The sequence below is a fragment of the Onychomys torridus genome, chromosome 4, assembly GCF_903995425.1.
Source record: "Onychomys torridus chromosome 4, mOncTor1.1, whole genome shotgun sequence".
Taxonomy (NCBI): Eukaryota; Metazoa; Chordata; class Mammalia; order Rodentia; family Cricetidae; genus Onychomys; species Onychomys torridus.
Window position 1 is genome coordinate 99,428,154 of NC_050446.1, and position 144,179 is coordinate 99,572,332.

At 43.0% G+C, this 144,179-nt stretch overlaps 3 protein-coding genes across 5 annotated transcripts in view; all 3 read left to right on the forward strand.

Moving 5' to 3' along the window:
• The window catches only part of Ctxn2 (cortexin 2), a 9,935-nt gene extending 8,033 nt beyond the window's left edge, over nucleotides 1–1,902 (forward strand). For all 3 annotated transcript variants that reach the window (XM_036186642.1, XM_036186643.1, XM_036186641.1), the window contains one exon: nucleotides 1,458–1,902. In XM_036186642.1, coding sequence (XP_036042535.1) covers nucleotides 1,512–1,760 — 249 coding nt within the window. In that variant the 5' untranslated portion in view covers nucleotides 1,458–1,511 and the 3' untranslated portion in view covers nucleotides 1,761–1,902. The remainder of the gene's footprint in view (nucleotides 1–1,457) is intronic.
• A 5,025-nt stretch (nucleotides 1,903–6,927) lies between these two features.
• On the forward strand, nucleotides 6,928–87,049 carry Slc12a1 (solute carrier family 12 member 1). The gene is made up of 27 exons (XM_036185040.1): nucleotides 6,928–6,955; nucleotides 8,053–8,654; nucleotides 17,643–17,774; nucleotides 17,926–18,001; nucleotides 23,855–23,950; nucleotides 26,142–26,281; nucleotides 27,318–27,428; nucleotides 28,210–28,321; nucleotides 30,522–30,649; nucleotides 35,281–35,365; nucleotides 42,197–42,348; nucleotides 43,982–44,089; nucleotides 44,425–44,548; nucleotides 46,088–46,189; nucleotides 48,178–48,333; nucleotides 51,544–51,643; nucleotides 52,416–52,527; nucleotides 57,659–57,799; nucleotides 60,531–60,637; nucleotides 63,005–63,087; nucleotides 72,467–72,610; nucleotides 76,678–76,809; nucleotides 77,012–77,123; nucleotides 78,410–78,496; nucleotides 84,040–84,175; nucleotides 85,760–85,827; nucleotides 86,865–87,049. Exons 2-27 carry the CDS (start codon nucleotides 8,247–8,249, stop codon nucleotides 86,998–87,000), a joined length of 3,288 nt encoding a protein of 1,095 aa, XP_036040933.1. The 5' UTR covers nucleotides 6,928–6,955; nucleotides 8,053–8,246; the 3' UTR covers nucleotides 87,001–87,049.
• An 18,361-nt stretch (nucleotides 87,050–105,410) lies between these two features.
• On the forward strand, nucleotides 105,411–116,096 carry Dut (deoxyuridine triphosphatase). Its single transcript, XM_036183030.1, has 7 exons — nucleotides 105,411–105,602; nucleotides 106,047–106,179; nucleotides 107,784–107,875; nucleotides 109,437–109,481; nucleotides 115,223–115,297; nucleotides 115,440–115,510; nucleotides 115,719–116,096. Exons 1-7 carry the CDS (start codon nucleotides 105,491–105,493, stop codon nucleotides 115,773–115,775), a joined length of 585 nt encoding a protein of 194 aa, XP_036038923.1. The 5' UTR covers nucleotides 105,411–105,490; the 3' UTR covers nucleotides 115,776–116,096.
• The last annotated feature ends 28,083 nt before the right edge of the window (nucleotides 116,097–144,179 follow it).

Consider the following 144,179-nt stretch of genomic DNA (forward strand, 5'->3'; position numbering starts at 1 on the left):
TCCCCCAGGATAAATAACAAAAGAACTCAGCCTTTGGCAAGATAACTCTGAGTTACCTGAGTAAGCCTAAAGAGATCATGATAAAGGCAAAGTGCACGTTTTGTTTGCTAGGACATTTAAAACAACGTGTAGCAAGGGGCTCCACCAAGGGATTTAAAAACAACGTGTAGCAAGGGGCTCCACCAAGGGATTTAAAAACAACGTGTAGAAAGGGGCTCCACCAAGGGATTTAAAAATGTTTTTTCCCTTTTCCTGAACAAAAAGTCAACCAACCAACATGCCAGAAGTAGGAAGTATTTCTGTCACTGGTAGTTTGAAGACAGGGTTCTTTTTGTAACATAAATCTTCATAAAAACCGATTATTACTGTGTTTTTAAGTTTGAAAGTTATAAGCCTTATTACTCTCTCCACGTATTCCCACCTATCCCTTGTCCTATCTCAGTGGGTTCTTTTTTATTTATTTTATTTTATTTTATATATATGAGTGTTTTGCACAGCTATGTCTGTGCACCACGTGTATGCCTGGAGGCCAGAAAAGGGAGTCAGATCCCCTGAAAGTGGAGTTATAGACATTTGTGAGCCAATATGTGTGTGCTGGGAATTGAACCTCTATTCTCTGCAAGAACAAGTGCTCTTAACCACTGAGCCATCTCTCCAGCTCCTTCAGTTGCTTTCTGAAAATGGACAAGGAGCTCCATTTTAGTTAAAGTCAACTGTCTTAACATTTCAGCTGTAGTTTTAGAATATCAGTCATAGATGGGGTACGGGAATGAGAATCTGGTTAGGAAGACCAGGGAGTTGTCTTAAAGTTAGCTGAATTACAGAAAACACACAACTTTAACTTGATTTTATGTTTGTTTAGAACAGTGATTCTCAACCTTCCTAATGCTGCAACACTTTAATACAGTTCCTCATGTTATGGAGACCCCCAAGCATAAAATTATTTCATTGCTACTCCATAACTATAAATTTGCTACTGTTATGAATCATAATGCAAATATCTGACATTTCCAATGGTCTTGGGTGACTCCTGTGATAGGGCTTTCATATAATGGAGAAGATGCTATTTGAAGCTGGGACTTTAAACATCAGGGACAGCTTACATGCTTTTTATTTATGCTAGGATCTCCACATGCAAAAATGCAGTGAAAACTCATATCAAAGAAGCAGGGACAACTACCTCCCAGCAAATCAAAGGCATTGAGAGTTAATCATGCTACTGTCATTTTCATGCTTGGCTTTCTATTGCACTGTGCAGGCATGGATTTCTGTGTCCATAAACCACTCTGCACCACTACAGTGGAACAAGCACCTCCAATGCCAATTCCATTCTGATCTGTATCTGATATCTTCAAGTATACTCAAGGAGTTAAGAGGCCTTGAAAATACCTGCTTTTATAATTTCTTGCCCAATGCCACACAAGAATGAAACTAAACTGGGTCCATTCTGTACCTAGGCGGAGAACTGACTCCTGCAGGAACTCCCAAGAGCCACCACGATGCACCAGTGAATGATGAGTAGCACTCACTGCAGCAATTCTTCAGCTAAGATGAGTGTCAACGAAGTCTCTGCATTCTCCCTGACGCTGGAGCAAAAGACTGGCTTTGCCTTTGTGGGCATCCTGTGCATTTTCCTGGGGCTCCTTATCATCAGATGCTTCAAGATTCTATTAGACCCATATAGCAGCATGCCCTCTTCTACGTGGGAAGATGAAGTCGAAGAGTTTGATAAAGGGACCTTTGAGTATGCACTTGCCTGATGGTGGTTCCAGTTTCAAGCCTTTTCCAGTTGCCATTGGGACACATGTTAGACACATTTGTAATTAGCCTGACTGTGCTGCTGCAGAGAGGATCATTTCATTCACAAAATTCAATAAACATCTGTGATTGATTTATCCACCATGCTGTGTAAAATCTCATGTTCTTCTTGGTCTCCTTCAATGGAAGTTTCTATACATAGAGCAGAAATGTGACCTCTACCACCTAATTCCCTTCTCTAATGCCTGCCCTTGCTGTCTGCTCCTTTCTACATGCTAATGAGTTACCTAGGGGCTTCAGCAAAGCAAGCCTGTTCTTGTTCCATACTGGGACCACAACGTAACTTTAGTGAGCCCTGTGTTGTGTGTGACATTATTCCTAGGAAGACATGAGCAGATGTCTACTCACCCCAGATAGAGAACCAGTGACAGATTGGGGTTACTTACAGGAATATGGGTGAAAGGTTACTTGCAGAAGCAGAAATGACTCAACAACAGCTTTATCACCAAAGGTCCACCTCAGCATGGGTGAGCTTGGGGCACAGCTTGCACACAGCTCCACAGGTTGGAGGGTGCCTCTGGAAGGCAGCTCACATGGTCCGAGCCTCTTCCAGACAGCTCAGCTCGTCTGAGAGTGCCTCTCGGCAGTCTTTATTGCTTCTGTATGGTCGGGGAAGGAGGGAACTAGGGTATTTGGTCAGTTTTAGAGACTTTCTGAAGCCTTTGGGTTGTTTATTCCCTACACTTAGCAAGCTTCCCTGAAGGATGGAATGTTTTCCCTCCCCTTAGAACATTCCATGTCTTAAGAAGGAATTTCCCTCCAAGATGGAGCCTTATCTCAGAGGAAATTGCCACACAACACTTAGGCTCAAAGGCCTTTGGACCACCAAAAGAAAGACTATTATTTCTTAAACAGGGATCATCGGTCAGAAAGTTCACAGTAGAACACATTCAGAAAACTAATACCCATACCTGCCAACTCTGCAGAAATGTGAAGGTTCTCAGAATTCTCAGCATTCTTCTAGGGCTTGAAGACTCTCCTGTGGTAAAATGCGGTAGTCTAGAGTGCCTGCCCGTCCTGCCTCACATGGACACTGGCTGCATCACCCTCCTTCATGGCTAGCACTAGAGAGTTCCAGCATCACCCAGTAGGAGGGACGATTGTACTGTGGCAAGAAGTCCCAACAGCCAGCCCTGCCACCACTGGAGCCATACCACCCCAAGCCAGTTGTCTAATCTCTGTGGACTTCAGGGGAGAGATAACCAGAGGGCTTGAATGGCCATTTAAACTCTAGCAGCCTAAATATGCCACTCATGTCCCTGGAAAGCCAGAGAGCCAAGGTGAGGTTTGAAGATAGGCACATTTTCCAGATCAGGAGTCAGGATTCTGATGTTGGCTCACCTAGCAACTAGCTTCATCTGGCTTCATAACCTACAAAGTGACCTCAGGGCAGACAGTCTTCCACATTTGTGAAACTAGGATGAGAATCCTATCCTGTGTCTCTCAAAGATGCTCGTAAGAGGATGGAGATATAAGAAATAGAAAAGCACTTAGAAAAACATAGAACACGTAAAAATACCATGCTCTCTGTCTGTCTCCACACCACTCCAACCCAGCACTGGGTTACATATGCTTCTGCCATGCCTGAGATTACATGCGGGCTGGAAATCTGAACTCAGGAACCTTTGCTTGCAAGGCAGGCACTTTCCCTACTGAGCCAACACCCTGGCCTCTACAACTTTTTACCAAGACTGCTGCTCAGGTCTGTGGCATTCCAAAACAGCAGGCACAGAGAGATTTTTGTTGTTGTTGTTGTTGTTGTTTGTTCTCCTAGTGGATTTACAAAACATTTGTGTTGATTGTGGTTCTTCTGTGTTAACCCTGCATATCAAAGAGGGTCTTGGTGCTCCAGTTGGTACAAGAACACCTCACATCCAGTTGGTAATCTGGCCCAAGAATAATTCAAATTGAGCTCAGCTGACCTCTTGGAAGGCATCTGTATCTGAATACCAGGCATCATCTTTGTGACATGGGCTTCCATAGTGCTCCCTAAGATTCATGTCCAACTTGCAGAGGTTCCATTTGCCCCAGAGACAACATTCACCAAGATTTTTCATTTCACAAGATCATATTTTTATTTCAAAAGAAGAAAAGGAAGGAAGGAAGGAAGGAAGGAAGGAAGGAAGGAAGGAAGGAAGGAAAGAAAGAAAGAAAGAAAGAAAGAAAGAAAGAAAGAAAGAAAGAAAGAAAGAAAGACACAACACATTCATAAAGAATATACCACACTTTCATGGCATCAACTCCCAGCATGCTAACCATCCCCAGTCTCACTAAGAAGAGAACACACTGACAGAAAGTGCTTGACCCTGTGGCTTTTATTTTTATTTTATTTGTGCATCTTAGTCCTTTGTGAAGATGGGGGTAGAAGAATGGTCATCACCATCTGTATTTTCAGAGCAAGACATGATAACTATAAAAGGCTGGTTAGAGTTGGGCTATAATATGGAAACTTCAAGAAATGTTAATATGTCTACAAATAGATGACCAATATCATACCGAGATCAGCCCCTGTTACCACATCCAAGAACATGTTAGGGAGAACAGGAAAAAAGGTAGCACCTGTACTCCAGACAGCATGTTACGGTCCCTGAGCTGCCTGCTTCAAAGGCTTAAATTAAGCTCTCTATCCAAGGTTGACTTTATGGATGGTGTCACTTCATCCATAACCCCTGAACATCTGTCAGCCTCTCTAGAAGGTCTCAATCCCCTTACTAAAGGACAAAGGCCATAGTTTCCCAGTTAGAGATAACAGCCTCGAATGAAAATGTCTGCTTGATGGAAGACTGAGACCGAAACCAATTCATACACACTGAAGTCAGACAAGCACACAGCAAGAAAAAGAGGCTGCGCTGAAGGACGAAGACTGAAGAATGAATAAGGTAGTCCCAAAGACAAGCAGGGGCTGGGTGATGTCAATCATCCCGGCACAGAGAGTGCAACTTGTTTGGGGTCCCAGCATCATCTTAGCAGTCGACTGATCTATTAAGTCAGTAGCCCAGCACCAACCCCTACCCCCACTCCCACTGAAGCTGACATCTGACGACCTCCCATGCTGAATGTCCTTTTTCTACATGAGGGGTTCCACCCCTCACTGAGTAAATAATTCCCCTCTGTTAAAGTCGCCTTTATGAGAAAACTAGGGCTGAGAAGATTGCTCAGGGGATAAAGGCACTTGCTGCCAGGTCTGGCACTTGAGTTCGAACCCTGGACAGACACAGCAGAAAAAGAGACCCAACTCACTGATGCTGTCCTCTGATCTCTAGGTACACCACATGGCATGTGCACTCACCCACCTACACAGAAATAAATAATTGCAAAAACAGAAAAAGAGAGAGGAGATTGAGTTACAGCTGTCTCTTTGTAGTTCTGCTTCTGATGGAACCTTCTGATAATGCTTCCAATAGACATTGAGCACCACGGCATTCACCTGGCTAAGAGCATTGAAGGGGCTTTCCTTTGGCATCTGCAGGTCCCTTTGTACAATCCTGTGTCTGGTTATCAACTTACCTTTTCCTTCATCTTAACAGGAAGGATTCCTATCTGTGTCTTTAATGGTTGGTCTTAGAATCATGGGTGTAAGTTAAAAAAAAACCACAAACCAATAATAAATATTAATAAAATAGTATAAGCAAGGACTATAGACAAACCGGTACTATTAAAACATAAACATGCATTAGCTCATTTAATCCTCACAGTAACTCAGCAAGCTACATGCCATTATTGTCTGCATCCACTTTAGCATATGAGAACATGAAAGCACATACAGTGAACGAGTCTCCTGAATTTCGAAGTGGCAGGACCAGAATTAAAATTGAACATCCCTCACTCACACCTCACACTTACCCACTACATCACACCACAGAAGAGCCACCCAGGCAACAGGAAATCACTTGGATAGCATCTTATTAGACACAAAGAGGACTCATTCAATCATCCCAATCGAAAACCAGTGACAGAACCTGCATGGAGGAATTGCATGTGTTGTCTTAATCATCAACTCACAGAGGGGAGCAGAAACTTCTTTTGAGAAAACTCAAAAACTAGATGTGATTAAAAGCTGATCCTCCATGAGGAGACAGAAAAGCCATGTAGTAGCACCACTGGGAAGTGTACCCAGCCCCTGGGAAGTGTACCCAGCCCCTGAGAAGTGTACCCAGACCCTGGAAAGTGTACCCAGCCCCTGAGAAGTGTACCCAGCCTCTGGGAAATGTACTCAGACCCTGGGGAGTGTACCCAGCCCCTGGGAAGTATACCAAACACTGGGAAGTGTACCCATTTTGATTTGAGAAGCTTAAAGTAGTTATCTCACTAGGCAGAAATCTTTTCAATAATTCACTGATGCTATTCTCAATCTGCTCACTTCCTATGAAGAGAAGAGTCAGGGTTAGTAAGCTAAAATGATTTCAGGTAACATTTCCTAGCTACAAAATATTGGGACCATCTCTTGAGGTTAATATTTTGGTTTCTATGCTGAGCAATATAAGGTCACTGGGTCTTATCAAAAATAAGATGATGAACTAGGCCTGGGAGCAAAGGCCTACTTCCAGCTACTTGGGAGGCTGAAGAAGGAGGATGACAAGTTCAAGACCACTCAGAGTACAGAGTGAACTCAAAACCAACCTAGACAATTAGTAAGATTCTGTCTCAAAATAAAACGTTTAGGAATGGGGTTGGAGAGCTCAATGGTAGAGTACTTACTTAGCATGTGTGAGGTCCTGGGTTCAATTCTTATTGCAGGAAAGAGAGGTGGAGACAAAGACAGACACAGACAGGAACAGAGAAAAAAAAGCCAGACTGTGGGACTAAATTTATCTAGTCCCAAACCACTGAAGCAATATTTTTGAAGGATTTGCTCTTGAGCAATCTGTGAATTAAAGAAACTTTATTTTGTTTACTGTCTAAAAGGATTAATGATTTACTACTGGTTACTAGTTGATGTGGTACTTACGGTTCCCCAGGGCTAATGACTGGCAGGGCTTCTCCCACTATTCCAGGCCAATGGCTGAAAAGTCATCTCTTTCAAGAAGTTTTTAACCAATGAGAAGGAGCCTAAGGTGGTGGCCTGAAAGCTAAGGCTCCATATATGCCCGTGCTGTGCTAAAGTGGGTCACACTTCTCAGAAGAAGGCTGCTGGATTGTAAGGTAAGTGTCTGGGCTGGGCAAAATCCTGACTGTGTCATACCCTGTCAAAAAGCAGACCCTGAGGACTGGACTGAAGACGTCAGGGACTGCGAGGTGTTAAATGTTCTAAAAAGCTAAGAGATGCAGGCTTCACTGGTCATTTCACCAGGAAATGTTATTTAAGAGGTTAAGTTATATGTGTTTGTTTGTTTGTTTTTTAATTTGAAGAAATGCCTTAAGTCACTGCACAAGAGTTAAGTTTTTGTTTATATTGTTCTTACTTTTGCTAGCTTTCTTTGAAAAAAATCAAAATTTAAGGTATCTACAAAGAAATATCACTCCAAAGACAGTATTTAAGAATGGCACACGGCTGTAGAGTTGTGAAAATTATTTGGTCCATTGAACTCACAAAATATTTCATTAAAAGGATCAAGTAGAATATAGGCCTTTACTGAGAGCTACAATTTATTTTCATATCCCAAACACTCATTTTTTAAGGTTTACATAATACCATTTGTGAAAAAGCACAAATATGTGAGCAAATGAAATGTTTCAAAGGCTACTAAAAATTCTAAAATTTCATTCTCTTGACAGACTTTTTTTTAATTTTCAAATTTTAAAATGTAACTTTTTACTTGTTACACATATGAAAGTTTTTCTGAGACAAATTTGTTATTGATGATGAGTGGGTTTTTGTAACTAGCAAACTATACTTTTCAAAGTTTTCAGGTTCCCTAGCTTATGTATCAGACAGTGTATAATGCTATCAACATAAAATACTTCACAATCCTGGCATTTAGACAGCCCATGGACTCCCCTACTGTCCTCAGTACGAATATGCTTTCTAAAAGTCCCAGTGACTTCTGAGCAGACAAGACAAACAGTCACATGCTAGTGACTTCACTGGAATTTCTGTTTGCAGAAACCAGTCCCTGGTTATTTGTCAGGATTTCATTGCTCAGGTAGCAAGGATTCCTGGACAGGTAATTTTTAGTGAAACAAATTTAAAATTGTACATCTTATGCGAGATAAGTATACCTTAAACCACAGCCCTTCTTAAATATGTTTGTATGTATCGCCTGGAACAAATTTAATTTTCTCTCTTAATAACAGCTTTGAAGATCATTCTGAAGGTTAAATGGGAGAGAATACACCAACGATACAGCAGAAATCTAATTATTGAGTCATCTAGAACCAAAGCCAAGTGCTGTGTATTGTAACCACATTATTGTCTGTTTTGAAGCAAATAGAGATTTAAAAAACAAAAACAAAAACATACAAGTTAGTTCCAAAGTAGATTCTCGAAGATGTCAGTGAACACTCCTTCCAACTCAGTGCCCAGTAGCACTAGTCGTTTCCAAGTCCATGTTATAAACGAGGGCCATGGCAGCGGGGCAGCCATGAGTGACGGCGCAGACCCCCCACACTACGAAGAGACCTCTTTCGGAGACGAAGCCCAAAATAGACTGAGAATCAGCTTCAGGCCTGGGAATCAGGAGTGCTATGACAATTTCCTCCAAAATGGAGACACTGCTAAAACAGACACCACATTTCATGCCTATGACTCTCACACAAACACATACTACCTACAAACCTTTGGCCACAACACCATGGATGCTGTCCCCAAGATTGAGTACTACCGCAACACAGGCAGTGTGAGCGGGCCCAAGGTCAACCGGCCCAGCCTACTGGAGATCCACGAGCAGCTGGCCAAGGTAAGCTTGAAGGGCATGGTGAGTGTCCTTCCGCGCCGTTCGCTCGGGGTAATAACACTGCACATGCGGTGGTCACAAGAAGAGGGCTGGTCCATGCCATCCATCTTCCTTCCACAGCTGTCTCCTGTTCCCAAGAAACAGAAAATGTACAGGGGCTTCACAAATTTTTACTGACTTGGGAGAGAAGTGCAGACCGAGCTTGGAAAATAAGGCAAAGTATCCTCTGGTGTTTTCAGTATGGTGGCTCAAGTCCCACACGGCTGAACATGCCACATTGAATCCTAAGCTGCTTCCACCCCAGAGTCACCTTTGTGCTAACAACTCCACAGCCAGTCTTAAACAAATGGTTGTGCTTTCATAGCTCATATTGTGGGAGCCAGCCTACGGTGCAGCCGTGGTGTGGCCTTGAGACACAGCTACCCTGGTAGCTGAGGCCCAGTGATGACTACTTTTTCTATTCTTTAAAGAAAGAACAGAAATGCATAAGATTCATCCTTGTGTTCTTCCTCTTCATACCTTTGCCTGAGACTCCTGGTTCTACCAAATTTAAGCTCAGAAGCACAGTGGCCAGATCTCCTAAAGAAGGCACAAGGGTTTCAAAGGCTCTGGAAGACTCTAATGTGTACTCATCATTTAGAAGCTTAGATTTCTTCTGTGGCTCCCTCCAACATTTGTTGACAGACTATCCTCCTGCCTTTCTGTCAGTTTGTAATGAACGTTACTGGTTGGTTGGTTGGTTTCTTTGCATGGCGCTGTGCATGTGTGCCTCTTTGTATGTGCTTGAACATGTGAATGCAGGTCTATATGGAAGTCTGAGGGTGATGCTAGGCATGTTCCTCGATTGCTCCACCTTACATTTTGAGCTCTTGCTTGGACCCAGAGCTTGACGATTCAGGTAGTCCAGCTAGCTTCCTCTGGAGATTCCCTTCCACTTCCTCAGTGCTGAAATTATAGGGGGACAGCATGCCAGGCTATGTACATGAGTGTGGAGATTCGAGCTCAGGCCCTCACACTCACCAGCATGTGCCTTACCCACTGAGCCATCTCTCCACTCATGAATATTACTTTTTGGAACATGGTTACACACTCTAGAAAGAGAATTGGATATTACATATTCAAATATTGTTTATTTATTCATGCCCAAGCTTTCAGGAAAACAAAGAATGTACAGTTTATTTCATAATCATTCATTTACTCATTCTGGTTCTTAAAAGTTAAACAAGCTGGGCAGGGTGGCTCAGACCTTTAACTTCAACATTCTGAAAGCTGAGGCTGGAGGATCTCTAAGTCTGATGCCAGCCTGGTCTACAGAGTGAGTTCCTGGACAGCCAGGGCTACACAGAAAAACTTGGTCTTGAGAGAGAGAGAGAGAGAGAGAGAGAGAGAGAGAGAGAGAGAGAGAGAGAAGAAAGAGGGGAAGAAGGAAGGAAGGAAGGAAGGAAGGAAGGAAGGAAGGAAGGAAGGAAGGAAGGAAAGAAGGAAGGAAGGAAGGAAGGAAGGAAAGAAAGAAAGAAAGAAAGAAAGAAAGAAAGAAAGAAAGAAAGAAAGAAAGAAAGAAAGAAGAAAAAGTTATAGCCTCCCATCATCCTCAACCTCCCACTCAGAATGGGTTCTCTTAGGAATGAATCTGGAAAAGGCAATAGCTCTTCCTTTAGTTTCTGCTCATCTTCTTCCCAGAGGAAAAACATCTCCAAAATTTACTCTCTGGGCTTCATGGGGCCCAACTCAACACTAGGACTTCCAGAGGAAGACTCCAGGCTCCCACTCTGCCCTCTTATGCCCTCACCCCACAAACTTCCCCTTCTGTCCCCTGTGCTGTTTCTGTGGCAATCTGCTAACTTTATTATTTGAGATATCTAGTGTTTTAATTAAAAAAAAAATAGCATCATGGCTACTCAGATACAGTATCAGCTTCCATGGAGACTTTTTTTAAAGGAAGATAATTTGACCCTAGACAAGCTGCTTGTCAGTTTCCTTCTCTAAATGATGTGGGGAGGAAAGAGAAATGGCAGAGCACAGGAAAGGGGAAGGAAAAGAAACAGTGGACCTGCAAAAGGGAGGGTGATTCCAAGCTGTGGGAGGAACAGGAAGAGAAGTTCAACATTACAAGGAGTTTCCTGTTGTCTGAAGAAGTAAAAAGAACCAAAAATGTCCAGAAAAAAGACATGAAATTCTACCCTACCAAATCCTGTACATGACACATAACTTGTAAAGCTGCCCCCTTCGTTATTAAAACTTAAAAATCCATCCATCCCCACAATTTACAATAAAAATCCTTAATCTCCATAAAGAAGAAGCTGGAAGCAGGGCCTGGTCGGTAATTCAGGCCAGCAATCCCAGCTATACCTGGACAGGATTTCCAAGTCAGAAATTACATGATGAGGGTTGTCCTAATAGGTAAAGTGAGGGTAGAGAATGAAGAGTTCAGGGCTGGCCTGGGTTACAGAATGAGATCAAAATCAGCTAGGGCAACCTTGTAAGACACCGTCTAAGAATTAAAGCTTGAATTTAAAACAAGAAAAAGCAAACAAATGATAAAACTTAGTAACAGTGCAGTCTCCGGCACCAATAAGGAAAGGGGATGCAACTGAGTAGGAGGAATATTATTAGGACCAATATTCTAAAGAGAAAGGTAGCTTATGGGTACGTTCTAAAGCCCTGGCTTATGAAGGTGTTTAAGTAAGGAAATAAGAACAGAACCACTGGTTTTTTTCAGTATGCCTTCTCAATGGCCACACAGCTAAAATGCCGCAGCTGCCTTTGACACAGCACATTGGAAGCTGTTTGGTGTGGTCTATCATTTTTTGAACAGATGGAATAAGACCGAGGCTTTTACATTGTTCTGTGCTCTGCTCTCTTCACCACACAGTTGACCGTGGAGATCTCTCCATATCAAAGAACACACTGTGATCACTTGGCATCTGAGGAGGATTTATCTTGCATTTTACTTCACAAAAAGTGTTCTGTTTCCAGTTCCCCTCAGATGGCAGGTGATTGAAGCTGCATTCATTTTTTAGTATTGGAAGAGGAAAGACATATCAAATAGTCTTCCTTTCTCCTTAAATGCACTTTATTTTCTCTTCACCTAGTCTGCAAAGCACAAGTAGAAATCTTGGTGAAAGGATGATCATTCTATAAAGTTAAAAATGCAATTTTGAACGGTTAAGGATCATCTCTCATGGAAACAGAGTGTAAACAAGCAAGTTAATTCAAATCGTGAGAGAAAGAACAGCTACAGGAAAGACGTGATCACAGAACTGTCCATCTTTGAGACATTGGCAGCATCCAGATGTCTGTGATCCCAACCTTGAGGTCCCCACAAACCACCACTCATGTCATATTTAATATTTGGATGAGACATTGCACTTGCTGTTCTTCTGGCATCAAAGGATGCATTTATCAAAGAGTGAAACCGAGATTTGCTTTACCACATAAAAGGTTATTTTGCATTTAACTAATCCAGGTAATAGTTAAAGAAAAAATCTTGGATGTTTTCTCATTTTCATTTCCTAAGAAAGCAAAAAAATCTTGCTGCAGGACATGCCCTGGACAAAATCAGATTCCATGTGTAGTTTATAAGGTACAGAGCCTTTCTGCTCCTTTATATTACAGTGAGCCAAGAAAATGGCATCAGTTCTTACAAATTTACTATTAAACATTAGTCACAAAAGGACATATATACTCAAGGTAATTGGCCCGCAGTCCTTGACACAAATATACTCAAAATATCAAAATACTAGCAAGTTCCATTTATGCATGAAAAGAGAGTTGTTGGCCCTACATTCACTCTGCTTTTGAACAAGTTAGAAAATTATTGCTGGGCCAGGTGGCCATGGCACACGCCTTTAATCCCAGCAAAAAGAAAAGAAAAGAAAAAGAAAAAGAAAGAAAATTATTGTTGTACTAACTTCCATGTACAGTGGTTGCTTTACCCTGCATGTAGAATGTTCTTTTTGTGTCATGTTCTAAAGTCCAAGTGACAGACTGAAGAACCATGAAATTGTGATCAGGAATGCATCCATCAGGGGAAAAAAATCATTTAATGGAGAATTTTAAATATGCAATTTATTTTTTTATCCTACTTTATTGTACTTTGGGGGAGTGGTTTGGTTTATCGCTGCTGCTGCTGCTGTTGTTGTTGTTGTTGTTGTTTGTGGTTATTACCGCTCTCATTCTCTAAATCTCAGGGTCCCAGTCACCCTGGAGTTCATCAGAGAGCACAGCAATCTCCTAGGTTTTTCTCATCAGGTTTTCCCAGAAAGCGTAGGTTTTATTCCCAAAACCACATCTAAAAAGGCAAGTGACTAAGGCTTTCTCACCCAATCCCCAGCATTTTGAATAGTGACTAACTAGAATACTGGTAACTGTAAAGGTGGCTTCTCTAACTAAGTCGAAGAAATGAATTCCCTAACCAGACAATCCCTCTGACAATCACATTAGCACACCTGTAACTTTAGAAGACTGTAACTTTTAGTCATGGGAGGTAAAAGCTGTGACTGACAGATGGCTCCAGGTGGGAAGCACCTGCAGCATTACTTGATGTGGATGCCTAGGGCTGTGTCCCACTGGCAAGAGAGAGTGGTAGAAACAGGGGACTGCCTCTCCAGGAGCTCTGGGACAATCAGCCTGGCATCCACATCAGCAAACAAGCAAGGAACCCTGTTTCAATCAAGATGGAAGGCAAGGACCAACACCCGTGTTCGTACCCTGATCCAATACATTCACGTCTGCATACAAGCACATACAGATATGCGCATATGTGCACATATGCACACACAAATGCACACACAAATGCACACACATCACACACAACACAAATGCATACATCATATTATACTCATTCACACATGTCAGAAACACAGACACATTATGAAAGTAAAAGCTACAGGTGACTGTTAGCTGCTTTTTTGTTTTGTTTTGTTTTGTTTTTTCGAGACAGGGTCTCTCTGTGTAGCTTTGCGCCTTTCCTGGAACTCACTTGGTAGCCCAGGCTGGCCTCGAACTCACAGAGATCTGCCTGGCTCTGCCTCCCGAGTGCTGGGGTTAAAGGCGTGCACCACCACCACCCGGCTCAACTGTTAGCTGCTTTATGTGTATATATATATAGTAAATTCCTAATGAAAGCATTAGGTGCTTTTCACACACCAAGTAAAAAGTGTTTTGCTTTTAATGAGTTCTAGACTGTTAGCTGCTTTATGTGTCTAGAATTCATTAAAAGCCAAACACTTTTTACTTGGTGTGTGAAAAGCACCTAATGCTTTCATTAGAAATTTACTATACTGTATAGGCCTGTGTTAAGCTAGCCCATACATAACCCATGACTACTGAGCACTGGAAATGAGGTTAGTGTAAGCCAAGATGTGTTGTCAATGTAAAATAAACATTGGATTTTAACGATTTAATACTTACATAAAGCCTGTCTGATACTTTATGCTGACTGTAGGTTTGAATGGTGATATTTTGTACAAACTCAAAAGAGTAAAGCACAATCTAAAACTCCTTGTAATTCCAGCCCCTTCTACAAAGTAAGGGACCATGACTGCTAATACACATTTATATTACAAATATCTGTAATACAATTTCCTGTAAGAATTTTAAATTTTGATTATGTATATCTAAACCTAAGCTATTTCATCTGACCATTTTTCTCTTTCATAGTAGCTGCTAGGAGCTGAGAGCAAATCTCACTAGCAAACCATGTGCTCAGCATGAACAGTGATTCTTAACCTGTGGGTTGAGACCTTTGGGGTTTAATGACCTTTTCACAGGGGGAAACCTAAAACCATTGGAAAACACAGATATTTACATTACAATTCATAACAGTAGCAAGATTACAGTAATGAAGTAGCAGTAAAAATAATTTGTTGGTTGGGGGTGTCCATAACATGAGAAACTGTATTAAAGGGTGGCAGCATTAAGAAGGCTGAGAACCACCGGGCAATGGTGGCACACGCCTTTAATCCCAGCACTTGGGAGGCAGAGCCAGGTGGATCTCTGTGAGTTTGAGGCCAGCCTGGTCTACAGAGTGAGATCCAGGAAAGGCGCAAAGCTACACAGAGAAACTCTTGTCTCGAAAAACCAAAAAAAAAAAAAAAAAAAAAAGGAAGAAGAAGAAGAAGGCTGAGAACCACTGTTCCAGACCCCGGGTTCAATCCTTAGCATGAACAATAAATTTGAAACAAATCAAAAATAGTTATTAGAAATTCCTTAGTTACATGATTGACCTGTGTTCAAAGCTCACATAGACGATCCATTTCTGTCCATCCAGATCAGTCTCAACATCTTTGGACTTTGTTTACCTTTATTTTACATTGGCCTGGGTATGTAAAGTCAGCTTTCAATTATCTGTGCAAGTAGGGACTGAGGATGCTTAAGATTAAGATGCTCTCAGGCTGGAGAGATGGCTCAGAGGTTAAGAGCACTAACTGCTCTTCCAAAGGTTCTGAGTTCAATTCCCAGCAACCACATGGTGGCTCACAACCATCTGTAATGAGATCTGGCGCCCTCTTCTGGCCTGCAGTCATTCATGCTGTATACATAATAAATAAATAAATCTTAAAAAAAAAAAAAAAAAGGACGTGGCTTGAGATTCATCCTCTTCTTCTCCCTTTTTAAATGGGCCCTACATAAAGGAAGCAATGAAAAGTGGGTAAGAAACAAAGACTAAATAAAATACCTGGGACTATTCAAAAGAAAAATTAGAAAATTGGAGACTAGGAGCTATTCTTAATTTGAAATAAATGTATTTTCTCCACATTGTATTCAAGGGCTATCATTAAATAAATAAATAAATAAATAAATAAATAAATAAATAGATAGATAGATAGATAGATAGATAGATAGATAGATAGATGGATGGATAGATAGATAGATAAATAAATAAATAAATAAATAAATAAATGTCTTTTAAAAGGAAGTTTTTGAAAACTGGCCACAGAAATAAAATTATATACAAATTTAAAAAATTATCCATAGTTATTTTTGTTCTACTAAGTAAATCTTACTGGTGGTCAGTCACGAGGCCTCTTGCTCTCCTCACAATGCAAGCACATTCTAAAATTTCCAAGCGAGGAGGCATGAATTGATAGGAAATTTGTTTTTGCCCTTGGAGCTCAGCGAACCCCGCAGAAGACAGGCAGGAAGGACTGTAGGAGCCAGTGGGGTCGAGGTACCAGGAGAACAAGTCCCACAGAATCCCTAACCAGGGTTCCTAGGGTCTCACAGAGACTGAAGCAGCAACCATAGTCTGCACTAGGTCCTTTGCATATATTTTTACTTAAGAAATTTTTAAATGTATTTTACATACCAGCCAGAGAGCCCCCTCTCATCCCTCCTCTCCCTTTCCTCTGTCTCCTCCAACCCTCATCCCCTCCTCCAAAAAGATAAAGCCTCCCATGGGGAGTCAGCAAAGCCTGGTACATTCATTTGAGGAAGGACCAAGCCCCTCCCCCTGCATCAAGGCTGAGCAAGGTGTCCCACCATAGGTAATGGCCCCAGAAAGCCAGCACATGCACCAAGGGTAGATCACGATCCCACTGCCAGGGACCCCTCAAACAGACAAAGCTACACAACTGTCTCCCACATGCAGAGGGCCTAGTGAGGTCCCATCCTCTGCATATACATTATGGCTGCTCAGCTTGGTGTTTTTGTGGGACCCATACTGTGGGAGTGGGGGTGTCTCTGACTCTTTTACCTGCTCTTGGGACCCTTTTCCTCCTGCTGGGTTGCCTGGCCCAGCCTTGATGTGAGGGTTTGTGCCTAGTCTTATTGTGTATTGTTATGCTGTGTTTGTCTGGTATCTCTGGAGGCCTGCTCTTCTCTGAAGGGAAATGGAGGAGCGGTGGATCTGGGGGTGAGGGCAGGTGGAGGGGAAGAGGACTAGGAGGAGTGGAGGGAGGAGATCAGGTGTATTGAAAACAAACAAAACAATTAAATTAGACTAAAGTTAAAAAAAATTTCCTTTCGGGACTAGAGAGATAGCTTAGCTGTTTAGGGCACTTTTGCTTCTGCAGAGGACCTGTGTTCCATTTCCTGTGCCCACATGGTGGCTCACAACCATCCATAACTCCAATGCCAAGGGATCTGAGGTCTATTCTGGCTTCTGTACACACCAAGCACACACATGGTATGCACATGTGCATGCGGGGAAACATCTGTACATAATAAATAAATAAATAAATACATACATAATAAATAAATAAATAAATAAATAAGATTAGTGAGCGTTCCGATATGGGATGAGTACTCTTGCAGTCACACAATGCCTTTAGCCTCTGTAGACTGCCAGAAGTTGCTGTTTGTGTGTATAGAAAAAACACTTCTACAGGTTTTACCATTTACTCCTCTTAAAGACCTTGCATGAACAGTTTATTGTCATTTTTAACTTATTTTTAAGCAAAGTTGAAGTTTATTATGAAACTATTTTAACAAAGTTAAGGATTGTCAGAGAGGGAGTTAGGGTAGAGATTGTGTTTTTATCTAAATATTAATTTGAAAAGAGTTGCATGAGGGAAGAAAGGAGGGATTGTTTTAAGTAACTGAGTGAAACAAAGCACAGGGAAAGAATTCCAGCTACTCTGCATCTGGGAGGCTTATCACTCTGTCCTCTGTGGCACAAACGACCCTTGCCAGGCCTTGCCTGGCTTTCTTCCCTTGAATCTGTTGTCTTGTTTTTATCCTTTTGCATTTTAAATTCATTCAAGTCTGACCACTTTTATGTCGTTAGTGGCAGGATGGCCTCAGTTCTGTCTACCATCCTCCAGCCTTAGCCATAGTTGGAAATGACTCACAAAGGGAACTCATTGGCTCCCAGGGTAAGAAATAATAACATTATTTGCTGAAGTTATTTAAATACTTTTTTTTCTAGAGTTTTATGGCCACTGTTTTGATTTGGCTTTGAAAGTTTTAAGAAACAGTTTATTTGATCCACTACTGTTTTTGTTTGTTTGTTTGTTTGTTTTGTTTTGTTTTTCCTCGGTAAAAATGCAGAATGTGACCGTGGCCCCTGGATCAGCTGACAGAATTGCTAATGGTGACGGGATGACTGGAGATGAACAAGCGGAAAACAAGGAGGAAGACACAGCTGGGGTTGTGAAGTTTGGATGGGTGAAAGGCGTGCTGGTAAGAAAACCTCCGTGTTTACAAAGGAGAGCCATCTGCTGGGGCATCCAACAGCATTCACCAGCCATCCCGGACACCAGAGTTACCACTAAGGGGGTGGGGGCGTCGGGCTTGGTCCAGCACCTCTTTCCATCCTCACTTTCATCCACAGGTGAGATGCATGCTGAACATCTGGGGAGTCATGCTCTTCATTCGCCTTTCCTGGATTGTTGGAGAAGCCGGAATCGGTGAGCAATTTTCCCTCCTAAATGATTTTTATGTAAATTGCAAGCTTAATAACAAACTTGGTTCTCTATCAATGCCACAGAAGACGAAGGTCACAGAAGGCATTTACACCTGGGATTTTTTTTTTTTTTTCCTCTAACAATGCCAGGGAGGAGAAGGACTGGAATTTTCCATTTGCCCATCAGGGGAATGGTCAAGCGAATATCTCTAGCTTTCTATAGAGTTTCAAGTATATGGTTGTATAAAACATATCTACTTCAAATAACTATGGCCACGTTTTGGGATCTATTGATGTTCAAATTTTATTTGCCTTAGACTATTCCATTTATAAAGACTGGCAAAACTTCACTTAGCGAAAATAACCCGTGGGGAAGTGGGAAAAATGTAAAAATGTATATATGACTATATTATGTGATCTCATTAGTAAAAAGGCTGCATTGTGGAGATTTTCCAAAGAAAATATCTGTGTTACTGTCAGATACCAGCAGTAAACAGCAAATGCTCATAAAATATTCCCAAATATAAGCTTAAACTGATCACTGAAATGACTCCAGTCATTGTAAGTGATTACTTACAATGTAAGTAACCAGTTATTTTTCTGAATAGAAAAAAATATTGTATTATTCTAGGAGTGATGATCTGATGCTTTCCAATTACATTAAACTTAAAAATTCAGTTTTGTAGAAAGTGTTCTTATGAAGAATGTAAAATTTATTTGAAAAACTTATTTAAGTTTTTGCCTAAGTTTTACCTAAGTTCCTAACTTACTGTGATAAAAAAAAAATGGACAGTGTTCTGTTGTATGTGCTCCTCGGAAAAACATGGATTGAGTGTTGAGAGAAGACTTAGAAGCGAGTATTGGTATGGAGAACACAGGAGCTCAGCTGTGCCTTCACATGCGGCTCAGGGAGACATCTCAATCTGTGTATGGGAGTGCCTGGTGTTATCTACCTCCTTCCATACACTTTAGGACCTGCAGTGGACAGCTGGAGCAGGAAGGCTCCCCTCCAACAGGGAGCCCTGAGCCAGCGCTGTCGTTTTTTTCCGTGTTTCTTGTTCAGCAGCTGCTATGTGCCTGATGGAAAGGCTGCTTGCCGGTTTGATGATGCGTAGCAAATGAATGCCTGCAGCCGCAGGGTCCAAAATAAGTAGATGCCGTGCCATGGAAAATCTGCAGCTTAACATTGCCAAGGCTTTGCTCCGGGGCTTCATGCAAAATTAGGTTTTTAAGGGCAGTTTAGTAACTTATTGAGATCATCAAGACGCAGTTCCTTTGTGTGGAGGTGTGAGCCCAGACAGCCAAAGGCAAGAGTAATTCTTTCTAATGTATGTATTTAACACCCATATGTTTGGGCAACAATCTGCACTTTAATCAGATCTTACACAACTCTTCACAGTCAACCCAGTTTCACGTTTATTACAAAGGTATAAAGGATCCTCTCTCTGCTAAGCAGTTTGCTTCACTTTTACACATTAGTGTGTCTAAACAAAATCATTTCATTTGTGTACTGGAATCACGTATAGAAGTCAGTTTCGATCACTCTAACCTAACGGTGTGCATTGACTTTTCTGTTGATTGGAGTTGTTGGTGTTGCTTTTTCTCATGCTCTTTTATCTCAGAGCATAGAATTTCGTGAGTAGTAGAAGCATCTTATCAATCTACACTGTTACAGACCTAAAGCTAACAGGACCAAATGGTCCCATTTGGGATTTGTGTGCTGATAGTTTTCTCACCCATTTTGCTGACTTCCCCACTCAGATGTTCCTCTCTAGGGTCTGAATTGAATTCATATCATCCTTCAGGTCCTGGACCACTTTTGCCAGAACTTTTGAAATCTTCATCCGTCACTAGCCCAAGTGTCAGCACCTTTGAGTTAGGGCCTGTTGGTTTGGAGGGGTCTTCTTACATTTTTGGTTGTGAGCCTAGCCTTTAATGGCTGAGCCATCTCTCCAGCCCGTGGAGGGGTCTTCTTATTGAGCTCCCTGCTCTTTAAGACTCAGTCCCTGGTACCATTTGATGGGACAGCTTATCACACACACACACACACACACACACACACACACACACACACGCACGCACGCACGCACGCACACGCACACACACACTACCAGGGAACTGTCCAGCAGACACTGTGTACAGCTTACTTCTCTCCATATTTGAGAAGAAAAGACACAAATACAAGTATTTTCCTCTTGGTTTAGGCATAGGTTAGGGAAAGAAAAACAACTCTATATTTTCAAGCGCAGACCCTGGAGATAAGCCAGGAGGAATCTGGTGACAGAAGTTATAGCCCAGGCAGCCATTCTGGGACTCTGTGTCTGGGCTGCCCATTCCTAAAAACAGGCCATAGACTGAGTTGACAATGCAGTCCAGTTGTTCCTCTCTTTGGACACCTTGCTGGGACAGTATTGTTCCAATTAACTCAACATTAGGCAGGGAAGTTGGGTGTGAAAAGTGAATGTGACCCAAAGCAAGTCACTTACACTCTGGGTTTTACTTTGCAGCTAATGCATAAGAAAATGAGTTAATTATCTCCCAATCAATTATTTGAAGATATAGCTAAAACCCAAAAATCTTGCTGAATGGGCAGATACAATTTGAGATGGGCTGAAGCTAAATGACTCATCTCACTACAGAGTGAGCAAGAATTGTCTGTCGTGGAATAGGAGACTGCAGAAGCCTGGGGTTCACTTTCAAAACTCTGAACCTAGAATGTGGGCATTTTATTAGGCATCCCCAGCATTTCCAGCAGCCGGTCAGGCAAGAGCCACATTTTGAGGAATCAACAAACAGAATGCTCTCTCAGCTGCCTCTCATCCTAGGACTTTCTGTTTGTGAAAAAAAAATCAATCCTCTCACTGTTTTAAAGTAGAAACTGGTGTTCAAACAGGTTACAGAAATGTATGGGGCACGACAGAGCGAGGTGGGAATCGCACAGGAGATGACGCTCAGGAGACAACAATTAGGAAATGATGAAGTTAAAGGGGGAGTAACATCATACAGTGCAAACTTGTGAGCCCTTAAAGTATCTAGGCTGTGCTAAACATTCATCCTCAAACATCCTAAAAGCAAAATAATGTGTAAAGGCTTGGAGTAAACCACCTTTCACCGCACCAGCAGCCAAGGCCACACGGGAGAAGTGATGCTCCTTGTGGGTGTCTCTGTAGCACAAAATATTTACTGTGACTGCTTCTTACAGCCCCCACTCTAAGGGTCTGTGGCAGGGGTGGTAAAGCCGGAATGACGACTTTACGTGTGGGAGAACACTCAACAAACAGTCGGAGTCACTGACCTCGCCATAATCTCCCTGAATTCTCTATCAGCTTCTTTGGAGAGAGTGTTATGGTGGCAGGGGAGAAGGGGAAGATACATTTCCTCTGTCCATCTTGGGTTCATAGCCTGTGGCCGCATGCTTTAGACTGTCAGACATCAGGTTAACAAAAGAACGTGTTTATTAATGTATGGGGCACACACACGGAGGACTCTGTGGCAAGTGGTGATTCAGAGGGGTGGTCAGAACACTTGGACATCACCTTAACAAAAGAACAAGGAAAGTGCAGGAAAGCCACTAGACCAAGAGAAGGGAATTGGAGTTTCTAGGGTGGTCAATTGTGGGAAGGAAAATAAATAGAGAAATTTGCTAGAAGACAAGGACTGGTCGGAAAGGCTTGCTGGATTCCTGAGGAATCTTCTGCAAGCTGATAAGGCTCTGCCCTTGCCTTTGTGTGTGAGCATCAGTCCTCCAGATAATGAAAGCATGGACACGTTCACACATGTGTGTCCCTGGCCTGGGCGAATAGGAAAGCCAAGAGCTGGCCTTGTGCCTGCTCGGTTTATGTTCACTTGCGTAGCTTAAAAAAAAATTCTTTATACCACAGTGATATATTCTAGTATATTCTATGCCTGCCTAAATCACACACACACACACACACACACACACACACACACACACACACACACACACACCTACCTGCTGTGAGTTTCTTGAAACTAACAGTAAACAAGCCTTCCCTTTGAATTTCACCCTTTATCAGTTTCTCCTCATAATCACCGCCCTTCTGAACCACAGTATCCTCAAGGCTTTTTCATCCTGTTGTATTTACACCTTGCATTTCTCGCACTGCTGACCACACAGCTAGATGTGCGGAAGGCTTTCCATAAACACTAGATTTATGGGTGCTGTGCTACACTGATAGAGTGCCCCCAGTGGGTCCTGCACTCCGTGCACTGTGACAGCAGCCTCACAATCCACTCCTTCTAGTTTAACCGCCATTTGGGTATCAGAAAACGAGTCAGTTCTGAGGACACACAGCAAATAAGTTAGTGTACCTAAATTTGGTTCTGTCCGATTTACCCACCTACCTAATGAACCATCTGCTAATGAAGACATTTAACTGGAAAGTTAGAATAACCTTCATTTATACTAACAGCTGAGGGCTGTGTAGAACTTCACCAAAGACCAGGTTCATCCTACATTTTGACCGGTCTGAATTGTTCACTTGGGGGCAGCACAGCTCTGCACATCCCAGGTCTTGAATCTCTTAGTACCTGAATGAAGATTTCCTGGCCAACTTGTCAAATTCAAATGTGGTCCTTCAATGACTACCCAGATGTGTTTGCTTTTCTGTAAATGACCCCATGAGCTCTTCCACCATTTAATCGCACTTATTTTTCCTCTCTCAACTGAGGTCTCGGTGTGATTATCATCGGCTTAGCCGTGACAGTGACAGCCATCACTGGTTTATCCACCTCTGCTATCGCCACAAATGGATATGTCAGAGGAGGTAATTAAAGTTGTGAGTCAGATCATCATTTGTAAGGTAAAGGCAACACAGGCTCCAGTAGCTCACTGCTGACCTTTCTGGGGTGTTTTCAAAGGTAATGCGAGTTGGTTTCTTTTCTCCCCCAGGCAAAGGGATGCAAGAAAAATGAAGAAGGATTTAACCTTTGTCAAATCCCCAACTTTCTCATTCAGGTTCCTCTCAAGCAAGAGAGAAGGTCAAATGTCATGTTTCCTCTCTCTCAGCCAGGGTAGTTTCTCTCCCAGGACATCAGCAGAAGTCAGCTTTTCCTTTCCAGGGCTGCGCTTTAGACTATGCTGACTCTTGGATGCCACCCTCCATCATAATGAGTGTTTCTCAGACTTGATCTTTATGCCAGCATACTAACTCCATCTTCGTGAAAGAAACTCCCCTGGGGCCCAGGGCACGGACCTGAAAAGCTACATGAAAAGGCAGGAGAGGTTGCAGGAGTAGGGAGTCCAAGGAAGAAGAGTAACATGTAATATCTTCTGTCTTTCATTGCTAACAGGTCTTGGAGTTCTTATAATTCTTCTTTCCACCATGGTAACCTCTATCACTGGGTTGTCAACTTCTGCAATAGCAACAAACGGGTTTGTTCGTGGAGGTAAAATCTCTAAGATACCTAATATCCTCATCACGTGTTACGGGTAGGCACAAGTTTCTATATATTTGGTTACTGATGGGCACAAGGAAGTGTGGAGGAGCCGATTGCAGAGAGCAGCATGGTGAGTGTAGTCCAAGTTCACCCAGGTCACGGCTGACAGCATCCTGGCACGTTACAGGTCCTGCTCCAGATGTGCGGAGTCCTTGGGAAAGCTCTTATTTTCCAGATTAGTCTTCTTGCTGATGTTTCTCAGGAGGTGACTTCTCAGTGTGGCTGCAGTTTTAAAGTACAGTGCATTTCAGGTGCCTCCTACACTGTCGTGGAATGGGACCAATTAGAACATTTCAGGTTTCTGCAGGGAGACTGACCTTCTGTGACGGATACTTCCTGAAGCAATGGTGATCTCTCTACCTACTGGAGTCAAACACCTTTGTTGGGGGTTTTGCAGGTCTGGGAGTCATCATCATTGGCCTGAGCGTAGTAGTGACGACACTCACAGGTATTTCTATGTCTGCTATTTGCACAAATGGAGTAGTTCGAGGAGGTAAGCCAACTAACTTACTTGTGATTATTAAGCTCTGGTTGCATTCCTGGCTAGCGGTGTTTAATAACTGATTGTGAAGATTTTATGTTACTAACTGGCCCCCGAGACTTGAAACAAAACAAAGCAAAATTCAGATAACGAGGTAAAATTCTTCTCAAACAAGAAGAGACCTGGAGAAAGGGCTCCTTTGATCCGTTTCCTGTGATGAATCCCATTGGGTTCTCAGTACCAGGTGAGCGATACCTTGGTCCTCTCAGGCTGGGTGCACCCCAACATCCCACCTCATGGTGGTAATTCCCCCACAGCCAACACTCCTGCACCCAGCCTTCGGGTTCTCCCCAAACACTCTGCTTCTATTGGAAAACATCAAGAGAAAGAAAATTTAAAAAGTAAATGAATGAAACAATGAATTACTGTCATGCTTTCAGGAGCAGGCAGGCCGGGGTAGAACATAAAGCAGATGAAGTTTGTCACTGTCCTAAGTGCCTCAAGGGTATGGACATCAGCACAGGCGCTAAAGGAGGTCAGAAGACAGCAATAGATTCTGTACAGGTGGCTGTGAGCTACTTGACTTGGGTGCTAGGAACTCAGGTCCTCTGCTAAAACAATACACGTTCTCAGCCACCGAGCCATCTCTAGCATGGTTTTGGTGTTTTGAGACAACATCTTACTCTGCAGGGCCAGAGTGGCCTTAAGTCCACCACAATCCACGTGTCTAGCCTTCCCAATTCCTTGATTGCAGGCATGAGTACCACCCTGCTCCCCGCCCCGCTAAGCCCCACTCTGAGCTTTCTAAAAGGTCACCCTACCCATAACACGTCTCCTCTCCCAGTTTATATATTGTCAGCTGCTTTTTAAAAAAGATTTATTTTATTTTGTGTGCATGAGTATTTTGTCTGTATCTATGCGTATGCACCCTGTGTGTGCCTGGTGCCCGAGGCAGTCAGAAGAGGGCGTCAGAACCACTGGAACTGGAATTACATATGGTCGTGAGCCACCACATGGGGGCTGAGAATTGAACCTGGGTCCTCTGCAAGAGCAACAAGTGCTCCTAACCATGGAGTCAGTTCTCCAGCCGCATCTGTCTCTTGTTTTGACTGTTAGGCCCAAGTAACTGTCTAGCCAATTTGTTGAGCAAAGTTAAGGGATTTGCTCTACCAGTTAAGTTCCATTTTGAGAACTTATCTATACTGAGCACAGCTCCTCCTCCACAAAAGGCAGTTTTGTTCCAAGTTTGTTTGTCCCATGTTGACTCGCAGACTCCCACAACTAGCTCCACCTAAGAAGTCATCACAATGTCTCTGTCCCTCATCTAGACTACTCTAGTGTCAGTCACTTGCTCTAAGCTCTGAAGTGGTCCCCTTCAGTTTTCATGTCACCGAAATGGGTGGACATACACAAAGCTATTCTTTAGTGTTCAAGGAAGAACACGGGCTCCCAGCCCTCCCCCGGATTTTCTTTCCACTCCGCATCCTTATTATGGGAATTCAAGCTTCATTAGGCTAAAGCCAGAAAACGAGGCTGCTTTACAGAGTGGGTATCACACACCTCGATACAGCTGCTCATTTTACAGATTAGCTACCAGAAAACTTCATGCAATAGAATGGAAGTCAGAAATAAAAACAACAACAACAAAAAAAAAAACCAGCTCTGTTCTTTTGAGTCAGGGCTTTATATAGCCCAAGCTAGCCTCAATTTTACTATAGCTAAGAATGACCTTGAAGACTTAATCCTCCTGCCTCCACCTCCAAGGGTGAGGATAACAGGTTTGTGCCATAATTACCAGAAAAGGACGAGTTCTACCATTTCATTTTCTACCCTGGTCTGTCGGTTTCTGGAAATTTTGAATCTAAAACTTTACTTCAATTACATTATTTATTTGGATACTCTAATGATTTTTTTTAAAAGACAAAGCATTTGGGTAGAGCTTATTGTTATTACTTATTAATTTAAATCAGGATTCTAACTTGTAAGTTTCAATAGACTGAATTTTATTAGCATGTATTGTTCAGACTATGTATAAAGTACAAGGCAGGTCTAACCACCAATACTCATTATGATGACATAGGACTTATAAAATGAATAGGAATCCATAATATTCTTATTGGGGTGATTAACAGTTGGAGTTTAACCATAGAGACGGGAGATCTTGGCATCTCCTCCAGTGACACACGCTGCTCTCTTGTTGCAGGTGGCGCCTACTACCTGATTTCCCGGAGCTTAGGGCCTGAGTTCGGAGGGTCTATAGGCTTGATCTTTGCTTTTGCCAATGCAGTGGCTGTCGCTATGTATGTGGTGGGGTTTGCGGAGACTGTGGTAGACCTCCTTAAGGTAATGAAAGTCCTTTGTATAGACAAAGTAACTCAACCTTTTTTTACAGGGCCCTAGGGGATAGCTTCATGTCCAGATATGAGGAAGAGAGTTCAGTGTCAGGGAGAACGTCAGAAGGTCCAGCTTTGAGTTCAACTTCTCCCCCCACCATCTGGGAGACTTTAGACCCACTTTCCTCAACATCTGAGGCTTATTTTCTAAAGCGGAAAGTCGAGCTAATTTACTGCTTTGTGCATTTCACACACGTTCCATGCAGATCAGATAAAAAGGATACGTGTGGGGAGTGTGTAGAATATGAAGCTTCAGGTAGAAGGTAGGCATCATTTCCTGTAGGCACACCACCGTTGCTCACAAGGTTTCCAAAGATGAAGAAAGGTCAAACATGAGAACAACTTGCTGCAGAAATGAGGCCTCTCTTAGCTAAGCTCCCTACCCAGTACTCTGGGAACAAGCCCTTAGAGCCTATGCAGTGTGGTAACTCCTCAGCTTCCTCACCTTAAAGGCCCAGCTGAGTTCTGCTAGGTGAAAGTATGTCTATATGGAAATTATATGAATCAATGAGCATATTGTGTATTTCTTAAGGTATGTTCTCTTCAAGAGGTGTATTACTGAGTTTATGTTCTCTGTTATTAAGTTGAACAACACTTATTTTCCAATATTCATATTGTAAACCGCCCATTTTTATTCTTCTACAATTCCCCTTGGCACATGAAAGAGGCTAGTCCTTTTGTGGAAACATAATACAAAAGGTGTGGACATACATACTTTCAGCCAGTGCTGCAATATCTCCCAAAGCTGTGACTAGAAGGAATTTCTAAACCTTCTAGCCCCTAGCCTTGCCTATCAAAGGCCTATGTCACAGATAAAGTAAAATTAGATTTTTTTTGCCTTCCAGAACTTACAAATACTTATTTTCTTATTATCCCATATGCCCCTAGGCATTTGCGTACACTATCTTTTCTTCTTGTTGATTATTATAAAAACCACTAAGTGCAGAGAGCTATCACTAATCATTTGAGTGATTTCCTCCCCACAGGAGAGTGACTCAATGATGGTGGATCCAACCAATGACATCCGGATAATCGGTTCCATCACTGTGGTGATCCTGCTAGGAATCTCAGTAGCTGGGATGGAGTGGGAAGCAAAGGTGAGTGTCTCTAAATAATACTGTAACAAGTGCTGGCCAAGCCCTGAGTTAATCACAGCAAAAGGAACACTGTATTCACAATGAACAGCTGTCATCCTTCCATTACAGCAGAAGGCATAAGTACATGCAAGGTGGATATACCACTAAGTCGCCATAGTCAGACTTCCCTTTGGGCCGCCAGCTCACAAATAATGACATTGAGACTTACTATTAAGTATGAAAGCTTGGCCTTAGCTTAGGCTTGTCCCCAACTAGCTCTTATAACTTAAATTAACCTGTTTTTATTCATCTACATTGCCACATACCTTGGTTACCTCTCCTCTATACCATATATCCAACTTTTTTAGTGTCTCTCTGGCATCTCTCATGTGCCTAGATTCATCCCAAGTTCCTCTCTCTGCCTGGAAGTCCCACCTATTCTCTCCTGCCTAGCTATTGGCCATTCAGTTTTTTTTATTAAACCAGTTATAGCAACACATCTTCACATGGTGTAAACAATATTCCTCGACAAGTACCAAGTCTGGTCAAGACTCGAGGCTATGTACCAGGTCATCGGGCCATGTGTCACTTTGCTTGCTGCCATTGTGGTGACACAGGCAGCAAAGTTGATGCATCTTCATGTACAACTGTTGTCCAGACCAGCAGCACTGAACACTGGGAACCCAGGTCTCATCCTCAAGCCCTGAGCAGAGAGCAGGGCCACATATTAAGCTTCGGCTGTGAGAATGTCCATATCATGGTTACTTCTAACTTGGCCCTCCCTGTTCCTATGGTGTCTCAGGCTCAAGTGATCCTCCTGGTCATCCTTCTCATTGCCATTGCAAACTTCTTCATTGGAACTGTCATCCCATCCAACAATGAGAAGAGATCCAGAGGCTTCTTCAACTACCAAGGTAGGCGGGGCTAATCAGTTCATGTGTCTACATTGTTCTCCCCCATTGCTACCTTGCTCACCCATCTCCAGCCACCAGAACTTCAGTGTAGTCCAGGAGAGGGGCTAGAGTTGGATTCAGGAGAGCCATGGTTGTGTTTCAACTCTTGGTTAGCAGCTGAACAGGTTGTACATATCCTGTTTGCTTCTCAGATTTCCCCACTGGATTAATAATGATAACTTCCTGAGGAAACTTTGAAAAGGAAATATGTAAAGTATTTAAAATTTAAAAGTAATTTTGAGAAGTCAATCTTTTTCAGTTGAAGATGAGAAGGTCACTTGTAAATCCTTGAATTCTGGATCATCACTTGGTGGCTAGACAATAGGAACAGATGATACTACAATAGGAATAGAACCTGCAGCTGGGAAAATAATCAGCCGCTGCTGAGCACTTACGTCAGACCAAGTCCCCTTGTCTCCCTGGGAGACGTTGTAGCATCCAGCCTTGCTGGGACATAACCTGCTGCAGATCACTGTCAAACTTTCAAGCAGTATGAGTTAGGGGACTGGAGAGACTGCTCAGCCTTTCACAGCAGCTCACAACCATCTTTAACTCCAGTTCCAGGGGACCCAACACCCTCTTCTGGCCTCTGTAGGCACCAGGCATGCATGCAGTATGCATACATACATACAAGGCAAAACACACACTTAAAAGAAATGATGGGTGAATTACGTATGTATTTCCTTGTGGTAACATCATAGCATGTGAAGTTGACTTTTCTCTCCCCAGTCCACTTCTTCTACTTTCCAATTTCTATTCTAGCTTACTCAATACACAGCTGAGGTTTTTAAAAATATCATTTGCAGCTGAGTGGCCATGGCACACGCCTTTAATCCCAGCACTCAAGAGGCAGAGGCTGGCAGATCTCTGTGAGTTCGAGGCCAGCCTGGTCTACAGAGTGAGATCCAGGAGGTTCCAAAACTACACAGAGAACCCCTGTCTCAAAAAACAAATATATATAAAATTTGCTTCATTATGTATTCAGCTATCAGTACCTGTGACCCCCTCCCCATTTTTAAAACCAGCTCTTTATTGTGGTTCCTTTATTGGCTTCGGGCTTTACTGTTCTGTCCTTTCTGTCTTTTCCCCCCACTCTACATCTTCTGATGTTTCCAACATTTCCCCCTTTCTCCTCCCAGATTCCTTTCTTTGTACGGTTTCTTCCTCTTTCTCTTCCTTCCTGTCTTTTCTTTGGATTGCTTTCTTTTCATTCAAGAGATTTGGTGACAACCTACAGGTCAGTGTTGCTCTATGGACAAAGCGCCTCACCATTCTCATTCTCTGAGAATTTGGTGTAAGGACCTAAGACCGGAACTCTGGGAGGAGGAGCAGAAAGCTTAGGAGCAAGTTTACAGTGCGGCCTCCCTCCCACAGGTCTGTTGGGGTTTCTCAAAGGCCTGGAAAGGCAGGTTGCTTAAAGATACATACATGTGAAAATGTGGTTATGAGGGGGAATGTGTAGTATGTTTGTGAGAGCACTAACAAGCTCCTGCAAAAATATATTCTGATCACAGTTTTCCCTCCCCCAAAACTTCTCTCTAATCCAATTCTACCCATCTCCCCACCCACCCAGCTCCATGCCCTTTCTTTCTCTCTCCTTAGAAAACGGGTAAGCAAACAAACAGAATAAAAACAACCACAACAAAACACAGACTCACACAAAAGCAAAACCCATAAAGCACAAAATCAGAAACCCTTACTATACAAGCAAAAGAACTGTAAGACCAAAAACAAATTCAAACAAAGCAATATGAGACAAAAGTCCACAAAAACTACCACTGGGTTTGTTTTGTATCGACCAGCCGCTGCTCGGTATGGGGCCTCTTATGAGTGTGGTTTGTGTGCCCAGTGAGACCCCACCGGAGGAGACTCGTTTTTCCTTCTGCAAGAGTTCCTTATCCCTTTTTTTCTATTTCTTCTGTATTCAAAGAAAAGAAACAAGCGTGGTCTCTAATGACCTTTTCCGAGCTGTCTAGAGATCTAAGACCTAAACGTGTATCTAAAATGATAGATACCTTGGTACTTGGGGAACAGTAGCCAACAGTTTAGGGTTAAGTCTGTTTCCATTCTAAGGATCTATTTCCATTTAGAAACACAGAACGTAGGCTTCTACAGTGTGACAAAACCCAACAGGATGATGTTCCTTTTGCTTGCATTTCAGCATCCATATTTGCAGAAAACTTTGGGCCAAGCTTCACAAAGGGTGAAGGCTTCTTCTCTGTCTTTGCCATCTTTTTCCCAGCTGCCACTGGGATCCTGGCTGGTGCCAACATCTCTGGAGACCTGGAGGTATGTAGTTCCTTTGTAGCCCTGGTGGCTGGACTGTAGTTGTTGGTAGCATGAGAAGCTGTACAGACTGAATATGACTTAGGTCCCAGAGACTCAAGAGTGAAGGTTTCTGCATGATTTCTTGGTTGTTCTCTCTCTCTCTCTCTCTCTCTCTCTCTCTCTCTCTCTCTCTCCCTCCACTTTAATTTTAAATCTAGGCTCTTGATAATATAGTATAATTCCAAAACCCATATTCAGTGGCATCCAAAATCAGAGTATATTCACAGGAAGTTATTTTTCAATAAAATGAACATATTTTAGTGACATACTATCAGAATCATCCTTTTCCTTTAAAAAATCATAATGACTAAGAATACAAGACATTTGAGGAAAAACAAAACCAACTCGGCAATAGCAAAGTGAGCAGAGTCTGGCATGAGAAGCCTGAGTACAGCAGGGAGTCTCTTGATCATTAACTGGAGAAAGCCTGGTGAGACCAGAGGCCTCCCATCTTCACAGGAAAGGAAGTGCTGTAGACGCTCAAACTCTGTGGAAGTGGGGACTTGACCTTTGGGCTTGTTCACTGCGTGTCTTCAAAGAGAGCACGGTCTCAACAGATACTGACTGAGCTAGTGAATTAAGGTGTTTAGATTCACTATGCTAGCGACCTCACTGCCACAGTCAATTCTTGAGCAGACAGCGGCAGGGAGAGGTCATGTCAAAACTCAGAAAGTCAGGAACTTGTGCAAAACATTTCAGCTCCTCTCTTCTCTTAATGAAATTTAGTTATGAACTCCTCTGTTTTCTCACTAACTAGGAAAGTATCAGTGCACTGATTTAAGCTCCCAGAAGCTACAGACAGGCTTTTAAATTGGAAAATCTTACGCTTTCTTTAGACTTCTTAAAAACAAGGTGCTTAGTCAGTTCATCTTACCTAAGGCCTGAATGAAGGCTATGCAGGAGATGGCCTCCTTTGTTAGAGTTAGGAGCAATGGAAAGAATTCTCTTACCCTAAGTCGCAGTAAGAAAGCATCATAGGTCACAACCAAATGCAAGCAATGCCTTCCGATGTTTCCACATCTGTTCTATCTGATTCTGTCCTCCAGCACTGGTTTCACCTCACTGAATTGATTTCACAGCATAGTAGATGAGGGAGAGGAGCCTCAGGCTTAGCTAATGGGGTTGAAACAGAAGTAGGACATCACAGCAAAAGCATCTGGGAAGCAAAGGGCATCTGGAGCTCCAGGAAGGCAGGCCTGGAAGCCACTGCATGGACGAACTCACCCAGGTAGGTGTAAAAGAGAGGCAAGAAATCTAAGGAAGTGTGCAGGGGAGCAGGAGCACTCGGGGAGGGAGGGAGGGAGGAGAGACAGACAGACAGACAGACAGACAGACAGACAGACAGACAGAGAAACTGTTCAGCAGATGGAGAAACCAACAGCCCATAGGCCCAGGGAAAAAGGAAATGAAAAGTGAAATTATCTGAGATGTCAGAGCGTAGTTAAAAGCCAGAGCAGCCAAACGTGTTAGCTCCCAAAGTGAACTATTCTGGACAACGGCAAGGAAACTTTTGTATGTCTAGATTTGATTTCTCTCTGAGGGTGAAACCAGAATAATTATAATAATAATTAATAATAAGCAAGTCAGTTCAATTTAGGAAACATTGTTTGTTCAATATATGGAGATAGAGATGAATACTCTGCTTCCAGACTCTGACTCCTTCTCAAGACAGCTCCTCACACTGCAGGGAAGAGTGACCACAAACAGCATGATGGGTGCACAGAGTCCCATCCTGAGATCCCGTGTGCAACAGCCAGAGCAGGACAGGAGCTGCCCTGAAAATCCAGGTCTAGGAGAAGATTTGGGAAATATTTCTAAGATGCAAAATTAGGATTGGCTGTTAGACCCAAAAAAGCAGAAACCTAATTAATTCCTTATATTCTGTCCTGGCTGGGGGGCACTTTTAATGATGGAAAGGAGAAGTAGCTTGGATTTGGGATTAATTCTGGAGGAGGGTGAAAACTAAGAATGAGCCAAATTCCCAAGCACCCTCTGTCAGCAGCAAAACTGAACACTCCCGTTTTGGTCTTATCTTATAGTACAGATTCATACATCAACACACTGACATCATATGTTACCCATTAGTGCCGTAGGATCAAGTCCACCCTGACGTAAGGTGGACTCTGCAGCTTTAGAGCTTATAGGAGGCAGCTGCCAGGGAGAGCCAACTTCGAGTCTGTGTCACAAGAGTGCCTTTCTCGCTCCACCTCCTATCCTGTTATGCTCCAGTTCAGCTGGTTACACCTCCACCCAGATCCCATGAAACTTTTGTGGGGCTGTGTTTCACATGTTGGGATATACACATATGTGTGTACTTGTGAAGGCTAGAGGTCAATGTCAGGTCATTCTACACATCATTCGGTTTGGTTTGGTTTGGTTTGGTTTGGTTTGGTCATAGTCTCACTGGAACCTGGGAGTCATCAACCAGGCTAGACTGGCTGATTAGTGAGCTCTAGGCATCCACCTGTCTCACCTCCCCAGTGCTGGGATTCTAAGTGTGCCCCACACTTGCTTTTGTTTTTGTATTTTTTTAAAAAACATGGATTCTAGGAATTGACCTCAGACCCTCATGCTTACACAGCAAACACTTTACTGAGCTACCTCCAGCTCTCAATAAATTCTTAAGCAATAAAATAAAAGGTAAAACATCATGTGAATTAGATTAAGTAGGGCCCATTTCAGCCACCCTGCCCTCGCCTCCCTCCCTGGAGCTGTTGTACTGCACACACCTTCACATTTGCTCTGGAGACAATAGCATGGAAGGAAGAGGCTGGGTACATTCATACCAGCAAAATCCCGATATACAGATGTTCCTAAAAGAATTGGAGTATATGGGTTAGTGGCTGCATAAAGCTGGTTCCAATGCACCCATGTGCTGCAGATGTGCTTGGTGAAGTCACAATTTCCAGTGGTTGGGTTGTGTCTGCAGTCACCAAGTGTGACCTTTTCAGTGGACTTGATCATCATATTTAAATTTAGAAAAAAATTGCTCCAACTTCATTTGCCTGTATTGATTGCTCATGTGTATTGATGAGACTTGTGTCCCCCAGCTGGGACACCACTGTCTACTGGGATTCTACTTTTCTCTGTTCAGTATTTATTGACTCTTTCTGAATTCCAGATAACTGCCTGTATAAGAAAATCATGCATCAACGTATCTGTTTAATAATTTCTTAAATTGAATTAAATATAATCCAATATGCTGCTTGGAAATCAGTTTGATATAATTTACCAATCCTTTCCAAAACAAGGTATAACATGGTAAATTAAGTATCATGTGGATTCAATTCAATGTGTGCACATACATTTATAAGCAAGAGAAAAAGCTCATTTTCTGGTATGGGGTTGGTCTTGCCTCTTTACTGAGCTTACTTGTGGAAATGAAAACTTTAAAGAGACTAGAGAATTTAGTAGATGATCCTTTTTGCTCGGCCAGAACTGTGTTTTTTGTTTTGTTTTGTTTTGCTTTCTTTGTTTTAATTAAAGACAAGTCTAAGCTCAGTATAGGACATACATATGCCCAGATATTGTCAACATGCTAGATATGTCTGTGTCTGATACTTCTTCATACGATTCAGAGAGAGAGAGAGAGAGAGAGAGAGAAAGAGAGAGAGAGGTCTGTTCTACTTCTACAACATCTCTCTTTAGAAGGGAGGGTTCTCTTCAGTTCAGCACTGAGGTTTTGTTTGTTTGGTCTTGTTCTTTTTAACAGTTTGATTTGTTTATTAAAAATAGAATCTCTTTTCCTTTTTTTAATTAAAAATAGATCTCTTTATATAATATATTCTGATTGTAGTTCCTCTCCCCCTGCTCCTCCCAATTTCTCCCCACCTTCCCATCCAGATCCACTCCCTTTCTGTCTTTCCTTATAAAACAATCAGGAATCTAAGGAATAATAATAAAATGACATGTACTGCAATAAGATAAACAAAAACAAGCAAATATAGGACACAATAACCAAGCAAGAAAAAAGAGCCAAAGAAAAAGCACAAGAAACACATATAGACACAGAGATACACATGTTCACACACATAAGAATCCCATAAAAACACAAACTGGAAGTCATTTCATATATATATATATACTCAAAGGACAGATAAGGCAAAAAAAAATAATAAAAATAAAAATAAAAAAACCCTGACTTACCATGAGACAAAAACCTCCAAAGATGACATCAAGTTCATTTTCTGTTGGCCATTTACTGGTGCACATGGAGCCTACCCTTAAGAGTGGTTTGTTTCCCCAGTGAGACTCCCATGGAGAAAGCTAATTTCTCATTTGTAAGTGGTTGTCAATTGGAAATAGCTTCTGGGTTAGGGATGTGGGCATATGTCTACTTTTCCTTTCAGCTCTAGGACCCCATCTGGTACAGGTTGGTGCAAGCTCTGTGAGTTTATATGCAGCACCAACTTTTATATTCCATTATTTACTCTAAATACTCTGTCCAAAGACTGTTCGCTTTTCCATTTGCTAGATAGTTTCTTTAGAGCTTGCCTTCAGAGGCATAGTTTAACATTTTGAAAATACAAAAATAACTACTAGCACTCTGTTATTATTCAGTTCCGTTTTCTCCTCTGCATAATTTTTCACAGGATCCCCAGGATGCCATCCCCAGAGGAACCATGCTGGCCATTTTCATCACCACTGTTGCCTACATAGGTGTTGCTATTTGTGTAGGTGAGTAAAACATGTTTAATGTCAGAATTTCAGGGAGCCCAGTGGTTCTTTGTGTCTAATGGCTTCCAATGGAACATAAAAGAGCCTATCAAATTGTGGTTATGCCCTGGTCTAAAACAGGCCCGCCTTGCCACCCTTGGTGACTGCACTGCTGAGAAAGCTGTCACTTCTAGCACTCAGCTCTCTTGCCCTGTGAGAACAAGAACAGAGCAAAGTAGAAAAAAACAATCAAACAAAACCCAAACCTGGCAAAGGAAATTATAAAAGTTGAGGAATTCACACTACCTCATCTCTAACTTGGAAGTGTCATTGACACAAGCTGCCAGGAAATCAGAACAGCCCAGCTGTTAGCAGTGTGGAAGCCAGCCCCATGCTTCTTGGTGAGCAGAGCATGCCCATGTGCCTTTTCCAGCTCCTCACAAGGCAAGCGTTGGCTCTACCTGTACCTGCAACCATACCTTCTCTTAGGGCCTTGACATGCTTATGTCATAGTGGGAAAGGAAGGGACGTGTTTTCCAACATGCAGAGAAGAAACCCTCTCCAGTACACAGTGAGGAATGCAGGCCCAGGCTGGACAGCTGTAGAAGCTTGATGGCCTATTGACCAAATGATAAACTCTAGTAGTCCTCTGCTTACTATAAGAAAATATGGGAAAGTCCATATATCTTAAATTGATTTCTGAAGAAAAAAAGAAAACCAAAAAAGCAAAAAGCTGACTGTTGCCTATCTTGCTGCTTCTTTTTGAGGTACCTGGTAAGGTCATTCACTGCCCTGTGGCATTCTGAGCTGAGTTACACAGGTAGACCATTTCTGATTCAATGCGTTTGAACATCAATGACTTTAGAATAGCACTCAGGCTGTCTGAGGTTGTCTCTTCCAAATGTGGTTTTAAGTGAACCTGGGTATGTTTAAGAAACAGAAAAGTTGAGGGAATGAGTAGTTAGTTACATGTCTGTACTTTGGCAGGGGAGGAAGACATCCATCATGGGAATCAGTGTTAACAGTGGCTCAGGACTTTGGACAGATCTATTGTGAAGGTCACAAAACATGTGAATCCAAAAAGATGGTTGGGTGTAAAGTGAACAGTACAAAGAGGCAAAATCTAGGTGGATAATTTTTCTAATCAGTCAACAGCCATAATCCCAAGTGTGTACATAGAGGGTAGCAGGCTCACAGCTATGATGACATGCATTGGGAATTCCACCCCTAGGAACTATCTTTTAAAGAATTCTTGTTGTCTCTAAGTATCTGTCTGTGTGTCTGTCTATGTGTCTAGGTCCTTGTCTTCACCCTCAATTAAAACAGTCTCTTTGTTGTTGACTGCTGTACACCCCAGGCTTTGTGACCTGTCGTCTTCTAGGGAATTACTTGTCTTCCCTTCCCACCTCACCATAGGAGCACAGTGACACATAGTACCATGCCTGGCTCTTCGTGGGTTATGGGGGTTCATATAAAGGTCCTCATACATGTGCAGTGAGCATTTCACTGACTGAGCGATGTCCTCAGCTCCTAATGGAATAGCTTATCAAGGATTAGAACCAGTGATCTCTTACTCCAGAAGCAAAAATCATACCCTCAGACCAATGAGCCACCTTGGGGCTGTCTTAATGGTAGTAGTAATGAATAAGAGGCCACCCACAGTGGAGTAGGAGAGGCAGATGAACAGCTTAGTTAGTTAGCATTTGGTGTACAAAGAACCTATCTTTTTTATTTAAATCCTTGTGTATAGTTTACAATTATATCCATATATTTCAATCACCATTAAATACACAATGGCAGAGATTATAGTCAGAAAAACTCATAAGGAAAGTAAAAAATTAAAAGATATACTCCGTCTTTTTTCTTTGCTTCATTTCCTTGACATCTTATTCATATGCATCATTGTTTTAACTTCAACACAATAGTTGCACCTTAGTCTACTGCTGTCTCAGGCAGCAATTGCAACTCCACAGTTACCTGCCTGCTTCTCTAGAGTGGCCTGGCCACTCATGTCTCAGCCTAGCGAGAATTCTGCTCCCACAGGCACCGGCCCTGTCGCTGCCACTAAAGGTAGCTTTACTAATCTCTATCATTCTAATTATGAATAAGACTCAAGATTCAAAGGCTGGGGTGAAAACCTGTGAGCTCAGAGAGGCTGAGTAGCAACTAGCTACCCTCTCCTTGCTGGCATCCATGGAAGACCCGTACTTCTGTTCCACCAAACCAGAAAACGCTGCACCACTCCAAATCCCACCCTACTACTTCCTGTGTGTGTCTCTGTAGCAGGAATCTTAACAGGTCTTATTAATAAAAACAAACCTGAGGCCAGTTATTGGGGTGAATGCTGGAAGATCAGAGAAGCAGATCAAGCCACAGTTTCCTCACCTCGCCAGTTCCTCAGCTGGTCTTGTTTCCTCAGACTGCAAGCTTCTGTGTCCTCATCCCAATGGCTCTCAGCTGAACTGTTGTTTGAAAGCCTAAAAGCTTAACCAGCCAAATGCTTCTAGTTTCTGGTCTTCACGCCTTATATAATCTTTCTCTTTCTGCCTCCACTCCCTGGGATTAAAGGCAAGTGTCACCAAGCCTGGCTGTTTCCAATGTGGCCTTGAACTCACAGAGATCTGCCTGGTTCTGCCTCCTGAGAGCTGGGATTAAAGTTGTGACCTACCACTGCCTATCCTCATGTTTAATATTGTGGCCGACCTGTTCTCTGATCCCAGATAAGTTTATTTCGGGGAACACACAATATTTTGGGGAACACAATACCACCACATGTCTCTCTCTCTCCTGGATGTCCTCTGGTGCTTGATGATTACTTTCTGTCAACTAGTTGCTGACAGAGCCTCCTGACCCAAGGTTAATTTTACTTAATTAACCAAATGCAAACTTGGAGTTCACAGTGCGATCAAATATCCCCCAACACATCTTTGTATTTTCTCATCCTTGCCCTCCCACAGCACTTTCTTATCTCTCCTTTCCCTCCCTTTGCTATCCTTCCTCTCCCCACTTAGTCCCCTTCTACTTCCACATCATGTGCATGTGTATGTGTATATGTGTATGTTTGTGTAGGAATGTACATAGATATACACACATATAGAGATCCAGATTTAAATCTAAATTCTACATATGAGAAAAAACTGGCAATATTTACTCGCTTGTTTTGCTTAGCATAATGATTTCCATTCCATCCATTTTACAACCAATAACATATTTTTTTTCTTCTTGAGAATACTTGTTGCTCTTGAGAAGGACCCAGGTTCAGTTTCCAGCACCCACATGGTAACTCACAACCATCACTAAGTCTAATTCCTGAGGTCCTAATGCCCTCTTCTGACCTCTGCAGGGACCAGGCACATATGTAGAGCCCATAAACACATGCAGACAAAGCATACACACACACATAAACATCAAATAAGTACATCTTAAAAGATAAAGTTTTTTTTTTTAAGTGCTCACAATTCTGTTTCTGAGACTCTACCCTGGAGAAATATTTTAAAATTTAGAAGAGAAAGTTAATGGACAAAGATATTCATCATTACAGAGTTTATAATAGAAAATAGTGGAAAGTTCAAGTGTGTGAAAATAAGGAAACAGAACAAAATGAGACTGTCTGATCATTAATATTATGGCTAGTTAGGAAATATTAATATTTATCCCAAAGTATTGCCTTATTGTTTACTTATTTTGTTCAGTTAACATACAGAGGGATGTATGCCATTACAGCGTCCACAGAAGTACTTATCAGTTCACTTGGTTCTGAGTTGTCCCCTTCTCCACTGCTCTTTCCCATGCCCCCTCCTTGCCTCTTTCTTCCCACCTCACTTCCTGCTTCTGCTTTGTTGTTTCCTGTGTCCCATTACTCTCTCTATTTCTCACCTCCCCTAATATCATGTCATCTTCTCTCAATCTCCATTCTGGTTCTATGGTCTACAAAGACATATACACTCATATGTATGTATAATTGTAAATCTAGGTCCTATATCTGAAAGAAAACATGTAGAATTTGTCTCTCTGAGGCTAGTTTGTTTCACTTAACATAATGACTTTTGAATATGTCCATTTTCCTGCCCCTGGCATAATTTCATTTTCCTTTCTGGCAGCATAAAACATCATTGTGTAAACATTACACATGTCCTCCATCCATTTGTATATTGACAGACATTTAAGCTACTTCCATGTCCTGACTATTGTAGACAGTACAGAGATAAGCATGGATGTACATATATCTCTGAGATATGTCTACTTAGAACTTTTGTGTATATAGCCAAGAGTATATCTGGGTCTTATAGTAAATCTATTTTCAATTTCTTAGGAAATATTCATACTGGTTTTCATAGGGGCTACACTGGTTTACATTCCCACCAATAGTGACTAAGAGTTCATCTTTCCCCACATCTCTACCAGCATATGTTGTTGTCTTTTTCTAAATTTTATTTTTGATATTATACTCTAATTACATCATTCTCCCTCCCCTTCAGCCTCTTCTGCAGCATGGGTTTGGCACACATCACAGTCATGGTATTTGCCTGTCTTGGGGGCCCTTATTTCTCTGTCAATTTGAAAAGATAACTTTGCTGGGTATAGCAATCTTGGTTGACAGTTGTTTGTGTTAGGGGTTTTGAATATCTTGTTCCAAGCTTTCTTGGCTTTCAGGTGGCCTGTGAGATGCCTGGTGTTGTGTTGTTTCTGCCTTTGTAGATGAGTAGCCATTCCCCACTTTGAAGATGGTTTTCTTTGCTATGTATTTTCAGCATCTTGACATCATGGAGATTTCTTTTCTCGTTGTGTCTATTTGGAGTTCTGAGTGTTTCTGGTGCTGGAATATCTGTGTCTTTCTCCAAATTTGGAGAGTTTCTGGTATAATTTGGTAGATTCTCGATGTCTTTAGTGCTGGCCTCTTCTGTGTTGTGAGTTCCGAGCTTTAGTGTCTCAGAGCCCTTAGATGTGGTCATGCTTGTTTGCTACTGTGTTTCCTGTGCCGATATCTGAATGCCATGCTCTATCAGCCCCCATCCTCCATCTCTGACATTCTTCCTTCTGCTTGGCAGGTTTCTTGGTGACCGGGCCTGCTGGGTTTTTATTAGATTTAGTGAGTTTTTGGTTTTCAATGCGTCTGGGTTTGTTTGTCTTGCTTCTCAGAATCATCGTTTTCCTTGCTGAGTTTTCCATGTTGCAGACCCCTCACCATGTGGCTCACCTCCTCCTTCCTTTTGCTGCCTTTTTTCTTTTTTTCTATTTGCTGGCATTCCTCTCTACGGCCTGGATCAAATTCACCTGGTAGTTTGTATCTTCTTTTAGGTTACTGATCATTTTTACCAGAAAACCGAAATCATCATGCTGCATTTTGCACATCTCTGTATCTTTGGGTTTAGTACTCAAGGAGTTACAACCTCTTGGAAAAGTTATGCTGCGGGGCTTTTGGGATTTCTTGTGTTTGTGTGGTTAGTGCATCTCTTGGTTTAGATCTCTCTTCTGGATCTTTTTTTTTTTTGAGAGGGAGGTCCTTCTTAGTTAGTTACTTACTCTTGTGTTCTCATTCCCCACTACCAAAGAAGGAAGAGACAAACCTCTCTACCCACAATAACGTCAAACCACATGAGACACAGAAATCCATTTAAAATCAATTACAGCCACAGTTACCAGCCACCATGAACTGAGAACGACATTGCATCAGAATGTGCTCTAAATGAGAACTGAATGAGATTCAGAAAGAAGGTGAAGAAAGATGACAAAAATAAAAGAAATAAGGTTAAAGAGCTAAAAGAAGGGCAGTGGAGAAGAGAACAAAAAAATAGAAAAAAATGTAAAGGGAAAATATTTCCCAATTGTCAAAACCAAAATTAAATAAATATAATAAAGAGGATAAAAATAAAAAAAAAACATAAGAGTATTATTTTTAAAAAGTCCAGGCTGGAGAGATGGCTAGGTAGGTGCTAAGAGCACCTGCTAATCTTGCAGAGAAGCCAAGTTTGGTTCTCAGCACCCATACTGAGCGGCTCCCAACAACCTGTAACTCCAGCTCCAGGAGATCTAAGGCCTGGGGCTTCTGTGAGCACCCACACATAAGCACACACCCCCAAATAGACACACACAACAATTAAACAAACAAACAAACAAACAAAAAAGGCCATGAATTTGAAAGAGCAAGACAGGTGAGAGGGTTTGGAGGGAGGTCAGAAAGGGAGGAAGTGATATTATTACATTATAATCTCGAACAAAACCCAACATTTTAAATTACATCTAAAGTAGAATTATAACTCTGTTTCTAAAACACATGCAAAGGATGACCTGAAAACACGGCTGCAGTCTCTTTGTTATTAGATTTCCTAGTGCTTTTTCTTGATTGCCCTCTCTCAGGCAGCGAGAGTTATTAAAAATCATGTGGTCAGTAGAACTGAGCTAGATATGAGCTGTGCACATGCTATGCCAAAGCACCACACATTTTAGGAGATCAGAAAATCAGTCTCAGTGCCCAAGCCTCCTACAAGATAGCCTCAGGAGTGAGGACCACCCAAGGCAGTGTGAGCAGCGGCTTGTAAAAAGCAGGGCATTCACAGGATTCAGAGGCTGGGAGCTCCAGCAACCATGTCTCAAGAATCGACAGTCTGCACAGGCTCTGAATATACATGTTCAGACTCAGTGCCGACTAAGCATGTTTTAGAACAAGACCCTCAGAGAACAGGACTCTGACAAAGGCTGACAAGATAAGGAGATGATGTGGGGGTCGGGATTTAGCTCAGTGCTACAGCGTTTGCTAGCATTGCTTCACAAGCATAAGGCCCTGGGTTCTGTCCCTAGCACTGAAAAGGAGCAAGGAGAAAAAACCAATAACAGACAAACATTGTTCCTCAGCGGCATGTGTGGTCAGAGATGCCACTGGAAGCATAAATGACACCATCGTTTCTGGGATGAATTGCAATGGATCTGCAGCCTGCGGGCTGGGCTATGACTTCTCAAGATGTCAACATGAACCATGTCAGTATGGGCTGATGAACAATTTTCAGGTATGTGTGGTGTATTGTGTTCCCCAAAATATTGTGCACCCTAATACACTTATCTGGAGTCAGAAAACAGAACAGCCACTAGATACAGAGGCCAGAAAATGATGGCACATTCACCTTTAATCCTAGCATTCGGAAGGCAGACAGAGATCGATCCGATCTCTGTGAGTTCAAAGCCACACTGGAAACAGCCAGGCAAGGTGACTCATGCCTTTAATCCCAGGAAGTGATGGCGGAAAGCAGAAAGGTATATAAGGCATGAAAACTAGCAACTAGGCCAGGTTAAGCTTTTAGGCTTTGAGCAGCAGTTCAGCTGAGATTCATTCTGGATGAGGACTGAGAGGCTTCCAGTCTGAGGAAACAGGATCAGCTGAGGAATTGGCGAGGTGAGGAAGCTATGGCTTGTTCTGCTTCTCTGATCTTCCAGCGTTCACCCCAATACCTGGCTTCAGGTTTGTTTTTATTAATAAGACCTTCTAACAATTTGTGCTACAGGTATGCACTTTGAGAGAGAGAGAAAGTTTATTGCTATTGTCTGCATTTTCAGAATATCAAGTATAGTAAGGCTTCTGGATCTGCAATTGATTATATATTGATTGATGGATCAAGCAAGGAGCAGGTGGTGTGGGAGAGAAAGAAACCATGCAGGTGTGATGCGGTAGCAATTCCTGTGCTTTTCAGACACTGTGGTAAGGAGACAATAGTGGTGTGAGCTGTGCCACCAGGAGGGAGCACCACATTGTTCCAGTCAACTCTGTGAGATGCCGTGCTGGCATGGAGATGCCGTGCTGGCATGGAGATGCTGGCTAGCACCTGGAGTGCATTTTGTTCACAGGCTTTAGATTAGAAAAATCTAAGGTGATGCCGCATGACCGAGAGACAGGGCAAGGGGAAATTGTGAATGAGAAACTGGGACAAACTGAGGGCCGAGCAACATGGGAAAGCACAGGACTCAAAACATACTAATTGTCCTACATGGTTGGTAAAGAGAGTAAGAAGTAAATGGACTGAGAAGTCTGCATCTGTTTAATTTTAACAACCAACACAGACACATCAACTCAGCTGAAATCATTATTCCAAAATATGACTCAAGCTGATAGGCTCCTCATAATCGTGGAAAATCTGTTCCCAGGGACCATGTTGGTACTGGCCTCATTCTCGTTGTTATTCCGAGGCAAATCATGAGTATCTCAGTTATGTCAAAAAATAAAGTTATGTTTAAAGAGCACAAGGAAAGCAAAGGTTTGGAAAGTCTGGTAGAAGAGAAAACAGTGCCTTTAAGACTGAAGGCAGACAAGCTGTCCCCATACCTATGCAACACCACCCGCTGTGGGGTAGAGCTTCCTCCCACCAGAGAGAGCAACAGGGAGCCCAGGGGAGACACTAGGAGAGTCCTTGAAAGCACTCCCTTCTTTAGTTTTTCCAGTGTTTTCTAAATATTTTGTGGTGGATATCTGGTGCTTGGTAAATAGAAAGAGTAGTAATACAAACTCAAGCATGCAAGGGGGTGGAGCATTAGTTTCTTGGAGTGTGAATGGCAGGAAGTGGAGAAGGAAAAACCCGTGTTGAAGAACAATTAACTTTCAAACTGTTTGTTGGGTGAGCTGCCTTACCTGAAACCCTCTCTCTTCTCAAGGTCATGAGCATGGTGTCAGGGTTCGGCCCACTCATCACGGCAGGGATCTTTTCCGCAACACTGTCTTCAGCCCTGGCCTCCCTCGTCAGTGCGCCCAAAGTATTCCAGGTAATAATACAGCCATGGAAGCGTGCGTGTGTGCATGCGTGCATGCGTGCGCTGTCTCTACTGCATGCGGAGCACACTGAAATAATGGCTCCCACCAGCCTTCACTTTCCATCATTTTCTGCAACCGTCAATGCTTGCATCTGGCTCAAGTGCTGTGTCTGCCACATAGTCAAGATCGATTCCGATAATATAAAGAATGATGAGCCTCAGCGTTAACTTGCGCCTCGTATTGTACATTGCTTAATCTTTCCCAAATCTTCTTTTGTGAATCACCTAGAGAAAATGACTGTGCATAGATATAAATGACAAATGTCTTCTCTTTTTTTTCCCATTAGGCTCTGTGCAAGGACAACATCTTCAAAGGACTGCAGTTCTTCGCAAAGGGCTATGGGAAAAACAACGAGCCCCTGAGAGGATACTTTCTCACGTTTGTGATCGCCATGGCATTCATTCTCATTGGTGGGTAGTTTTCTTGCACTGTTGAAAGCCAAAGATTCTTCTTATGATTCAGGCTTTTGCTTTTAGCTTGAGAAATCAGCTGGTTTATGGTAAGACTCTGTCTGGAAAGGCTAGCGTTTGTCCTTAGGTGAAGAGGGTATTTGAGCATGCCAGGGAGACTGTGGGCTTTTGTCTGTTCTTTGAACCTGAATGTTAGAAGCCCATCCAGCCAAATGCAACTGAACCCTTCCTCCAATTCAGTGTATCCTAACCATGGGAGACACACAACCCGCCCCACCCTGCAATATGCACTAGCCTGATTGCTCTAACCTGGCAAGCTGAATCATTATGCCAGTGTTTCTTCACAGGTAGCTACTTGGCCATCCGCTCAGAAGCACTAAGGTGTATCTGAAAGTGCAGATTTTGCAGGTCCAAACTTAGGGCTGCTGAGTTAGAATCACTGAGGATTTGGAACCTGCATTTTTCATCCTCCTCAAATTGCTCCTGGACTTGAGTTTTTTGAGAACCACTTACCCAGACTGTAATTTGGGTTTTCTTTCCCAAGCAAACTAGAAGTATCCACGAGGTCTTGAAAAGGTGTATTTGTCAGCTTCCACCATCCTTGTTCTCCCTTAAGACCCAAACTTAGGGTTCTTCTTTGCATGTGAAACCCTGGGAACAACTATAATGTATGTGTCCTTATATGATGTCTATGAAGTTGGAGGAGGGCTACATATAACTCCTACTAAATTTGTTAAATTTTTAAGAAATTAAATAAAATATGGTTTATATAGAGAGATATTCCAGTAATACAATATAATGTTTAAGACTTCAAATTATTGCCCTGTGCTGCATTTAATGTTTCATTACATTTGTGTGTGCGTGCGTGTGTGTGTGTGTGTGTGTGTGTGTGTGCGCGCGCACACCCGACGCCCGCCTGTACTAACATGTAGGTCAGAAGACAACTTGTGGGAGTTGGTTCTCTCCTTCCACATGGGTCCCTGGGATCTAACTCATGGAGTCAGGTTTGGCAGCACACACCTTTCCTGCTGAGCTGTCTTACCAGCCCCCTTCTTCTGCATTTAAATGATCACACAATCAACTTTTTAAAAATGTACCCATTAAATTATCCCCTTTAAAATCATTGATTTAATGTAATGTCTACATAAAATTATCTCCTTAAACCCACATGAATTTCTATCCTACAGAGTCTCTTGATTGTTTACATAGCAGATAAAGAATACAGGATTTGGTGCATCCAAAATTGCCATAGAGTAACTCATTATGCACTTAGTCCTGGGATAGACAGAGGTCTGGATTGTCTGTTTTCTGATTGGCAGGTTTTCTTGAGTCTCACTCCATGGAAACCTTGGCAGAGAGAGAGAAAGAGGATATATATATATATATATCCTCAAAGAAAAATCACTAACTTCTTAAACTTTGACAGATTTTAGCTATGTTTCCAATTTCCAGAAAAAGTTGAGCTTCCAGGCCTTACCAGCTGTTCAGCCCCTACACTCACTGCTCAGATGTACATGTGCTATGCTGCTTCTCTTACAGCGGAGCTGAATGTCATCGCACCCATCATCTCCAACTTCTTCCTGGCCTCCTACGCACTTATTAATTTCTCCTGCTTCCACGCCTCGTATGCCAAATCTCCAGGTAAGCCAAAATGAGAAACATAGGCCTAAGCAAACAGTTAGTTTGTCTCAATAAAATGAAAGAAGTCTGTGAAAAGTGTTCAATCTGTGTTTTTATGTTTTCTTATATCTTAGTTGGCAGCATAATCTACTTTATTTTGGTGAGTTGGGGGATGACTTACAAAATAGAAAAAGAATCATATGAGCAATGGCCTTTTTGACCAACCATAAAGTCAATTTTCTCCTGTGGCAATAAATTATTCATTGCAAGAGAAACCACATTTATTTCAGCAGTAGAAAAACACCACTATTTATTTCCAGGGTAAAAGTGACCACAGAAGTGGAATAAATGTATATATTTGAAACTTCCTCACTATCAATTTGTTTCCTGCCCATGGTGCAGAAGAGAAGGATGAGCAGTTCCCATAATTACCTGCTGAGTGCAGGCAATGCAGATCTACTGCCATGTGCATGCCGGGAACATCAGTGCACAATTGGGCTCTGGTCTTAAATTCCACACCCAAGAGCCTTCCTCTAGCTCATCATCCTTCATCTCTTCTTTGCTTCCACTGCCCAATAAAATTCCTTCTGTTGCTTCCAGAAAGTCATCTGATGGCTACATGACTCTCAGACTTTTCACCATGAGGACTTTCATTCAAGATACTAAATAAATACTCTTGCAGTTTGCCGCCATCCTCAGCCTTATTGGCAGCAAGGTTTGCAAAGGAGGCTGAGGAGCCTGTATCTACAAAAGGCTACTGAGTTATGGAAAGGGAGGCCAGGGAGCCTGTATCCGTGCAGGACTACTTGATTATAGAAAGTAACTGAAGATTTTCAGTTTAGTGTGGTTGGTCTTTTAATATGAATCTGTGATCCAATGCCATCTTTTGCTATGATAAAGAAAGAGAAAGAGAGAGAGAGAGAGAGAGAGAGAGAGAGAGAGCTGTAATAAATCCTGATATATCAGAATAAAAAAGAAAGAAAGAAAAAAGCCAGTTACAATAATTATCAGAAGAGTGGAAAGGAGTAATGGGCAAGAGAGAGTGGGGGGAAGAAAAATAGAAAAAAAATATACAGGAAAATGCATGTAGATCCACAAACCCCAAATATGACTCTCCAAATCCACCCCACCCCCTCCCAGTCCACCTGACCTCCATAGGCTGTCTCTCAGGAGGAAGCAGAACTAAAAAAGTCCGGCTTTTCTAATAGCGTTCCTGGAGTGCTGTTTCCCTCTTGTGGTCATTGGGGAAATTGCTCCTCTAGACAGAGTTCCGCTGGATTTTAGTGGCTCCAGATTTAAGGTCATATTCACCCATTGACCAAATGCATTCTCCAGCTCAGGTTTTCCCATCCTGACCGAATGCTTTCCTAGTCTCTTTCACTTCAGAAAACTAAGGAAACATAGAAGCCTGTGTGTATTATAACTGTGGCAGATACTTTACAAAACGAGGCTATGCATCTGTTGGGTGTAAGGACCACTGGTGGAAACATTTCTCCTTTTCTATAAGAGTATTGCTTTTGAAGGATCAAACACAGTCCTCTTAGGATGATCATAAGGCAGGCTGTCTCCATTGCTTTGCAAATGGAACAAAGGCCCACTTTTATGACTGGATCTTTCATAGACAGGAAGTTCTTCTGCCCCACCTGTTGCCCAGACACCACTTTCTCCAACCTACCTTCTTCCTTTCCAATCTTGGTGGTGTTGATTTGGGATTCTGGTAGTTTGGGAGGACAATCAGGACACATAGGAAGCACAGATGGGTCCAGTCTGTGACCATCTACTTTCCAGATGTTTCATATTTCCCAAGTTTTATAGCACCATCTTTGGTACAAACAAGACTTTTGTAAATCAAAGATCCAAACTTAAAAAAAATTTTTTTTAATGTTAAGAGTTAGTAAATAGATCTAAAAAACTTAAATTTTTATGCCAGAGTAAGACCTATTATCTGCACTCCTATAATACAGAGTAGTACAGTGGCAAAAGTTTTCCTATGTTACCTTTCCTTCCAGGATGGAGGCCGGCTTATGGGATTTACAACATGTGGGTATCTCTTTTTGGAGCAGTTTTGTGCTGTGCGGTCATGTTTGTCATCAACTGGTGGGCGGCTGTCATCACCTATGTCATCGAGCTATCCCTCTATATCTATGTGACTTATAAGAAGCCAGGTAAGAGAACAAAGGCCACCTAGGCTGGGCTTCCGGTTCCCTCTCTCTGTCCATCGACTGTTTAGCATGTAGCTTCCATAAGCTCACAAGTACTGTGTTCAAGGCAGTTTGTCACAACGCTGTGTACTATAGGGACCACAGGAATTAAGAGCATGGAGCACTGTACATGCCGCACAGTCTGCACAGTACTGCTGCATGTTTCATGGTAGGAGGCTCCATTCAGAGGCGGAGAAATTTCAAAGAGTTGATCACTTGCCAAAATAAAAGTCATGATGTGATAGAGCTGACATTTAGACCACAGACATGTGACCTCAAACCTCACAAGCCTTCCCTCTGTCTCCTTCTAATGTCCTAATGAGATAGGGTCCCTGTCCTCAAGGAATTCTCAAACTCGCAGCCAAGCAATGCATTATAATACAATATAGTAAGCATCACAAGAGCCATGTAAACAGATTGCTGGGAAGAGGGGGAGGTGTGAGCAACCTTGGAGTTGCTCAAAATTCTTTCTTGGTTCATAGTTTGTATTCACAGAGCCAACTACTCTACATGAGTTTAGTAAATGTTTGTTGAATGAATGAATGAAGTTCTAAAACAACATTATGGAGGTGGGTAATGCCAGAGCCAGACAAAGAGACTCTAGGGAGAAGAACGCGAGTGGATTGTGGATGCAGGCAAGGGTGTGGGACATTTGGGAAGTCTCAAGGCCTTAGTAGAAATAGAGTTCTTGAAGACCAAGAAAGGGCATGAGGCATCCTGAAAGGATAGCCAACCCACCATAAAAAAGTAAGGCCGCTGTTGTAAGAAAAATCTGGACACTGTGGGCACCGTTGCCTGAGCCTCAGCTTTTAACATCAGAATCCAAGAGAAAGGTGAGTATGGCTAAAGACATCCAGGGACTCTCAATTCAGCATTGAGAGGCCCAGGGCCACCATTGCATGCCTTACCTTACTCTGCCAGCCAGGCAGAGATAGAAACAACTTCTTTAGAGGGATTTTGTTGTTGTTGTTGTTGTTATTGTTATCACTTTATGTATTGTTAACAATGGGTACAATTTACAGCTGGGAGAGTCCCACCCCCTTTTGATATACATCCATAAGTTTTGACAAACTTATAAAGGCCCTGTCACCATCACAATAAAGGTATAGGTTTCTCTAAGAGTCCCCTTAGACACCTGTATGTTCAGGCTCTTCCTCCAGAACTTAGCTCCTAGCACCCACTTTTCTCACTTCTGTATCTATAACTTTGTCTTTTCCAGAATATCATATAAATAGAATCATGGTATGTAGTCTTTATGGATATCTTTGGGTTAGCATGAATTTTTAGATTTATCCATACTGTAGCATGTATAAGCAATTTGTCCTTTGATATTTATAAATGGTGTTCTATATATGGACATACCACAAGTCTCTGTCACTGATTGACAGTTGATGGACATGTGGATCATTTTCAATTTGGGATATATATTATATATAATTGTATATATTAATAGCATATATATTGTATAATATATATGTAAAATTGAAGTGGATCTGTGTTTTCATTTTTGTTGAGTAAATGCCTAGGAATAAGACTGTTTATACATGGTCTATATAACTTGATTGCAAGATTGTCTGCCAGAGTATTATTTTCCATTCCAAACAGCAGTTAAGAAAGGTGTTCTAGTCACTCCACACCCTTGTCAGCATGCAGTATTGTTACTTGGCTTTAAAGTCCTTGTAATAGAGGTGTACTAGTCCCTGTCACTCCGTTTACATTTTCCTAGTGACTAACGACACTGAGAGTCTTACATGCATTTCTGTGTCTTGTTAAGCAGCTATTTAAATCTTTTGTCTTCTTTTTTTTATTGTTTTCTAATTCAATTGTGAGGCTTCCTTCTGTATTCAGGCTCCTCTTGCAGTACATGCTTTCTGACAGTTTTCTCCAGGCCTGTGGCTTTTCTTTTCATGTCCCTGATAGTTTGTTTTTATTAATACAAGTTCTTATCTTTTATTACAACTAATTGATCTTTCTTTTTATCTTTTGTAATTTGTGTGTGTGTGTGTGTGTGTGTGTGTGTGTGTGTGTGTGTGTGAGAGAGAGAGAGAGAGAGAGAGAGAGAGAAATCTGAGACATCTTTCCTCAACCCAAGGCCACAAACTTTTGATAATTTGGTAATTGATTAAGGCCTATTATATACTGCAGTTAAGTTGGTATATGGTGTGGTCTGAGGTTCATTCTTTTACATATGAATATCAAATTGACTAGTAGAGTCTTTGGCCTAAAAGAATGAATATTGGGCCAACAAGTTAGCTCAGTAGGTGAAATGTTTGCCATGTGAGCCTGAGGACCTGAGTGCAATCTTTTAAACCTACAGTAGAAGAAACCCCACTCAAAAAACTTGTCCTCTGACCCCAATGCATGTGCTGTGGTATACATGCTTGAGTGTGTGTGCATATACATACACATAATAATAATAATAATAATAATAATAATAATAATAATAAAAGAATGTATGTCCTAAGGTTTGCTTGTCTGGTACATAGACAACACTTTGTATCACTCTTTTGGATCCTCAGATAGAATATTCCTTATCCCCACCACAAGCACGGAGAGACTATCTTCTGGGGCAGATCTGTTGGTTCATCTCTGGGACTTCCCATCATAAAATTCACCAAAGCCATTTAATATTTAAACTCACTGCTTTTGAAGCAGGGTGAGCTCTGAGCTCCCTCTTTTGAAGGCTTGTTTCTGGCAGGTCAGATGGAGACCCTTGCTAAAGAACCTAAAAACTCCCCTTATGACCCCCCCCAAGCAAGAATTCCCAAGCTGGGCGGCTCTGCCACTCAAACTAGAAATGACTGTGCACTGCCTCTGCATACAGAAATCTCTCTTTTGTTTCCAGTTTAAGAATTTGTGATGGCCTTGAACTTTCTGCCTGCATGGTCATCACCACACAGCCTTTCTTACTCAGCAAGCTTTCTGGGGCTGCAGATTTATGTTGTGACCCTGGCTGGAAAAAAGGCTCCTTCCTAAAGATTCACACGGGTGCTCATGGAAGGGGCCTACGCTGTTTCCAGGAGATATGATGCTGTGTTTTCTCTAACGTGGGCTCTCACCATTGCTTGCATAGGCAAGAAAAATTGCAGGAGAGAATGGTTTATTGAAAAGTTTTCAAGGCATACAGAGAAAAGGTCAATTTTGGGAGGTACCAATTTCCTCCTTTGTCCACAGATGTGAACTGGGGTTCCTCTACACAGGCTCTTTCCTACGTGAGTGCTTTAGACAATGCTCTGGAATTAACCACAGTGGAAGACCATGTGAAAAATTTCAGGTAAAGTTGGCTTTTGGGGTCCCCTGGTATGCCGCATTACAAGTGGCTTTCCTTCAGAGGAGCCAAATTCACCAGAGTAGCTGCAAGTACCTTTGTGGGCACATTTCAAACATGAATAGCAACCCTACAGTATTTCACGAGGGCAGAAGGCCTGCTTTCTTGGCTATAATTCACACTGTTACCAAGAACAGAAATGAACAGGTTTTTCCTTCTGTTTCGAGCTCTGCCCACCCAGAGTCACAGCTCCTCACACTGCTGTGTCATTTTCCATGCCTGGAGACAGAAAGACCTGAAGGATGTGACTTCAGAGGGATATCTGCATCTTCATCATTGGTTTTATTTGCATTCAATCTGAGGCTTTATGATTTAATGAATTCCCTTAGGAGAAGTAGTAATTTTAGGTCTTCATTAGTTATATATTATAATGGTGCCTCACAACACAGATTAGCAGGGAAGATAAATCAAAATGCTGATGAGAAAGGGAAGGCTCGTGTGGAGACTTGGGAGATGTAGTGCCCAAAAAAGAAAGGTGAGGGAAGCCGAGACTACCCTTTCCCTACTTCATTCCTTTGCTCTGATTAATTATATGAAACTATTAAGATGTCAAGATAATTCAAGAATTCTAGTGGGAAATCCAAGAAATTATTAAGGAAGTGGTTGTTCCATTTTTCCAAGCTTTCTATTTTTCTTAACTTTCTCTTCTTTCCTTTGAGGGGTTCTGGGCTCACATGCTTCTTGCATTGGCCAATTCTCATGTTTTCTTTACTTTCAGACCCCAGTGCATTGTCTTAACAGGGGGACCCATGGCAAGACCTGCTCTCTTGGATATAACCCATGCCTTTACCAAGAACAGCGGCCTCTGTATCTGCTGCGAAGTCTTTGTGGTAAGAGTTGCATCATCCAAAGGAAGTGCTCACCCAAGGGAAGTGCTCACCCCAGGGAAGTGCTCACCCAAGGGAAGTGCTCACCCAAGGAAATGCTCACCCAAGGAAGTGCTCACCCAAGGAAGTGCTCACCCAAGGGAAGTGCTCACCCAAGGAAATGCTCACCCAAGGAAGTGCTCACTCAAGGGAAGTGATCACCCCAGGGAAGTGCTCACCCAAGGGAAGTGATCACCCCAGGGAAGTGCTCACCCAAGGGAAGTGATCACCCCAGGGAAGTGCTCACCCAAGGGAAGTGCTCACCCAAGGAAATGCTCACCCAAGGAAGTGCTCACTCAAGGGAAGTGATCACCCCAGGGAAGTGCTCACCCAAGGAAGTGCTCACCCAAGGAAGTGCTCACTCAAGGGAAGTGATCACCCAAGGGAAGTGCTCACCCAAGGAAGTGCTCACTCAAGGGAAGTGCTCACTCAAGGGAAGTGATCACTCAAGGGAAGTACTCACCCAAGGAAGTGCTCACTCAAGGGAAGTGCTCACCCAGGGAAGTGCTCACCCCAGGGTAGTGCTCACCCAAGGGAACTGTTCACCCAGGGAAGTGCTCACCTTGGGCTATTTTAGGTACCACAGAAGATATCTACAATAGAAAATTGACAGAACAGCTTGAACAAGAGTTCTCCTCCTTGATTCAGGACTAGCAGAAAAAGTAATCATGACTTTAAATGGATAGATGAAATTATTTCTGATTTCTTAGGAGGCCAACTAAAAGTGATAGGTATTTTTAACCAATGGCCTTTGAGTCAAAAAGAACTGAGCTGGCTCAGAGATAAAATAAAGGTATCTGGGTTGATAACTGTTTAAATCAAAAGGGTGGGAAGGACTAGACCAGAATACTCACTAGTTAGTCTACGGAAGCCAATGAGAAGGAACCAGACATAATGGCCTTAAATAGCCACCCATGGAATGTAGATTAAATGTTTGGATAATTGTGATGACACTGCAGATACCTGGGGAATTAAGCTAAGCTTTCCGTGACTTTGTCAGAGTTGAGAGACTTCCCTATTGTTCAGGGATATGTGTGGGATTGACAAGTGACTGGAGGCTTTCAGAGTAGATGCTAAAAAGTCAACAGTAATTATTTACCAATTCTCCAGATGGAGAGAAAGCATCGAAATTAGAATAAAAATGTACATCTAAATCCTCCATACTGTCCTACCTCTGTGTGTACTCTCATCTCCCTCTCTCCTCTCATTCTGTCTCATGCTTTCTCTGTGTCCCTCTCAGTTTAAATCTTCATCAATACATTTTTACATGACGAAATACTTAGATATTCTTCAAAGCATTTTTCCAGTTTCTTACTTGATCTGCAAGCATGTAAGACACAGAAAACAAAGAAACCCTTATTTCTATTTTACTAACTAGGAAAACGAGACAGGAAAATTAAATCATGTACTGGACCATCCTGACAAAAAAAATGGCGATTGGGATGTCAGTGGAGGCCTCCCAGGGTGCCTCTTATTAGGCCAAGAAGAAGACTGCTTGATCCCTGGGAGAGCTGTCACAATCAAAGACCACTGTTTACACTTCCAGGATCTGCCGAGGAACAAGTCAATTCTACAATGATGCAGTGGTCTAATTTACCACATTGCATCCTGAGAAACACTCAAACATCTTTTAAACTTAGCAATATCCTGAATGCTATGAAAGTTGGCCACATTCTCTTTCCTTTCTGTGCTTAGACTTCAGTAACTCAAACAATATTACTAAATGCAGTTATCCAGTAGGGGGTGGAGAGAGCTACTGAATAGGGAAGACTGACAGGTTAAGTTATGGCCAACTGTGACTCCAGAGAATTTGTTAAAAACTGATCAAGAGCCTTCTTCTCTTATTATCAACTTTAGTGCCCTGGATTAGTGGATTTCATTTTGACCAATATAATATAGGAACCGGTTTTGATGGAATAAGCAGTTTGGGGTGTTTTTCTTCTCTAGCAATTTAGAGAAAATTTGGTTTAGCAAGCAATAAAATATCTTCAGGACTGGAGAAATGAACAAGAAATATAAACAGTCATATATTGGCAAGGGAGTAAAGGTCTTCCATAGAGACAAGAAACCCTGTTTTTAATTAACCCTTAGATTCTTTAACTGCAAAAAGGACTACGGTCCTAGTAGACCCTTTCATTTGAAGTAAGTGTGTGATCTGGTACTTCCACACATATGCTGGGCAACACTTCACGTTACTGTGCTGATGTCTCTGTGAAAGACCCATGAATCCTACTCCCCCATGCTGAAATTCTCTTGGGATCAGAAAACAGTTACTGCATCAATTAAAGACGTCCCGGTTAGTTACTTCTTATGAACTCCTGAGGCTGTGGATGCTGTCAAAATTTTCAGATGAAAGCTCAGTTGTCAATCATCTTTCCAAGGTAACAGATGGAAAGGGATGCATACCACTGGAATTTTATTTCCCCAAAGTATACTGATGATAGTTAAGCCAGCCTTGTGGAAATGTTAAGTAGCAATGATGGAAAGGGAACTACAATTTTGTTTTCAACTCTAAGAAGCTGGTTCCCCTGGGTCGTTGAAACTAACAATCAAGTTTGGAATCACTGTTTTGCCACTTACTAGCTTTGATTATCTTACACATTTAGTTTAGTCTCTCTGAATAAAAAAAAAAATAACCTGTTTTAGGGCCATTGTGAGAATTATACCTGCTCTCAAGCACTATTTTGTGTCTGTCAAATAGTGAATACTGAATTAACTTTATTTGTTGTTATTGGTAATGTTGTTGATGTTATTATTGGGGGAGTATGATAGTTGCTATTTTTATTCCTGAAATAGGTGGTCTTCAACAAAACCCAGACACCCTCAAGTCCAGATGGTGGATTTGTTGGACCGCTATTCCCCTAACTCATAGTCAGCTGTTGGAGCTCCCCTTTCTATCCCTCCCTCCCCTTATCTTTTTCTTATTCAGCCTCAAAATTTCAGCTAAGAGAACTAAACTCTTCATGTCAGTGAACCTCTGTCAAGATGTTAATAAAATAATGACATGATCAAATATAAGAAATGACCTAAGAATGGGCACTAGAATATATGTGAGATGGTTCGTGGCCCAAATCAAAAAAAGGGAGAAATTAGCCTTCTGGTAGTTCCAATCAGAGAAGCAAAGAAAGCAAGTCATGAGACTCTCAACATATATATAAGTTGATATACAAATACACACATTTTTCAAAGTTTCATTATTCAGATTGGGGAATTAATTCATGTGCTCATGTTTGGGAATGCTGACTGAAGTTAATCTCAATAATATATTAATTGAATGATAAAATCCATTTTTGTGATAATGACATATTTGAATATTGGTTAATTATATTCTAGGATATCTCCCCTCCTGTTAGTTGGCTTTAGCCTTCTTACATTTGCATTATAGTCTAGCTTCATATTAATAAGTATGCTGCAAGGACATCATAATCCCTTTTAGCAAAAAGAGATTCTGTGTGAAATATTTTTATGACTTTTCAGCATGGCAAATTCAGTCATTAAAAGAAATCTCTCTGTAACAATTAATGTTTAATCCAGATCTTTGTAATACTAACAGACATATGTTAGACTATATTTCTTTAAGTAAGGGCCATTTTCCCCAGGAGCTTAAAATCATTGCAGGGTAGCTTAGAACTCTGATGGTCTAACATCTTTCTCAGCTGTTGGTTGTTCCTCTATCTGATGGTTGTCATCAACATTAAATGACCTTCAACACAATATTCTTTCCTCCTCTTGTAGTGGGTGAAGCCTTGAATGCCCAAGGAAGGGCTGGTAGTTTAAAATGCACTGCCATCCTGGAGTCCTGAGAGAAACTTCCCCCATACTAGCATATCTTACTTAGGTCCCTGTCCTCTGGGTCAATAACCTTCCTCCTGATGTTTTACCTTCTCTATCTGTGTTGAAGGGACTTGCTTTTTGACTAATGAAAGGCAATTAAATTGTTTGGAATATTGATAACTTCTAGAACATATGCTGGCAAACAGCTAACTATAAAAAGAACTTAATCCAATTTAAACAGAATAATAAAATGGAAGGGGCCTCAAAGCTCAACTATTGCTGTATGATAGAAATGTAATATGTGCTGCATGTATAATTCAAAATCTTCTAGTTGCCAATTAAAAATACAAAAAGACAGATCAAGTTATTTTTAATAATTTCACTTATTTAACTCAACTATGTCCAAAATGTTATTTCAGTGTGCAACCAGCACAAATGCTAATGAGATTTATTTTACATGTGTTTGTGTACTAAGACTTCCAGGATATCTCATATGAACTACATTTCAAAGGCTCTATGGCAACCTGTGGGTAAGAGATGTTATACTGGGCAGTGATGACCTAGAAATTGCCTTATTTGTATAAGTACATTTGCCCTCAAGAAAGGACACCAGTAGTATCAGTAAATCAGTCCAGAGCCACATTTAAACCCAGCACTCTGACTCCCAGCTCAGGGACAGTCCAGTGGCGGCAGAGCAAACATCATAGACACGTGATCTTTTGTTCCCACCAAAGTTAATGAATGAGGAGGAACGTTAACTTGCCCAATCATAGATGTATAAATGCAGAGAAAGAGTGGTATGAAGGAATTCTTACTACACCAAGAAGCAGGGCTTAGGTCCGATAGAACTGTCAGTATGTGTGGTTTGTGGCAGAACTGGCAGCTCATCATGTGCTGGCTCCCAAGAGCTATGTCTGTTTCTTGAAATCAGGATCTAACTGAGATTTCTTTAAGGTTCATAAACATGGCTCTCACTGTTGAATCACAGGTTGATTGTGAATTCATCCCGAGCCTCTTCAATCAAATTCTGAGTGTTTTCCCTGTGTGCCACCACGCCCTTGGCCTTTCTTTCCATTCTGTACACAAGGCAGTTGTTTAAGTAGGTGTTATTAAGCCTGGATTTGGGGTTGAAAATGAATCATGTGAGCAGCATAGGTCCTCTACAAGGTTCTGGGCAAACCCCATTTAAGGAGGTACTTTTCCCTCAATCCTGTCTCTTCATTCAATGAGACTTAACTGGCTGGTTTTGTCACTTGGAAAACAAAAGTAGTGTGATGCATAACAGCGAGACTTCTAACTCATATTTCATTGCCTCATACAGGGACCTCGCAAGCTGTGTGTGAAGGAGATGAACAGCGGCATGGCAAAAAAACAGGCCTGGCTTATAAAGAACAAAATCAAAGCTTTTTATGCTGCAGTAGCAGCAGACTGCTTCAGAGATGGTGTCCGGAGTCTCCTTCAGGTAAGGTAGGCACTGAGAGAGTGAGCCCAAAGGCAGAAGGCAGTGTGTCCAGTGGTGAAGCTCCCCAAACCAGTGGCTAGAGTTAGGCTACTCACCAGGGAAGCATCAGAGATGCTGGTCAGGGAATGCATTTCAAATTCCTTGGGATAGGCAAAAGCCGAGGTTCTGTTACATTGAACTAGGAATGATCCACTGGAAACAGAAAATGAGTTTGCCTTTGACTACCAGCACCATTCTGCCCCCACACTCATTGAAATGCAAATTTGTTCTGGTGGTTGAGGACATTCAGGATCCTATTAAAACCTCAAACTCTGTGTCTTTTACAGCAGGTAGCAGTGGTCCAGGCAGTCACTCTTTCTCTTTTTTCTTTCACGAATGATGGGTGGGCAGCTGCTAGATTCCACTAATAAATGCATGTGGATCGGGGCGGAAAAATCTCTCCAGCCTTGGGAATTATTTCCAGAATATTAAATAAATGTGATCATCTCTACAGCTCCATGATGGGGTCTGCAGTTTTCTGTCTCTCCCTCCTTCTTTCCTTTGCCCTTCCTTCTACTTCCACAGTGGTGGCAGAAACTTGTTCCTCAGTCCTCATCTCTGTAAAAGTACAAAAAAGAATAAGTTAAAACCATCCAAGAGACCCTCTGAATATAGCACTTGTGTTATTTCAAAATATTGACCCAGAGACCACAAAAATGTTAGATGGCATACAGAGGAAGGCAACAAATAGTCATTTGGCTCTGAACTTGCAGCGTTCCAACCTCTCCACATCCTGGATTCAGTTGGTCAGCCTTTGCAGTCACAACTTCTTTCCAGGAATTCTACAATAATAACCTGTCCGGCAAGATACCCCACTTGTGTAACAGTGGCATGACTGTTATGGAGATAACTAACCACTTTTTGATTAGATGTGAGGCCTGCTCCACAAAGGGAACTCACAACTTTTAATGCAAACCTGGTCTAGAGCCTGTGAGTAGGGAGGTCATAGATCCCAGAGGAGAGACTGCTGTTCCTGTTTTACTAAATAGACATGACATTTATAGCCATGGATTAGTGCTGGTCCCACCTTCATCCGAGAAGCTTCTTTTTGCAACGAGTGTTACTTAATGTTGAGACTCACAACTAGCCAAGGTATGAAGAATAAATGATTGTGGAGTACTGAACTCTAAAGGGGTTATCAATATCATCCCTTCCAAGGCTCAAGAACATCATGGAAGAGGGGGACAAAGAATGTAAGGGTCAGGGGCTGGGGCTACCATGAAACAGTGTCTTCTGGACATGACACAGGCATCACACCCATAAACTCATTACAGCTGCACAAACCTATAAAAAAATTGGACCTGTAACCATTTCATCATGCATAGGGGAGGGGACTCATGACACCTCATCCCTTACAGAGGGACTATGAACAATTTACAGGTGCTGGGGGAAGGATGCCATTGTCTTCAGTGGTATATCCACTGATAAGTTGACTGTGTACCAGCTAATAACCTCACATATATTCATGGTCATGCAACTGAGCACAGTTAAACTCAGTGGGCTAAGAAGAAGGCCATCAAAATAGGTGGTGGCTTGTTAGGGAAAAAAGGCTTCAGCAGGAGTCAAGGAGCAGAGAGGGGGTGAGGAGGAATGAAAAAGCCCAGGATTCAGCATAGACATGAATAAATTTGTCTAATTTTTTTAAATAATGAAAGAGTCATGAAAATAGGAAGTAAAGAAATATACAAATAAATGTAAAAAAAATTGAACATACAGATTCACATGACACATTTACCAAATATGTGGATGGACAAGCTCATGTTGGCCATCTCTGATTGTGCCTATGTCCTTCTACTTAAGACTGTGTCCTTTAGAATGGCTGGTGCTGGTCATTTCTTTAGTATCTTCATGACCCAGGTGACCTTCCTTCACTAGCAGCTCTCCTTATCAATGTCAATGTCCAGTTAAATTTGAAGAATCAGAATAAATGCCACCTCTCCATGAAGCTGTGAGCCGTCAGCTGGAGAACAAGTCTCCCTTGTGCCTCCTCTGCTGCGTTTATTCTTGTGTTACACCTGCTTGTGTGTATCTTGTCTCCTCCACATCATTCCAAGCTCCTATCACAAGTGCCTCAGACATCACTTTGCAATTAATACGGACTTGGTAATATTACCACATTAAATCTGATTAACTAGAAGCCATATCCTGTCATCTAAAAATGACTGAAATTTTTTGTATGAAATATAGTAGCTAAGGACACACACTATCATGCAAGAGCATTCTGTTAGGGAAGCAGAGCTCAGTCATTCTTCAGCAAATAATATTAGGAAGTTTTCAATGGTCCTGGTATACCAAGATCTCCAAAACATGGATTTTATTGTTGATGACATTTTGGACATCATAGGTGGAAATGAGTTCTGAACCTCTAAGTTATAACATGCACATTGACAGTTAAGCCAACCCTTACTTGATTTTAAATTATTGAACCATTTTAATGAGTGTGTCAGAAGTAATGCAAATGACTGCTAATTTAGCAAAGCTACATTCCTGTCATCTAAAATCCATTTATGGCTGAGATGATTTAGAACTGATCTTCCTATTTTATGCTTGGGTACAGGCATGAAGGACATACATTAAGATGTAATCTAATCTTCAGAACATTACTTCAGTGTTCTTTGACATCATTTTCCATTTGCAGTAGTATTTTATCAGCATGGTGAGGATTGCTCATGTGTTTATGTCCTCTGTTTAGGCCTCGGGCTTGGGGAGAATGAAGCCAAACACTCTAGTGATTGGATATAAAAAAAACTGGAGGAAAGCTCCCTTGTCAGAGATTGAGAACTACGTGGGAATCATCCAGTAAGTGATGGCTTTCAGAACGAGCCCTTGTTTATAATGTACTAACAAGGGCAGCCTACAACCTATACGTACAAAGCTCTCTTACATCAGATTCAGTGCTGGAGAAGGACACGTTCTCCTGGTCCTATAAATTCTTTACCAAAGTGGTCAAATAAAACCCCACACCACCAATAAGAAGTGGAAGGAGGAGTTGGAGTATCAGAGGAGGTGGGGTGGGGTGATATTGGAGTCAAGAAAAGGCAAATGTTAAGGTATATAGGTCACCCAGGCATATAATGTAAGGCATAACCTAAAAGTCTATATACTAGATTGAAGGCAAAGGACAGGTAGATGGGGAGGAAATTCTCTCTGAAAACTTTTGGACCCCTGCGTTGGCTGTTATGCCAACAAACTGGGTGGAGAAAGAAACACAAAGGGAGATAAGATATAATCTTATATATCTATCTTACATAACATATATAAGATATAAGAACTGTGTACATCCTCCCCGTCTGTTATTTGATGTAGTATCCCTGTGATCAGCCTTCCCATCATCCTAAACATTCAATTCCAAGGATCAAAATGATTGAGCTTAGTTACATCAAACTGAGGAAGTCCCTGGCTTTTATAACACATTAGCAATTGGTCTTCTTGGTAGTCAGATTCAATGTTAACTAAGGTGATCCAAGTTGCACTAGAATAAAATTGAATAATTCCACCACCAAAGAGAAAGCAGGAGGAAGGGAGCCACACACTGTGAATGCTGGGCTACAGTTACAATCACATAGTGTCTTACTAGACTCCTTTGAGTAAAAGGTTTTAAATGTCTGTACTACAAGTATGGTTGGTTTCCCTTAAAAATCTGTTTTACTTTTGATGGCAACTTGGACATCTAATGCATATCTTATGTGCCCAAATCAAAATGGACCAGGCTAGAGTGTCCATAAAAGACTCTACTATAAAGTCCTACCTTGCCTTTCTAGCTCCTAGAAACTGCCTATGAGTGGATGTGGCTGGTGACCTTCTTTCTCCATCTCCAACCCAGCAACAGCCACATCACACAGACCTCTTCTGTCTTTCAACTTTATTTTCAAGCCCCTTGTCACTATATCTGGCTCAGGTAGATGTTGTAGGATACTCTCCCCACCTCAAAGCTCTTGTCCTCGTCATAAATGCAAAGGCCCTTTTGTCTTGTGAGGAAATATATTCATAGGTTTGGGGAATTAAGATGTCCTTTAAAGCCCATCAATCTGCCCATAAAAGAATCAACATCTTTTTTGTGAAACTAATTGTCTAGTTTTTCATAATCAAGTTTAAATAGAAACAATATTTGTTTATATAAATTCTATGTTAGAATACACCTATTTTGCAAAGTGAAGATGATTTACATTTTGAATTTTGAGTGGAACTTCTTCATATTATTCCCTGAAAGTTTAGGTCGACTTCTTATTGGAAGCTTGTTGCTTATGGTGACCGTCACAGACTATATCAATGATACTGTGGAGGGTGGCCTGACCAATCAGTCACACTAGAATGATGCTGCAGAGGGTGGCCTGGCCATAAAGAATTCTGGGTCTCAATTCTGCAGATGAGCCAACAAGGGAACTTCCAGAAGGAAACACTTAGTTAATGCAAATAAGTGATAGGCTTGCTTTCAGATTTATTACATGTACAACAGGAGCTGAGATAAACCAAAGAGCTTCTCCTTCTAGTGTACAGCTTTAATCTCCTTAGGCCGAGGCAGAGAAGGCATTAGAGCCTCTGCAAGTACACAGGATTTCCAGGGGAAAGCACTGCTCTGTGCAGTGTCTGTAACAAAAGTTCCTAGAAGAAACTGGAAACCATTCTGTTTGCTTGTTGATAGCGTTTCAACTGTGTAGGCCTGGCTGTCTGGAAGTCACTATGTAGAGCCGATTGACCCACCCACCTGGGCCTCCCAATTGCTGTACTGGAGATGTTTAAAACCATGAACTTGGTGTCCAATGTCACTGGAGATGTCTTCCAAGTGGCAGAGAAAGAAAGTGGCTAGTTTCAAAAGATTTTGCAATCTATAAATGTTTCATTCTAAATATATCAGATTGTTTTGATCTAATAATAGATTTATTAAAGTATGTAGAGAGCACCTAATCAAAAATATCTAGCTGGTGCAACTATTAGAACAAATCAACTTCACAGTGAATCATCCATTTACCTCTACCCAGAATTTATTTTTTAAAGACACAAAGGAAGAAAAAACAAACTCAAAGAAGACATCAGCTCTTAGCTGTATTCTAAAGTGAATTTTAATAGCTTCATGATATCAAAATCCTAGAGACAAGTTTACTATTTACCCGGTGTGAAGGTTGAAGAAAACTCTGGAAACACTTAAGGTGTTGCTTCCCCTTTCAGCGATGCCTTTGACTTTGAGATCGGTGTGGTTATCGTCAGAATCAGCCAGGGGTTTGACATTTCTCCAGTTCTCCAGGTACAAGGTAAGTATTGTCCTTATCCACTCGACAGATGGTGAATTGTTCTAGGCTGTGGGCTCAGAACAATGTTCAATATGGACAAACTGATCCTCCCTCAGCCCATGGTATATGTGTGCACTCCACGTGTGCTTTCCCGTGGCTAACACAAGTGGCCTTTGTCCTGGTAATTAGAGACATATACTAACTCAGGGTAGTCAATGATTTTTCTTACTGTAATTCCACAAAGCCAACACTGAGGCAAATGAACACCTTCGGTAAAGTAGCCTGACAAATTTTCCCCCAAGGAGAAGCATGTATTTTGCTTTCAGGTGACGGAGAACTGGTTTGTAGCTGACATGGAAATGAACCTGAATGAGTCATGTCTGTGAATCACTAAGTAACGCACAGGCAGAGACACTTGTTCTGATCGGTACCTGGTGCTTCACTCTACAGAATTTGGTAGAGTTGTTAAGTCTTCAAATTTAAATATATCCTCTTGGTATAGGAAGTAAGGAGAGCCTATAAGAAGAGTTTCTGAAAGATTTGGAGAGAACACAAGTCCTTCTCTTCAGCTGAGCTTCTCTACTGAGTCCTCTAATGACACTAAGACAAGGAGATATATTGGGATGCCTATTGTATAGCATGCAGAGTGCAGGTGAAGATATTAGTATTAATGATAATATGATATTAATAAGCCCGGTTTCTATACTTAAGAAACTGGCACTAAGTAGGGAAATGGATAGTAGTGTGATCGTTATGTATGAGTAAGAAATTATGGTAAAGAAGGGGCATCTAATTCCAAAGAGGCTTTCTGGAAGAAATATGGTTTGAAGTTGTGGTGGTTTGGAAGAAAATGGCCACCAAAGGGAGTGGCACTATTAGGAGGTGTGGCCCTATTGGAGGAAGTGTGTCACTGTGGGGGCAGGCTTTGAGATCTCTTTTACTCAAGCTTCCTTCAGTGTAGCTGTCATTTGACTTCCTGTTGCCTGCAAGATGTAGGACTCTCAACTATTTCTCCAATCCCATGTCTTCCTGTCTGCTGCCATGCTTCCCGTTATGATAATAATGGAATGAAACTCTGAAACTGTCAGCGAGCCATCCTCAATTAAGTGTTTTCCTTTTTCGAGGCCAGCCTGGGCTACAAAGTGAGTTCCAGGAAAGGTGCAAGGCTACACAGAGAAACCCTGTCTTGAAAAACAAAAAATAAACAAACAAACAAAAAAAAAGTTTTCACTTATAAGAGTTGCCATGGGTCATGGTGTCTCTTCACATAAATAAGAACCCTAAGACAGAGGTCTAGTGGGTGAGTAGGAGTTAAGTAAGTACTGTTGAGGGACAGAAGAGTAAAGAGACTTGAGAACAAACATCTCTTCGCAGAGATGAGCATGAAGAAAGGCTAAGATGAGGAACTGGAATGGGTGGGTGTGTGCACAGCCAGAGCGGATTAGAACCACTGAAGGGGAAAGTATGAAGCAGGCAATACTGAGGGTTTCCCAAGCTGCTTCTGCCATACTCAAAGGGTGGATTGTAGTCTGCCACCAATGAGAACCCTCAGAAGGACGTAAGTCACGGTATAACGGTCAAACTTGGCTTATAAAGTCCATACTATTTCAGTCACTTGGGGCATGACTCAAAGAAGCCCAGAATGGGGGGATGTCACTTTTTCTCTCATATGTGAGATCTAGATTTAAGTATATATATACTCACACACACACACACACACACACACACACACAACACACACAAGTGTGTGTGTGTGTGTGTGTGTGTGTGTGTGTGTGTGTGTGTGACATGAAAGCAGCATAGGGTATATTTGGAAAGAGAAAGGGGACTGGTGAGAGGGTATAACACAGACAGCAGAAGGTAGCCGGGGGTGGGGGGAATAAATATGAGGAAGACACAATAATATATATGTATGAAAATGTCAAAAGAAACCCAATATTTTGTAGGCTAAGGAGTTAATTTTTAGAATTCAAGAGTGGAGAGATACATACAAACGTTCTAGGAGTGAGTGTTGATGATTCTAATGTGCTTTAAAATATTCCACCATGGAAAAGGAGTGTAAAATGTGTACTTGAAAAAGATTTCTACAATAATGGAAGCAAGGGGAGGTGACAGCCCAAGCTTGGAAAACTCCTTCGGGGATGAAGAGAGAAAAGCAGAGTGGAGAAGTGTTTGGGGGCATAAAGAGCAGCATTGGAGGTTGATTGAATATATAAGATGCAGGACAGGGAGCTGTGAAGAAAAATGCCTTGATTTTCTTTGAGGCTAGTAAAAGAGATGGGAAGTGTAAGGAAAAGACATATTAAGGAGAGATGTCTATCTCAACTCAAAGGCAATGAGAAATCCTCTTGGAAGTATTCAGGAGGTAGTCAATAGTCTTAATCTACCCACATCTCAGATCCAGATTTGATGCTGTTGACTAAACTGTGCCTCACAAACCGCCAAATTCATATGCCAAAGTCCTAACCTTAGTGCCTCAAACTGGAACTGTCTGCAAAGATCATCTTTAGGGATGTAATTAAGGTAAAATAGGGTCACACTGACAGGCCACAATTCAACTGTTTTAGTGTTCTTACAAAAAGAGAATAGGACACAGAGCTAGGAATTACCTTGTGGGAAGCACTGCCCTCAGACTAGGCCAGGTGGCCTTGGGATCATTATCTCTGTTAACACTTTGATACTAGAATTCTCACTCCCAGAACTGTGAGAAACAGATTTTCATTGCTCAAATCTCTTTAATGCATGGTTGTTTTGTGGCTATTCCCAGCAAATGAAGGTGGGAAATCATTGTAGATAATGTGGAAATGGAAACTACAGCTATGCAAATACAGCCCAAGAAATCAGCTATGAAGGAGGCAGAAAGGGACCAGGTGACTGGTGTCAGAGGAGCCATGGGAATAATCAGCATTGTCAGGGACAGCAGGCAAGCCCAGTTAGAGTGAATGAAATATAATTAACATGACACACATCATTTTACTGAAAGCAGTTCCTCCAGAATTACAGTGTTGAAAATGAAATCCTTGTTCAGATCTTGTTTGGGCAGCTACATTGTTGGGGTGTCATGGGAGAAACCTCCCTGCCATTTCTAGGAGACACACTTCCACAGCAGATTTCCTGGTCCTCTGGCTCTGACAATCATTATGCCCCCTCTTCCAAGATGTTCCCTGAGCCTTGGATGCAGAAGTTGTGTTGTGGATGTATCCACTAGGGCTGGGCACTCCTGATCATGTGTTCTCTGCATTTTCATCAGTTGTGGACTTCTGTAACTCTCCCCATCTAATATAAAGAGACGTTTCTTATATGAGGGATGAGGACCACACTTAAGGGTGCAAGTGTCAGCCCGTAGGATGCAGTTAAGAATTATGCTGGTTTAGTAAAGTGGCAGCCATAGGCTCTCCTCTAACATTCATGACTCAATTGTTCCAGGGTAGCTGGCTAGGTTTCCAGCACTGGGCATGAGTTCTGTCTTGTTGAGAGGGTCTTATGTCCAATTAGACAGCTGTTGGTTACTACCAAGATGTGAGTGCCACTATTGCATCTTTGGGGATGTCTCAGCATTGTAGTCATTGTTGTACTTTGTGGGCATCACAGCTGTATAGGACTATTGACTGCTTCCCTCGCATGGAGGCTTGCATAGTACCTTCTAGTACAATGAAAGCTAGTCTTTGGGGAGAAGGCTTCCTGGTCAGATCCAACTCAGATCCTCCAAATCCTACAGCTAATCTATTTTGATTTTTTTTCTTCTGGCTTTGGTGCTGTTGTGTTTTCTATCTAAAAATGAGAGTGAAAAATATAATTTGTATTTAGATTAGGCATTTGCTTTGTGTATTATGTTAGTCCCTTCAAGCTGATATATGTGATGTAGTTGAAAAACATCACCTCTACCTCTTACTGTTCCAGGCACCAAAATGCACCATCAGTTTACTTCTGAGAAGCAATATAGCCACTAGATTCTGTAATGTGTCTCAAAGAAGCCTGGCACTGAACTATAGCTCCTTTAATTTTCCCAAAGAACAAGTACTATTCAGATCAACTTTGATGTCTGAAGTATTTCTGCTTCTTAGCCAAGAAAGGGAAAATACAGTTGGATGCTGATAAAATAATTTTAAGTACCAACTATCTAGGTAAACAGAAATGCAATGTCACACAAATACACAGAGAACATGTGAAAAAAAACCATAATGATAGAAATTAGCTTGATGCCACAGCTCCATGCTTTGTTAGGAAGCTCCAGCAATTTATGGCACAAGCCTTATATTAGATTTTTGGATTAGAAGAAACAAACTTGCAGTTCATTACATTATACTGTAATATAGGGCTTAATAAGAGCCTGATAAATCTTCAGTATTGCATTACAGTATGTTAATGATTATCATCATAGCTTTCCCACCATGGGCACTGCAGTGTCATCACAGATTATAATTTAAGGGAAACATTAGCAATTCAGAGCCCATATACTACAGTTATTAAAGCAGTGAGTAGAAATCAGCTTTCTAGGTAATTTACCAGCTAATGACAATCGTTTCTGTACTGTGTCATAGACTCATATGAGAATAACTTTTTGTTTAAATAAGATCGATGCTCATAACATTCTTGTTCACCATACATAGCAACTCACCCGATACTGGTGACTAATACTTCCTCTTAATAAATTAATTTACTGCCTGACAACACACACAGAAAAATGTGGCATTTCGTATTTTTTCCCATCCCAGAGGTATTTAGCAAGTTTGTCAATTATAACAAAGAATCCAGATTGTACTGGTAGTAAACAAAGTGATAGAGTGTGATTCGCAATTGGGTACCCTGTGTAAGTACTGCACGATTTATGACCTGCTCAGAGCACGGTGATACTGCTGTGTCTGATCGAGTGGCTTAGCAAAAGAAAGACAGATGGCCTAGCAGTAAATAATTGCTTGATTGGAAGGCGAGGCTGCAGGCCTGCTTCCTGCTTTCCATCCAGCTTGACTTCACCTGGGGATCAGCAACTGATTCATCTATGCGTTTGTGGCTTCAAGTTGATGGACCAAGGAAAGAGTTATAATTTAATAATGAATAAAGAAAAAAAAGAGGCTGTAAAATGGAAGGGGCATATGGACTGCCCTCTAGCTTTCTCTGTTCCTCCTTCTGCTGGCCTTAAGATTCAAAGCAGATGGTGAATTATCAGCCCCTAAATGACATCTTTAAAAAAAAAAAAAAAAGACACATTAGAACATGAGGCCATTTTGGCAACTAAATGAATTTCAAAATGCAGTCTCTCGAATCAGTCACCCTGTGGTCAGTTTATGAAGCACTTAGGGAAAGTGGTGACCACTGTTCAAAGCAGTTTGGGTATCTGAGCTCACTAGAATTGTTTTGGGGTGTGCAGGAAGAAAGTTATTCAAACCCCACTCTCAGCTGACAACCTAAAGGTCATCTACTGCCACCATTATAGCCTTGGGATTCTCTCAAAAGCTATAGAAGCAAAGGGCAGACCAATATCATGATCAGGTCACTGAAGAATGAAAAAGAGAAGAATTCTCAACCTGTGGGTCTTGACCCCCCTTCACTGGGGTTGCCTAAGACCATTGGAAAACACAGAGATTTATATTACCATTCATAAAAAGTAGCAAAATTACAGTTATGAAGTAGCAACAAAAATGATTTTATGGTTGTGGGTCACCACAACACGAGGAACAGTTTTTGTTTGTTTGTTTGTTTGTTTGTATTTTTGTTTTTTGAGCTGAGGATCAAACCCAGGGCCTTGCGCTTGCTAGGCAAGCATTCTACCACTGAGCTAAATCCCCAACCCAAAGAACGGTATTAAAGGGCCAGTGGCAGCATTAGGAAGGTTGAGAACCACTGGTAAAGGGTGTGGTGGTTGATACATTCCTGTAATCCCAGCACTGATAAAGCTGAAGCAAGATCAGGATTTCAAAGCCAGCTTAGGCTACACAGTGATCTTGAGGCTAGCGGAGGCTACTTAAGACTCAAAGACAGTGGTGGCATGTGCTGATGTTAGACTTGGGAGCAGAAGACCTGTGTTACCAGCTATGTGATCTTGGACAAATCACTTGAACTTTCCAAGTTTCCTTTGTAACAAAATGAAGACTAAAACAGCTGTCCCTGCACACCAGCCTCCAAAGCATGTGAAGACTCTGTAATTCCTGAAGATTCAAAGGGTAGTTGTAGCTGAGCCCAGGTGCACAGGCCTGTAATCCCAGCACTAAGGGTGAAGAGGTAGAGATTCAAGACAGCCTCAGCTATATGAAGACTTCTAGGCTAGAGGAGAAGACTGACCCTGTTTCAAAAAAGAAAAAGAAAAAAGGACAGTAGTGATATTGGTGGCTTTGGTATAGAATGAGTAATCTTTAATGTCAACCTCATGGCTCCCCTGAATCACCCCCTCTTTGTGACTATGATTACTTTTGCAACTCAGCTGGCCAGCGTCGCTCTTAAATGTCTTGGCAAAGTCTACTCTCCATTTCCAGTGCCAACCAAGGTATGCAGTGCACCAGACATACTCTAAACCCAGATCATCCGAGGGATACTTCTATTTCACACTACAACGTGAGAGAGTTGCACAGGAGCAGTCTTCATCTATCTCCTGCAGAGTAAACGATGAAGAGTCATCTCTGATGAAGACTTGCAAGCCCACTGTGCAGCGGAGATGGCACCACTTGTGGCCCTGACACCCAAGACGGCTAAGCAAGCTGATTTTAGCCTTCAGAACAGATCTAACCAGCCTGTCTGCTCTACAAGGGAACAAATGAATTTGAAGTATAGGAACTGACTTCAGTCTGTCTCCTGGGCCTGGGGATTTGCAGTTTGCTTGTCCTGGATGGGCTGTGGAAGAAACTGCTAGAATCACTTGGGGTATGCTCAGCCAGCTGCCTCCTTTATGAAAGAGAATCTAAACTATTTTTGTCCAAGCAGAGCACCATTAGTAGCTGAACACAGGGTGTGCTAGACCCTGTCAGAGAAAAAAAAGCGAGCTGCACACCCCCCCCCCCCCCCCCCGGCAGTCCTTACAGTTGCCTCCAAGTAATTCACAGCTAAGCTCCTGGAAGAGGTCTGGAAGAGAATGTTCCAGCTGGAACTCTGAGGCAGCCTCCCATACAACCCAGGTCTTTAGAGCCCTCACTAAAATGACATGTTCCAGAACCACCATTGGGGGTGTGGTTTGGCTTGGCACCCTGTGTCTGCAAATGTTTTAGTTCATTGGCAGTTAATAGAAACAACTGTAAAGTAATCATAAGTAGTAGCATCAAGGTCTTCATGCTGGGAAACACAGAGACTGACAGCCAAACTGAGCTCTTTGTACTTGAGTCCTGGCCTTGCTCAATGATAGTCACACAAATTATTTCACTTTTGTGAGCTGTGGTTTCTTCATCTACAAAATGAAGAACATGGTAGTAACCATCTCTGAGCTGTTCAGAAAGGAATAAAACACAGCACCAGAGAGTGTGCAATAAATGGTGTTAAAACAACTCCTGGCCTTCTCAAGATAGCCAGTTTGCTCTGCCTGAGAAGACCCATTTCCAAAAGGAGCATAAATACCCCGCCTAATGAATACATGGCTGCTCTGTTCTTCCTGAAGCACCAAGGCACACTGCTGTTTATTCTGCTTATGAAGCTCAGAGGATGAAATAGTACAGTGTTCTGATTTCCATTCCACAGGAGGTCTGAGACATGGCGTAAATAACTGAAGTCACAGAAAGCTGGCTGCTGAGCTCCTCTGGGTTGTGTCCCCCACTGTAATGTAAATTGCCCTCACCTTTGAATATCAGGGCATGCACAGACCAGCCTTGATCTCTAATACCATCAGCCTCATTCCCAGCCTTCCTACAGCCGCTCATCATGAGAACCTTTGATGCTTTGGGGAGATCACATGGCTGATTTGACTCTAAATCTCATGCCACTGGCAGAAGATTAATTGCTAAGACCTGGAGAGGGGCCAGGTGGCTCTGTGTCACTGGACAGATTTATTTAAGGCAGAATTGTCCCTTCACAGATAGATAAGGCAATGGGTTCTGAGGGTTGACATTTACAGAAGCCATGGCAGGGTTTTGTAACACTGAATCTGGGTTTTCTGCCCTCTCTCTCTCTTGGAGCAGGGCTTATTTCCCAAGGCTGACTTCTCAGCAAGCAATGAGATTTAGAAAATCTGATGGAAGTTTGAGAATATGCCTGTTAGCACAGCATAGCCTCCTATTTGCTAAGGTCAAGGAGAGATTACATATTGTATTATGCTATATCAAGAGATGCAGAGGGAGGGGACAGAGAGAGAGAAGAGGGGAGGAGGTCAGCTAGGAACTTACCAACACTGTCAGAACCCAGAAAAGCTAAAAGGCAGCCAGTTGCAACATCAAAGCCTGGACAGTGGTCCTGAACCTTCTGGAGGAAATTTTGCACAGTTTGACTCTTGGTTTAGACTCAAGTGTTTCCAGTGACTTTTCAAGCCATCTGGACTCCAAAATTCTCCCAGAAACCTCAGTTTTGGCTCTTTGCCTTTGGTCACTCAGTCCATAATGCTGGTTTTTGTCCTGCTTGTTCACTTAAGAGACACAATTAGTGCTGGGTATTTTGTTCTCTGTACTTTGTATTCTAAGACCAAAGAAGCTTATTCTAAGATATGATTATATTTCTGTAATCCACCCCCATCCCTTTTGAGACAGAGTTTCACTGTAGCCTGGGCTGGCATTAAACTCCCGTGTGTAGCCAAGGACGACCTTGAATTCCTGGCCTTTCTGCCTCTATCTCCCCAGTGCTGGGATTACATAAGTACACCAGCATGCCCAGGTGTCTGTCTGTAATTCCTGCTCTTGGTTTTCTGTTTCAGTTCAGACGCCTTGCTGTGCAGGATGCATGCCTAGCATGCATGCCCAGCATACATTTGCAATATTGTTACTTCTGCTTGTTGAAAATCTTACCTGGTAACTTGATCGATAAGTCAGTGATTTAGCAGTGACAGCGTCAGGTGTTCCGGAGGGTGGTATAAAAGTGTAAATAAGTAGTAGTCTTCAGCTGGGCATGGTAGCACACATCTTTAATCTCAGCACTTGGGAAACAGAAGCCGGAGGATCTCTCTGGGTTCAAGGCCAGCATAGTCTACAAATCGTGTTCCAGGACAGCCAGAGCTGTTACACAGAGAAACCCTGTCTTAACCAAAAAAACAAAACAAAACAAAAAGCAAATCAAAGCCCCATGACGTCATGCACAGAGCTGTTTTTTCTGAGCAGCTGTTACTACTTTCTGAATACAATTTACTGAAAATATTAATAATGACGCGGGAAAGAAAATCATACCATTGCATAGCCATCTCATTGCATAATTCTATGAAATGCAGACGTATTTATAAGATTGTCCCTAAAAACTTTGTTCCTCTGAGTGAAGTGCTGTCTGTGTCTACTCTCTACAGATGAGCTGGAGAAACTGGAGCAGGAGAGATTGGCTCTGGAGGCGGCAATCAAAGACAATGAGTGTGAGGAGGGGAAGGGAGGCTTACGAGGCTTGTTTAAGAAAGCTGGCAAGCTGAACATTACCAAGCCAGCCCCTAAAAAAGGTAAGCACTTTTCAATCCTAGGAGCAAGACTTCAAGATGAGCACAGAGCTGAACATCACAAAGGGGTCAGAAGAAACATCTAGGACACTGAGTATGGGCAGGCACCGAAAGGTCTCTTCCAGGAAGGAAGGATCATGATGCACTCTATGGCACTTTACTGTATATATATTTAAAGTAGTTGGATGGGAGTTACCTAGTGTTTATGTAGACTGAGTGCCTTAAAATAGAAATGTCTGCTGAGAAGGAAGAATAGAAAATTAAGAACCAATAATACCCATCAATTTTACCTATACAATCCTTATCTTGCAGACGTGTCAGGGGCATACATTTGGCTGGCGCACTAGGCAAATGGGATACAGCTAGAAACCTGTTTCCGGAAAGGCATCCTTATAACTGACCGGAATGAGAGAGCGAATGGGTGCCTCACCGACACTAATTACTTCCTGTAGTTTTGGTCTAGTGGTAAACCTATCTCTGCATGTCTGGAAGACATCCCAGGGACAGAGAATCAAACATGAGAGAATTTGTTTAAAGTCATAGAAATGGGAGGGTTTTTGAAAACTTTATTTACTTTTGAAAATTGCCTTCTTCCCTAAGCAAGTGTGAGTTTGAATTTAATGAGGTCCACAGTGGCCTCTGCTGGTAGAAAATCAGAATACAGAGACCCCCTGAGACTGTCAAACACTGGTGTGAGACTAGAAATTGTTTCATTGTTAGTCCAGTGGCAGGATCCAAACGGAAGCTTTGCCAGCTCCTGGTCTATGGTGACAGCCAGCTCTGAAAAGACCACTCCCTGACTGTAACTAGTTCAACGCTGTTGACTTGTTCTAGTGTGTGTAGCCTAAGGTGGAAAATGTACCTGGAATATGAGAATGACGGGCAATACAATTTGTATCCTGCAGGCTATGGGAAGCTTAATATTTCCCACCAAGTTTCTTCAATGATTAATTTTTAATTTATGTGTGTGTACAAGTTCCAAGAGGACACCAGATGCCCTAGAGCTGGGGTTAGTATACAAGCTACTTGACATGGATGGGTACATGGCTGCTGGGAACCGAACTTTCCTAACTTCAGAGCCATCTCTCCAGCCCCTTCCCATGCACTTGGAAATATCATTTCCCTCCCATCGTGGTGGTGCACACCTTTAATCCCAGCACTTTGGAGGCAGAGGCAGGCAGATCTCTGTGAGTTCAAGTACAGCCTGGTCTACAGAGTGAGTTCCAGGATATCCAGAGCTATGTAAAGAGACCCTGCCTCAATACATACATACATACATACATACATACTTACTTTCCCATGAGAATTATATGTTTGAATCTGAAGTTGGAATTGGTATAAAATCAGTAACAGAGGGCCTGTGAAATGACTCAGCTGGTTAAGTGCTTACCACCAGGCCTGATGACCTGAGTTTGTCCCTAGAACCCATAGGGTGAAAGGAGAAGACTGATTCCCCCAAGTTGTCCTCTGATCTCCATGTGCATGCCGCGGCACACGTGTGCCCACATGTGCACATGTGCAAACTAAATAAATGTTTAAAAAATTTTAATTAGCAATAAGGCTTGAAAAAATATTTCTTTTTCCATTGTTGGCTTATTTGTAACATCAGTCTCTGTGAAGGCATGACCTGAGAAAGCAGCAAAAAGTTCAAAGCTAAAGCTCAGCCCTCTCCTCTTCTAATCGGGGAGAGGGAAGCCCCGGCGTCATTCCTGTAAGCGAGGCTCGTTCATTCTGGAAGTCCGCTTCTCTGTCACAGCTCTTGTTTTAGTAAAAAGGTACTTTTCCCAATGTCAACCTGCCGTGGTGTTCAGAAAAACAAAACCATAATGCTGTGTACTTTAATACCTAGGAGTTCAAACACTGCTCTACAGGGAGCCTACAGCACCCCGGGCTCCAGGTGGCGACAACTCTTTTGAGCTCTAGATCAAGTCCAAACCTGCAGGCTCTCCTAATGATTCTTCCAGATGCTTTGATTTGCATGGATGGAAGGGCAGAGTTTGGTCCATTCTACAAATAAATTTACTTTCTCTCTCGGCAGTCCTAAGGATAGAAAAACAATATGTGATCATTGCTTTAGAACTGACAGGCCCAGAACACGGCAACAGAGGAAACAGAACAAAGCGTCTTCAGAACCCACTAGATCAGAGAGGGAGCTCTGAAGAGGCCGTCAGCGCGGCTCTGAGCAGTCCCCCAGCACTGCCTCTTTGCATTAGAGCCACGAAGTACAGAGTCTCCAAGGCAAGGAAATTAGAAATAATATAGATGGTATGCCAAAGAAACCCCGCTGACAAGGGTTTCTGTAGGAAGTAGGCCTGCTTCCTCAGACACGCCTCCACTGTACCCATGTCAGAGTCAAAAACTGTTAAACATGGGGCTGGAGAGATGACTCAGTGGCTAGAAGCCCTGGCTGCTCTTCCAGAGGACCCAAATCCAATTCCTAGCACCCACATGGCAGCTCACAACTGTAAACTCCAGTTCCAGGGGATGTGACACCCTCTGCTCAATTCTGAGGGCACAGCGTGTACACATGGTACACAGACATACACACATGTAAAACACCCATACACATAAAAATAAATAGAGCTAGGGCTGCAAAGATGGCTCAGCAGTTAAGAGCAATTACAGCTCTTCCAGAGGACATGGGTTCAAGTCCCAGCACACACACACACATCCAATGGCTCACAACCTGTAATCCCAGCTCTAAGGAGTGAATGCCTCTGACCTATGTGGCACCTGCACTCACATGTACATAGTGCACACAGTGTGCATGTTTACCCACAGGCACACATACACAAATAAGATAATACAAATAACTTTAAACCAATTAGTAGTTTAGAGAAATATTACTCACGTCTAAGTATTATATATACATCTATCCTTAATTAAAACTCAAAGCAGTTTTTTTTTTTAATCTCTATGTGACCTAGATTTTTTCATGTCATTCACAAAACTTCAAACAATGCAAGAGCTTTTGCTTTAGCTTCACAGAACTCTTGAAAAAGAAACAGATGTGATCTGGGATTACAGAGAACTGCAAACCAGACTTTTGTGGAGCTCAGGACAACATTGTGTTCAATGAGTGAACTCTCCAACAAAAGGATGGTTATTTTTAATGTGTGTGTGTGTGTGTGTGTGTGTGTGTGTGTGTATGGAAGTGAACATGGCACATGTGTATGGAGGCCAGAGGTCAGCCTTAGGGCACCATCCAAGCTACAACTTCCCACAGGAAAACTGCTTGTGCAGCCTCTTCTTCTGAAAAGAATGTTTTTTTAACACATGCAGAATTGGGTTTCATTATAGAGTTTTTTTCAAACAAATGTTATTAGTACTGTTTCTCCTGCACTCTGTCCCCTCCCCTCCTGGACACTCCCTTCCCCATACCCTTCTTCCCACATGCCTGTCACGTGAGGCACTGTCCCCGCTCCAAACCTTCCCCATAGACACACACTGCTTATCCTTTCATGGTCTCCTGACCTAAAACAAAGATCACCTTAAAGGAGGAAAGATTTCCAATGGCTTGTGATTTCAGAGTTTGAGCCCATCTGAGTAGAGATGATGAACCACTGTGGCTTCATCTTTGGCAGCAGATGCTCAAGGCAGATGCTAGTCACATCAGGGCACACCAGAAAGCATACAGACCCCACAGTAGGAGCCAGGTTGCAACCTTCTATGGCCCGGCCCCAACTGAACTACTTTTTCCAACTGTGCTGAGCCCCCCTACAGGCTCCTCAACCTAAATAGCACCATCATCCGAGGTGGGGGAACAACTCAAGATATAAGCTTGCAGGGTATCTTTGAGGTTTAAGCCACCATACGTCTAAATTATAATTCCATCGTGAGAATAAAAGAGACCTAAAAATAACACACTGCTTTATAACAAGAACTGTAGGTGGAACCGAGTGCAGTTCTTTCCTTAGCTAAATCATGGAGCTCGACTTTGTAGATCGGAGCTCAGGATTTACCCATTACACCATGAATCGCTCTGCTGTTCCTCAGTAGGCTTATTGGAAAGTCACCTTGTTTCTGTCCTCAAAAGACAAACAGATGTATCACTGTGTCCTCCGTTTCAGAGGGCAACATCAACACCATCCAGTCAATGCACGTCGGGGAGCTCAACCAGAAGCTGGTGGAAGCCAGTGCTCAGTTTAAAAAGAAACAAGGAAAAGGCACGATTGATGTTTGGTGGTTATTTGATGATGGAGGTAAGCTGTCCAAAATGTTCACTGGGGAGCAGAACAAAATGGGTGCATATGAGAAGGGGTTAGTTCAGCCCCGTTTCTGAGTTCCTGAAGGCCATAAATCATTTAATAGCTGTGATAGTGAGAATGAATAAAATAATGCTCTCTTTTTTTCTCTCTCAATTTCTTTCATCCTTCCTGTTGTAATTTATACTCTTTATTCCAGGGTTAACACTTCTTATCCCATATATCTTGACTCTCAGAAAAAAATGGAAAGACTGTAAGTTAAGAATCTATGTTGGAGGAAAGATCAACCGTATTGAAGAGGAAAAAATTTCGTGAGTAATTTGAGGCTTGTCTTTCTGGTCATTCTGAGGATGGGCTGCTCCACTGCTTCACTTTTCAGTGCTTTGAGTTAGCTGGGTGTGGTGGCACAGGCCTTAATTCTCAGCACTGGGGAGAGGCAGAGGCAGGCAGATCTTTCTGAGTTTGAGCTCAGCCTGCTCTACATAGTAAATTCAAGGCCAACCTGGACTACATAATGAGACCCTGTCGCAAAAGAAAGAGAGAGACTTCTAATTAAAGTTGCATCATGTATCTTTGTAGATTCTTCATTAATGTACCCACTTGGAGCTGATGTGTAGATGGGAGAATAACAAATATCCAGGAGCTTGGTACACTCATAGTTGTCATGGGAAACCTGGGGATACGCCATGAGCAGCTCTCGGTCCTGAGTGGCAGGCTAAAGTCCTGAGCTCTGTACCTTCCAGAAACTGTGCAATTATGACAGAATTCTCATTCCATCAGTTTTTCTATTTTCTTTTCCCTCTCAGGTGAATGGAATTATGGTAAACACACACATATACTCACATTTACAATAAGGATATAAGTATAGTTATATATCTACTCTCAATAAATGTGTTACAATGCTCATACAATAATATCACATTTATTGATTCCTTTTAAGAGGTAGATGGACAGATAGACAGAAAGAAACAAAGAGAATAACAAGCCAAATTGGACAAAATTTAAGCAAATGATAAGCCTAGGAATTTTTGAACCACTCTACAAGATTTCTATAACTTTAAGTTAAAATTACCAATTTCAGGGGTGGGGAACAACATGTAGCCATACACTATAACTACTAGCTTACCAGCAACTTTATAAAAACTTCCAGCACTAAGAATTAGGGTGCTCCGCCGGATGACAAGGAGGACTTCACATTCTCTCTCATGAAGATGAATGCAGAGTTCCCTTTGCTCTTTCTGTTCTCTGGCTCTCCCAGGCTTTCTTTGCTTTTATTTCCTGGATTTTATTTTTATGACAAGATGTCTCCGAGGGTGTCACACTGGGCTCTAACTCATAGTCTTGCTGCCTCAGTGCCCTGAGCGAGCAGGCGTGAGCCACCTCAATCGACTGCGAGGCTTGCTTTATGCCCTCGGTGGAACAGCTTTGTCCATACTTAACGTCTCCAACAAATATGTTAACGAAACTCAAAACTGAAAAGCCTCCATCTGAAAGCTATACTGATTGCTTTTGATGCCTTAACTCAAACACAAAGACACTTTGATAGAAAGTAATTACACAGGCACTAACGATGTGGTTTTCTCCCTCTCTCTTTCAGAATGGCTTCTCTTCTCAGCAAATTTAGGATAAAATTTGCGGACATCCATATAATTGGAGACATCAACATCAAGCCAAACAAAGAGAGGTGTGAACTGTTTAACAAGCTCCTCTCCCAGCCCCCTGTTCCTGTCTCACTCTTTCTCCTGTTGCTTAATCAAGAGTTGAAAATGTAATGCATTTACCACAATGTCTTCTAGATGGATATTAAGGAAATGCTTTTCAATAACTATGACACAGAGCCACCCAAACCATTTTAATAGAGAGGAGAGGGTTACGGTAAGAAACCTGAGGAAACGGCTCCCATCCCAGGGCAATTTGAGGTTCCAGGCACTAAGGGGCTCAATGCTAATGGCCTCTGAACTTTTGCCGGAGCCTCTAAAACTATCTGAGACCTACAGGGTGGTTGAAGTCTCACTACCAGAAAATAGAGAGTGACAGAGTGGGAATAATCACTTAAATGCCTTCAAAGCACGGCATTTTAACCCTTATCAAATGTTGAATTTCTCAATTCTATTATTATATCAGCCATTAACAAAATGCCATAGATAGACAGTTTGGCCAAGTGACACTTGTTTCTCGGTTCTAGAGGCTGAGCAATCCAAGATCAAGATGCTCTGGGGTGTTTATCTGTTGAGGATTCTCTTTCTAGCCCAATGCTGGCCACTTCTATGTCCTCCTGTGATGGAGAAAGAATTCTGATATCTCCTTCTTTTCTACTAGGGTACTAATTCCCTCATGGGGTCACCATCCTTAGGACTCTACATAAAGTGAAGTTCCCCCTAAAAGCCCCACCTCTAAACTTCACCACATTGGGGTTTTAGGCTTCACAGTGTGAATTTATAGCAGACAACAAACCTTTGGTTTCATAGCAACAGCCTCTGGGAACTATTGGTATTTCAGGTTATATCTTCACAGGATATCCCAAAGATGCAAGAATACTGCCTGGAATCATGGTCAATTATAAATTAAATGAACTGCTTAGACTTGTAATTTAGCTATTACAAGAAGTTTTCAGTTGTTTATAGTAAATTATATTTACTGTTCCTTGTGGATACAATATGATGCATTTGGCTTAGATTAGACTGGAGACCACAAAAAAGATCCCCTAATGGGACATGAAGGCTTCTAAGTGCCTTGGGTCCTACAGTCCTGTTGGATCTTCATTGACCACTGTTTCTGCTTCCTCTGGCAGTTCTTGATAAGCCATAGTTCTACAATCTCCAAATCTTCTCACCTCTTCCCTTCTTATAGTATTGTTTCCTGTGTGAGCTTGATAAGTATCTAAAAATATTAAGACTTAAGATGTACTTTCTATTGGCCAGATAAACTTGAACTTTATATTGTTTAGGGTGTCTATGAGCTTGCTAGGGCTATGTATGGGTCAGATAGAACACTTTGCAGAGCACCTTAACTGTGATAAGAAAGAGGACACTGGTAGGGCTAACCAGATATGCTGTATAATATTTCCTTGTATCACACATACCTCAAGTGCCTGACATTCTTAGGCTTCTGCAGTTACAAACACATAAGTAAAACAACATATTTCTAATTCCCTTTGGCAAGTGGAAATATTGCTCTGATCAGAAGTGGATCATCATACAGTCTCCTGTCATCTGAAGAGTTGTAGCTCACCGAGTCAATGCCTCCACGGCATTTGCAGTCATGTGACCCAGCAGGTTCATTCTGTAGCTCTAGTTGGTAGAGATGGATCCTTCATAACAGAACAAGCCAAACAATTTTTTTTTCATGAACCCCTTAGTGACAGGGTTTAGATATCATCATATGTCAAGGTCAAGCCACTGTCCACTGTCTGGCGGGGGGTGGGTAACCATTGTATCTCTTCAAGCCCTTGCTCAATGCTGAACAAAAATTAGTCACCCAGTTCTTGCAGCACCAGACTTTGTCTTCATTACTTACCTTTGTAAATAAGCAGTCATTTCTCAACTCCCTTGTCTTTTTACCCCTCAGCCTGGTTTTCTCTACTCAAGGTTCGTTTCTTTCTCTGTCATCCAGCCTAGCCTCTGTCCAGCTGCTGTGGCCGTTCCTACCCTTTCTGTTCTACCACTGAATGTGAGATGTGTTACCTTTACTAATTGTCTTCTCCATTCCAGGAGAAGCTGCTCGTCGTAGTCCAGACAAACCTTGTCTTGTTATACTGACTTTTGCCCCATACTGTCCTCTTCTCGGGGCATTTTCATTTTTTGTCCTTGTGTCTAAATTTTATTGCCGACACCGTTGGTATCCCTCACACAATGTCATTATCCTCCTGCAAAGAGAGTGACTTCCCTTCCTTGAGAAGCCAATAGATTAGGTTTCAAAGTTTTGCTGAGTTTCTCTCTGCTGTACCAAGGTTGCAAAGAAGATACAGAGGGAACACATCCATCCTTGCTAAGGTCAAAGCACTCTGGTGGCTAATGTACACTGCCTTGAGAGAAAGAGACCATGTGCCAGGAGGAGTGCTCAGACAAGCCATGTCCTCTCCCACCCTCCCACCACGCTTGGCCCCTATGGATGTGTAAAAGGCCATGCACCCTGCTGGTAACTCGTGTCCCAGGATGTGAAAGTGGCCCTAATTTGGAAGAGAAAGCAGTCATAGGGTCCATGGCACCTGTGGCCTCTGGCAGCAGGTCAGGCGTGTTGGTATTAACTCTGGGTAATCCAATCGAACAGAGAAAGCTCTTGTAGATGGACGTAGCCCCAGGCCATCGAGCTAGACCATCAAGAGAATACTGTCCCAATTTCAGTGCCCGTGGTGGCCTTCTTGGCTGGGCAGTCTTTACTACCATTAACAACTGTCCCCAGGTCACTATTTTTGTCTAGCTCACCTGGTGTTATACAACGTGGGTTTGTCAGTGATTTGCTTGGGGAAGGCTAATGTTAAATTATCTCTCAGTCCCCTTTAGTAAATCCTGCAGGCACTGTGAAATGTTGGTTAGCTATGTCGGAGGCATTTTGTCATAGACACCTTATCTCTAAGTATGGGAGGGCCAAGGGTGAAGACAATACAAAAGCTGACTAAATGAGAAAATAATTGAGCCTAGAGAAACGTAGGCCATATTGTGGTTAGAATCAGTTTTTATTGTATAAACTGAATTAAAAGTCATGGGCCAAAGACAGCAATCTTTATATGGAAATCAAGGAAAAAATGGAAGCTATTAACTAGATAATTTAGCTTAAAGATGCTAGATGCTAGATTAGTCTGAAAAACAACTCCAATAGATTACTTGGAAAGAGGAAATCTTATGTAGACCAAGGATAAAATTTTGAATTATTATCACATTTTTCCTCCTTCCCTTTCCTCTCTCCGGGAGAAAGTTTTGTGCAGTTAAAATCATGTTGAACTTCTGTATAAAGAAAATGATGGAGAAGACAGAACAGTTATTAGTTAATTTTAAAAAAAACTGAATTAATCCTCATTTATATTTAACAGCAGATGTTACTTGGCTGAGAGTCAATTAAAAGATACTTTAAAGAAAAATCATTTGGGGCATAGAGAGATGGCTCAGCATTAAGAGCACCGGCCAGGGTTTAATTCTTAGGACCTATATGTTGGCTAATAACCATCTATAACTCCAGTTCCAGGAGACCCAGTGTCCTGCTCTGGTCTCCCTCATCACTCCCTTAGCATGTTTCAGTGCAAGAAAACCTCAGAGTGACTTGGAAGACAGAAATTATTGTCACAATTAAGTAGGCTGACTTTCAGCTAAATGACCTAGAAAATAATCTTTATAACAGAGGCCTGATTCTCTTTCATTCTTCCTATTCTCCCTTCGTGTAGAAAGCCATCAATGAAAGTTTGCTTAGCTTATAAAGGCAAGGTGACTGACAAGAGCAACTAGGACTCCATACTTGTTCTTGTGCATTCAGGAGGAGAGATTCTCCCTAGTCATTGCAGTCAGCTTCTTATGCTCCATTCAGGATTCATTGTCCCCCTAAACCACTGGGCCATTCATGGTAGGCACCATAATACTGAGTGTATATTGGCTCACAACTACCTGGGTTTTGCTCAGTCCTTGCAGAAAGCATAGAAATGTGCTATAATTGGTCGATGTAGATGGAACAGTTCTCACCCTGGATACTGTGGAAACAGCTACTAATTTCCACTCCACCTCTGTTTCTAGGGAAATCATTCTTATGCTGTGTTTTCTAGCCAGGCTCTGGATGAGGTGCAGAGAAAACCCAAACTGCACTGAAATAAGAACATATAGAGTTTAAACACAGCTTTCCATCCTGAAACCAAGTTTGGGGCTGGTCAGCACGATGCTACCTCCCTTTCCTGAAGCACTGAACCCACACCATCACTCTGGCTCTCACGGGGCTCCCAGGGGCCACTGTCACTCCCTTCTATAGGCCAGATGCCAGGTTCGAGGCCAGCCCTGCATCTTACTGTCACCTAAGCTCTCTGGGGGTTGACACTGTTGGAAGGAACAGCAAATGAACGCACTGTTGAAAGAACAATAGGGGCACATCAGTTCTCCTGCTTACCTGTCGGCTCCCCACTCTCTACGTGAGTCAGCACAGTAGGAGTCTGCCGAGTTCAGTCCCTCTTCAGTCCTCTACAGAGGCTTACTGGCAGAGACAATTTTACTCCTTTGTAATCTCTACACTCTTACCTGCAAATCCTAAATCAGGCCAGCTGATGAGATAATTAAATTCACCACTTCGTATTTTAATTTCTTAACCCAAAGCGTATGGATTCTAATTATCATTCATCCCAAAGTTACTAAATTGTAAGTAAGCTAAATTATATAAAATCAAAGAAAATTATTCATAGTTGAGGGCTTCTTAAGCAGAGCTCTGGAGACAACTCCTTCCATAAATTATAAGCTTCACTTTGTGCCGTGGTTTGAAGAATAAATCTTAGGAGATTACCATGTACGACAAGAATGAGATTCTTTTTGCAATTTTTAAATGTTCCATAGCTCTCAGACACTGCCTCTTGCTTTCTCCTCAATGATTTATTTTTAGATGCCCTAAGATGGCCTCAGATTTTTAGGCATTAAATGTTATTGATTTTTGTCCTCTCGCTTAACACAAACATGAATAATAGTCATTTGGAAATCTCAGACAGCAACATCAAACACCAGGACAAGGACACCATTATTTTCCGCAGACATTTTGCACTAGAACTGTTAAGCCTGTGAGAGCCCAGGCTAATTTTCCTGTCTGCCCAAAGCCTCCTGGCAGAAGTAGGCATTGTTAGTTGACTGCAGGTGAGGAGGGCCCCCAGCTCAATGAATGGAGGTCATCTCCCAACTACAGTAACTGATAGAGGTCTCCATTGATCTGCCTTACAAGCACATGAATACTCAGGTGTGGGCTTCACTGTCTATAGTATAAGTGGATCTTTAACTACATTATGCAGAAAACGTATCTGTGGAATAATTACTATCTGCGTGTTCATGAATTAATAACATCGATGATCCTTGCTACCTAACCAGGCCTCAAACACAGCAGCTGCTTGCTCTGGCTAAGGAGGGAGTACTAGGCTCATGGTTTCTCTCACAGCACATTCCCGGCAAAGATGGCTCTTAAAAGATTTGCATTCCCTTCAGCTCTGACTCTTTGCTTCTGTCAAATAATAAGTCCATTTCCCACTGTGAGGTCTCTTTTACACTTCAATTTCAGCTGGAAAGTCTTTGAAGAGATGATTGAACCTTATAGGCTCCAGGAAAGCCACAAAGATTTGACCACTGCTGAGAAATTAAAAAGAGAAAGTCCATGGAAAATTACAGATGCAGAACTGGAAGCTGTCAAGGAAAAGGTAAGGACTTGTCTTCCTTCGTTTTCACTTGACTGCCTAATTAGATGAAAGAGGAAACAGTGGTTGATTTCGAGAAATGTTTCATCAGGTCAAGCTGCCTTCCCTCAGCAACCCAGGCACCTGCGTTTTCAGGGGCTTTTCGATCATATTACTGGATATAATCATTTAGAAAACATTTTCATTTTTTTTTTTCTAGAAAGTAACTCATTTTTTTAAGTTAACAAAACAAGTTATTGGTCCATATTATGAGGTCTCCTTTGAAATGTGTTTTTATTAATCTAAAATAATTTAAGTCATTAGGCATACAATATGGATAAAGGTAAATTGACCCACAATTTAAACAATAACAAAGGCCTTTAACCTGATAAGCACAGCTGTGAAAGTGGACACAAATATCTACAGAAATGTATGATGTATTGTTTGCAATAATGAATACAGATGTTGCGCCTGGGCTAACAAGATATAGCTCATCAGGTGGCCTGAGTTCAGTCCCCAGATCCCATTGTGGAGGCAAAAACCAGATTCATAAAAAGCTGTCCTCTGACGTCTACAAGCACACTGCAGCTCTCACACATACACCATACACACAAAGGAATAATAAAAGTACTCTGTGCATGTGCGTGTATGCATGCGTGAGTGCCTCTGTGTGTGTGTGTGTGTGTGTGTGTGTGTGTGTGTGTGTGTGTGTGTGTTGCACAAAGTGAGATGGATGTAAAATGATGACCTTTCCTAGAAAGCACAACGGCCAGTAATTCCAGCACTCTGGAGGCTGAGGCAGGATCACAAACCCTGGGCCAGCCTGAGAAGAACACAGAACAACCAGAAGTTTCTCTCTGGCCTGAGCTTAAATTGAAGTGTTAGGTAGTAATGATGATGGAAAGAACAGGGATGAAGCTTTAAGCACAAAGCTCAACATGTTCATCGGACATTAAAGGACAGGGACCACTGAGCTTATGGAGGAAGAAAATATTAAACCCTTCAGTGTTGAAAACAACACTGAAATACACCAATAAACTGTGCGTGTGATTAAGTACCCAGTTTTAACAGAGACATAGCATGTAACCAAGCAAGTCAGACGTATGAACCTGGTTCCGAACCAGTGAAATGCAAAAATAGGTGTTAGTCCCATCACTGTAAAATAATTTTCCAATGAGTTTACTGGTGTCTTTTTACTTGAAACCAGAGCAATGCTGATATTGTCAGAGAGCTTGAAGAAAACAGAATAGTACAGTACCTACCTTCACACGCTGTCCAAGAGCCTAAGATTCAGCTGGTTTTCTTCAGGCCTGTTTCCAAAGCCTCTGTTCCCGTCTTTTTTAGTTTTGCCATCTCGTTGCCCTATGCCCCTAGAATCTAGTAAGCCCCCACGTCACAGTGACAGTGGAGACTCACTCTACAGTTCTTCAGTTTCCCAGGAAGCTTTGCAACACTAGATCTTCACTTTTTAAGTAGACTCTATTTTTTTTTAATGATGACTTTTAAAAATCCTATCTTCTGTGTATTCATGATTCGAGATAGGAAGATAACTTCTCATTCATAACTCTGGTAGACCTGCACTGAACTCAGTCTAAATACTGTCCACAGAGTTACCGCCAAGTTCGCCTGAATGAGCTCTTACAGGAACATTCGAGAGCCGCCAACCTCATTGTTCTGTAAGTGAATGGGGCACCTGTGACTGGTAGGAAGGAGGGAAAGGCTGAGTGGGCTGATCAGAGTAAAGGCCCAGGAATCTTCCAGTAGGAAGAATTTTTCAAAGATAAGTTGGAGCATGTGAGAGTTTAGGCAGTGAAAGCAGGTAAATATCACCCTAGGACAGGAATGACTGAGTCCTGCAAACTGCAGCAGAACCTGCTTGGACTTTCTAGTGGTTCTGCAACATTCATGGGTCCAGAAGCTTGTGTCCATGTTGGACTGAAGCTGCTCCTATAGTCCTGCCCACATGGGCCAGGCCCCAGAAGCCTGGAACTCTGAAATTCCTTCCCAATAGCCCAACTGGGCCACAGGGCTCACAAACGTCTTCCCTTGATGGGTGTTCCTGAGCTGTGTGTGTCCATGATTGATTTACTGGGTGGGTACTTCTGAGCTATGTGTGTCCATGGCTGACTCACAAGGTTCTGTGCAGTGTGGAACAGGTCACCAAAGACAAAAAGTCATGAGCTTTTATCTTTTCATTCTTTATCCCATGGCCCTACCAATGTTAGGATTATACCTCCTGAAAATATTACTTATGTAATGAAGATTGGTGCTAAAAATGGAGAAATGTCCAACTGTTTTATTTTTACCCCATGAATTGGCCTATATATGAAAATATATGTATCTTTAAGTATGGTGTGGCCTGGAGGACTTCTACTTCTAATGTACCCCCCCAAAAAAACTCCCAGGAGATATTGGAAGGAAGGGTAACTTCCCCCATAAGGCAAATATCAGTTTATTAAATTCTCTGTTTAAAATTACAATTTTATTTTGTCTGCACAAAAATGACTAAGCCATTTTTCTAATTTATACGTGTTTGTGTCATCTGAAGGACACATCAATTTAATTTCTCTGTTTAAAATAGTTGCAGTGCTCTTGTTTGAGGGGGACATGATACACATTTCAGGCTACTAGTTATTACTAATTCACAAGTGCAGACAATGTCCCTTCCTGCCGTAATTTTTCTCTGTTTTTAATTTTTCTTCCATGTCATCAGGAGCCTTCCAGTGGCAAGAAAAGGATCTATCTCGGATTTGCTGTACATGGCGTGGTTAGAGATTCTGACCAGGAACCTCCCTCCTGTGTTGCTTGTTAGAGGGAATCACAAAAATGTCCTGACATTTTACTCTTAAAGTGTGAAAGATGAGAAATGTTGTAACTTGATCTCTGAATATGAAAAACATCTGGTACTTTGTGTTGTAAAACCTCATCTATGAATAATATACAAACCTCTAAAGACTAGTCTACCTGATTCTACATAAATTTTGTCTTAAAAAAAAGAATTATTATTAATGAGAGCTTTTTCCATTAGTTTAAGGAGTATCAAAGGCCATGCCGCTCCTAGAGAAACACTTTGTCCGAGTTGCTGATAAACAAGAAATGAATAAAGCCTGGCTGGCATGCTAATCTGGATGTGAGCTCCAGGCAAACTTAATCTCTTGTTTCTGTGGAGTCTGCTGCATGGCCCTGGTGCAGACCTCAGTCCCACACCAGGCTGTCCCTAAGCGCTTATTGACAGGCTGGTATGGTGACAGCAGGTGCCAATCACAGGAAAAGACCTGCTGGGTCAGCGGCCTGACTCTGCTTGGCCTCCTGAGAGGCTTATGAGGATTTAAAAATCAATAACTGAAAACTTTACGAAGGGCTAGAGTCTACAGAATGTTCAAAGCAGTTACCTAAATAAGGTTTATTTAATGCGGCAGATAATATGCTTACAAGTGATCTCTGATAACACATAGCTTGCATTTGCTGCTAGCTGAAGGTATGTTAGGGAGGTGAGCGAGAGACACATGCTCCACTTAAATGAAATACAGTCGATTCTTAACATATAAATATCAATTGTCTTCCCTGCTAAATATTTTTTAATTTCTATCTTAGAACTACTTTGCCTATTTTTTTCTAATTAAGTGGTTTGCATAGATGAAATCAAAATAGATGTCTCACTGAAAAATAATCTCATAAATTTTCAATCCACTATTAAAAATACATCCAGACTCTATATTTATTTACTTTCTATACTTCTTATATGGACTTTAGGGAATAACTAAGATAGGAATGGAGAAACTTGTAAAATTTAAGAATATGGGTGCTGATTTTCTTCTTGATAGTGTGTCTATAATATTTAATCACAGAAAAAAAAAACCCAAAAATTGTTTATCTGATAAATGGCTTGGTTTTTTTGTTTTTGTTTTTTTGTTTTGTTTTTTCCCGGCATATTTTGACTATTTTGGGGAAACATGTAGGGGAAAAAAATCGACCTGGAATAAAATCACTAAAATGTGTTTGCTTTGACAAAGTGTGTATTTTACTTTCCTGTCATCGAAATCGACAACACTCTGCAATGGCACGTGGATGTGAGTCTGAATATGCTGTCCTGTGGCCACACCTGCAGCTTGTTTAAAGCCGGGGTTCGGGATGAGTGGTTGGTTCTAAGCTTAGCTGTGCTTAGAAGTTGACGGAAGAACAGACGGAAGGAGCAAGGCCCGGGCCGGGTGTCCCTGGTCCACCTGTACTCAGCTCACCCTATCATCTGAAACTTGAATGACTAGGGACCTGTGAAGATGACCCTGTTCCTCTGAAATACTAGAACACTCTGGGAAAGGCAAGAAGTGTCTCAGGGAGCAACACATCCTCCTCACAGTGGACCTTCGTGGGTGGAGGAGCCAGAAGTGGAGCAGGGGATTGGTGAGCACTGATGTGGGTACTAAGGACTGGCTCGCCCAGCGACCTGGAGCAAGAATGTTCCTTCCTTCAAAGTAGCCCAAGAGGAGAGGAAAAGGCCTGGGCTCTGTGCTCCTGCATGATACAGGCACTGGCTGTGGGCTGCCCATGAGGAGGTGTGAACTTGTTCTCTGAAGGGGCTGTGGGCTGTCTGCTGACATCCTTCCCAGCTCACAGACAGTGAGTTCTTCACTAACAAGTTTGGGAAAGGACATCACCATTTCCACCAAAGGGACATTACTATCAAACTATAGTTAAAAAACAAAACAAAACAAAACAAAAATCCCTCTCCTTTCAGACTGGCCCGAACTCGTTTATTAATGGGGCCCATTCCTTAGACACTAAGAGATAGGCCAAACCTAGGTTTCTAAGTTTGGGGGTGGTTTTGGATTCTGTTTTTATTGGACAAGTAGGGTCATATAGTTCAGTTTTAATTCAAACTCCCCAACTGACCTTGAACTGATCTTCCTGCACCTACCTCCCAAATGACCTTGAACTGCTGCTCCCCCTGAATCTCCCTCCCAAGCACTGGAATTGCAGTCATACATCACTGCATCAAGTTTATATAGTGCTGGTGATCAAACCCAGGGCCTCATGCATTCGAGGCAAGCACTCTACCAACTAAGCTACACCCCAGACTTTCCAGGCCTGTGTTGAAAGGTTCATTGACCCCAGATCTCTAGCTTTCACTGCTTCACAGACCTTCTTTGATCACCACAGTACTGTTTGAAGACAGCACACAGATTGTCAGTCTTTTAATTATTGGAAAGGGGTGAAATTACCCAAATCACTAACATTTGATCTCAGTATCTTTCTCCACCTCTTCTAGTCTATTTCTATCTTACATCAGTGTGCTTTTGATTGATTCAAATATGTTCCAAGTCTTTGTGGTGAGTAAAACATTGTTCCTCAAAGATGTCCACACACTGATCCTCAGAACTTGTATGTATATTACTTCCAATGGCAAAAGAGACTCTACATGTGTGGCTCGGGCACTAAGCTTGAGTTAGGGATAATATCTTGGTCAGTCTGGGTAGACACACTGCAATTACAAGTACACAGAGGAAAACCAAAGAGATGATGTCAGCAGCAGAGTTCCATCTGCTGCTTGGAACTCTGAGCACAAAGGAAGGAGGTCATAAGCAGGGTAGGCCAGAGAAGGTAATCATGGCTTTCTCTCTCGAACATCTAGAAAGAAAGGCAGCTTTTCTTTTTCTTTTTCTTTTTCTTTTTTGTTTTGTTTTTCAAGACAGGGTTTCTTTGTAGCTTTGGAGCCTGTCTTGGACTAGCTCTGTAGATCAGGCTGGACTCGAACTCACAGAGATCTACCTGCCTCTGCCTCCCAAGTGATGGGATTACAGGTGTGCACTACCACCGCCTGGTGGCAGCTTTTCTAATGCCCTGTTATGTTTAGATTATTGATAATTGGGCTGGACTTTTGACCTAAAGAATGTCGATTTCTTTTAAAGATAGTGTTTAAACCACTAAGACTGTGTCTTAGGATTTCTATTGTTGTGAAGAGACACCATGACCAATACAACTCTTATAAAGGAAAACATTTAATGGTTGGGGAGTACAGTTTCAGAGTTTCATCATGGTGATTTACAGGCAGACATGGTGCTGGGGAAGTAACTGGCTATCCTACATCTTGGCTTGCAGGCAACAGGAAGTAGTCTGTAACACTAGGCAGTAACTTTGAGCATATATGAGACCTCAAGGCCCACCTCCACAGTGACACACTTCCTCCAAGAAGGCCACACATACTCCAATAAAGCCACCCCTCCCAAATAGTGCCTCTCCCTTTGGGGGCCATTTTCTTACAAACCACCACAGACTATAGTACTCTGCTATACTAACAATAGAAGATTGCAAGTTGAGCATGGAGCTGCAGTCTGTAATCCCAGCACTAGCTGGAAGCAAGAGCAAGTTCACATCTCCCCCTGGGCAGCCCACAGCCAGTGCCTACATTATGCAGGGTCACAAAGCCCATGAGCTCAAAGTCTTCCTCAGGGAGTTCAGGGACAGCCTGGGCTATGAGAAATCCAGTCTCAAAACAAAGGAAAAGCGGAAAAGAAAAAGAAATGTGAAGTCTTGCAGTTAGAAGGTGGATTAGCACAATAAACAATTTTCAATCTCTCCAACCTGTCTGACCTCTAGTTACCTTCCTCAACCTTCTAGACTCCTTCCTCGACCAAACCCTTTTCAGCGTCAGAGCCCCTAACAGCACCTGTTAGAGAGTCTGCCAGTGACAACTTTGTTCACAGCAACCTGCCGAGGTCCAAGGAGGAGAGGGGACCTATACAGACCTCTTGGCTGCCTCTTTCTTCTCCTTCTCCTCCTCCTCCTTCTTCTTTTCCCTCTTCTCCTCCTCCTTCTTCTTCTCCCTCTCTTCCTCCTCCTCCTCCTCCTTCCTCTCCTCCTCCTCCTCCTTCCTCTCCTCCTCCTCCTCCTTTCTCTCCTCCTCCTCCTTCCTCTCCTCCTCCTCCTTCCTCTCCTCCTCCTTCCTCTCCTTCCTCTTCTCCTCCTCCTCCTTCCTCTCCTCCTCCTCCTCCTTCCTCTCCTCCTCCTCCTCCTTCCTCTCCTCCTCCTCCTCCTTCCTCTCCTCCTCCTCCTCCTTCCTCTCCTCCTCCTCCTTCCTCTCCTCCTCCTCCTTCCTCTCCTCCTCCTCCTTCCTCTCCTCCTCCTCCTCCTTCCTCTCCTCCTCCTCCTTCCTCTCCTCCTCCTCCTCCTTCCTCTCCTCCTCCTTCCTCTCCTCCTTCTCCTCCTTCCTCTCCTCCTCCTCCTTCCTCTCCTCCTCCTCCTCCTTCCTCTCCTCCTCCTCCTCCTCCTCCTTCCTCTCCTCCTCCTCCTCCTTCCTCTCCTCCTCCTCCTCCTCCTCCTCCTCCTCCTCCTCCTCCTTCTTCATTGCTTTACCAATTTACAAATTCAACTCATATGCTGGTCTAGGTCACCCATGTCTGCCAAAGCTTTTCCTACTTAAAAAAACATCACATCCCAACATGAGACTCAACAAAGTCACTAAAGTCCTCCATACCTTTCCCACGTCCCTACTGAATCAACTTCCTTTTTAACTATCCTGTGAACATCAATCTTTCTGGCCTTGTGAACTGGGGATCAAATACAGCTTCTCTCTGTCTCCCCAGTAATCCCCATCCTTCCTTTGTGGGCCTCTGGCCCCTGGTATTTGCAGGGATCTTGGATGGAGACAGCCACGTGTTCCTAATGGCTCTACCTAGCCAGTCCATCAACAACTGATCCCCTCATACTCAGGTCACACCTCCTTTGTCTTAAGGAGGGCTGGGTCGCTGCATTGCTCAGATTTTCTGCCCCCACCACAGCCAGGCAGTGAGATGGATTCCATCTGTTGCCGTGTCCCATAGCCACAGGAACCAGGCTGAGACAAGCTTTTCTGTTGCCTGTTTAGACGTCTTCCCCAGTTGGAGCAGTTCAGGGGCTAAGTTCTTCCTGATTGTCAGCTTCCTGTACAGGACCTTTGTTAAGGCCTCCAGATGCATGCCAGATCACAGACTTCCCCTTTTTTCTAGTAAAGGTCTGGCAGACACGAAGGTTATTTTCTATACCTGTTGCCGTGTTTTCCTTTCCACTCTCCGATTCTTCCCATGAGTTCCAAGTTCTTGGCCCCAGGAAGTGCTTCTCAGCACTGATCTAACTTGTACTCTTCTCCTATTGGTCCCAGGCATGAAAAGTGACAAACACGTCCACGTTCTTCTTCCTTTTATCTACTTTACCTGCCAAATCAGAGGTGAACACAGAGGACACGAGCTGAATCTCCCTGTGTCATGTACTTCCTCCTGCTAAGCATCCACCCAGGCTGCAGTTGTATCACATCTTACGTATCAGGAGGTTGCCTGTGGGGGTCAGGTAACCTCCACAGCCTCTTGCCAACACTCCCAGCCCATCCATGCTACTTCCAAACACTGTGAAATTTCGTTACACAACTGTGGGAAATGTAAAAGAAATATACTGCCTTTTCTGTCAAAAGGTTACATAAGACAAAGAAAGCTACTTAATTTTTTTTTTTTTTATTGCCATTTTGCAAACATCCCTCCCGATTCAGCACTGTCCTGGAATGAAAGCATGTGCTGGAGGCCTCTTTCTCTGCTCAAGGCTTCATTCTGCTTATCAACTACTCCTCTCTAAGCTAGCCAATCTCATAAGAATGTGAGGCACCAGTGCACTTTAGGGAAAAAAATCCAGTGGGCCCCTTGCTGGGTGTGTTTGCTCACTTGACTTAGCTTGGCAATTCACCCTTCTCTAGAAGGAAACCTTTTCTCTTCAATAATTGTATGGTCACTTTCTTAAGGCCCCCAGACCCAATCCTTATTCTTTAACAGTTCTCAGAGCATCCCTGTACTCAAGTGGACTCCACTCATTAAGCAAGCATGCCAGTCTGCATCATAGAGAGGAAGACTGCCACTCTAGGATTCCCGCCTTAGACACTCCAACTCCTGATGGCTCAACTTTAGTTACACATCTCACCGCCACCTATAGCAAGAACCCTGAAACCACTCCCATAGTAAAAAGGTACCCATCACACTTCCCAGAGGAAAGACAGCTATGTGGGAATTCCCTCCTAGAGTGCTCTACCCCAGGCTGTTCAGCCTCAGTTGTACATCTTGCTACCCATAACCAGGACCATCCAGTCACACATCGCCAACTCATCTTCGATTCTGTCGATTCCCTGTTTGAGTATCTAGGATGTGTAAAAGACTTTCCTAGGGAGATCTCTCTCTCTCTCTCTCTCTCTCTCTCTCTCTCTCTCTCTCTCTCTCTCTCTCTCATTCTCCCCAGAAAGTCAATCAGGAAAGATGAAAGAAACAATTCACCAAAGTCCAACTTCCTAAACCAAAATCCAATGGGTTGTTATTGAGGCCCCAACAGAAGCAGGGCGGAGCGCTTACCTGCAGCAGACTGAAAATCCCACCCCGACACTTCAACAATTCCTGGAAGCTGCGGCCCTAGAGCTCTCTGCACAACATGTGGGCGGCTCACCAAGTCTGAGGGATCTCTCATCTTCTGAGATGGCTAGAGCTCAGCTGGGCTGCTCCGAGTCCCCTCCACCCTCCTGTCACAGGGGTTGCTTAGAGTTCCTCAAAGCTGACGTGGGGCCTTCAGGACTGGTTCAAGTCTCCACTTTCCCAGAAAGTGCCTTTTTGCTTTATTTGGTTCGTTTGTGTTTCTTTACCTCCACCCAGTGAAAACAGGGAAGCTTAGACTCTTTCTTGGCCTTCTCTCCCCTTAGCAAGGCCACTCTCTCACCTGAAGGCCTCTTCCTACCAAGAAACAACTTCCTTACCCAACAAACTCCTCCCCTTCCACCTTGGGAACGTGCCATTACACAGGCACTGAGCACGTCAAAGGAATCCTGCTCTCCGCTCACTCAATTCTCTCTCGTTTTCTTGAGAGTTGGTTTGTCCTAAAGTCTAGTTTTCCACTCTTGCCTGCTTTCTAGAAACATCTACCACCCCATCACCCGAGGCCCAGGTTGCTTCTGCTGGTTACTGGTATTGATGCAGTGATATCCCCAGGTTGAAATAGGAAAAGGTGGTATACTAATTCATCTTGGTTTCTTTTCTTTTCTTTTTTTTCCACTGTGACAAAATATTTAAGAATAACATCTTAAAGAAGAAAAGTTTTGTTTTGTTTTGGTTTGCTTTTTTAATGCAATGTTTCTAGAGTTTCATCCACTCTGGCTGACTCTATTGCTTTGGCAGAGGGTGAAACATTTAGTAAGTAGCGAAGAGAATCTGCTGTTTCCATCATGGCAAATGAGAAGGAAAGGACAGAGGTAGAGGAAGGGGCCTGGGAGAAGAAATACCTCCAAGAATACTCTGTTAGTGACCTGCTTCCTCTCAGACTGTCTACCACCTCCCCCAAATGTCACTGAGTTACGAATTGATCAATGTCTTCATGATCCAGCTGCCTCTTGATGATTGGATCCAGGAACTGGGGGGCCAAGTCTTCAACACATAAGCTTTCTGGGAGAAACTTCATACCCAAACCACAACCATGTGATCTTGTATATTCCTGAGGGACACAGATAACCGGGAAAGTGACAGCAGGCTCTTTGAGGTAGCTGCTTCTTGTTCCCAGAAGACATTTGGAGGAGAAACCAAGGAAGGTGAGGGGTTCTGCTTCCTGGTCTGTGCCGTGTGAAGAACCATGGACAGCCACAAGCCCCTGCCACCATGAACTGAACTCCTCTGTTTTGCCTCTATTACACCATAGTGGACTGAATCTAAAAGTGTGCCTCTAATAACCCCGTCTTTTCCTCAGATTGCTTCTGTCAGTAACAGAAAAGCAATGAATGCAGGAGGGGGCAGAGGGAAATGGCTCCAGTAGGATGTCTGTGCTGTGGTCCTTCTTCCTGCCGTTTCCTGTCCTGGTATAGGAAACCTTTCCTTCTTTCTAACTAGTACACATGTGTTTGGGGAACTCCGGATAATCAAAACTGACATTTGAAACTATCATTCCTTTTACTTGGACTCAAATAGTAAATTAGAAAACATTGCATGCAAGGTGTCCAGGAAAACTGTAAAAGAAAAATCAGACCTGCACCAATGCCAGATGGACCCATAGAAGGACTCTCTGACCGGAGACCAGTCAACAGAGATGGCTACATTGTGAAGTTAATTTTGTAGTCCAATAAGAAAGCCCAATGAGAAAGGAAGATATGCTATGAAGAAGCACTATGAGCCAGGAAAGACAGAGAAAGCACCTCCAGGGTGTTTCAGTTCAGTCCATGTAACCCTCCTCCATTTACAGCTCCTCATCGCCCGGACTTGCCCTGCATATTTGACAAGAAGTTTAACTTTAGCTTTTCAGTCCCACTCAACTGCTGATGGGGCATCTTTGTGGCTTGTCTTGATGATCTCCATTCAGCTTAATTGAGAATGCAGCAGACATTTGGGATGCTGTCTGTTCTGTGATTATTAATAAAATTATACCACAAAATTCTTGCTGGGGATGAAGACTCTGGCCTTGCCTGCATGTTGAAGGTGATGATGTCTCCAATCAAATTATTCAGCACAGCAGGTTTGGTAGAGCTGGGAACAGTGATTAAATGTGAAGGAATTCTTTCTAGAGTGTGATGAACCCACAAAATCATCTAAAAATAAACCCCCAAAGCAATGGTCTCTACGCAGGAGGGGCAACCAAAGGGCCCTGAGGTCTGGACTCAGCTTCAGCCAAGCTCTCTGGTGACTTTCCTGTGTGCTTTTTTGTTCGTTTGTTTTTTTTGTTTTTTTTTTTGTTTTTGTTTGTTTGTTTTTTGTTTTTTGTTTTTTTGAGACAGGGTTTCTCTGTGTAGCTTTGTGCCTTTCCTGGAACTCACTCTGTAGCCCAGGCTGGCCCGGAACTCACAGAGATTGGCCTGCCTCTGCCTCCCAAGTGCTGGGAATAAAGGCGTTCGCCACCACCGCCCGGCTTGTGCTTTTCTTCTTAAAGCTATCTCTTTCACACTACTTACTTCATAAGAGCTAAATGATGCCTTAAAACTCAATAACAGTAACTCATCTATGAACTATAATTACAGAGATTTTGTCTCCTGATACGTCTGCATTATCTAGAGTCAGCTTTTCATGATGACCGCCCTCATTAAGTCAGATTGACTGTTGAGTGTATTCAACAGAAAGCCATGCTCTCAGATTTTATCTTAAGTATTTCTAGCCCCACCAACTTCTGCAGCACAACAAGACAATAATCTGTGAGTTAGTCTAAATAGTTTCTCAGCAAGAAATACTTGTGTGATTTCCTTCTAGGCCACTTAACTGCTGGTCAGTTCTGTGTCCACCTACAGAGCTATTTCTTAAGATGTGTTTAGTGTTGTAAGTGTTTTGCCTGCATGTTTGGAAGTGTATTGCATGTGTGCTTGGTGCCCATGGAGGTTGGAAGAGAGTACTTGATCCCCTGAAACCGGAGTTATGGATGGTTGTAAGCCTTTGTGTTCCTGCTGGGAACTGAACCCAGGTTCTTTGCAAGGGCAGCCAGTGTTCTTAACCATTGAGCCATCTCTCCAACCCCTCCTGAGCTATCTGTATACTTAAGATCCCTGTGTTGGTCTCATGAAATTAAAATCCTGTATCTGCTCATTGTGTTCTTCATGAGAGCCTTATAGGAATATTTGTATGTGGTTGCTACATTATACACTAATAAAATATTTTCCAACATGTCTGCACACACTTCTGAGAAGTTTCCCAATGACATTTTTTAGGGGTGTGTGTGTGTGTGTGTGTGTGTGTGTGTGTGTGTGTGTGCGTGCGCACGCGCGCGCGCACGCGCATGCATGTATGTATGTATAGGCCAGAGGTCAATCTGATGTCATTTCTCAGGAGTCACTCACCTTGCTTTTACAGACAGTGTCTTTCATTGACCTCAGACTCACTGAATAAGCTAAGATGGCTGCCCAGGGAGCCCCAGTGATCTGTCTGTCTCTGAGTCCTCACACTGTGAAAACAAGTGCACACCATTACACCTTCAAACTCAGGTCCTCTCATTTGTGTGGGCAAACGATCTACTGAGCTATCTCTCTAGCCCCCATAATGGTGTGTTGGGCCAAAAAATTAAAAATAGTACATTAGCAAAATTAAGGTATTCTGAATTCCTGCAAGAATAATTTTCATTAATTTTATATTTTAGATATTAATCCAGGTGGTCAGTGTTTTTGATTTCTCACTTCTCTGTCTGTATTACCAGTTCCCTTTCCAGCTCCCCTATTGTAACCATCTGTTTACAAAAGCACACTTCCCACCTGCCCCCAGCCTGCCTCAGACTTTGTTCCATGGTGGAAAGACCTCCAGAACAGAAGCAAAGAAACACATTTCAATGTTAGTGTCAGAATCCTAAGTGACTTCTTGTTTTCTTGGCATTTATGGCTGACGGTGACCTTCAGCATGAGAAACAAGGTTGCTCTGGCCCATTTGGGGATGTTCTAAATTCAGATAGAGTTGGCTAGCAAAGAACAGTAAAAGGACAGTCTTCCATCACTGCTTGCATCTCTCCCATCCCTGCTTATTGTCCAAGAAAATATACCCCTGCGGAGAAGGGATGCAAGAGTTTTCAACCCCCAACCCCCAAATATGAGAAAGCTCCCCTACAAAGGACCCTCATCACGGGACGATGACGCTGGCCAGTGACGCTGGCCAGAGCTCTGAGACATTGGAAAACTAGGGAGAAAGCATGTTGGTAAATGTGTTGGTTTGGATGCATTTGTGATAAACCCCCAGTCGCGGATAAGGCACTGGGGGCTCATTAAGAAAAGTCAATGTAACATCACGTCCACTTGGTGTAATTGAACATATGAGGCCAGATTTGAACTCTCTACTTGCCTTTCCCTGTGCCTCTATCATTCTTTGTCTAGTGCGTGGTCTGTGACTGACTGAATGTTGTCTTGTGACTCTTACCCTGTGTCTGTCTGTCAGTCTGTGTGTCTATGCCCCCAACAAAGGGCTTTGCTCTCTTTTATACAAAGCACAGAAAGCTTACACAGGAGAAGGGATGAGGGATACTTGCAGAAATCTTTAACAGTTTTACAAGGGATTAAGTCAACCACTCGGACCACAAATCCTGTCAAGCAGCGTCCCCACATTATTTTCAACATTCATGGGGAATAGTCATTCTGTAAGGTTGCTGTCAACCTATTTGCTGTTTCTAGCATTTATTACCATAGCATGCATTTCTCTCTGTGCCACAGGAGTGGAAGAGCACATAACTTAAGATTACAACTACGTATTAGCTTAGGTTGTATATGTTAACTACATGGGAAATCTGTAGCCGGAGGCTTTTCTGTGTCCTGCAGCCACTTATAAAATAGTCACCAGAGGCTTATATTAATTATAATGGCTCAGGCTTATTATTAACTAGCTCTTACAACTTAAATTAACCCATTTCTAACCATCTAAGTCATGCCACCTGGCCGTGGCATTGCCAGTCTGCTGGCATGTTGCTCCTTGGGCAGCTAGATAGCATCTCTCTAGACTCTGCCCTTCTTTCTCCCTGTATTCAGTTTGGCGTTCCTGCCTAACTATAGTCTGCCCTGCCATAGGCCAAAGCAGCTATATTCACAAACCAATAAGAGCAACACATATTCGCAGCATACAGAAGGACACCCCACATCAGAAATCCAAGGCAAGTAAGGCTGGTTCTTCCACTGTTCTCTTAAAGGTTAAGCAAACAGGCTGAGTACTCAGCAGGACAGCAGTCTTAAACTTAAGTGACCTCAAGATGTATTATTAACTTTGGCTGTGTCCAAATGTTCCAGGCTCTTACCATGCAAGAGACGTTTTCAAAATAATGCATTGCCATAGGTAAACATTGTTTAAAATGGCTACTCAAAGTACCACAAATAGTGAGGCTTATCAAAATTAAGCACCCAGAGCACTTAAAATACTAGGTTATAATTTCATGTAAATGAAAAAGATTAACAAAGTCAAAGCATTTGATTAAAGATCCGGTGTTACCCAGAAAAAAAATTCATTAGATCAATTTTATATTTTAAAAAATGATAAATCAAGCACACGTTTCAATTAAGAGAAAAAAGCAATAAAATATATACAAGAAAACCTGAAATAAATGTTAGTAAGTTTAAAAGAAGACAAGAAATGGTAAAACAATAATTAGAACTCTGGAAAGAAACCAACTGTGGTGTTTTGGAAGAAAATAGCCCCAAAGGGAGTGGCACTATTAGGTTGTGTGGCCTTGTGAAGTAGGTGTGGCCTTATTGTGGGAAGTGTGTCACTGTGGGAGTGGGCCTTGAGGTCCTATGCTCAAGTTACACCCAGTGAGATAGTTCACTTCCTGCTGCTTGCTGATCCGGATGAAGAACTCTCAGCTCCTTCTCTAGTACCACGCTTGCCTGCATGCTGCCATGTCCCACCATGATGATAATGGACTAAACCTCTGAAACTGTAAGCCAGCCCCAATCAAATTTTTTCCTTATGAGAGTTGCTGTGGTCATGGTGCCTCTTCTCAGCGGTAGAACACTGGCTAACACACCAAATCACAGTTTTAAACTCACCAGAGTGCTTCTATGCTAGTGAAGGACAGATGCCCAAGCAGGTAAAAATGAATAAATCTACCATTTCACAATACGGGCCCATGCAACGGAGAACCTCCAAACAGGGAAAAGCATGAGCTGGTGTCCAGAAGAGGAGGGGAAGAGCTGAGAGAGAGAGAAACAAAGTCTCTTTTTAAAATGCTTTGTTTGTTTGTTCTCAAGACAGGGTCTCACAATGTAGCCCTGGCTATCCTGGAACTTGCTCTGTAGACCAGGCTAGCGAACTCAGAGATCCACCTGCCTCTGCCTCCCAAGAGCTGGGTTTAAATATCTGTACCATCACATCTGGCTTTCTTAGGTTGTTTTAAGCTTGAAGCATAAGAAGTTGAGAAGGATCAGAAATGCATCTGAGAAGATAAAGCCCAGGAGGAGGGAGGGAAATCAGAGAGCATGTCCTGGGGAAGAAGCTGCAGCCCCGGGAAAGGAGCACTTCTGAAGGGTCCCATCAACTCCTAAATGAAGTATTTAGCAGTCACTTAGCACCTGAGAGCGTGGGCAGGTTCACTGAGTTGTCAGTCTTCTGGGGGCATGTAGAACCTGCCGGGGACGAGAGAAGCACCAGGATGCAGACGCTAGAGCGTCTGAGGTTACATGGCAAACTTTGCCCCAAAGCTCCTATTCAGTCCTCCAGCTGCCACTGGGCACATGCAATTAAATAAGTTAGCAGGACTAACAGCTGCAGCCTGATAGAATAAACTGTGGTGGGGAGATATTGTTATGCCCAGATTGCGGGGACCCCCAAAAGGCCACCAGGGAGACTGAATCCCAGATGTAAAAGCAAAGAGCCTTATTTTCAAGCTCGGAGCTTGGATTTCCTGTCCTACACAGCCAGCGGTGAGAACAGAGAGCCCTGAGCCCAGGCCGGGTGGGGTTTTTATCATAGCAGAGGTTGGGGCAAGGGGATTTTCAGGGTTCAGGAGCCTGATTGGCTGACATTTGTCTAGGGGTATAGGGAATGTTGGGAATATCAGGTATTTCTCCTTAGATGCAGGCCTCCCTGGGTAGGGTCAGTTTATGGCCTTTCCTGCCTGGGTCCAGGTGTTACCTGCCAGAAGCTTTCTCTAGGCTTCTAAGCCTGTCATGGCAGCTGTGTGGTCAAGCTGTTTTGGGTCCTCCCACAATATCTAGCTCTTAACTTGAAGTAGCTTGGACTTAAAGTCGATGTTTGTTTTGAGCTCCACTGTTATTAACAATGATTTGTCCTGTTTCCTCCCTCAGAATCCTGACGCTCCTTTTCACTTGGCTAATGGCCCTTTCTCTGTTCAGTCTAAAATAACCCCAGATGAAAAAGTGATCACAATAAGCACTTTCTATACCCAAATTAACAAAAGATATTGAAGGACACTATCAACGTGATGGGTATTATAAGTCAAGCAACATTTTGATTTGAATAACACACCAAGGTAAGGGCTGGAGAGATGGCTCAGTGGTTAAGAATACTGACTGCTCTTCCAAAGGTCCTGAGTTCAATACCCAGCAACCACATGGTGGCTCACAACCATCTGTAATGAGATCTGGTGCCCTCTCCTGACCTGCAGACATATATGCAGGCAGAACACTGTATACACAATAAATAAATCTTTAAAAAGAAAAGAAAAGAAAAAAAAAAAAACCCAGTAAGCACTTTGAAGCATTCATGAAATTATATGACTTTGCTAATCTGGAAGATAAGATATGAGCTCACACACCAGAGCTAAGTGCAAATAAATGATATAGTAAGTGTTGCAGGAGATAAGATGGGAGCAGAAGTCACTCCTGGATGAGTCTTGAGTGAAGTGAGATTTTGATCTGGGACAAGGGAAAGGGAGTTGTAATTATTACATGATAAGAGAGGCAAGGATTCAAACAATTTCTCACGCGAATCTCTTCCGAAACTACTAGAGAAAGGACTCCAGCAAAATGAAGGGACCAATTAAGAGGGAGGCACTCGATCCATGGAACCATGCTACAGTACGAGAGTGATGTGGCTAGCTTTTCAGCAGGACAAAAGTCACACTGAAGGACCCTGATGTCACAAGACACCCCAAGACCAAGTTCTCAGCACAAAGGAGACTTATTTGGGAATAAGAGACAAAGACAGGAGATAGAGGATGAGGGAGAAGGGGACAGGAACAAAGGAGAGGGGGAAGGGACATTTGCCTCAGAGGAACAAAGGACCGGCCCCTGGACAGAGCGGAGACAGAAGTAGCCTGGAGACAAATGGAAGTTTATTAAGGTGAAAGGAGAAACCCTATGTTAGGATGAGGTGTTTAATTTTGATTGAGTGTGTTAATTAGGACAGCTAAAGGGGGACTTTTGATGCTGGACTTCAATACTTTGATAGCTGGACCTTGGTGGTCAGCCTCAGGGGGAGGAAGTGGCCAAATAAGGGCATACACCTTGGTGGTTATTAGCTTTAGGGATGCAGGGAATGGGGGAAAGGTACAAGGCAACGGGTTTGCCACACTCAGGCCTGTGTTTGCCACATTCAGGCCTGTGTTTGCCATGCTCAGGCCTGTGTTTGCCACACTCAGGCCTGTTAGAACCCCTTCAACCACCACAGACCAGAGCCAGACTATGGAGGAGGAGGCTCAGGGGGAAATAGTCACTGAAAAAGGATTAAATGTGTGTTTCCTGTAGCATGTTTGGAAAAACAATACAAAAATAATGGGCAGATTAGATGTAGCCCCTATAAAACAAATGGAAAAACAATTAGCTCAAGACTCATTTTTTTTTTTTTTTTAAGTATCACACTATTTATCTCAGTTGTGAATGATAGAGCCATGATAAAGGACTTTCAAGAGAGGACTTGCTTAAAAATCCTTATGAAACTATTCCCAGGACTGTGTTTAGGACAGTGTTAAAAGAATTATTTTAATTCAGAAGGTAAGTTCTGAATCATTTTTAAAGAAATATCAACACATAATCTAGAAACAAAGAAGTAAATTCCAGTACAAAAAGCCCAAACATTGGGAGTATTTCCCTTAAGGAATGGGTGTGTGCAGAAGTTTAAGGAAGGCATCATACCTGTTTCTTATTTTGAAAAGCAATACAAGGAAGAAAAATCTTCAATTAAAAGTTAGAGGAGAGGGTTGGGGATTTAGCTCAGTGGTAGAGCGCTTGCCTAGCAAACACAAGGTTCTGGGTTCGGTCCTCAGCTCCAGAAAAAAAAAAAAAAATTAGAGGAGCTAGGTGGTGGTGGCACATGCCTTGATCCGAGCACTTGGGAGGCAGAGGCAGGCAGATCTCTGAGTTCAAGGCTATCCTGGTCTACAGGGTGAGTTCCAGGATAACCAGGGTTACACAGTGAAACCCTGTCTCAAAAAAACAAATAAATAAATAAATAAATAAAAAAAAGTAGAGGAACTGGGGTCTGGGGATACAGTGTAGTTGATAAATTGCTTGCCTAGACTGCATAAAGCCCTGGGTTCCTCCCTTAGTTCCTGTTAAAATTAGGCATGGGGGATCACACCTGCAACCCCAGCACTAGGGAGATAGAGGCAAGAGAATCAGAAGTCCAAAGTCACCCTTTTCAAGGCCAGTGTGGGTCAGGGGGATACATGAGATCCTGTTTCAAACACATAATTAATTAAGAAAATAAATACAATTAGCAAACAAGGCCCCAACTTTCCCTGAGGAACTAAAGACAGTTAATGATTGCCCACCCATGCTCAAGAAAGCAAATCTAGTTCACAAAGAACAACACACACACACACACACACACACACACACACACACACACACAAACAGAAGAGGTACTTCATTAGAAGGGGTTTGGAGAAATATGATCAAAGCACATACACATTCCTGTACAAAACTGAAAATAATATATTTATATATATATGTTTGTGTGGGCCCGATTGTCTGTATGTGCACCATGTGTGTACATGTGCTCTCCAAAGCCTGAAGACAGGGTTGGGTCCCCTGGGGCTGTAGTTACAGGCAGTTGTGAGCCACCCAGTGTGGATGTTGCTAACCAAATCCGGGTCTGATGTATGATCACCAAGAGCTCTTAACAGCTGAACCTTCTCTCCAGGCCCAACAGCAATTTTGTTGTAAAGGAATGGACACAAATGCTAAGATTTCAGGGGTCTGGCTGACTGAACAATGAGATCTCTGTCTGTCTTAGTGTTCAATGCTGTGAAGAGGCACCATGACCAAGGCAACTGTTATAAAGAAAGCATTTAATTGGGGGTTTGCTTCCAGTTTCAGAGGATCAGTCCATTATCATGGCAGGAAGCAGACAGGCACCGCACGGAGTAATAGCTGAGAGCTACATCTTGATCCTCAGGCAGCGGGCACAAATCGACACTGGGCCTGGTGTGGCCTTTTGAAACCCACCATGAGACACCAGGAATATAAAAGGCCAAAGTCTATAGGGTCCTTCCCTTATGGATTTTGTATCTAACCAATAAGTAGACAATGGACCAGAAAAGAAATACATGCTAGTAAAATGGCGCTGGTTGGTGGCGCTGGTTACTGGCTGAAAAGTCAAGGCCACGGCAGAAGGCAATGTTAGTTTTTAGAGCTTTATTGGGAGGGAAAGGGAAAGAGAGAAGAGCCAGGCCTGGTGAGGAAGGGAAGTGGGGGGGGGGGAGCAGAGCAGAGCGAGAACACAGAAAAAGAGAGAGGTGGGGTCAGCGTCCTGCTTTTTAATGTCGATGCCAGCACCTGCTGATGACATAACACGTCAGACCCAGAAAGGAGAGCAGAAGCCTAACAATATACACGTACAGACTGTAGTAACAAGAAATGTAAATAGAAAAATATTCTGATAGTGAACAGTGCTGAGGGGCGGGAGGGCAATAACTTAAGTTTTTTCTGAATGGCCTCTAGGAGATAAATTGAGTTTTGCTGAAGCCAAAGCTGGGTCTAGAAACCATTAGAAAGACACGATAACCAGAGGACAGCAGGATAATAACTCAAGACGGAAAATGAACAGAATGCCTCACCGTTGCTAGAAATGGAGGAAGTTCTGAGCGTGTAGATAAAATTTAAAGCCTGGGCCCAGAGAGAAGGCTCAATGGAAAAATGAGCTTCCTGCTCAAGCCTGGCCACCAGAGGGCCACCCCTAAACCCACCTACACATGGAGGGAGGAAGAGGAGCTGACCTCACACCCTGCATGGCCTGCCGGACCACACATACACATCATGCACTCTCACAACCACAGATTTTCTTTTTCTTTCTTTCTTTCGTTTTTTTCGAGACAGGAATGTTCTGTGTAGCAGTCCTGGCTGTCCTGGAACTCGCTCTGTAGATCAGGTTGGCTTCAAACTCACAGAGATCCACCTGCCTCCCCCTTCCAAGTGCTGGAATTAAAGGCGTGCACCACCACCACCTGACTAATAACAGATTCTTTAAAGAGCCTCAGGAAGCTAGTGTGTTGCACACCCACCAGACGACCGCACTGGCCTGTAGAAAAGGCATGGAAAGGGCGACCGTCCCCTAATATGTCTTGTTGGCATTTCTGTAAAAGCGCCTTGGGTCTTCTATTTATTCTGAAAATCAAACTGCGTCACAACTTGACTTCCAGGAGGTATACTCTTGATGAAACCGGAAAGTCTATTAAATTCCTCAATTATCCCCTTTGTAAAGTCAAAGACTCTTTGACTCCCAGCCACGGGATCTCCCGTTGGCCTATGGCAGAGGACAAGAAGACTTAAAAACGTCCTGCCCGTCCGTTTGCAGAAGGCAAAGGGTCTCTGGTTTGCGCCGCCGCCGAACGTCGGGGCGAGCGAGGAAAGGCGCGCAGGAAGGCAGCTAGCTAGGCGGAGCTCGGGGCGGGGCAGCGGGCTCCGGGCCTGCGGGGACCTCAAGCGCCGGCCAGCGGCCCAGGGAGGGACCGGCCATGCTGCTCCTGTGCGCGCGAGCGCTCCGGCTGCGCCGCTGCCTCCTGCCGGCTCGGCTCCCGTCGCGCGCGCTCCCGCCGGCGGCGCAGAGCCGAAGCGGCGGCCGAGCCGGTGAAGTCCCGGCCGGGGCCGGGGCGGGGGCGCGGGCTGCGGCGGGAGCGCGCGCGGGTGGCGGTTCGGGTAGGGGGAGCCGGGGACCGGGGGAGCGTACGCGCTGGTGAAGAAGGAGGACGCCGGGGAGGAAGCGCGCGCGGGTGGGGAGGCTGGGCCTGCTCAGGTAGCGGTGCGCCTGGGCGGGCGGGCGGGCTCCGAGCGCGGGAGCGAGTCCACTGGGGTCGCCGAGGAGGGGAGGCCCGCTCGCGGTCGGTGCCTCCGCTAGGCCGCGCTCGAGCCCTTGGAGGAAGGACGCGCCCCCGTCCCGCGTGGTGGGCTCGTCCAGGCGGGAGATTATTTTCGGCTTGGCGGGCTCCGGGGCTCACTGCACTCCGCTCTTCTTCCCGTGCTCGCTCGCCGCTCTCGGCTGTTCTCCGCTCGCCGCCATGCCCTGCTCGGAAGACGCTGCCGCGGGCTCCGTCAGCAAGCGCGCTCGGGCCGAGGATGGCGCTTGTCTGCGCTTCGTGCGGCTCTCGGAGCACGCCACGGCTCCCACCCGCGGGTCGGCGCGCGCTGCGGGCTACGACCTGTACAGGTGAGAGCCACGGCCGGGCTGCACGAGTGCAGACACCCAGCCTTGGTGCAGCCGTGGCTCCGCCGCGTTCTCGCAGAAACGTTTATTTCACAGTTCATCTTAAGCAGACCCAGTAGGGGTTCGGGCGAGAGGAAACTTACTTAACCGCTGACATGTCCAAAGCATTACTGTGCAGCGTGCACGCCACCCTTTCCAAGGGGAAGGTCCGGTGAGCAAGGCTTGTTCTTGACTGAAGGGTGACTGCCTGCAGTGTGCACGTTAGAAAAGCTACGTAGGGGTCTAGGAGAGGGATCTGTGGACGCTACTACTCTACAGCCATCCCGTGCAAAAAGTGGGGACTTAAAGAGGGTCCCAGGGTAGTGAGATGGCTCAGCGTAAAAGCACCTGCCGTGGTCACCAAGCCTGATGATCCGTGTGTATACTTCTAGCTAGCATGGCGAGTCTTGGGAGATATTAGATATTTTGGCCATCTTGTAAATAAGGTGGTGTTTTCTGTGCATTGGAAGTGACTCTTGTATGAGAAATGCAAATACCATGTGAAGAAATGGAGCTATGGTACAGTTATTTCTACCAGATTGGATTCAGGCCTCCAGAGTGCCTTCCAGTGCTGCTCATTGCAAAGTCTGAAGTTCTTATCCGGAAGGGAGCTACAGTACTAGAGATGGTAGCAGCCTTTGGCAGGTGGACCTTCGGAAATGGGTTTTCAGCAGTGTCCATGCTCAGGAGCTGCTCTGAGTGAGTGACTAGTTTGCTCCACAGCCACCTAGTTCACAGCCTAGCTTAGGTGGCTCGTTGATCCGCCTGGCTAAGAAGAAGGAGTGCATCTCAGCCTCTCACTGGTGTTTGTCTTCTGGAGGGTCACCCTCATTCAAGAAAATCGGTACAAAATTAAAATTAGCAGGTTAGAACTGTGCCTGGCATGGAGAGAGGGCCTAGTGAGTGTTCCAGAAAGTTAGTGAATTAAGTCTGCCTTTCTGCTCCTCATTCATGCTAATTCCCCAAGCATTGCTTTCAGAGACAAAAACATAACATCAGTGACAGTGTAGACCTCTTGTTCCACTGTTCAATTCGGAAAACTATTAGCTAAGCTGTATGTCCATAGACACCCCCCCCCCATCTTACCTTGTACTTCTGGGCTAGCCTGAGACTCACTGAGTTCTCTGTACCTGAGTGCTGGGATTAAAGGTGTGTACCACCACCTCCACTCTAAAGCCGGCTTTTTAAAGCTAAAAGAAAATACTACTTTCTGTGGAAACTCTTTTAGATGGTTAGGAATTTGTCATGATTGTTTATAGGATCTGAGTTTATATGAAGTGATGACCATATTTGTGTACATTTTATAGGCATTGTAGCAAAAAAAAAAAAAACAACGTTAAAAGCAGTTTAATAAAGTGGTGGTGGTGGTGGTGGTGGTGGTGGTGGTGGACACCTTTAATCCCAGCACTTGGGAGGCAGAGGCAGGAGGATCTCTGAGTTCAAGGCTAGCCTGATCCACAAAGAGAGTTGCAGGACAGCTACGGCTGTTACTACGAGAAACCCTGTCTTGAAAAAAAACTGGAAGAAAAGAAAAGCTTAATAAATAATTTATTTAAATGTCTCTTTAGTGCCTATGATTATACAATACCACCCATGGAGAAAGCCATTGTGAAAACAGACATTCAGATAGCTGTTCCTTCCGGATGCTATGGAAGAGTAGGTGAGTGGCTTAAGAAACAGGTAACTATTTGTCATGCCTGTCCTTTATGGTGAGGAACATCTATCATCTTAGTGTTATGTGGGCACAAAGTGAAGAGCTGATGCTTGGCCTGTGTCCTAAGGTAGAGAGGCCTGAACCACTGAGCCTGGCCTTGTTCTGGGTCCTGGAGATTACAGCGAGGCACTTGATCGATTACTGCTGAGGAAGAATGGCTATGAGTCTGGGTTGAATTTTTCTGGGGCCTGTCACTTGTCTAGAGAGTGAATTTCAAAGCTTGTCAAGAACATAAGTGTAGATTTAACTGTCTTGTTAAATAAGAAACACAGAGCCAATTGCAGAGCTAAAAGCCAAGAGGTCAGAGCAATAGCTGAGAGCTGAAAACCTTACCCTTCACTGCTGCTCTGTCTTTCCTCTCCACTCTGTGTTTCTTATTTAACAAGATGGTTACATATAAATGCTTTTTGTAACTTCACACTCAATAGTAGGGAAAAGACCGAGATTCTTCCTCAGATAAGAGACCTAGACCAACACTCTTGTTATGTATGCATGTGCAGAACCTCTAGTACTTTGTCCCTTAAAAAGAGGAAAATGGGTTCTGCTGGTCTGTGGCAGGAAAGCAAAGAGATGGAATGAGAGAACATCTCAGAAGAGGTAGTGTTCATTGACAAAGTGCCTGCTTTAGATTGTTCTGAAGCATGCATGGTGCTAGATATCGGGATTATTGAGATAGACCTGAAGGTTGGGTCAGCAAGTTTAAGCTATTAAATGTTTTTCCCATTTTTAGAATAAAATATGTACAGGAGAGTTTAATTTTTGATGAAATTCTATAGATGATTCACTGATATTAGAGCATTGGCCATTACTCACTCATGTTTCATGCAAACATGTCTCCTAACCTGACTAATATTCTCTGCTAAGCTCTGTGGTATTCCTTCTGCTGTCTAGGATTTGCAGTCAGCTCTCCCATCTTGAACTACAAGTTGGGCCAGAAAGATGGCTCAGTGAGAAAAGCATTTGTTCTGGAAGCCTTGTGACCTGAGTTTGATCCCGGGACCCACATGTAGAAGGAAAACTGAGTCCACAGAGTTGTCTCCTGACCTGTGCGCGCGCGCACACACACACTCACTCTCTCTCTCTCTCTCTCTCTCTCTCTCTCTCTCTCTCTCTCACACACACACACAAACACACACACACACACACACACACACACACACACACAGTCATAAGTTAATATAAACACTAGGCAGAAGGTTTCAGATTGGGCTGGACTTGCTCACTTTCCAATTCATCCTGGCAATCCATTGCTCACTTCTGTACTAGTCAGTCATGTGTCTGTGCTTTGGGTTTGTTTTGAATTAAAATGGCATTGAGTTTTTCTAAAGTAGTCTTTCCAACTTTGGTGGTATAGTATGGTAAATGTGTTCTTTAAGCGTGATCTGCTGAAATTAAGGTGAAAATAGAAACCTTAGAGGAGACTATGGTACTTAAGTTATATCAAAAATAATGTATCTATTTTCCCTTACCATTTAAAATAACCACTGTTTTCCAATTTTGTTTTTAGCTCCACGTTCTGGTTTGGCAGTAAAATACTTCATAGATGTGGGAGGTAACATTTATTTCTTCACTCTATGAAATTTTGTAGTATCCTTGCCTCTAGGAATTTGTAAATTTGAATAGGCAATAATGCTTTGTTTCTGATGCTTTTTGATACTATCTAATCTCTACTGAGTATATTCTGTGAAATGCATGGTATTTTACACCTTGCTGTACTGGTAAGCTATATTTAGTGCAGAATTGATTCTTAGACTAGGTAAACTTTTTGTGGTTATTGAGTTATAGTTTGCTAAACTAATAAGTAAAAGGTTCTAGAAAGACAGATCTAGCTTGTAAGAATTTTCTTAGCATTGGAAGAAAGGCCATACTTAAACATTTTGCAAAATGTAGCAAGGTACTTTCCCTCACAGTATGAAGACAAAATATGGTGCTTTTCTACATTTCTCAAAAGTGTCTTCAGTGACACCTATTTCTCTTGTTACCTTTGTGACAGTGTCATGAGGTAACCATCCTTGCTACAGGGTTTCTAACTATGCCTCTATATGTAAAGAATCTTCACTTTCCTGACAGAATTCTTATATGTGTATTTATTTAGTATATACGAGCATTTTGTGTATAGATGTGTTGTGTGCATGCCTGGTTCTCTTGGAGGCCAGAAGAGAGCATCATCCCCTGAACTTGGAGTTACAGAAGGTTGTGAACTGCCATGAGGGTTCTGGTAACTGAACCTAGGGTCCTCTGCAAGAGCAGCAAGTGCTTTTAATCACTGAGCCATCTTGGTAGGCCCTCCTGATAGGGTTATGTTGTTTCTGATCTCTTATTAGGGCACATAACTTCACTGATTTAGGGCCAAAATCTTGACCTTTCATTGTTTTAATCCAGTATTTCATTCCAGAGACACTGACCCTCAGATACATAGGTGTGCTAGATTGTCTTGTAGCCATTTTTACAGAACCATGTCAGAGGATTTTGGGTTTTTTTGTTTTGTGTTGTTTTTGTTTTTAATGAGAAAACGGGCTTAGAAATGTGTTTCTAATTCCACTGTTCTCACCAGTGGAATTAAAAACTGCCCCCTCCCCTCACTGTTCTGTATGTACTGTTCTGTGTCATTGTGATGGGGATTATTAAGTACATGATGAATCTTGGCTGCCCAGACCTGCCTACCCATTGGCCTTCTGTTTTGGAAAGTACTGTTGTCTCCCATGGTGTCTCTAGGTGGTGCTGTGGGACAAGGCAGATATCCCAAAATAGTGCCTTTGTTCTGTGTAGCCTCGAGGGTGATATTTACAGTCCTGCCTTGAATTGAGAATTCCCAGGGCTTACTGAGTACATTTAATTTTCAGAAATATTTTTTACAGTCTGGAGAGATGGTTCAGCAGTGAAAAGCACTGGCTCTTCTTCCAGGTGACCTGGGTTTAATTCTCAGCATCCACATGGCAGCTCACAACTGTCTGTAACTCCAGTTCTGGGGTATCTGACGCTCTCTTATGACCTCCTCAGGCACTGAATGTATGTGGTGCACAGACATCTATGCAGGCAAAGCATACATACATATAAAATAAAAGTTAAAAAATTTACTAACTCAAATGTATTCACTTGGGAGAGACTAATTAACTTAAAGTTATAAAAGATTTTATATTTTTAGTGAAATTTCAAAGGGTTTTTAAAGGGACAGTCCTCATCTGTATAATAGAAATGTGCCTACCTCTGAGGGGTACAAGAGCTAAGTTATGTGTGTGAAGTATCCAGCAGGGTTTGGCACATATATTAATTCAAGTTAGCAGTTCTGTCTTCTGCAGGCCTAATGGATTTTTTTATGTGGAAACTTCTTTTTCCTCTCCAACTTTGTTTCTAAATTTTACTCTGCTTAAAACAACTGTCTGGGGGAAAATCATGTAGTTGGAAAGTTAGTTTTCCTGGTGGTTAGTATGAGGTTATTCATAAAAATCACATTGTGGTATGTTCTTGGATGCAGAGTATCTAAGAAATTTCTGTTAGGTACAAGTTTATCATAGTTGGCAACTGAAGGGAGATGCTATTAGAAGCCTGGGGCTGGAAGTGGGGGTCAAAAGGAAAAGTTGACTGTACAAGATTGTGTCCTGAATTCACATCTGGTAGGTGTGGAGCATTCTCACTAAAGAGGTTCCCAACAATGACATGCCAAAGTCTTGACATAGAAAACCTTGCCTGAAGTCGATTAACCACTGCCAGTTCCAGTGCCTGGTTTTTCCAGTGATAGCTTTCCAAGACGCTCAGTGCATTTTCATGAAGAGACGGTAGAACGCATTGATCTTTTTGCAGAGAAGATCAGTCTGGTGGGGTTTGGTTGGCTCGCCCTTTTCTCTCTCTCTTTTTGTAATACTAGGATTGAACCCAAGAACTCACACCTGTTCTCCCCCTCCCCCACCGCTTTTCTCTAGTCCTCTCTTTATTTGCAGTTGCCCTGTGGGTGCTGGGAACTGAACTCAAGTCCTTTGCAGGAGCAGCCAGTGCTCTTAACTGCTGGGCGATGTCTCCAGCTCCTCTTTTCACATCTTCATGCGACAAAATCTCATTAAGTTACCAGGTGGGCCTTGAACATGGCAGTTGTCCTGCATCAGCCTCCCAGATAGTTGGAATTGTAGGCCTTTGCAACTGGGGCCAACATTGTTTTAGTTTATTTGCTTGCTCGAAGATTTTCACATTTTCATGTTCCAAGCATCTAAAATGACCTGGCCTTGTAGGATTCAAGACACCTAGCTATTTGAATACTCTCAACAGGAGAACTTTGCAGACACACAACGGAGGTGTATATGTGCGTGTGAGTATATAATTACTATATTTGCAACTAAAAACACATTAAAAATAGACAAAAATATAGAAACATGTATGACATGCAAGTTGTACATATGGAAAGAAAAATGTCCATCCATAGGGTAATGAAAGGTAAGGCCATGGCAAATGGATGGATCTAGAAAACATCATCCTGAGTGAGGTAACCCAGACGCAGAAGGACAAACATGGTATGTACTCATAGGAGGATACTAGATGTAAAACAAAGATGACTAGACTGCTACATAACTCCAGGGAGGCTACCTAGAAAACGGGACCCTAGGAAAGACTCAGGGATCACCCAATGACAGAGAAATGGATGAGATCTACATGAACAACCTGGACGACAGTGGGAGTAATGAAGGGCAAGGTTAGAGGGAAAGAAAGCTTAGGGGAGCAGGAGATCCCAGCTGGATCAAGAACAGAAAGGGAGAACAAGGAATAGCAGACCATGATAAATGAAGACCACATGAGAACAGGAATAGGCAGAGTGCTGGAGAGGTCCCCAAAAATCCACAATGATACATCCTCTGTAGACTGCTGGCAATGGTCGAGAGAAAGCCTGATCTGACCTAGTCTGGTGATCAGATGGCCAAACACCCTAACAGTCGAGCTGGAACTCTCATCCAATAACTGATGGAAGTGGATGCAGAGATCCTCAGCCAGGCCCCAGGTGGAGCTCCAGGTGTCCAATTGTCGAGAAAGAGGAGGGACTGTAAGAGCGTGAATTGTTGAGACCAAGATTGGAAAAAGCACAGGGACAAATAGCCAAACTAATGGAAACACATGAATTATGAACCAAAGGCTGTGGAGCCCCCAACTGGATCAGGCTCTCTGGATAAGTGAGACAATTGAATAGCTTGAACTGTTTGGGAGGCATCCAGGCTGTGGGACCGAGACCTGTCCTTGGTGCATGAGCTGGCTGTTTGGAACCTTGGGCTTACACAGGGACACATGCTCAGCCTGGAAGGAGGTGACAGGACCTGCCTGTACTGAATCCACCAGGTTTAAATGAATCCCCAGGGGAGTCTTGGCCCTGGAGGAGATGGGAATGGAGGGGAGGGGGGGGGGGAAGGTGGGGGGCGGGAGGGGGGAGGACAGGGGAACCCATGGCTGATGTGTAATTTTTTAAATTTAAATTAAAAAATAAAAAATTTTAAAAAAAAAGAAAAGTAAGGCCATGGAATATCTTCTATTTATCATATTGGCCAGTAATTAAAAGATGGCTGCCATCTGGTCTGAGCACAAATAGACACTCAAATATTGCTTGCTGCTGGAAGTTGGAATGGCTGTGCCTCTTTTTTGTGATTATCTAGCAGTACATATATGTGTCCATCCTTTGACCCAGGAAAGTTTTTTGTGACTTACTTGAGATAACACTAATGTACATCAAGGGTTGTTTTGTGTATCATAACAAAACCATGAAAGCAGCATGAATGTTTGATGTTATGCATGTAAGATACTTTCTGCATAGAAACATTGGAACTTCCCTTCTATGTACGTATCTAAAAGAAATTACTAGAATTTATGCTATTTCAATGAATAACTGATTCTTTGGAGTGGAAGGATTAAAGTAATTTAATTACTTTTATAAACTTTGTTACTGTAATACTGGTTTTTACCTTGTGCATAGTGATACTGTTTGAGTAATTTAATAGTTTCCTAATAAAGTACAGCCAAAAGAATTTAGAAGTCAGTCTGGGTTATCTTATAGAGTCATTTGTAATCGATACGTTTATTAGACTGTGCCTCAAAGGTCTTCCACAGTGGAAATTCTCCAGCCCTCTCTGGTCATTCATTCCAACATGGAAAAACACGCTCTTACCCTACGGAGTTTCCTTGTTGAGTGCAAGCTGCATTATTCCTGCAGTTAACTAACTTTCCTCCAAAGAGTATGGAAACAGCTGGCCCGATCCTTCTATCAGCTCTTTTCCTGAGCATTAAGGACTAAACTAATAAACTGGTAATAAAGGCAACCTCATATAACATTTGGATTGGTGAAAGGTTTGTTGCCATTCTACTGGAAAAAAAATAGACTCTCCCTTAGTCTAGACAGAATGAACTGCCTTTGACATCTGTATTAGATCTCCATGTTAAAAACAGAAATGGAGGGCTGTTAGCCACATTATCTGCGCTTGTGTAAACACATCAAGTTCCCGACTCAGGGACGGCTGGGGGCAAATCTGGGGCATGTATCTTCTGGGCCATGGCAAGGACCTAGCTCAGGTTTCCTGTAAGAATCTATTTAATTTTATAATAACAAACAGGTACTAATTGGGCCAGCAAGATGGCCTGTCAGGTAAAGTTGCCTGCCACCAAGCCAAATGAGTTCACACCCACATGGTGGAAGGCAAGAATGGACGTCCAGTGTTGTCCCATGACCGCCACACGTGTGCTGTTGCAGCAACAACTCATTAAGCTTACCAGCCAGTGTTTACTGAACTGTCATAGTTTTTAAACGGATAGTGCTTTGACTTGAAAGAAAAATTATAAACGGCAGTTCTGCCCCATTTCCTTATGCAAGTGGGACATTCTAATAGCTGCAGGACTGCTGCTTAGCATATCACCCTGGCTTTCTCTGCAGATCACCAGGCTTCGGAGTGTTGTTTCTCTGTGATTGAATCAGAATGTCATGGAAGCTGTTGCCAGAAAAGACTTCCAAAGCCCAGCTCTTTTTCTCCGAATTATTTTAGCATATGGACTGGGAGTCCGCTGTGAGGTTGGAGATGATAGTTGCTCCACTCAGTTTGAAGTATGAAATGCTCACCACTTGATAAGCATTCAGGATGGAAAATTGGGACACGCTTTTTAAATTTTTGTATTTTAGTAACATCATTTATTCTCAAACCAAGTAGGACCTGAGTGAGATTCACTTTGTGGGCTGTAAGAATTTGAGAAAGTTTGGAAAAAGTGGTTTTGAGATCATCTAAAATACCTGGTATTCTGGTGGCATAAATCAAAAAACATTATTCCTTCCTCCAGCTGGTGTCATTGATGAAGATTATAGAGGAAATGTTGGTGTTGTGCTGTTTAATTTTGGAAAAGAGACGTTTGAAGGTGAGTTAAGTATATACATTTACATATGTAGAAAATTTTAAGTTGCCTGTAAAACTGACCCCAGTTCTCATTGAATAAGGCGGGATAGAAAAATCATTAATAAATATCAATAATAATCTGTGTTTTGTTTTTTCCTTTGAAGTAAAAAAAGGTGATCGGATTGCCCAGCTCATTTGTGAACGGATCTTTTATCCGGACTTAGAAGAAGTTCAAGTAAGTGTTGTAAGTGCTGAGTGGGAGTGGGTGGTGGACCGTGAGTGGAGAGGAGGGATGCTTGAGATTGGTGGAGCCTGGTAAGTGGTTTTTATCCGGATGAATGGAGCATCTGGATGGTGGGGGTGATCCGGTCCGGACAGAGGGTTCGTGAGTTATACAGAGGCTGTGACGCTGACTGGCCTGCCTTCCTTCTTCCATTCTTCAGACACTGGATGTCACTGAAAGGGGCTCAGGAGGCTTCGGCTCCACTGGAAAGAATTAAAAATGTGCTTCAAGTATTCCACTGTCTCAGCTGCAAAGAGGTGCTCTAGTTCTGGTAGTGTTTCATGTTCTAGGACACCGGAAAGAGGACCTGTTACATCACATTGGAACTTCTCTCTTCTGCGATTGCTGGTCACCCGTAAATCTGCATTGTGAGGATGGTGCTGACATGCAGACTTGGTAAAAAGAAGTGTACAATTGAGTTTTTCTGTTGCATTATTTAAATTATAGTCCTAGCTACTGGTTTTGCTCTAATTGATTTCTCAGTTGTAAGGCTTTTTGTTTTTTGTTTTTATTCAATAAAGTTGAAGTCTTTAGCAGATATGTTTTTACATAAGCTGATTAAAGAACCATGAGGAGGTCAGGCATGGCTCAGGGCTGTAACTTCACTTGGAGGCTGAATCAGGAGGATTGCTGAATTAAGAGGCCAGCCAGGGCTACTGTGAGATGCTGTCTGAGGAAGGGGTCGGTGTTAGTTACTCCTTATTCTTTCCTGCTTTGGTGCTGTGTGACTGGAACTGTAAAGGTCTACTCACTCACTCACCCTGGGTTGGGAACCCAGTGTAGACTGTACTAAGGGTGGCACTAAATACAACCTGGTGAACCAGTGAGTTTACAGGAGTGTGGGGGGAGGGGTTACAAACAGGAGCAGAAATGACTCAAAGATACCTTCGTCACGGAATCCCCTGCATGGTGACTGCTCCTTAAAGCCGTGAACCTGGAGCACACTGCACAACCTGCAGGCCGCTCAGCTGGCCTTCGTGCATCACTGCATGTCATGGGGCAGGGGTTTCTTCCCTGCCTTGCTACATCCTACAGTTCCCTGGCGCAGAGGACCGGTGCTTGCTTTGGATTATCTGCCACTCTGGTTACTTTCCCTCTGTGGTTACTGTCCGTCTCCACTGTAGCCTTAAGGTGGTGATGGAATAGAAATCTTAAAGATGAAGCCAATTTTAGTAACGATAACACTGTAATCTGGCTGGACAGTTCAAGCATTTCCTGTTGGTGTAAATTATACTCCCCCACCCCCACTCTCAGTAACCAACTGATCATTTGGGTGTGGGGTGGGGGGGTGGGGGGTGCAGGTATCTTCCCCAAACAGAAAGTAAACTTTGTGTGCCCAGGACTTCCCATTGGGAGGCTGGCTGTTTTTTGGTTTTTTTTGTTTTTTTTTTTAAATTTAGTAGATCTCATGGAATAAGACCTTTTTAGATCATAGACAAATTTTGATTAATAAGATGATTGTGTTTGGGTCCTAATTTTCAGATGGGTTTATGGAGGTGGGGCAGATGCAATAGTCGTTACTGGTCATGATCTAACTCCTGCTGAGGCACCCAGTGCCACATTCTTGCTTCCTTGGGCACATGGACACATGCAGATACAGACACATACACACAAATGTAAAATTTTTTTAAAAATATAAATCTCTAGGAAAACACACTCTAAAATATTGCTTATTTTTGCCTTTTGAAGTTGGTAAGTTTTTTTTCCTTTTTGTATTGTCTAGAAACTGATTGAAAATGGCTAAGAAAAAGGATCAAATTTTTATGTGTGCCTTTTAAACAGCATTTTCCTATTAGTTTTTTTTTTTCCTCTGATTTTTTTAAAAATTTCTTTATTGATTCTTTGGGAGTTTCACATGTACCCCCCAATTCCACTTACCTCCCGGTCCCCCCCATATCCTTCCCTCACCCTTGCAGCACCTCCCACTCCAAAGAAAAAAAGCAAGCAAGCAAACAAAAACAAGAACAAAGCAAACAAAAACAACAAAACTCTTGGCTTCTCCTTTCCTGCCTCTCCAACACTTCTTCATTGGTCCTGGTGGCACTGGGGGCCTCGGTGTGGATAAAATACATATATTATATATTACACACACACACACACACACTTTTGTATATACCCGTTTGTCCCATCAGCTTTACTAACAAATCATTGCAATGAGTCAATGATCTGGTTCAAAGCCTCTGGTTTCTGGTACACCATCATCACTGGGTCCTCACCCGAACTCCTCTGGGATATCCTGTGGCCGCCCCGAGTCTGGAGATCCTGCAGGTATTGTTCCACAGGACCAGTCCTAGATGAGGTAGATGCTAGGGTGGGTCAACCCAAGGCCTGGCTGTGGGCCTGGATGGTAACCAAGCTGGTCAGTCCTGGACACTGGAGTCACCCATCTCAGGTGAGTGGATGGAGTCAGCTCCCCCATGCCTTTGCCTCACCTGCAGTGAGGGGCGGGACCAGCTCTCCTGTTGTGGTGCTGTCAAGAGGCAAAGCCTCCAGTGGGAAGTTCCGGATAAAGCTGCAGAGGACCATGTCTGAGGTCATGGTCCTACCTCGACTGGGATCTGTGCAGAAGTCTTGAGTCCCATATTGCCACCAAAGGTCACATAGAAGCCCAGGGTTGGGACTGCAACCTGAGGCCACCAGAAGAACCATCCCTACCTGAGTAGCCAGTGCTAACATCCAGAGCTAGGATCTTGTCCTGGCCCAAGCTGCTACCAAGAGCCATGTCTGGGTCTGTGATCCAGCTGCAGCTGGACTCTCTGTTGATGTCTGTGGCTCATGTCACCTCAGGGGCCTTAGAAACCATTCGAGGTGAAATCAGAGGGCCATGCTGAGCCAGTTCTTATGAATATTTTTAATATGGATGGAAAATGTGTCTTAAGTTTTGAAAAACATAGACAATTGAGTTGGGGAACTTTATATCCAAGGTTAAGTTAGGCTCTTACTAAAAAGATTCAATAAACTTCCAGCTCTCCAGGTTTTTTAATCATAAAGAGAATATGTCTCATGTCTGGGTAGGTCCCAGCTTTTATGAACACCAGACTGTGACCATGGCAAAATGCTGCCACCTGGTGGCAGCTTTCTAAAGTAAGTCTGAATTTAGGGGTAAAAACACAGCCATTCATGTTTCCGTTTGTAGTGTATGGGTGTTAACATGGCATTCACTGTAATTTGGCCTTTTATTAGATAATACAAATGAGACAACTAAGGCAATGAACTGTCACACTACCCCTGTGACCCTAAGGTGAGCATTTAATATATTGAGTCTCTGTAAAATAAAGATGAATATCACTAGGAAAAGTAGAGATGATGTAGCTAACATCATGCACAGCCAAAAGCTCTTGGTCAGTGGTAGCAATGATCCTCAGGAGAGTAGAGTTCTGAGTGTATTGATACATACCTGAGATCCAACACTCACGAAGAAAGGAAGATCTCAAATTTGAGGCCAGCCTGGGCTGCATAGTGAAACATCATCTCAGCCTGGGAAGAGCGGTGGAGAGATAGGCAAATAGAGGTAAATGATTGTGACCAGAAAATGGCAAAGTCAAAGTGAACCAGACTGAATATGTGTGGAATATTTTGTTTTCAGTGGTAGTTTGCAGGGCTAGCCTGGAGGGGACACAATGCCGGGGAAGCTACGGCCAGCTGTGAAGCCATGGAAGAGGTTAGATCACTGGGGCTGAACATCAGGACTAATCTAATGTCTGACAACTCACTTAAGCTGTCACCGGCAGCCATATCATGAGCAGGGACTGACCAAGGAAGATTGCTGCAGATGGACAGAAACCAAAACCATGCTTATGAATGAACCCAAGACAACTTAGAACAGTGGGAGGTTACAGATGGACAAGGGAGAGCCAAGGTGTGCTTGTTTCCATGCTAGCCCAAGGGCAGCAGTCAGGACACTGGGAGGCTAGCCCAAGGCCAGCAGTCATGATGCTGGGCTTGGGTTCTTGCCTGGGTCTGATGTCCCTTCCCCCTTCCACAGGTGATGTGAACCCCACTTTCCAATGAGATGAACACTGAATCAGAGAAGACTGGACTTATATCACACTATTCATGTGCAAGCTTAGCGGCTATCACTTAGGGAGGGGAAGTAAGACAAAAAATGCGTTTCCATAGGCTCATTCACTGTTAAAAAAGGATACTATATTTAGAGGAAATAAAAAACCCCAAATGTTCCTCGTTTTGAAACACCTGGTCATTGATTCTCAAACTGCCTTTTGTTTTCTTCTTGGTTCAACACAGGGTTTCTCTGTGTTGCTCTGGCTGTCCTGGAACTTGCTCTGTAGAGCAGGCTGGCCTCAAACTCACAGAGATCCTCCTGCCTCTGCCTCCTGCGTGCAGGGATTAAAGGCATGCGCCACCACTGTCCAGCTCAAACTGCTTTTAATGAGTTTCTTTTACCGCCCTAGAGAAGCTGATCACTTCAGGGGTGATATTTTGACAAGTGGTAGAGAAACCAGGACAAGTGGCTGGAAACTGAGAAAGTATATTGTGGGAGGCAAAGGTAAATAGGAATAAAATCCCCACAGCTGCATGCTGGGAGATGTCGGGAAAAGCCGAACATCACACCAGGGGCCTGTGCCAGGGGGAACCTGGGGTGATTCTGTAATAGCCAAATAATGCAAGTCGGAAAAGAAGCTGTCTGTTGGCTGAGATTATCTCAGAAGAAATAAACACTTTTTCATAGTAAAAAAAAAAAAAAAAATCAGTATACAGCCAAAGAAGCTGTCTGATGACGAGGCAATAAAGCTTCAGAAGGTTGTGTTGAAAGTCTTCATTTGTTTCAGTTACTGATCCCTGTGCCCAACTCTCTCTGCCAGCCAGCTCTGTCCTGGAATGTTACCAGTCTCCACAGAATGGAAACTGTTAGTCTCCTGGGAAGAGTGGGTAAGAAAGGGGTACTGGCAAAAAAAATAAATAAATAAAAATTTTAAAAAAAAGTTTGTGGTGGGGGAAAAGAAAGAAAGAAAAAAAAAAAGGTTGTGCATGCATTTGGGGACAATCACACATGCCAACTGTGGCATGTCCACTTTTCCGTTGCTTAGGGATATTTTGGAAACCGGGTGAAAGCTCAGTCTCCCACCCCCAGTCCCTAGCTCACTTACCTACCCCTTAGGAAGAGAAGAGGAGGTGGAAACAGCTTTCACCTTGGTGTTAACTTAGGTAGCTGTTCAGAGGGAGATCTCACTTCTGTGCACATTTTGAAAGGAGAAAGTGTTTCTGATGGAGAGACACACCTTTGGGGAGTTGGAACCGCAGCTGAATCTCAGACCTTCACTAAGATCTTGTGTTTTGTTTTTTGTTTTTGTTTTTGTTTTTTTCCAAGTACACAATGATGTTAAAGGTGCTGGGGCCAGCTAAGCTGAGGAATGGAGAGGCTGCCTCTCACTAGCCCTCAGTGCAGGCCTGTGCATTCATGTCTCTGGCTTCCAGGTCAGCCAGGGCTGAGTGAGCTGTAATACAGTTAGTGGAAAGGGCCGCAGGGATAAGGGGTGGGCTTTTAAAGGTGGTTTTATCTGGGCCCAGCACAGATATATTGATCATCTTGTTAGGGAGCTAAAAATAATTGCCCATTTGCTGTGTTGTTTCTCTTCAAGACGTCTGTCTGTAGAGCTTATTTTTCTGACTGCTTTGCCCTAGTACCCACTTCTTGAAGACTCAGTCTTGGGCTCTTGAATTAGAAAACACAGGAAGAGGGGGCCCTTTTAAAACATGTGTGAGCCTTTTAGTTACTTTTACCTAAAGGAGATAGTCTGCAAACCTGGGATGGACCACCTAGGGTGAGGGTGGTAATCAGCTCCTTTACCTTAGAACCCCAAGAGCAGCCTGAAAAGCAGAGGCAGGAAGTTTTAAGGGACTCCTCAGTTATGAAAAAGGGGGCCTCCAGACACTGTAGGGACTGATGGGAGAAGAGCCAGTGAGACATTCCTGCCTTGGGTAGCGCCAAGAGACTGGTTTCTTCAAAATGTTTGTGAAATCCCAAGTCTAAGTATGAGTGGTCTCATAAGCACCAAGTCTTCCCATGGTTCCTGTGGCCCTGCAGGTGATGGCTTCCCTGCATGACTCTAATGTCCCGCTCCTAATCCTTCCCCTCCCCACATATTTTGAAACAAATCCCACACTTCATAGCATCCTGGGTGGCATTTTAATCTGTCTGTTGAGCCGTTAGTGCCGTAGCTCCTTGCTCCTGTACCCAAAAGTCAGCCGAATCGATCACTGTTTTTCATACCAGTGGTGCTTTGGAGGGGGATGAAAAGAAGGGGGGAAAATTAGGTTTCAGTCAAAGTGGGGGAGACAAGTGACGCTCTTCCGGTGCTCTGGGTGCATAGAGCTCCGTGGAATCCAGACAGGGAGGGCCAAGATCGGGGGAGGAGATCCAAGGAGTTTTGTGGGGAGCTTCAGGAGAGCCTACCTCCAGTGCGAGTATGCAGGTTATTAAAAAAAAAAGATCCCTAGTCACTAATGCCGACGTCCAGTAACAGAACCCTCAGTTATTTCCAGTGCTTTATCTCGAAAGTTCTTATTCATAGTCTGTGGGAAGAAGAATGTTTTCTGTAGGGAAAGAAAATCACAACTTGCCATCTCTATCAGGTAGGGTTTTTGTTTTGTTTTGTTTTGTTTTGTTTTGTTAATCAAATACTTTCTCATTTTAGGAAAAGGCTTTTGAAAAAGAAAATTTTTAAATAATTATAAAATAAGGTATTCTTGAAATTATTGTCACCGGAGTCTTTTACTAACCCAGACGCCCACTAGATGTCACTTGTTGTTTATGTTTTTTATTTTAAAATGACAGGGGGGGGTGTAAGTATTTGCAATTATAAACTGAAGACTCCCACTGGATTCAAAACCTGGCAGCCAATGAGATGTAGCAACATTTGGGAGCAAGTAGGCAGGAGTCCTTGGGAGAGTGAGGTTATGGCCTTAAAGACTTGGGTGGTTGTGGGCTCTGCATAATCACTCCTGGCATTCAAAAGGCCTAGAGAAGCCAGTGGCCTTGCCCTCCTGCCGTGTGAAACAAAATGAAAATTGTACCGAAGGACTAGATTTTCTCCCATCTTCCATTTTCTCTCTTCTACCCCCAGCCCCTGCCCATTTTAAAGAGAATATGACTTTTAAAGGATTGCCCTTAAGTGAAATCATTTGAAACATTTTAAGATCGAGTCTTCTTGGTTTGAACTTTCTACCCACAAATTAAAACCGCTTTGATTTTCATGATCTCTGCGAAAAGCATGTGGCACATCTAAGAGAAGACTTCTAGAAGTTTCCTGGGGGGTTTTCTGGGGTTATCCACTTCTTGTATTTGCCAAAAAAAAAAAAAAAAAAAATCTAATAACCAGTTTCAGTGGAGGCCATGTACCCAGTGGTTTTGTTTTGTGTAATAGCTGTTTGTTTATTTTTTTTTTAAGCTGTCATTGTATTTTGGCTTCATGATGGTCAAGTGAGTCTCAGTATTAAGTAAACTTCCCCGACTTGCCTATTTCCCGTCCCGTCAAGTGGCCCCTTGTAAGAATAACAGTGTTCTTTTATTTGGTAGTGTGCAGTGTGATGTTTTTGGCATGCCCAACATTTCTGACTTGCAAAACTTTGTGACCTCAAGTGTGAGAGAGCTGAATACTTTCCTCAGCGCCTCACAGGATTCCAGTCTTTAACAGTGCCCTCCTGATGCAGATGCACTGGAGCTGGGGAAGAATTGTCAGCCTGTTTTATCCCCCCCACCCCCAACATCACAAACAACAAATAGGAATCATTTTTAATAAGTTACTGAAATGATTACGCTGTGAACTCTTGGGCTGCTGCTGCTGCTGCTGCTGCTGCGCCCCCGATTCTCCCAACTGGCTAGGCTATACAAAATGTCGTGCTTTTATTTGCAGAGATTTTACTGAGATCTTTCAAATACATCGTTTTAAAACCAATAGCCATGTTGTGGCCAAGGTTGCATTGCTACTCAAGTCAAAGAATGGAACAAATGGTTGCATTTGTTGCCTGCTCCTTAAGTACCCAGCTCTGTGAACTGTCCGGTGGGTTCTGAAAGGCCATAGCAACCGAAAGTCTCAATCAAAAGCCAAAAGCCCCATTGAAAAAGCAGTTGGTACCTCCAGCTCTTGGGCTATCTTTTCTTTTTCTTTTTTTTTTTCTTTTTCTTTTTTCTTTTTTTTTTTTTGGAGCTGAGGATCGAACCCAGGGCCTTGAGCTTGCTAGGCAAGTGCTCTACCACTGAGCTAAATCCCCAACCTATCTTTTCTTTTTCAATGTGAATATTGTGACAATAAGAATGTTGTGGACATCTCTTAAATTTAAAGATTGATGGCTACAAACTCTTTACCTCCAAATGTTGAGAACCAATTAGGCCTGAAGAAAAGAGTTGGGGTCAACTGGAAACTGTCAGGGAATGCATTCTTAAAACCACATGCAGCTCTTCTGAAAGTCTCAGCTAACAAAAATCCAAATAACTGAACTTGCAGGCCTTGGTAGAGAGAAAAGGACCTACCACCAGGTCTTAAGGCTGGAAATACTCTTCTAAAAGCTGGACAGTAGTGGCGGGGCACAACTTTAGACTCAGCACACGAGAGGCAGAGGCAGGTGGATCTTTAAATTTGAGGCCAGCCTGGTCTACAGAGCGAGTTCCAGGACAGCCAGGGCTACAAAGAGAAACCCTGTCAAAACAACCAAACACACACACAAACAAAACCTCTTTTACCAAAGAGCTTGTGATCAGAGTAACAGCAAGCTGTGAGGGAGATGTGAGATGTGTCACATCCTAGCTGAATGAAACTACCCTGAAACAGTGCTATTAAATTCAGTCTTCTTGTGAAGGTTCCTGTTAGTGATTTAGGCGGCACTCTTACCCCGCAAGGAACACGTCCCGAACACGACAAATCCACAGAAGAGCTGTTTATTAATGAGGATAGAGGATGGAGGTGGCAGGCCTGTGTGAAGCACACATGTGAGTGAGGAGAGGAGAGAAGAGGAGAAGAGAAGAAGAGGAGAGAGAGAAGAGAGGGACCTGTGCAAAATGGTGCCCGGCTTTTTAAAGAGTGAGCCGCGCATGTGTACAGGACCGCATGTGGCTACTCCACGCATGCGCGTAGATTACATGGCTGCTCGCATTATGCAACCATATAAAGCCATGGAGTCCTAGCCACGCGAGATGTTCTGACCTGGAAATGGCTATTTTGAACCAGAAATAATTAGGTGGTCCTCCGGGCAAGCCCAACCATGTGGACATGTTGTAATTTTCTATCAGTTCCTGTGACCATTCCTAGCCACCAGGTATTTCTTCTTTTCTACAATGGAATCCAAGGAGATTTGAATTGTATTATGAGGATTTACTTCACTTGTACCAAACACATACATTCCCACAGCAGATGCAGAGCCCTGCTGATCTGTCTTCCCCTTATATGAAATACATCAAGTGTGGTAATGTTAGATATAATATATTACACTTTGCAGTCTTTACTTTTTATATAAAGTTATACTGTGACATAATAAAATGTAAATTATATTTTAAAGTAAAAACCAACATGCATTAAAAGAAATAGCTTTCAGGGTTGGGGATTTAGCTCAGTGGTAGAGTGCTTGCCTAGCAAGCACAAGGCCCTGGGTTCAATCCTTAGCTAAAAAAAAAAAAAAAAAAAAAGCTTGCTGGGCAGTGGTGGCGCATGCCTTTAATCCCAGCACTCAGGAGGCAGAGTCAGGCAGATCTCTGTGAGTTCAAGGCCAGCCTGGTCTCCAAAGCAAGTTCCAGGAAAGGCGAAAAGCTACACAGAGAAACCCTGTCTTGGGGGGGGGGGGGCAGCTTTCAAGTAAAAAGAATTATGAATACCCATTATAAAATGTATCAGTTTCTGGCAGTCTGAGCTGGTAGAATGGTAATGGTGCTGGCCAGGCCTGAGAGTCAGACTGTCTGCATTCAAATCCTGTCCTTCATTAGTTACATATTTTAGAAAGCTAGCTAACCTCTCTAGCCCCTATCTAGCTTCAGTGTTGTGCTTTTTTTTTTTTTTTTTTTTTTTTTTTTTTTTTGGTTTTTCGAGATAGGGTTTCCCTGTGTAGCTTTGTGCCTTTCCTGTAACTCATTTGGTAGCCCAGGCTAGCCTCTCACAGAGATCCACCTGCCTATGCCTCCCAGTGCTGAGATTAAAGGCGTGTGGCACAACCGCCCGGCTCAGTGTGCTCTTTTGGTAAAATGAAAAGAATTATGATTATGATGATGATGATGATTATTGATGATGATGATTATTATTAGGTTTTTTTAAAGACAGAGTTTCTTTGTATGTAGTCCTGGCTGTCCTGGAACTCGCTCTGTAGACCAGGCTGGCTTCAAACTCACAGACATCTGCCTGCTTCTACTTCTCAAGTGCTGGGATTAAAGGCATATGCCACCACCACCTGGCTATGACATTAATTTTAAAAGAATAAATACCCTATTTGCAAAATGCTTAGCCCAGGGCCTGCTCCCCCCCACACAAAGGCTGGGTAGACTCTACTGTCCTTATCATGTCTGCAAGGTTACACAATGAAGTCCCGTTGGAACTGATGGAGTTGGTTATGCCTTCTAACTTTGTGAAGAATTTTGTAAAGAATTGAGAGCTTGAATTCAGACTTCCCATATCGCTGAAGGACCTGAAAATACATTGTGAATTTGTGTTGAGATCCGTTTTACCACCTTAATGCAAATGTAAGACTCAGTGACATTTTGGTTATAAATTCTTCATATTTGTAATGGGGTAGGAAATATTTTTAAGTTGCTTTAAAACATTTTTACTCTACATGCATTTGTACTTAGATTTACTTATTTCTATTTTATATGTGTGAGTGTTTGGCCTGCATGCACCTGTGTGTACCGCATTCCTACCTGATGCCTGAAGGGGTCAGAAGAGGCACTGGATGCCCTGGAACTGGAGCTAGAGATGCTTGTGAGCTGTTATGTGGGTGCTGGGAACTGAACATGTCCTCTGGAAGAATGAGGGCTAGTAACTGCTGAGCCATTTCTCCAGCCCCATATAGTAATTCAAGTAATTGTCAAATATTTGCCCACTTAAGAGAAAATAGAAGGAAAGGCTGATCAATATGAAATATACTCCCTTGCTACTTGTTCTCTACTTTAAAAGCATCCAAATACCTGTCCATCCGCTGAGTCTGAAATAGCGTCAGTGTTGTGTACAGCATGCAACCCCACGTCCACACAGCACTCTGCTTCATAACACATTTGAGATTGTTTAGGGATCTAGTTGGGTTTTGTGTGTTATTTGTTTGTTTTCAAGACAGGGTTTCTCTGTGTGGCCCTGGCTGTCCTGGAACTCACTCTGTAGACCAGGCTGGCCTTAAACTCAGATATCCTCCTGCTTCTGCCTCCTGAGTGCTGGATTTAAAGTGTGTACCACTGCCACTCAGTGGTAGCTTTGTTTAGGAATCCTTTAAATATTTCTTTTCACTTTTTTATTTGTACATGTCTGTTAATGTTAGTTATGTGTATGAGGATGCCCGCAAAGATCATAAGAGGACAAAGGATCCTGTAGAGCTGGAGTTAAAGGCAGTTTGTAAGCTGCCTGACGTGGGATCTAAGTGGGGTCTTCTGGAAGAGCAGCACGCACTCCTAACTGCTGAGCCATCTCTCCAGTTCCTGTTTATCACTTAATTCCTATGGGTCAAGAGATGGTCTGACTTCCACAAACAATCTTGTTCGTGGAAGAGCACACTAAGTGCTGTGCTTCTGCAGTGGCGGTGTCTAGCCTAAATACCGGAGCTTACCCAACACTTGGGGACTGTATTCACAACAAGCACAAGGACCAATGAAATGCAAACAGAGTCACAGTGACAAAATGCAGACATCGTAAAATGACCATGCATTTCTCTTGAACACTTAATGCCTGTCACGATAGTGGGTGTTTGCTTTTAACATTGGTTGAAAGTAGGAAGTTAAAATTATATGTTTTCTTCCCATGTGCCGTTTGCATCACTCACAGATTTGAGCTTGCAAGACTAGTATTATCGGTGAAATCTGGTGGGTATAGCAGATGCCCCTTGTCCCTTGGAAGAGGGCAGTCAGTGTGCATGCAGGCAGGTCTGCCTCAGGCAAGGATCAAGGAATCAAAGCAATATGATAATAATAATCTACTCACATAATTTCCCTCGTTGAGGGCCTCACATTTACAACTAAGTGTAAGCTTGATCCTTTTCCTATTGCAGACTTAAAAATCTTCAACAGTTGCTGGTATTCTCATGCTGACACCTGTTTTAGTTCACATGACTACTGTACAGTGAGTAATATTGCTTCTTTTTTAAAGATATATGACATAGGGCTGGAGGGATGGCTCAGTGGTTAATAGCACTTGCTCTTCCAGATGACCAGAGTTTGGGTCCCAGCACCCATATCAGGTAGCTTCCAAACTACCTATAACTCCTGCTCCAGGGGATTAAGACACCCTCTTCTGGCTTCTGAAAGTGCCTGCACACATGTGGTACGAGTGGCATATGCTCATACAAATATACACACGTGCAAATAGAAAAATTAATTGGTTAATTAAAAAATTATAAGTAGCTCGACCTAGGAATCTTGGGAAAATTTAGGCCTACATCTTCCTGCCTTTGAACAGACTGTCCATTGTAACGTCATACTCAAATTGCAGCTTGATACGCCACGCGTTGCTGCTGTGGGATGTCTTTCCGAAGGCTGTGAATATGTGCTGCTCTCATTGGTTGATAATAAAGCTGTTGGGCCAATGGCAAGGCAGAATAAGGTTAGGTGGTACATTCAAACTGAAGATGGAGACGAAGAAGGGTGGAGTCAGGGGAGATGGCAGCCTGCCGCCCAAGGAGCAACAAGATGCCAGCAGGCCGGTAATGTCATAGCCATGTCAACAAACAGATTAATAGAAATGGGTTAATTTCAGATGAAAGAGATAGTTAGCAAGAAGCCTGAGCCATAGGCCATACAGTTTGTAATTAAAATAAGCTTCTATGTATTTACTTGGGACTGAGCAGGACCTGGCAGGACACAGGAAAACTTCCCACCACAAGTTGCCACTGATCACACACTGAATTAGAGACTTTCTTAGTTTGCCTGTTATTCTGAGATTACTAGGCCTTGGTCAAAAACCCTAAAACTATATTTGAAGGGCTCTAGCAGACACAAGCATGGCAAACAGGGCTCTGGCAGGGCTTGCCCCTCCCCCACCCACCCCTTCCATGCTAAACTGTCAGGTTACATTCCTAAAGCTAGCCACCAAGGTCTATTCCCTTATTTGGCCACTTCCTCCTCCTGAGGTTGACTACAAGGTCCAGCTAGTAAAGTATTGAGGCCCAACAATCAGAAGCCCCCCTTTTTCACTCACCCGATTAAATTTGGTGGGAGGTTGTTTCGTTTTTTCTGTCTGAGGGGATCACAGTGAGATTTGTAGCTCACATAAACTCCCATACAATGACAAAACCCTATATATAATGTTTAAAATTAATTCGAAATGTGCTTTGAAATGGGCTATTTTATCTTAGATTTCTTGGCATTTCTGAACTGCATTTTAACTGTTTCACTGTGGTGCTGAAAGATTTCATGCATGTAGCTGTAGAAACCTGTGATTTGACAAGGCCTCTGCTGAGAAGTCGCTCATCAGATGAAACCACTTTCAAGTATTTATTTTCTTTGCTTTCGAGTTTCTAGACAGCATGCATCTTCAGGCATTTCTCCCCACTCACCCCCTCAAATGTAAGACTCTTGGCCCAAGAGTTGCTTTCTTCACAGGGACCCTGGCTACCCCTGCCTCCTTCCTTCTGCTGCCTCTCACGATCCTAGTAGAACTGGGGAGTTTTGTCTGAGTTTCTAGCTGAGCCATAGAGTACAGACTGTGGGCATTTGTTGGTGTGACTTTGCATGGGTTGCTTCTGCGTCAACAGCCTTTGCTCGTTTCCTGTTGCCTGGCTATTCTTATGTTTGCCATTATCCTCTCCTCAAAGTCTTTGATAGAATAGGACATCTCCGAAGTAGTCAGTTTCCTCCTCTTTTCTTCTAGGCCAAGCTGCAGGTCCAGGCACCAGTGGCTTCCCTCTATCTAGCCTGTACAGCTGTCACTCCAGGACCCAGATCTTCTCAGGAATTTCTTTTAAAATATTTATTCATTTATCATTTATCTGTGATGTGTGTGTGTGTGAAGAATGTGCCACAGTGCACACGTGATGGCCAGAGGACAGTTTTTGGAAGTCTGTTCTCTCCTTCCACTGTGGGTTCTGGGGATCAAACTCACATCATCTCACTTTCACAGCAATCACCTTTTACTCACTGAATCATGTGGCTAGCCCTGAGGAATTTCTTATTTTTTATTTATTTATTTTTTTGCAATGTCACTGATCAAACCCGTGGTCTCAACACCACTAGGCAAGCTCTCTGCCACGGAGCAGCAGTCTCTCTGAAGAGCTATCACCTCTGCGATTTGTGGGATTTTTCATATCCTGGTTTTCTGGTTTGGGTTTATGCCTATGCTTTGGTAAAGCAGTCTTCAGTAGCTTCCTCCCAAACTTCATTTCTGATTGGGGTATGACAGACATAGAAGACACACTGAGTTCAAGGGACCAGTCCATCAGTGTGTTGTGTCAGTGCGTTCCAGGAACCACCATCAAGTGGGGATCGGGGAAGAAAATGAACGAGAACAGAGTATTGTTGGGGGATAATCTTTTTGTACACTGTGAAGGTGTGTCTGTTTTACCTCACCTGTCTATGGCACCTTCTGATTGGCTTAATAAAAAGCTGAACGGCCAATAGCTGGGCAGGAGAGAACAGGCAGGACTTCTGGGCAGAGAGGAACTTGGGAAAAGAATCAGAGAGGTGGGATTTGCCAGTGAGACAAGGAGAAAGTCGGATGTACAGTGTGGAGGAGAGGCAACGAGCCACGTGGCAGAGTGTGGATCAGTGTGAACTGGTTGATTTAAATTATAAGAGCTAGTTGGGAACAAGCCTATAAGCCAAGGCCAAGCTTTCATCCATAACAAGTCTTTGTGTCAGTATTTGGGATTTGGCGGCCCAAATAAAGTCTGGTCAAAGTACATATGAAATTGCCACAATGAAATCCACTACTTTGCATCTTTATTTTTAGCAGATTGTGCCAGGATTTAGAATATTGAATATTTCTATCCCCCCAACTCAAGCACCTTCAGACTTCTCTTGGTCTATACCCCTTACCACCCTCTGCCCCAAAGTGCATCCTCACCCTCCCATCCACATTTGTGTCTGTTCTTGTGTGTCATACCAAGGGCTCATAGGGCATGCTCTCTTTTGTTCTTTTTTTTTTTTTTTAAGGAGGAAGACATGGTTTTGTTTTGTTTTTAAGACTTATTATGTATACAGTGTTCTATCTGCATGTACTCCTGCCTGCCAGAAGAGGGCACCAGATTTCATTACAGATGGTTGAGAGCCACCATGTGGTTGCTGGGAATTGAACTCAGGACCTCTGGAAGAGCAGTCAGTGCTCACAACTTCTGAGCCATCTCTCCAGGCCTCTCGTTTGTTCTTTACCACACTTGAGACATCTGTGCTGGTGCCTGTTCCAGTAGTTAAATATTTCTTTTTTTTTTTTCTGTATTATTATTTTTCCCCCCTGTGGCACACGCCTGTAATCCCAGCACTCGGGAGGCAGAGGCAGGTGGATCTCTGTGAGTTCAAGGCCAGCCTAGTCTGCAAAGCGAGTTCCAGGACAGCCTCCAAAGCTACAGAGAAACCCTGTCTTGAAAATAAAATAAAATAAAATAAAATAAAATAAAATAAAATAAAATAAAATAAAATATAAATTTACGAATATAAGATATTTGGATACTGTACACACAGCTATTACAAAGAGTCTTGTACATTTTAGGAGCTATCACCTAGGAAGAGAACTGTTGGATCACACAGTGTCCACAAGCCTTTTGAGAAATAGTGTAGTTAGAAATATTTTCTACAGATTGTATATCAGGCTTGGCTAGAACATGCTACCAAAATGAATGCACCCCATTCCTCAATGGTTTAATATGTGATATCTCTCTGGCTCTCAAATGTCTGAAATGGGGGTAACTCTACAGGACAGCTGTCTTCCATGCAGTGACTCAGTGATTCAAACTGCTTTGATGTGTGTGTGTGTGTGTGTGTGTGTGTGTGTGCATGTGTATTCTACTCCCGAAGCTCAAACTGCTTCCATGTGAAGTCTACCTTTCATTTCAGAAAGCCTCATCAGAAAGCGTGGGGCTCATACCTCTGCCTTCGATGTTTTGACCAGGAAATGTCACAGGTCACTTCTACTCACAGCCACTTGATCAGAACACATGGGCCCACCTAATTTGAAAGGAAGTGAGGTGTTCTGAGTAACTAAAAGAAAGGAGAAGCAGATGTTGGCCAGCATAAGTCATGCTGACCACACTTCCCACCCCTGAGAGAGCCTCTATTCTGATTTCACACTTCGTGAGTTTGACAGGTATCCAGAGCTACAGCCACGCAATTGTTTTCCTGGGTCTTGATTTTTCTCCCTCATCCTCTGGCTTCCTGTCTGCTGTTAAGAAGTCCAGTGCTGGTGTGATTCATTATATAGGAACAGTTTCTCCTTGAAACTTTTTTAAAAGTATTTTTCTCTTTATATCTTTACTTGGTACTCTGACAATTCACAGTGACATGTGGTATATTCTATTTTATTTTCTGACCATTATTGCTTTTTTTTGTACTCTCTACATGATATTCTCAGTTTTACTTTACAACCATTTAGTTGATTTAAAATATTTTTATTTTCATATTTAACAGATTTATATATTTTGTTACAGAGCACCCTGCTAGTTTATGGATAAACTCACTCTTGATTAATAAATGGCTTTCAAGTTTTTCTCTTTTGTATCATCTCTCTTTTTTTCCCCATGGTTTGGTGTTTATTTTAAATTACTCATTAAAAAAATTAGAGAATTTCCTCATATACCCGTAATCTTTGCCTGCCTGTCTTTATTTGGTGCTGAAGGGAACTGTATTTGTGGGCTGGACGTGAAGATGAACGGCTTCCCTGTGGAATGAGGGGTACTCCCTCCTCAGGTCCAGGTGGCTCCTTCTTTTCAAGCTGGCCTGTCTCCCACAGGAGAGAAAACCTGGGGGTGGTGTTCACAGAGACGAGGCTAGGATTGACAGTCTGGCCTGCGGATGGGAGGATGGGTCCCTTCGCTTTGCCTCTTGGGTTCTGCCCAGCCCCTGTTCTCTGGTGTCACCGAGAGAGGAACGCTGCTGGTCCAGCATCTCCAGAGAGCGAGTGACGACCTTCTACCAGGGCAGGGAGAGATTCTTATTTGGACAAGGAGGAGGGCTGCATAACTCAACTCCTGTAGACTTGAGTGCCCCTCCCCTTCCTCCCATCCTTAGGAGTAGAGAGAAGCATCACTCCTGGCCTTTAGAGTCAGCTACTATTGTTTAGTTGTACTACACTTTCACATTGTGGGAATTTCTCTATTCTGCTCAATTATCAGCTCATGTTCGTTCTCCTCCTTCTCCTTCTCTTCCTCCTTTCTCTTTCTTGTCTCTTCATCTTCCAAACTGCAGCCATCAACCCTTGTCTGATGTCTCCTCTGCAGCCATCTTTGCCCTCACAGTCATTTCCATAGATTTCTTCAGAGTCCTCATAAATGCTCACTTTTGATTTCTATGCTTAATTTGAATTACAACTACATTTTTTTTAAGTTTGGAGGCTAGAATATCTTTGTATTATTCCCACCAAGAAGCACCATGCATACAGCAATAATTCTAACTTCCCTACACCCAGACACAAAATCATTTATCACTTGATCTCTGGTAACTTTTTCCCTTCAACCAAAAATCTGTAACAAAGAAATTGCCTTCTAGTTCCCAGACATGACAAGTCTTCCTTGTTCCCATAGCTGCACATACATACTATCCTTGCAGTATGTGGCCAGGTCTACTTTTTTTCCTTCCTAGAAAAAAATCCCATTTTCTCATTTCCTGCATTCTTTGCTTCCTCTCAATCAACGTTGGCTTCTTCTTGGGTGTTCACACAAAGGTTGCATATAAAAGCTATTATTTCCCATTCCTGCAACAGCGAACTTAGACATGGGGTTTTCTTTCTCTAAAATGAAGAGCTGCTATGGAAAGCACTGCTCTGGAGGGTGAAAAGTGTGTCTTAATCTTCTTTCAATTTTCTAGCACTTAGCCAAGAAGCTGTCATGTCTCAGATATTCATTATATTGGGTGACATGAGTGACTAAGGAAGAGACTGTCTGATGAAAACTAGGTGCACCCAAAGGCAGACTCCACTGGGAAGCTGGACATGCAAGTCTCTGGTTCTGCCTGACCTGAGCTTGCTATCAGGCATTGCTCACTCCCACCTTTGTGCTCTCAGAATTTTCTCAGCTCTAGAATAGGTACAGACCTTCAGGAATGTCATTTTTGGAGAGTGGCCTAAAAAAGCTTTGTGTTCCAAAGCCTTTTGCCCAGCTGTAAAAAAGGCTTAGATATGCCTCAAACTCGATAACTAACTGTTTTTCTAACAGCTACCAAGGTCCTTGATCCAAGTACCTTGACAGCAAGGTCATCACTGTTAATGAAGGCCCCACATCTAGGTACATACCCACTGCTGTAATGTTCTTCTTAGCCATTTCTTCCTTTGGGAAATATCACCAAGGCTTTTTTTTTTTTTTTTTTTTTTTACAAAGTACCCCTTTCCCCTAACCCTTGTTTGCTTTGCACTGACCTCAGATGAGGCTACAAACAAGTCCCACCCCACAGCTGCTGTTCCTTTGTGTCATCATGTCTTGGGCTTGGATTTGTTTTGTAGAAAAACAACCCATCTTTATGGAAAGTCCCAATGACTACAGTCAATTGACCAGAATCCTTAGCTCTTCGTGGCTGAAACTTTCAGATGGGAAACTGTGAGAGAGCGAGCTATCCCTCTGCAAGAGTGCCTTCCCTCCCTCTCAAAGCACTTCCTTCACCATATGCGCCCTCTCTGACACCTCCACGGAAGACCGAAGACCGCTAGGGCAACACATTTTCCTTTCAGAGCACCAGTGTGTATTTTTGTTAGGTAGGGACATTAATACTTGCCTAGGTGCTGGTTGTGTGGGTCTGAAGGATGTTTCTTGAATGACAGGCAATGACACCCCCCTGTTTAGCATTTTTTTTTAAAGCTAGTCACTGGCTTTCACTGGTCAATATCCCTCTGTTCCTACAGAAACAAGTTTGGAATTTCTGCATCTTCCTGGGTTTTCTCTCTCCAGCTAAAGTGTGATTAAGGAGAGAGGAAGCAGCCTTCCTAGTTTCCAACACAGTGCCACCCTAGGTTTGACAACAAATGTAAATATGGAGATACTGACTCTAAATAAGAAATTTCAAAAATTAAAACAAAATACAGCTAATATGTCAGGAGCAAACTTACTTCCCTGTAATATAAAGTGTTTTCCCCCCAGACTTTCTTTATAAAAATTTAGACATTTAAGTAATCACTCACTTTCCTTTGGAAACTTCCTTTATGTGAAAGCCATTTGCAAATAATTATAAAGTGACATCATCCAAGACTTCAAAAATCTTACCTCTGGAAATTCCAATGATAGGGTATCACTAGTTTTTCCTCTGGCCCATTTAAGAGGGAGTAGCCAAATATCCAAATTGCACATGCCAAAAGTAAGCCAGCTCACCTGTCCATGGCGTTTGACAAGTAACTGGCTTCTAATGTGCCACCAACACACAGTCATATGTAGGCACAGTCGTGCTGGCCCTGGGATCTCCAGGAGGTATTGACCAGGAAGATAGATGCCTGGCACTCAGGCATCTTGGGACAAACCCAACAGTTGACACATGCACCATTGTCTGAAACTGTCTTCCTTAGATTTGATGTGCATGTTTCAGACCATGCCAGAATGCTCCTTTATGCATGCAGGGGATGTGCAGGAAAATCACAGGCTCTTCTGAATTCCCCTAGCCAGTTCTTCCAGCAGCCTTCTCTCTGTGTCTCCAGATGGTCCTTTCACCCTCTCCTTTAGCCTCCCACTCCTTCCTGTTCATGAGGAAACTCATGTTCTCTAGCTTCTCTAACTTAACTTTAGGAGTAGTTTTTAGGGCCATCTAAAGGGTCTCTACATAACACCTGGGTCCTCACTTTGAGGGTCTTGGAGAACAGCTTTGTAAGGCTCAATGTGACATTGTGTTTCCAAATGAATAACGAAGACACTCAGCTCTGCATAGACTTATTCCTAACTCTCTTCATGGTCACCTCAATGCTTTCAGTGATAAGAGGTGACCCACTTACCACCAGGAACTTCTTTTAAGCTTTATTTTATTTTAATTATATTTGTGTATGTGTGACTCTCTATTGGTGTGCCCACATGAGTGCAGTTGCCCAAGGACACCAAAGATGTTTCATGCCCTGGAGCTGGAGTTACAGGTGGTTATAAGTCATCCAATGTGGGCACTGGGAACCAAACTTGGGTCAATACATACTCTTAACTTCCATCTCTGAGAATTTGGTTATTTTTATTTTTATTTCATGCGTTTGAGTATTTTGACTGCATGTATGTGCCTGGAGCCTATGAAGATCAGAAGAGAATATCAGATCCCCTGGAACTGGAGTTACAGGCACATGGGTGGACACACGGAGTTGCCACATGGGTGCTGGGTATTGAACTTGAGTGCTGGGAATTGAACTTGGGTCCTCCGGAAGAGCAACAAATGCTTTTAACTGCTGAGCCCAGAATTTGGTTATCAAAAGCATAAAATCTTACCACTTTCCCATGTTAACTTTCAATAAATTCTAAATATTTAAGTGCAATAATTGTCTTTCTTTTCTTTTTTATTTTTTTCTTTCTGGGTTTGTTTTTTTGTTTTTTGTTTTTTGTTTTTTTTTTTTTTGAGCTGAGGATCGAAACCCAGGCCTTGCGCTTGCTAGGCAAGCGCTCTACCACTGAGCTAAATCCCCAACCCCAAGTGCAACAATTTTCTTAAGAAATAAACTTCTGAGTTGGGCAATGGTGGTGCATGCAGGCCTTTAGTCCCAGCACTTGGGAGGCCGAGGCAGGCACATCTCGTGAGTTCGAGGCCAGCCTGGGCTACAGAGCAAGTTCTAGGACACAGAGAAACTCTGTCTTGAAACAAAACAAACAAAAAAAAGAAAGAAAGAAAGGAAGGAAGGAAGGAAGGAAGGAAGGAAGGAAGGAAGGAAGGAAGGAAGGAAGAACAAAGAGAAAGGAGGAAAGTTCTGACGTACCATTAGGAGTAGAGAATTATTGTGTTGCTTTCAAATTCATAATTTGACTTACCCAAGAGGAGAGTTATCAAACCAGCTAGGAGACAAGGATCAGGTAGAGAAAGGAGTTGTTTATAGTTATATGTTGTTTTTTAACTGTTTGGAAGAAGTGGGTCAGTTTCCTGTCACTATTGAGAAATAGGCCTCAACAATGCTAGCCAGCCTTGTAGTCTGTTTTTCCGCATAAAGAGTGTTTTGTGAAAGACACGCCCAAACAGTACAAGAGCAGAGCTTGGGAACCTCTCTTGCTTCCAGAAACCAGAGTTCCCACATAACTGCACAAAGTGGTGCTATCAAGTTTCCAGCTCCCCACAGTGCCTGAAGCAGCAGTGAGTTCACCACTGCCTCAGGGAGGTCGAAATACCAGGAGGGGCGACCCAGACTGAGTGTTTGCGGTACTGGGGATTACTGTGCAAAAAAAAAGCCATGGCAGCCCAGCCCTCCACCTAAGCATTCAGCCCCAGGCCAAGTTATCAGGGATTAAGCATGCAGCCATCCCTTTCTCCTTTCTGAGGTAATACTGAACACTGGTGTTTCTGTGAAGGTCCAGGAAGCAGAACATCCATTCTTCGGCTGATTTTGTTTACATGCTTCGAGACATCATATTTCCAACAGAAGCTCTGATTGTCCCCGTGCAGAACAGAAGAATTGTTCATTGGCTTTTGAAGATGGGTTCATGATGGTAAAGATGAGGACAGTAGCTTATAGGTAAATGTCATCATGGTTATACTAGATTTTAACCCGTGTCCACTCTTATTCCTAAGTCCTTACCCAGTCCCAGGTCTCGTCCTGAAATGAGACAGGCTTACCAGTAGAATGGATGGGGTTTATCGAATGTGGACAAGAGCCAGGGTTGAACATGGACTCCCCACACTTATGAAGTGCTAAAATGACAAGATCAAATTCTGTGTGATGTGATGGGTAATTGTCACTTCCAGGAATGACGTGAACCTGGGTCACAAAGAGGAGAATTCCAGCAGGGGTGTAGATGAGTTCTAGGACATGGCCCTCTGCATTCATATCACTTGGCATCTGCACAGCATGCGTCCCATGAACAGGGCCTGGCTGGTTCAGCTTTCCTCTGTCACAGCCTGGGTGGGCCACCTCCTGTGACCCTGGATGACCAAATCCCCAAGATGTCTAATCCCATGCTTTAAGAATGATCATCACCCAGACTCCTATCTCCTGCGTCACTGTTTACCTTGCTAGTGGCAACCCTTTGACTAAAAATTATCCAGATGTCCAGGAGAGCTAAACACAGCCAGAGGTTAAACAGTCTTGTAGAATGACTTCCAAATAATTCTCCTGAGTAACAGAATGTTTTTTTTTTCTTCAAATTAAATCTCATGCAGATGCCTGATATCTGAAACAGATGAATGTGGCATGGCAGACAATGTCCACCAGGTTTTTATATTAACCTTGATGATTCATTACAAAAGTCTCCTCTTGTTGTGGACTAGAAGCCATTATCATACAGGAGTCCAGAAGGGAAGAGAGAATCAAAAGGCGTGTGGATTGTTTCCACACCTGTTCACTTAGTAATTACAACTTCTGCTCCAGGACCTGCCCCTGAACCCAAGCTTCCCGGATCTCAGAGTAGAGGCTGGGGGTGACCTAGAGCAGAACTGGCTTCCTATTTCATTGCTCAATTTGTTGCTCATGTTTCCCACCAACATCCTACTCTTTTCTTTTTTTCTTTTGGTTTTTTGAGACAGGGTTCTCTGTGTAGTTTTGGTGCTTGTCCTAGATCTCACTCTGTAGACCAGGCTGGCCTCAAACTCACAGAGATCCGCCTGGCTCTGTCTACCAAATTCTGGGATTAAAGGTGTGCCCCACTGCCACCTGGCAAAATCCTACTCTTGAACTCCCTGTGAGCCTCTGGTCAAAGGGATTAGGTTCCATACCACTACTACCTCTTTCCACCTGTATAAGGGACTTTCCAATGTCCATAGCCTTGATTTATTTTTGGCTTCACTGAAGATATTAGTATATACCTTGTGAAAAAAAATGAAAATAAGATAGCTATATAAAAGTATTAAAGTATTATCAAGTACACCTTGAAATTATTAATACAGATACTAAAGATATAACACTGAATTTCTATTGAACTGCAATCATCATGAAACACCTAGTTGGCTCCAGAAATACACATGCAAGTTACAACAGTGAAGAAAATGAGCAGCTGTTTCCAGCACCTCTTAGTGCTATGCCTGCACAGTTGATCTATGTGCTATCAGGAAATTTTTAAAAAAAGGTAGATGCTTACTTTAGCAATGTGCTGAACAGCAGAGAATGGCTGACAAGCTCACACATCTGGCCACACATGGATAATGGTGACTTTGTAAATAGCCAGCAGAGAGGATTTGACCAAGCTTCTGAATGGGCTGCAGCAGAGCAGGCGTGTTCCAGCATTGCTCCTGGGTGGTCCACATGACAGTAGCCACAGAACTCACAGAGGCTTCAATGAGGTCAGATAGAAGCACGCAAGATCCTGGAGAAATGGTGGCTAGTGATGGGGAAAAAAAAAAAAAAAAAAGGACAGGTGTTTGGGCAGTAGCCTAAGGCAAGTCCAAAAATGATCAGTGCAATTGACAAAACAAAGGGAAGGTACTTAGAGACGATCTGGCATGGAAGTCGGAAGCCTGATGCTTCTATATCATCTCTAATTTTGCCCCAAGCCTATGGCGTATGAATGAAGCAGGGTATCATGATAATTTTGATCCACAAAATGGGGTTAATCATAAGCCATGTTAACATTTCCTTGGTCAGACATGTAGTCCCAGAATCCCTTTCAATACAACATCCTGAAAAGCCATTTCCAAGAGTCTAGAAGAGATTTAAGGTTTACTTCTGTGATTCCTACTTTACTCCCTTCTTCTATCTTGACCCACTGTGTTGTGACTGAGGAATCCAGCTAAGGGAGAGGGAGAGGCTGCATCCTAAATAGCCCCTCCGAGGCGAGACCCCATCTTCTGTGATGTGGACCAGTCACTCTTCGAGGTAACGGCATTTGTCTCTTAGTCAAGGTACTTGAAGATAATGTGAGGAGGCTACTCTCTGATGAGCAGTCAAGGAAACCACAGGGCTTTACATGAGAGGAATAAACAGCCACTCATCCTGGGTGAGTTCTCAATGACAAGACAAGATTCCATAAGGCTGAAATGGAACGTTCCAACATTAATTACAAAAATTTGGCAACAATAGCTGGCTCTACCCTTAAGATTTTTAATAACTTCTGAATTTGTTAAGCTTCCTGATGACTTCAAGTAGTTGTCCAGCCCAGGGGCCCTCCTAAGTGGGACAGTGAGTCACTGCTCCAATACTCCCCATGCACAGCTAGCTCTCTGGATGGAGGCCATCCCCATTTCCCTCCTCAACTCTGTCTTCCAGCCTCTCCCCAGATGGACTGTTAAGTCTCTAGGCCTGGTCCACTCACTGCTGGGCCCCACCCCACAATTGCTTCACCTTCCCCAGGCTGCCATTCTCTGTCCTGACTGCCCTTTTGGCCTCTCCCTTCCCCACCCCATGGTGCTCTGGGCTGCATTCTCTGGGCTCTTGCCCACTCTTCTCTGCAGATGCTGTCTTTCCATCCTCCATGATCCCGTTTCCTGGGTCCCCACCCTTCCTGGACAACCCCAGTACTCCTCATCAACGTCTGTCCTTCTCCATGGGTTTCTCAATATCCCCATGTTGAAATTCAACTTCAAAGGACACTGGTCATTCTCTTCTCAATGGTTTGGCACTTTTCTTGTTGGTGCTGTCTGTTCGGGCTCTTCATCTCCTCTTGTCCACTGGTCGGCTTTTGTTGATGTCATGTGGGAACTGAAAAAGCAAGCCCAATCTTTTTTCCTTTCTCACTGGAGGTGAGCGGGAGGATAAAGGGCCATGAGTCCATGTGTGAATGACTTTCTTATTGTGTGATCAAATCCCTGGTAAGAAGCACCTTTAGGAAGAGTGGAGACCAGGATGTCATTGGCTTCCTCAGCCTGGCTACATCTGTGTTCTGTAGCTAAGGAACTTTCATGCCTGTCATTTGGGGTTTCAAGCCTGGGCCACTCATGATTCCTGGCTCCATGGGCTACAAAGAAGACAAGCTGTTAACTCTTTCTACACCTGCTTCCAGGAACCCTTCGTCTCTCATCTGAACTCTCCTGTGAAAACCAACATGCACACACACATGCATACACACATGCGTGTGCACACGAATTGTCCAATTATTTAATATAGGCCTTAAGCTTTTCACTTTCCCCCCTCAATCTATCAGAAATTCTGAAGTCATATCAATTTTAAGGTGTATTTTAAAGACTTACTTTATGTATGTATATGTCTGTGTTTCTGCATGTGGTTATGTGCACAAGGGCCAGTGCCTGCAGAAGCCAGAGGCTTCAGATTCCCCTGGAACTGGAGTTACAGGCCATTGTAAGCCACTGAATGTGGGTGCTGGGACTGGAACCTGGTTCCTCTGAAAGAAAAATAAGTGTTCTTAACCTATGAGCAATCTCTCCAGTCCTAAATGTGTTATTTGAAGTTCTGTAGGTTGCCAGAAGAAGAAATAAATGTAGCAACTTTAAAGATAAGGAAGGCAATGAAGAATTTTTTTTTTTTCTGAATAGTCCCTCTCTCCTTATTTCATCGGGACTTCTCTGCACCCCCGCCCCCACCCCCCCCCCAGGGCTCCGGCTCTGGCCCCCCAGGGCTCTGGCTGTTCTGCTCACTCCTACTGGGTCCCGTTTGTTCTCCATTCCCTTTCACTTCAGTGACAGTGCTCAGTTCCCAGGCCTGGAAATTCTCTGTGCTGGGAAGGGTTTGTGCCTTCCAAGTCCAAGGAGCAGTTCTTAGGACAGCGCCGCCTACAACATCTGAGACCCTAGACTCAAGAGAGGACCGTGTCCGGGGCGGCGCTGTCAGGAGAGGACTTTGAAAATTTTTTTTTATGTCTTCTTATAAAACTTTGAGGAAGAAAAATGTTTCCAAACACATCCTCATCCATGTTCCGATTAAACCGTTTAATAGTGGAGTACGAGGCTGTAGATGTTGACTCTTAAAGAAGTCAGAATAGCCAGGAAGTGTGAGACTTTTCCAGAAAAGTAAGGCTGTTCTTGCTTCAAGCTACTGAAGAATGTGCTTCAGAAAAAAAAAAAAAAAAGAAAGAAAGAAAGAAAATAAGGGAAGAAGAAACATGAGCGACAGAACCCAAGAGCAGAGCAGGGGAGCCTCAGAAGCCTGTATGAGACAGGGGGTACAAAGCTTGGAGGGAGCCTGGTTTCCCACGCTACGACTGGAGGAAGGAAGTGTGAGAAAAGTCACATCCTTCTTTACTTAAAAAAAGAGTAAAGACAAGAGCAAGGTGCAGTGTGGGCTGCTGGGGTGCAGTGTGGGCTGCTGGGGTGCAGTGTGGGCTGCCGGGGTGCAGTGTGGGCTGCCGGGGTGCAGTGTGGGCTGCCGGGGTGCAGTGTGGGCTGCCAGGGTGCAGTGTGGGCTGCCGGGATGCAGTGTGGGCTGTTAGGGTGCAGTGTGGGCTGCTGGGGTGCAGTGTGGGCTGCCAGGGTGCAGTGTGGGCTGCCGGGGTGCAGTGTGGGCTGCCGGGGTGCAGTGTGGGCTGCTGGGGTTCATCTTGGATGCCCCCCTCCCGACCTCGCCCGCCCTCTGCCCCCCCCCCCCCCGTACTTTTATTTGTCCTCCAGGCTTGGGCTCAGATGATAAGATTCTCTGGCTTCTGCACCCTGAGTCGCAGGGACTCCAGGGGCCCATTAGGAAGCCCAGCTCTCTCCGTTGCTCTGGTTTCAAGAACTGAAGAAGCTAGTGGGGATGCCACTTCCCGCGTCAAGCGAGACTGGCTGGAACAGCATGGGCTCTTTCTGTCCTCTCCAGCTCTGGATGTCTTGAGACTGTCCTGATGTCTCAGAGTCCTTAATTCTGGTGGGCCCCACTAAAACCTCCATGTTCTGAACCTGGACTGAGCAGCACATTCTCTCCCCAGAGGGCCCCCAAGTCTTTGTTACAGAGAAACACTGGGGTAATCTGTCTCGTGGTGAAATTCTTGAAAATATCCAGACACCAAAATGACTGACAGCGTTTCTCACTAAAACGTGTTCAAGTCATGCTCCCTTGGGCATCCCTCCCCAATGAATGCTTGGATGTAGTCATTACGGTTCCAGGTACTTGCAGTGTGGGCTACATTAGGGCTCTACGATTGTGGTTCAAGTGTGACATCTCCCCTGGTGATGTTTCTGAGCCTTAAGACACTGGTTTACAGTGAACATGGGCATCCCTTGCTACCTACCTCAAAGTAGGATGTGTGCTTCATGCTACTTACTCTTTCTCATTGTACTCAAGCAAGTTGGTAATCACTACACAGCAATCTTGCTTCAAACACGGCTGTTAGAAATCAGAGTAAAGCCCTGAAATCAAGACAAGAGAATCTTGAGTTAAAGAGGAGTTATGGGTTGGGGATTTAGCTCAGTGGTAAAGCCTAGCAAGCACAAGGCCCTGGGTTTGATCCTCAGTTTTAAAAAAAAAAAAAAAAAAAAAAAAAAAAAAAGAGGAGTTATGTCTTTAAAGAGGCATGATTTTTAAGCAATTGATAATATACAAGAAAAGGGACTCTATTTGTCCTCAATGCAAACAAGAGAAACTTTTGAGAAGACAATGCAAGCTAGATGCTACCTGGCTAAGAAGTGAGCAACATGTACTCAGACAAAGCAATATAAATACTATATGTTGATTTTGTTTGTTAAGATATTTTTTTGTTTTCCTTTTGTTTTTTTAAGACAGGATCTTCAGGCCCAGGTTGCTGTAGAACTCACTAGATGGTTAAGTATAACTTTGAGTTCCCTCTCTTTTCCCCCTACCTCCCAGCTCTGTGATTATGGCAGGCAATAGCATGGCCGGCTTGGTATGTTGACTTTTAATCTTTAAAAGGAGTCAATAGACGGAGCACAGATGCTCGACAACTGAGCATAAGTAAGCGTTAGTTGATTTGGTGGTGCAAAAAATATGTCTGTGGCTATAGTTTACAAGAGAAGGGAGTAGTCGAAATTAAAATTAAGTAAATCCTTAGTCTCTTTGTGTCTATCCGGGACAGAGCAAACTCAGCAGCCACTGGGATTAATTTTCTCTTTTACATTTTCTATGCACCGTGTTCATTTTCTCTCTCCTTGCTCTGTAGCCTCCGGAATGCAATGGTTAAGGTACCAACATCTGCAGTGGAAAGTCATTCTTTAGAAAACAAACATCGCTGTTTCTAGGCTGGGATTTCCTGACCAACAAGAAGGCAGTTTATTTACTGAGTCCTGCAAAGCTGAAAGTGGACAAGAGGGCAGAAAATCCCCAGTGCCCGCACAGCTTCGTTTTCTGTTCTTGGATGACAGTGAGGA

What these genes read in the sequence shown, in the direction of transcription:
- Slc12a1 (XM_036185040.1), top strand. Translation starts at nt 8,247, where the DNA reads ATGTCAGTGAACACTCCTTCCAACTCAGTGCCCAGTAGCACTAGTCGT. An exon ending in GACCATGTGAAAAATTTCAG is followed by an intron (nt 51,644 to 52,415) that starts GTAAAGTTGGCT and finishes CTTTACTTTCAG; the next exon opens with ACCCCAGTGCATTGTCTTAA. An exon ending in AACTACGTGGGAATCATCCA is followed by an intron (nt 60,638 to 63,004) that starts GTAAGTGATGGC and finishes TTCCCCTTTCAG; the next exon opens with CGATGCCTTTGACTTTGAGA.
- Dut (XM_036183030.1), top strand. Translation starts at nt 105,491, where the DNA reads ATGCTGCTCCTGTGCGCGCGAGCGCTCCGGCTGCGCCGCTGCCTCCTG. An exon ending in ATACTTCATAGATGTGGGAG is followed by an intron (nt 109,482 to 115,222) that starts GTAACATTTATT and finishes TCCTTCCTCCAG; the next exon opens with CTGGTGTCATTGATGAAGAT. An exon ending in TGGAAAAGAGACGTTTGAAG is followed by an intron (nt 115,298 to 115,439) that starts GTGAGTTAAGTA and finishes TTTCCTTTGAAG; the next exon opens with TAAAAAAAGGTGATCGGATT.